At 37.5% G+C, this 144,179-nt stretch overlaps 8 protein-coding genes and 2 non-coding genes across 18 annotated transcripts in view; 5 read left to right on the top strand and 5 right to left on the bottom strand.

The window, feature by feature from the left end:
• LOC114246971 (uncharacterized) overlaps nt 1–58,428 on the bottom strand; it is a 357,666-nt gene extending 299,238 nt beyond the window's left edge. Inside the window, exon 1 of one of the 5 annotated variants that reach the window (XM_089730729.1) lies at nt 57,750–58,428. In XM_089730729.1, coding sequence (XP_089586855.1) covers nt 57,750–57,787 — 38 coding nt within the window. In that variant the 5' untranslated portion in view covers nt 57,788–58,428. Of the gene's footprint in view, nt 1–8,896; nt 9,551–57,749 lie in introns of those variants that run through there. The other 4 variants (XM_089730727.1, XM_089730728.1, XM_089730726.1 and 1 more) reach the window with 4 other exon arrangements.
• Nucleotides 2,858–3,878, top strand: LOC149502264 (uncharacterized). Its single transcript, XM_089730481.1, has one exon. The coding sequence runs from the start codon at nt 2,858–2,860 to the stop codon at nt 3,719–3,721; it is 864 nt and encodes a 287-aa protein (XP_089586607.1). The 3' UTR covers nt 3,722–3,878.
• TRNAG-GCC (transfer RNA glycine (anticodon GCC)) lies at nt 19,230–19,300 on the top strand. Its single transcript has one exon. It is a non-coding gene; the product is annotated as a tRNA-Gly (tRNA).
• A 636-nt stretch (nt 58,429–59,064) lies between the features above and the next one.
• TRNAG-GCC (transfer RNA glycine (anticodon GCC)) lies at nt 59,065–59,135 on the top strand. Its single transcript has one exon. It is a non-coding gene; the product is annotated as a tRNA-Gly (tRNA).
• Nucleotides 59,136–65,762: 6,627 nt separating this feature from the next.
• On the bottom strand, nt 65,763–70,005 carry LOC149502263 (uncharacterized). Its single transcript, XM_089730498.1, has 3 exons — nt 69,933–70,005; nt 68,247–68,480; nt 65,763–67,326 (listed from the first exon to the last, which is right to left on the bottom strand). The coding sequence occupies exons 1-3, from the start codon at nt 70,003–70,005 to the stop codon at nt 66,311–66,313; spliced, it is 1,323 nt and encodes a 440-aa protein (XP_089586624.1). The 3' UTR covers nt 65,763–66,310.
• A 1,027-nt stretch (nt 70,006–71,032) lies between these two features.
• LOC114246981 (uncharacterized) lies at nt 71,033–90,867 on the bottom strand. 3 transcript variants are annotated; one of them, XM_089730722.1, is made up of 7 exons: nt 90,751–90,867; nt 79,552–79,787; nt 76,861–77,003; nt 76,148–76,333; nt 73,462–73,635; nt 72,278–72,535; nt 71,033–71,449 (listed from the first exon to the last, which is right to left on the bottom strand). In XM_089730722.1, the coding sequence occupies exons 2-7, from the start codon at nt 79,682–79,684 to the stop codon at nt 71,363–71,365; spliced, it is 981 nt and encodes a 326-aa protein (XP_089586848.1). In that variant the 5' UTR covers nt 79,685–79,787; nt 90,751–90,867; the 3' UTR covers nt 71,033–71,362. The 3 variants fall into 3 exon arrangements, with proteins under 3 accessions (XP_089586848.1, XP_089586847.1, XP_089586846.1); XM_089730721.1 differs by lacking the exon at nt 90,751–90,867 and adding an exon at nt 80,593–80,931; XM_089730720.1 differs by lacking the exon at nt 90,751–90,867 and adding an exon at nt 80,637–80,931.
• On the top strand, nt 88,946–125,503 carry LOC114246955 (23 kDa integral membrane protein). Of its 2 annotated transcripts, none has more exons than XM_028179723.2 (5): nt 88,946–89,217; nt 109,513–109,698; nt 119,716–119,898; nt 120,285–120,521; nt 125,029–125,503. In XM_028179723.2, exons 1-5 carry the CDS (start codon nt 89,155–89,157, stop codon nt 125,101–125,103), a joined length of 744 nt encoding a protein of 247 aa, XP_028035524.1. In that variant the 5' UTR covers nt 88,946–89,154; the 3' UTR covers nt 125,104–125,503. The 2 variants fall into 2 exon arrangements, with proteins under 2 accessions (XP_028035524.1, XP_089586850.1); XM_089730724.1 differs by lacking the exon at nt 88,946–89,217 and adding an exon at nt 108,204–108,407.
• On the top strand, nt 115,860–119,854 carry LOC114246954 (juvenile hormone esterase). Of its 2 annotated transcripts, XM_089730719.1 has the most exons (5): nt 115,860–115,948; nt 116,025–116,515; nt 116,811–118,057; nt 118,185–118,391; nt 119,716–119,854. In XM_089730719.1, exons 2-4 carry the CDS (start codon nt 116,339–116,341, stop codon nt 118,357–118,359), a joined length of 1,599 nt encoding a protein of 532 aa, XP_089586845.1. In that variant the 5' UTR covers nt 115,860–115,948; nt 116,025–116,338; the 3' UTR covers nt 118,360–118,391; nt 119,716–119,854. The 2 variants fall into 2 exon arrangements, with proteins under 2 accessions (XP_089586845.1, XP_028035523.2); XM_028179722.2 differs by lacking the exons at nt 115,860–115,948; nt 119,716–119,854 and having other exon boundaries at nt 116,074–116,515; nt 118,185–118,392.
• A 1,494-nt stretch (nt 125,504–126,997) lies between the features above and the next one.
• On the bottom strand, nt 126,998–134,700 carry LOC114246980 (23 kDa integral membrane protein). The gene is made up of 5 exons (XM_089730723.1): nt 134,543–134,700; nt 134,113–134,301; nt 133,842–134,018; nt 133,494–133,733; nt 126,998–132,460 (listed from the first exon to the last, which is right to left on the bottom strand). Exons 1-5 carry the CDS (start codon nt 134,603–134,605, stop codon nt 132,365–132,367), a joined length of 765 nt encoding a protein of 254 aa, XP_089586849.1. The 5' UTR covers nt 134,606–134,700; the 3' UTR covers nt 126,998–132,364.
• A 3,689-nt stretch (nt 134,701–138,389) lies between these two features.
• Nucleotides 138,390–143,734, bottom strand: LOC114246994 (23 kDa integral membrane protein). Its single transcript, XM_028179777.2, has 6 exons — nt 143,579–143,734; nt 141,957–142,145; nt 141,321–141,500; nt 140,470–140,603; nt 139,389–139,494; nt 138,390–138,509 (listed from the first exon to the last, which is right to left on the bottom strand). Exons 1-6 carry the CDS (start codon nt 143,651–143,653, stop codon nt 138,426–138,428), a joined length of 768 nt encoding a protein of 255 aa, XP_028035578.2. The 5' UTR covers nt 143,654–143,734; the 3' UTR covers nt 138,390–138,425.
• Nucleotides 143,735–144,179: the final 445 nt, after the last annotated feature.

Here is a 144,179-nt window from a genome sequence, read left to right as displayed (position 1 = left end):
AGTGCGAACTCTTGATTTCCAACAACACCAAACAACTGAAGAAATATATAGATTTTAAGAAGACAATAACCTACTGTAGAGTATACCACAAAATTTTCACTGGTGGTAGGACCTCTTGGGAGTCCGCACGGGTAGGTACCACCACCCCGCCTATTTCCGCCGTGAAGCAGTAATGCGTTTCGGTTCAAAGGGTGGGGTAGCCGTTGTAACTATGCTGAGACCTTGGAACTTGTATCTCGAGGTGTATGGCGCATTTACGTTGTAGATGTCTATGGGCTCAAGTAACCACTTAACATCAGGTGGGCTGTGAGCTCGTCCATCGATCTAAGCAATAAAAAATAAAAATCTTGTCTCATTTGTAATATCCAAGTAGATATCTTTGATTCTCAAGTTATACTCTACTGAAACTGACCAATGAGAAACGTGGAACCAAAAAAAAAATAACGTTACCCGATGCCAGCCCTAGCCGATAGGATAATTAGGTATCGATAGTACATTTATAATGTCAATGACAGCCCTCATAATTCAAACGTCCGGTGTGTTCTTGACTATGTACGGAATTATACCGCAATTTTAGAAAAGACTAGCTGTACCCGTCCGCTTCGCTGGGCATTTAAAATTAACATTATTATTTAATTTTCTCACCCCCACAAAGATTTTCATTATTAACGCCCCCGCAACTGGTGCAGGGTAGTCCGACACTCATACAAATATTAGCCTATCCATTAAGTACATGTATTTTCTACATGAGTACCAAGTTTCAAGTCAATCGGGTGCATGGTTCAGTAGTTATAACGAAACATCCGTAAAAATCACTGTAGATTTATACATTAGTATAGATTTAATCATACAATTATATGTTCAAACAGAAACGACTTGGATGATGGAATTGAAAGAAGCGTGCGATCTGAAGACCCCGTACACGAAAGAACCATTTAATATTAAAAGTAAATTATAAATTATATTTTAAGTTAATTATGATCAGAGAGAAAGTCGAATAACGAAGGCGTAACGTTTTTTTCTTAATGTTACGATTTCTATCTGTAAAGCGAGCCGCGTTAAGGAACTTCGTTCCAATACATCGTGTGCCGCCCCCCCGCGCGTTTCTCTATAGACCTTTCCGCGTGTAACATTGCGTGCCGAGCAAAAACCTTACCGAAACATTAATCTACGAGTGTGTGTGTGTGTTTTTTTTTGCGCCATCGCGTCCCGAATCAGCAGCTCCTCGTTTCCGGGAATGTTTCGAATACACGATGTAATATACGTACAACACACAGTACAGTGCCCGGCGTTAAATATTGCACATCTTCCTACACCATCAAATCAAATCAAATAAAATAAAAAATATTCAACATAAATGAAAGTACATACTTGTTGAACGTCAAAAAGAACTACCGCCAATTCACAAAAACTAGCCTCCGTCCTGAGAAGGACTGGCAAGAAACTCGGCAGGCATGTCTTTTTTTTTTTAAATAGTAGAGATTATAGATAGATACATAGATTTTAATACATCTATGAGAAGTTTGCGACATTTTTTTCCTTAACTTATCTCCTGTAGCTTCGATGGCTAGTAGATGAAACTCACAAGACTCGGCTTCAGCAATGTTGCTAACATCTTGCCCTAGGAATAGCGGTGCTTCGCTGAATCTACCGCCGGATCGGAATCGCGACCTAGTGGAAAGATCCGACGAGAAACTCAGTAAGTTGTGTTTGTCGCTACGAAGCCGAAATTACTCGACTGTCTCTTTCCAAAAGTCGATGTGCAGCATTTATTGTCGGGTACTGTATTTGTATTTTCCGTCAAGCCGGATATCGTTAATGTCTTGAACAACAGTAGCGTTTAAGGCGCTCACTGAACCAACAAAAACTCAACATGACTCTCAATACAAACATTTACACGGAACAAACGATAGCTTTAGATTACGCAGTTTAAAATGTTTTATAATTATCTAATGACACAAAAGCTGCGATCAAACACATAGTATAGTAACCGGCAAACTTCGTGAGCAAATGACCTTGACTGCGCAGAACCGAATTTTAGATCACTTTGGTGGTGAGGGTGAGGCGCGACGGCAGGGGAAATCGTATCGAGCGCGTTATTGGTAGAATCTGGTAGATCAGTCGAACCTTGCGTCCCGCACCGCGCCTTCGTTCCGCTTGCTCCCAAAAGCACGCTTGCGTACAGTGAAAAGTCTATTAATATTAATCGTTGAAGTTATTTGTTATAATTATTATTGTTTGTTGATTTTGTTGTTATTGCTATTTGTTGAGTGTTTCTTGATTTTTTATAAAAAATATACTATGCCACGTCAAACTGGTGTAGTATTAAAAAGACAAGCTAGAAAAATGGTGTACGACGTATATTGCTTTCTTAAAAAGCAGGGAAATAATGATATGGAAACGGTAAAAGAGACTTCAGAGGCAACAAAAACATCAGTCAGTACTGTTAGGCGTATTATTAATGAAGCGAAGGGCTCTAACTTGCTCGCTGTGTTTCGTACTCCAGGTAAAAAAAGATCAGGGAAGAACAAAGTTACCGGAATTGATAGTTTCGACCAATCTGCAATAAAAAGATGTATTCATAATTATCACATAACAAACAGCGAACTTCCTACCGTCGAAAGACTTCGTAAAAAATTGAAAGAAGATATAAATTTTAATGGCTCGGAACGAAGTTTACGACGAATTATGAAAGAGCTAGGCTTCAGATGGAAAAGAACAGAAAATAATCGGAAGCTATTAATTGAAAAAAGTAATATTCGACTACTAAGGATCGAATATCTCCAAAAAATAATTAAATATAGGCAAGAAGGAAGACTGATAGTGTACACCGATGAGTCCTATGTCGACTCATAACATGCAAGTGGTATGTCGTGGTCAGATGGATCAACTGTGGGTTATTTCGAAAGGACAGCGTGTAGTAATAGTGCATGCTGGCTCCGAAGATGGATTTGTTCCCAATGCCCTTCTTTTGTTTAAAGCTGGCACAAAATCTGGTGACTACCACGATAACATGAACTATTTGAACTACGAAAAATGGCTGCGTTGTCAGTTGCTACCAAATCTGCCACCAAATTCCGTTGTAGTAGTCGACAATGCGTCATATCACAATAAACAGTCTGACCCCGCCCCAACTGCCAATGCCAAAAAAGTCTATATGAAGAAATGGTTACAAGAAAAAGAAATTCCATACGATGAAAACATGTTGAAACCCCAGCTTTTTAGCTTGATTAAAGCACATAAGGAACAACACAAAACATACAGCATTGATAAAATTTTATCAAACCACAACCATTCAGTGCTTCGCTTACCTCCATACCATCCAGACCTCAACCCAATTGAAATGGCTTGGGCAGCTATTAAAGGGTATGTCAGTAGCAAAAATGTCAACTGGAGCACTGGCAAAGTAATAGTGCTAGTGAAGGAAAAGGTCGCGGCGATGGGTGCTCCGGAATGGGGTAGATTATGTCAAAAGATAAAAGAGATTGAGGCGGAGTATGTAAAAAGTGATCATGTGGTAGATTTAGTCACTGATGAGTTTGTAATTTTTGCTGACGATGATTGCGACACGGATGAAGAAAGTAGTGATGATGATGATGGTCATGATTATGATAGCGAAAAAACAATTACAAATACCAGCTCAGCTTCAGCTGATCCAAGACCTGGCACCAGCTCTAGTTTTGACCTAATGGAAGGAATATCTATTTTAACCCTAGATTAAATTACTACAATTATTAACCTGTATTTTTTGTTCATGTACTAATAAATATATAAATAAATACATATTATGTTGTTTTTAATAACTTAATAACATTTTTGTACGTAATTGTACGATGCGCGAACTTACCCCCACTACGTCAACTAATACTCAAGAAGTTTGCCGAGTATTATAATTACGATATTATGTTAATTTTTGCCGAGAACGGCGCCAAAACAATGTTCAAGGCTGTACAAAACTAGGCGCTGTCAAGGTTGAATCGTAAATTCATTTATTTCTGATTTTTTTTTTATTGCTTAGTTGGGTGGACGTACTCACAGCCCACCTGGTGTTAAGTGGTTACTGGAGCCCATAGACATCCACAACGTAAATGCGCCACCCACCTTGATTAAGTTAGTAAGATGATAAGTGAAGCGCCACCTTGATAAGTTCTAAGGTCTCAGTATAGTTACAACGGCTGCCCCACCCTTCAAACCGAAACGCAGTACTGCTTCACAGCAGAAATAGGTAGAGTGGTGGTACCTACCCGTGCGGACTCACAAAAGGTCCTACCATTATTATCTGAACAGTGAACGTGTAACACGACGATTTATCATTTACGCATAAATAGTTGTATTATAATACCTAATGCATATTGCATCATACACATTCAGGTTTTGTTGTAGATATATACAGTATATACCTCAATAATAATATTATATAGTATTACTCAGATACAACAATGCAACATGTGCAGGAGGTAAATATCTCGTTTTAACCGACTTCACAAAAAAGGGTTTTTAATTCGACAGTATTTTTTGTTGTCTAACGTTTTTTTAGGACCCGATTTTGATTTTGGTAATTTTTGTTTTAAAACTGATGGTTGCTCACGTGGTCCAGCTTCATCAATCTGATTACGACTTATGGATACGTGATACCCTCCAAAATGCATATTTAAATGATGAAATTACATTAATGAAGTTTTCATTTATCACATTGAAGACGGTTTAATTTTGTCCTAATTTTTTCGGATTCTGTTGTTAAGCAGGACCGTGATAGTTTCCGAATGCACCAAGAGACGTGCCGTCTTCAAATCCTGTCAAATAATTTTTTTTCTGAAACATACCATACCATACCATCAACGTCATCAACCATGAAGGTTTACCAACCACCAACACGAATGTTTGCCCGATGTGGGAATCGAACCCACGACCCTCGGCGCAACGGTTAGGGGCGTTAGCTACTGCACCACTAAGTCAGTCAAATCCTCACGTTATTTTCTTTAAAACCTAGTTCATACCGGAGGTAGTATAGATAAGTCTATCAGAATCAGAAGAGAAACAATCTTTGATTTCGCTTCGAATGTGGATTCATGGAATTTTCAATTGCAATGGGTTTCGGAAACCTCATTAAATCAGCGCCATGCCAATTAACTGTGGAAACCAGCTGCGCCGCCAACTCTCATTCCGAACATATCAGTTTTTTTTTACAGTTATATCTATTAATAAAATTAATCTCTGTAGGTTTGTTTCTTTGTTCGAGCGTCAGTTATCTGACTGAGTAATTTTTATATAGCTTTGAAAGTTCTTTTTTTGATGTTGCCTGTGATGCTGGCGAAAGATGCTAGGAATTTTTTGGACAGCACTTCGCACCAAAATGTTGATCCTCCAAGAGCTCCAGATAAAGACCAGGCTTTCTACCATCTGCCCACGTAGAGTTCTGGAATACTTTGGCCACATTGCAAGAAAGGATAACGGCAGCTTGGACAACACATTGGTGAGTGGCAAGGTGGATGGAAGAAGACCACGGGGTAGAGGCCCGACACGTTGGACTGACCAGATCCGCACTACTCTCGACACCGCAGTTCACAATGCTCTACACTCAGCGGCAGATAGGAGCAAATGGCGTGAAGTGATCCGGAATAAACTCTTGTTTCGAGGAGGTGGTCACGACCCTCAGTATTGTGGAAACCGAAGCGAGAAGAAGTGTAGCCAGACGAACATCCGGCCCATCGGATGGTAAGTGGTTACCGTGGCTCATTGACGTCAGCCATGCCGGGGGCACAGCCGTTTCTTACCATTAAGCGTACCTTTTTTATATAAGCACTGCTGCGAATTTTTTTAAGACAGAGGCAGGAAACTATGGTGGATTATAAAATAATATTTGTATAAGACCCCTACTTTTTTTTATTGCTTAGATGGGTGGACGAGCTCACAGCCTACCCGGTTTTAAGTGGTTACTGGAGCCCATAGACATATGCAACGTAAATGCGCCACCCATCTTGAGATATGAGTTCTAAGGTCTCAGTATAGTTACAACGGCTGCCCCGCCCTTCAAACCGAAATGCATTACTGCTTCACGGCAGAAATAGGAAGGATGGTGGTACCTACCCGTGCGGACTCACAAGAGGTCGTACCATCTGAGGCCGAAATCTCATTTGTACAGTATAACTGAAGTAGATGACTACTTGATCCCAGAAATCTCCAGAAAGATTTCTGGGATTACGGATTACTTACGTCAGTAATAACGCCAATTGATTAATTGTACAGTTTTTTATTTATTTTTGTTATGTTTTTTTATTGCTCTTGTAAGCAGACGAGCATACGGCCCATCTGATGGTGAGCGATAACCGTCGCCCATGGACTTCAGCAAAAATATTTATATTTTTAACGTACATATTTCCTCGGAAAATTATGGTATCCGCCTTCGGGATTTGAACACCGGCACATTCGAATCTTTTAGATCACAACTATGCCTCTCGATGGATACTAATGACAGATTAAACAAACCAAAGCTGTATTGCGAAAGAAATTAAAAAATATAAACGCTGCAATTTACTAAAACGCCGGCGTGTCGTCGCCATTCCGGAATCACGTAGAGCAAAAACTTTGAATAGTTTTGAAATTGCTGGCTCTGTAGGTAAGCTTGTAGAAATACGTGCGTCAGGACAGACGCGCTTGCACCGGGCTTAGACGCAAATATGTACTATTTGTTAAGAACGTTAAATGGATAGTACCTTAATTGCTTCGGGATGCCATAAAATTTCTAGAATACGATAATAGAAATAATATACAAAACTTCAATAAAATTATAATGAGAATATCATTAATGTAGTCGGAGTCGATGAGAAGTGCATTTATTATATGCGCTTTGAGCGCGAACCGTCGATAAATATACTCTCTATTAATTCGTAAAAAGTACGGAGCGTCGGAATACCGATTATTGCCCAGTTTGATCATAGGTTTTAGATATCGACCTGTACGGATGTGACTTAGTAGTTTAAATTTTTAATAAGTTTACAACATTCATATAAATAACCATATGGAACTATTTCGCCGTGAATTTGACGAGCAGACGCTTTTTTAAGATATTTTTTTTCCAAAAATCATTTAGCAATTTCTGAAAAAAACATCAAAATAAACTCAGCATTAAAAGGGCTAAGGATAATTGAATAACTACTGGTCAGATCTCTATAAAACTTAATTGAAACGACGCGAGAAGTAACAGCTTTCAAATAAATATTATCATTAAAATCAAATCAACTAAAAGACAGTTCGGAGGTACAATAAAGATAGCTCCTTTTTTTGAAGTCGCTTATAATAAAAAAATCATCAATATTAAACTTTAATAGTTTCATATCGTAATAGTTTTCATGATCCCTAGTGATGTTATTAATCAACAAGCATGCGTACCTTATCTTTAATAGTGGAGAGCTGCCGCTTTTGTTCTATGAGATGGTACTGTACCCTGGTCCAGTCTGTACAAGTAACCGTCCTTCCTGGTTACTGATCATACCAACACTTACTAGTTGGTACCTATTTCTACCATAGCAGATAATGGTATACGACAAGTATTACTCAAAATAAACAAAACAAAACAAAAAATATAATATAATTATATATATATTATAAGTATAATAAACTGTTGATTAATTGGTAAGAAAAAGTCATGAAGTCAAATGAGCAAAAGCAATAAGATGATACGTGCATTTTGCAATGCAAAAGTTCAAAATGGGTCTTTTGACCCGTTATAGTGTGTTTAGTGTTAAAGACAGGAAGTTTGATAGGCAGCGGCTTGGCTCTGTCCCTGGAATTGCTCACGTCCATGAGCGACGATAACCACTTACCATCAGGTGGGTCGTATGCTCGTCTGCGTACACAGACAATAAAAAAGGACAACCGTTGCATCAGTGCAGTTGGAATTTGTTCTGCCTTTTTTTTTTTTTTTTTTATTGCTTAGATGGGTGGACGAGCTCACAGCCCACCTGTTGTTAAGTGGTTACTGGAGCCCATAGACATCTACAACGTAAATGCGGCACCCACCTTGAGATATAAGTTGTAAGGTCTCAGTATAGTTACAACGGCTGCCCCACCCTTCAAACCGAAACGCATTACTGCTTCACGGCAGAAATAGGCAGGGCGGTGGTACCTACCCGTGCGGACTCACAAGAGGTCCTACCACCAGTAAAAGCCTTATTATGAACATCGCATTTTACCTATGAACTCCAGTATCCACCAGTTTAAGTTGTTTGTTTGTTCCTTCGAGCATCATACAAAGTCACTGGACCGATTTTGATTAAAAAAAAAAAAACAGTTTTTAAGATTTACAGCAAAATTCAAATTATAGCTTGGTATGTTTTTGTTCTATATACGGGAGCCGGATGTATTTATTATTCATTACGATTATTATGTAGATACGTTGCGTAGTGTTTTCAATTTTGAGTAAACGCTAATAATGTACTATTAAATATGGAATATACAAATTATGTATCAGTATTTCAATGGAATATTTCCATATAGGTTTTATAACTATATTATTATGTTTTTAACTTATATGGCTTAATGTTATTGACAGTTAATTTTAAGCATGTCTGTTGAAAGACTTCTAGGCAAGCAAATTTGGTAAAAAAAAGAGCATTTTCTGTCGTAAATAAACGAAGGTCAATCAAATCTACTACCTGCTTAGCTTAAGTCGTGTTCATATGACGCTTAAAACTTCAAAAGTCTGGCCAGAATCGATAAATCATTAGCCTGTGAACTAATTTTAAACGCAAGTACATTTTATATGAGTAACCATAGACGATCAGTTTTCTTGATGATCGATCGGTCAAGCATCGAATACTGTGTTTAAATTTTCCTAAAACTATGAGCAGCAATGAGGTACTACCTATTTAGTGAGGTAAATTAAACATATTCATACCTTTTTGGTTTCCATCTCTTTATGAAAACACCAAACATGTTTTTTAACTCGATGAATATCAACACATCACTAGTAAACAAACACGGTTAACAACACAAGGCGCACAGCACTACGCGAAACGCATTCGATTAAAAAACCATACGCGAGTTTATTTTCACACTAAACGAAAGTAGAAACTACATAATCAACGTTAAAAATAAACATTCCTATTTTAAAAAAATTCCAATGTTTACCAACAAACTACTTTTGCGGATATGACGTCACGACATCGATTTTCGGGTTTCGAACGACAGCCGGTAACAATCGAACGTTCGATTTTCGAAAGAAACGCTAAAAAATCTCACAGATTATAATTCCGGAGACGCGACACGCGCGACTCGCTGTAGCGTTGCACGGCGACTGACTGGCTCAGAGCTCGCTTGAATTGAATGCATGCAATATGCAGCTGGTGTATATCCCGGCTTTGTATTAATAAATTTTAGATGTCAACCGCTTTGCGTGGTGGCTGGTTTAACTTGCTAGTTGTTAAGCTGAACGGGGTGGAGTCCATTGCCTTCCTTTCCTTAAACGTCAATGTTAAATTGCCGCTTATTTTAATGAAATGTGCACATTTATGAAAAAATAAAATAAAGAAGCTATAAATACTTTAATTTTTCCGCTATTTTTGTATTGTCCGGTTCCTAAATTTTACTGAAAGGGCTTTCAAGGGAGAATGTAATCGAAAATAATTGTGACGATAATTTTGAATTTTTTATTACCTTAAGGTGATTAAGGTCTATTAATAGGCAGACGAGCAAATGGTCTAGTACTAAATCAAACTAACTAAGTAAAATTAAATATATTAAATATGTATATAGGTTAAATCCGGCAAAAAATGTTTTTAAGTATTTAGTTAAAGAGAATTCTCCGTAAGATATTTTTTTTTAAATACAGCTGCATCTCTGAAGTATGTTTTTTTAATAATGCTACTTTATTTTTCATATATAATACAACAATGTTTTTTATACGACTAAAATCGTGTAAGTTGTGACGAAAATGAAATAAAAGTATCTAATACACAATAGTCCGACTTCCGGTCGGGTTTCTCGGGTATTTCCGGCGCGCTCCCACGGATCACTTGTCTGACCTACTTACTCTTTGATTGGGTTGTCCCGAATTTTTTATTTTTTTTATTTTCAGAAGTAGATGTTTTCCTGTGTTCCTTTCTGTAACCAAATGCGATTTTTGTAACAAAACCTGGTCAGGTCTTTGAATCGACCAATTTAAAGATCTGACGCTTGCCAAAAAAAACTTTTAGTTATTATGACTACAGATTATCCAGTGAATGGAATCTAGTACTGGGTTTAGTGAATAGCAATGCGTTCTCAAAGTGTTCGAAAAAAACTGTCGATACAATGTCTCGAAAGTATTGTATATTTGGAGGAAAGTAATCGAGTTGAAACGGTAACACCAAAAAAAACGGACCGGTTCGCTTAGTGAGAGTTTTGTAACGTTTTCGATAGCGTAAAAGTTAACTCAAATTTGTATGGAGTTGCAACGTTTGCCTACGTTTGCCGCTAGAGGCGCTGTACCAACTCCATACAAATTTGAATTAACTTTTAAGCTATCGAAAACGTTAAAAAAGTCGCACTAAACACACAGCGAGAAGCTAGGTAGAATTGTCTGTAGAATAAAATTCTAAATGCCGTTATTTCTTGAAGTCGTCGCGTCGGTGAGAATTAGCTAACGCTAAAAGAGCCGTGTACTCCCCTGTACTATTGAGACAATATAGAAAGCCTTTATTTCGCTGCAGCGATCCACAGATATCGACGGAGGCCATCGTATTTAAAACTTCAATCATTGTTTACAGGCCGGTCAGCACTATCAACCTTTACTGTAACATTGTTAGTTTCTTTTGAAGTATTTTTTATAGTTTTATTGTTCTTTAACTGACGATATTGGCTGTGAGCCAGAGCATCCGAGAGTCCTTTATTCATTCTCTTAGATTCTGTGCTCTGCGTCTATTTTCGATGGATAGATCTTACTTTTATCGGTATTGCAACTCGCAATGTGTTGCTCTTTAAACAGTAGTTGAACTTCAGTGACTTATTTTGTGATAGCCGGCAGCGCGACAGTGCCCTTATTTAGGTGGGAAGAAATCGCCGGACGCTACCTTTCGCTTCGGAGCGATACTGTAATATGTAAGACTGGAACTTTACTAAAATCCCTGATCGCTTAATGTACAAATGAAAAAAAAAAAAAACAAGACAGGTTAGACTACTCAGGACGGTTCTTTCTTGAAAAATGGATTCTCTGTTCTAGTGTCTAAGAATTGAAGTTCTAAGACCCCCTCATTGTTCCTGGTCGATCATAAAACATGACGATGCAACTTAAGAACCAAACAGACTTGTTTGTTATGTCTATTTGTTATCATAATCGCTTGTTTTAGCCTCATATGACGTCACACGTAATGAAAATCGCAAGCAAATCGGCTTATGTTTGCGCGATAATTTTTAAGCTATTGCATTGCAGCTTTTATCGCGGGCCTTGAGCGCGGCTTACTGTAATCATGAAATTCCGTAACGAAAAAAACCTAACACCCCTCACTCCGCCTACCATGTAGCTCGCGTTCAACACATTCACACGTTGCGCTTGTGTAGTGTTTGTGAATAAGCGCGTGGCGTGACGTCACACTGCATGCACTGCATCTCTCTCTCGCGCGGTCTAGCTTATGAGTGTGAAGGGGCAGTTAAGCTTTTGCTTTTATTAATGTTTAATATAGCGTGGTCTTGTTTTATTATTGTTTTAATATTAAATTCTCATTGTCTAATTATAATTGCATAAGTTGATATAAAATGTTATGCAATAGCTTTACCGCGGCAGTTCTCGAGTGCCACACGTTTGTTTTTTAAGCATCGCAGTTCAGCTCCCAGTGCGTGGAGTGCGAGTGTTATAACGTTCTCGATCGCGTAAAAGTTAACTCAAATTTGTATGGAGTTGTAACAGCGCCCCTAGCGGCAAACGCTGGGAAACTCGCAGTAAGCATACAGTTCTAAAGCAGGATATTTCTGTAATAGTTGAATGCGCATCAGAAAACGTTACACCTGACATTTTCGTGTTACGGAGGTGAAGCCGCGGGCTGGGCACATCCACCACGAGTCATGAGAAACTACGCAATTTTGTGGGATCCTCGATGTTTTCAAATTACACGCCTTATAACCTAACTGTTGAACGTAATTTATGTTTTCCGGGTTCTATACATTACGTTGCGTTTATCGCGATGCTATGGTGCGGGCTTTTTTTATTCGATACGACACGGGCTTGAGATTAGACAGAACACTACAGACTTTGTATATACCTTCTTTTTTATTTATTGCTTAGATGGTTGGACGAGCTCACAGCCCACCTGGTGTTAAGTGGTTACTGGAGCCCATAGACATCTACAACGTAAATGCGCCACCCACCTCGAGATACAAGTTCTAAGATCTCAGTATAGTTACAACGGCTACCCCACCCTTCGAACCGAAACGCATTACTGCTTCACGGCGGAAATAGGCGGGGTGGTGGTACCTACCCGTGCGAACTCCCAAGAGGTCCTACCACCAGTAAAGACCTTCGACACCTTATATTCTATTTATTTATTTATACTTTATTTCAGTATTTTTTTGTGTTTAAACCCTAACACTTTGTTAGTAACAATTACTTATAATCTATGTTAGTAACTTAAAAAATCTAAGACATAACTATCATTACATACATTTTATATCATTACATTTGTTTTTTTCCTTCCAAGTGCCTGCTGCAAAGGCTATTAATCAGCAGTCCCTCGATCTTACTCGATATGATTTTCAGAAGACTGTTGCCACTGTCTCTGACTCGACGCAATAACGATGCACTTATCTTCCGCATTATTGCAAGGAAGTCATCGGTGTGAGATGTCGCAAACATTGTGGATGCACTACAAAAGCGCGGCAGTGACAACATCATCCTAAACGCATTATTATATTGAACACGTAGGGCATTGTAAGCTCTCCATCTTATTGTATTAACAATATGTATTAGCCAAGATTTCCAGAGATATCACAATGAAATTTTTCGCAACTCGAACGATAATTATACCTATTTCTAAAATTAATCTATTCAGTTTTTACGTGTAAGAGAAAATTTCTATTTCACAAGTAGGCTATGCTGTATTAAAAAATATAATGATGAATAATAAAGAATAACTTTCCTTTCAATGCACATGTTTCAAGTGTATGTAAATTTAAACTTTTAAAATACTAATTATACTATAGTATGTTATAATATCTGCCAGTGAAAGACCCATCAAAATCGGTCCAGCCGTTCCAGAGATTAGCCGGAACAAACAAACAGACACAAAAATAAAAAAATAAAATTTGGTATACGTACGTATATACATTCATATGCCTTAAATAAAAAGGTGTTATTTTAATATTACAAACAGATGCTTCAATTTTATTTATTTGCATAGATTGCTTTGCACTTTGTAACTGCACGGGATTGATTCTGCGAAGCATGTTTAGTTGGAATACAGTGGTCGAGCCAAGTCAGCATTCATTGAATTGTGACACAGCTATGGCGTCAAATCCTCCTCGTGAGTTGCTCGTACTTTAGACTTGGAGATTAGCTAGAATTTCGACACAGCAACAGCTTCGATAAACACCAGTCAACAGAGATTCTGACGATTTTCAGAATAGGGACGATTCATTTCGAACACAGGAATTCGTTATAAAGCGATGTAGTAATGAATAATTTATGATTTGAATATAATAATAATTATGTTCGTCACATTAATGTGTAGCCATCTCTTTCTCAAGCCAGCTGGTAATTGCGGAAGACGTCGTAAGCCGTAAAGGGTAAGTCGACGTCGTCCTAAACACGTCATTTCGGATCCTGCCGATCCACTAGCAGTGCTTTTAGGTACCAAGCACCAGTTACCGTTCTCGTCGAACCCAGCGCTTGTGACGAAGGGTTCGGCGAGTAAATTAACCCACAGACACAGCCCACTGAGTTTCTCGCCGGATCTTCTCAGTGGGTCGCGTTCCGATCCAGTAGCAGATTCTGCGCAGCATTGCTCTTGCTAGGGATAGTGTTAGCAACGTCCACAGGTTAGAGCCCCGTGAGCTCACCTACTCATTCAGTGAAACTAGCATGACCCCTTGAGGTCGCTAGAATAGATAGGAAAAAAGTCATAATGGACATGCTTTTTGCGTTATTGAATAAATACCACATAAAAATAATTGCATTGCATTAAAGCATTTAAACGCACAGAACGCGCGTGGCCAAAGATCGCGCTCATTAGGCTACGCTGTATTAGTCGATTATAGGTTCTTTAATATGCAATCGTGAAAACCACAAAGGAACGCTTAGGAAGGAAGGCCCATACGGCTTAGGGGACGTATTTCTAAAAGAGTCCGATCAAATTTCCGGACATTCGAACATGAAGATCGCAAAAGTTATGCACTATTCCAAAGACGGCAAGAAGTGAAATGGCCTTGTCACGCAATGGAATAAGAAGCACACCAAGAAGCTCGCCATTGTACCAACGATTAGTCCCAATCGCCCTCCATAGCTAATGAACATTGTTTTTAGACGGTGTGAGTTCTATTCTATCAGCGCACATACGTCCACTGCTCGTTGTGCAGCGCTAAGCGCAGCGTTGGGCGTCCCCCTGCCTGGTGGACCAATGACTTGCGGCGATATGCTGAGAAAGATTGGATGCGGAAGGCATCGTTCATTGTGGCGGACTATGGGAAAGGCCTACAGCAGTGGATAGATACAGGCTGATGATGACGTTCTCTGCTCGACATAGGCTTCCACCTCGCCTCAAAGATCGGTCCTGCGCTGTCTGGATCCAGCGGATCCCCGCGAACCACAATAGGTCGTCGGTTCATCTTGTGGGATGCCTATGCTACATCTTCCGGTACGCGGTCGACACTCAAGAACTTTCCGGTACCAACGGCCATCCGTTCTACGAGCAATGTGTTCTGCCGACTGCCACTTCAAGTGTTAGTTCACTCTTCACTATTCATCTCACATTTTGTACGTATACCGTTATAACCAATCCCCATGCTATCGAATCTCCTAAACAATACGCAATACAAATAATCAGTACAGAATTCATATCACGTACGAAATCGATAATACAATATCGAAGGGAACACCCCGGGGTACAGCGGACTATTAGCATTCATTGTAGTTAAGCTTACATATGGAAGGGTTTACTTGATTTGCCGAATTTTGATCAATAAAGACTTCCGAGGCTGACAGAATCATAGTCTCATTGGGTATGAAATAAATACGCGAGGTTGCTATTTTAAGCTGATCTTTCTTGTTCAGTGTCTTTGCATATTGAATATTTTCGCATTTTAAAGAAATCGCCAAATTCCCCCAATTATGCTAAAGCTAGAAGATCTTACATGATAAGAATCTATTCGACTACCAATCACAGGGTATAATCGTACCCAGATAATCATATTTTAAGCTGATCTTTCTTGTTCAGTGTCTTTGCATATTGAATATTTTCCCATTTTAAAGAAATCGCCAAATTAACACAATTACGATAAAGCTAGAAGATCTTACATAATAAGAATCTATTCGGCTACCAATCACAGGGTATGATCGTACCCAGATAACCGACTACATTGGTATCTTTTGTGAATTTATGCACGAAAACACTAGAGATTCACTTCACAAAAGATATGAAAAATTCTTCAACATGATATTTCTTGACGTTATGAAACTAGGTTACTTGAAATGCCCCAGGCAAGATGGAGATTAAATTCAGTAGGGTTGGAATACATCAGTTCAAAATAGTACTAACGCAAATTGTTCTTTGGTAATTTTTTTAACGCTGTCTTAATTACGCGCATTTGAATTTGAATCAGGCTTTTTGAATATTAACTGAGACTATCACACTAACTCTCAAAAATATACATATTAATTATCTCATGTATATATTTACATATTATACTTGATATCAACATTTTCAGCTGGTTCTATTGTGTGGAAAAATCCCGACGACCAGGGTAGGAAAAGATATATTAGAATAAGCAATCTAAATAGTCACACAGTCATAAAATAGATTGTTGTAAATGATGTTATCTATACGATAAGACCTTTCGTTTCTGTTATCCTGGACTACTCTTTTAATGATGTCCGAAGGCAGACAACTTTGCGGTCACGTAATGGAAATAGCAACATCTATGGTTTTGTCAGTGGGCACAAATTGCCTTTTAATATCCTCAAAAGTCCTTCGAAGAGCATATCTCACAACGCCGAAAAAATATTATCTACCCACACAAAAAAATATAAGCATAATGTATTTTACATTGGGTATGCTATAGTCATTCCGGGTGTAGCCTTTCCTTCAGTGTTTATAAGTCATTTTCATGGAATTTAAAGAACGTTTTTTCTACCCCTTCTATTGAAAAACATAGTAGTATCTGCATACGGATATAAAATACGAGTCATAATTTAAAAACTTTCATTACTGAAACTATTAAAATTCACCAACGACGAACCACGTCGCTCTTTCAGGAAGTAGGTCAGTTGAAAACCTTCAGGGGGATAGACGAGATTAAATAAGACGGGCTCGGGTGCTACGCGGCTAAATTATCGAGAATTTTCTTGGTTTTTGAAATCTTGTAGTAAAGTTTGTTCGTATAATTTTCGTTATCGTGTTAGCAATTATCAATGCGAAATGCATGTTTCAGATATTTCTTCAAATACCAGAAATTTGCACGTAGGCATGTTTGGGTGTAGCGAATTTTATTTGTTAGTGTGACACTAAGTAAAAAGTTTGAGAGCCGCTGTTTTAGGCAACGATTTCCTATTCTTAATTACTAACACTTCTGAAAGTAAAGGTAATTTTACATTAAATTAGACACCATTGATTTATCAAACATATCTTCAGTTGTATATTTACGCCATATATACCCTACAGATACAATACTCCCGCGTCAAAATTTGTTGCTAAAAATATCGTATTTGTAAATTTCGCGACATACCAGGGACTTGCGGAACGTCAACGTGTCGCGTCGCGGTAGTTGAGAACCGCTGGCTTAAAAAATAGGAAGCGTGCACACGTATGATGCAATTCTGTCAGTGCTCTTATGAAGTACATGTAAAGAAAAACCTTATTTATGTAATCTTGATATATATATTTCTTCTGTGCGTGTGTTTGTCACTGAGCTCCTCCTAAGCGGCTGGACCGATTTCAATGAAATTTTCTGTGTACCTTCAGGTGGTACTGCCTCTATCATCATCTATCATTCTATTATTTTACTATGAAGGTATTACGTCACGTTATAGAATCAAGCCTGAAAAATATGTAACTTTGAGCAATTACTGGTGGATTGTAAGCCTACACGTGTAGGTGCCTTCTTTTTTTTATTATTGCTCTCGTAGATCGACGAGTGTACAGCCCACTTGATGGTGAGTGGTTACCGTCGCCCGTGGACGTCGGCAATGCCAGAGACAAGCCGCTGCCTACCGTGAGCAGTCACGCACTCCGGTTTGAAGGGTGGGCCAACTGAATACAATAAGCACTACCTAACCTCGTGTCTACGGAAGTGAACTCATTTATCCATCAACGCATTTTTTTATCTTTTTTTATTGCTTATATCGGTGGACGAGCTCACAGCCCACGTGGTGTTAAGTTGTTACTGGAGTCCATATACATCTATAACGTAAATGCACCACCCAGCTTGAGATGTAAGTTCTAAGGTCTCAAGAATAGTTACAGCGGCTGCCTCACCCTTCAAACCGATACGCATTACTGCTTCACGGCAGAAATAGGCAGGGTGGTGGTATCTACCCGTGCGGACTCACAAGAGGTCGTACCACTAGTAAAGTGTTTCTATAAAAGGTTCGAACGTGATTTCTATTTTTAAAAATTAATTTAATGTGAACACGTCCTAAGTGCAGTAAATCACGAGTCGTGATGATAGTGAAAACTAAACAATCGCAATGACTGTGATCAGCGCAATTACGGCACGGTGGTTAGCTTGGCCGGCGGCGTGACACTGACGTTCCAGGTTCGACGCTCGCCCGGTCACGAGCACTCGTTACGGACGACAGACGATCACGAACAGTAATTTTATATATGGATATATTCGTAGGATCTGTGTTTGTATGATCTGAGAGATCTAAGGATAGATATTGTGGGTTTTTTTTTATATTTATTGCTCAGATGGTTGGACGAGCTCACAGCTCAACTGGTGTTAAGTGGTTACTGAAGCCCATAGACATATACAACGTTAATGCGCCACCCACTCTCGCATGTCGCTTGCGACGAAGGGCTCGACGATTAACCCTCAGACACAGCCCACTGAGTTTCTCGCCGGATCTTCTCAGTGGGTCGCGTTTCCGATCCGATGGTAGATTCTGCGAAGCACTGCTCTTGGCGCTCTTGCTAGGGTCAGTGTTAGCAACTCTCCGGTTGAGCCCCGTGAGCTCACCTACAAACGTTAGGGTGAAGCTGAAATAGCCTCTCAAGGCTATCAGTATAGGTAGGAAAAAAAAAAAAAAATTACCCCTTGAGGTTATTAACAGTGAGTAGGACAAAAAAAACAAAAACACGGATTTCTATCACTACCCACACTATCTGAAGTCGTCGTGGCCTAAAGGATAAGACGTCCGGTGCATTCGTGTTGAGCGATGCAACGGTGTTCGAATCCCGCAGGCGGGTACAAATTTTTCTAATGAAATACGTACTCAACAAATGTTCACGATTGACTTCCACGGTGAAGGAATAACATCGTGTAATAAAAATTGAACCCGCAAAATTATAATTTGCGTAATTACTGGTGGTATGACCTCTTGTGAGTCCGCGCGGGTAGGTACCACCGCCCTGCCTATTTCTGCCGTGAAGCAGTAGTGTGTTCGAAAGGGCGGGGCAGCCGTTGTAACTATACTGAGACCTTTGGAACTTATATGTCAAGGTGGGTGTCGGCATTTAAATAGTAGGTGTTTATTGGTTTCGGTAACCACTTAACACCAGGTGGGCTGTGAGCTCGTCCACCCATCTATGCAATATAAAAAAAAACTACTAAAGGATCGGATTCTCGACCCACTGAGAAGATCGGGCGAGAAACTCAGTGGGCTCCAACCCGTGTGGTCTTATAAATTATCATATACCAACGGTAGCCTATAATTACCTAACAGCTGTGTTGGCTTCATTTTATTTTGTTCAAATTGATTAGTGAAGATAATAATATTACATACGTTTTATTTTATCAGTACTATGGGCGTTAGTAATAAATTGAAAAAAACATTACGATTAAAGTGATAAATTGTGTAATATACCAATATTTCAACGTAATGTATATGAGCATCGGTGGTTCAGTGGTAGAATGCTCGCCTGCCACGCGGGCGGCCCGGGTTCGATTCCCGGCCGATGCAAGTCTTTTTGTATTTTTCTAATATTTTTTGTCAACATACTCTGATGCGTTACATTAGTCTTAATTCTCAACCTCTATAATATTTAAAAAAATAAAGACAAAATAGTTAAGTACAATTTTCACCTGTGTTTGTCAATCGACTTTGTACATAACAAGTGAGCTATTTAATGTTATGGAAGCTGACCGTTTTTTCTAAACCTAACCTATAACAAAACAAAAGAGAAACTTTAATCTGCATAATGTTTTAATTCTAAATCTATACTCTATACTAATATTATAAAGAGGAAATATTTGTTTGTTTGTATTGAATAGGCTCCGAAACTACTGAACCGATTTGATAAATTCTTTCACTGTTTGGAAGCTACACTGTTCCTGAGTGACATAGGCTATAATCTTTTTAGAAAAAAAATTAGGGATCCTTATTAAAGCTCCAATAATTTAACCCAAGGTGTAAAAAAATTACCTAAAATATTCTTTCCATCGCGTGCCCTGCGAAAACTATTGATGATAGAATAAAAGAATGTATTACGACTTTGTAGAACACATTATTATTTACAAAAAGTGTCGCGACAGCATATCTCTAACTATTATAGTTATGTCGCAATAATTGACCTTTTGTGTAAAAAAATAAAACAACGTCAAATATCGTTGAAATTTTTGTTGAAAGACCCGAGCGGAGCCGGAGCGGGCCGCTAGTCATTTTATAAAGTACTGACGAATTTTGTTAATTCAATGAATATTTATTTCTATTATATACCTTATCGCAGAGCTTCAATTTACCCAGACCTTTTATCACGGCCAAAGCGTGACCCTTTAAGAAATTAAAAGCAAACTTTGCTTAAGCCCGCGAGTTAATTGCTGAAATCAGTGTCAAAGGTTAATAACTTGACTCTTCGAGTTTAGAACGAATTCATAGGCATCACGACGATGATAGGGGTCGTGTAAAATTCGCAACAGATCTGCCATTACAGACTAACTCGGCGGTGCAGTAATTAGTGCCTCTGACTGTTGCGTCGAGGGTCGTGAGTTCGATTCCCACATCGGATAAACGTTCGTGTTATGAACAGTATTGCTTGGGTGTTTATTACCTATATACTAGCGACCCGCTCTCGTTTCGCTTCGGAAACTGTATTTTTTTATTGATTTGTCCACTATTTAATGGATATTATTATACATATAAACCTTCCTCTTCAATCACTCTATCTATTAAAAACCGCATCAAAATTCGTTGCGTAGTTTTAAAGATTTAAGCATACATAGGGACAAAGAAAGCGACTTTGTTTTATACTATGTAGTGATGTATATAGATGTAGCTTTACCAATGCCGGTCCCGAGCCCGGATGAGAAAAGAGGAGGGTTGAGTTAAAGTACGACCTTTCCAGACTAAAACAGTCAATGCCGAATGTCTGGTAGCGGTATAATAAGGCTTCAACGGAATGGAAGAACTAAATCTCTTCCAAAAGCACTGCCGTGGAAGGACGCGGGACCGCATCATGTGTATTTTCCCAAGAAAGAATCATGAGGCGACGACCCTCAGCATTGAAGATTATCGTCGCAATGAAGATGATATATTTAAAAATTTATAAGTATCGACTTACCTATCGACGGATCAGTCATTTGTTTCGCACTGTATTATTGATACTTTGAAAGAATGTTTGAGACAATTCCACCATCTCCATTTGATTATCGCACCAGCCATTGGCCAATACCATTGGAATTCATCCATAATGCTTGGAAACACTGCGCATCTTCGCAATCCGATTACAGACATTAAATGTCATATACTATCTATATATTAATACGTGAAGCAAAAACTTTGTATCCCTTTTTACGAAAATTGCGCTGACGGAGGAGTATGAAATTTTCCACACTTATAGAGAATATAGAGAAGAAGTGCACAATGCTAATATTTTTTTTAAATAATGCATAAAATAAACATTAAATCAATAAAGAAAACATTACACACACTACATACCATGTATTTGACGCACACACGCATGCATACTATTTATTGTCAAACTTTTGTTCTTGGCGTCTGTGGTCAAATTGAGAATAGATTAAATATTGTTTGCCTTTGTTAATATTTTTTATAGTGTAGTCTTGGCGAAATTTGTGATTATAGAAGTTTTTTTTTTTTTTTGGTCAGGAGGAAATCGCCGGACTTCCGCCCTCCCCTGGGGATGGAAGGCGGGGCATGTCGGAGTCGAACTGACTAAAATCTCCTGTCGCTCAACAACCCGCGTCCGAATCTCGCATGAGACAGAACCCATGAAAAGGCAAAGGGGGGAAAGAGTGAAGCGTTTAGTGCGGAGCACATCTCTCCCATCACCCTCCCCCTCGGGACGCCGGACCGGCGGTCGTCGGCGCCACGACCACCAGCCCTCTCGGTCGGCAGGCTATCCGGAGCCCGCCTAGATGGCGCCGGTTAGAATGGTCTATCCTACGGAATACCCCGCTGGGTCAGAACCAGCGTGGGTCGAGGATAGCCGGCCTTCCATCACCCGGATGCTCTTGCGTAAAACGCGTGCAGAGCAGCTTGCACGTCGTCTTCTTAGGCCCCCTTCGCCTGTCCCCAGACCGACATATGAAGGGGACCCGAAACACTTAGAGGGCCAGGGCTTGGGCGTGATCCGCCTCCCTGGCCCCCACTGCGGGACCTCTAGTATATTATATTACATGTATAAAACTACGCACTTATATTAAAGACTTTATACACATTTAACATTGCCCAGTTTTTTTTATATTTATTCTTTCCATGAATACTTTTTTCACACTCCTTATGTACAATTGATTGAAAACACCGTTTTATTTTGTACTTTCTCTTAAGAAATTCTAATGACTGTGCATACCAGTTTGAAGTAGGAATGCGTGACCATCTGCAAAAGATCGAATCAATTGGAAAACGACACAAAAAATAAACTAGTTACTAAACCTAGAATTATTATTAGTAATTTCCTCCTAGCAGAATACATGGCGAAAATTAGGTGGCACAACAAGTTGACAAATTACAAAAAAATTTAAGGCTGTAATTTTTAGTAATCAATCTCTACTAATAACTAATGATTTTATTTGAAAATAGAATTACCCACAATATTTTCTTTCTTTTTTTTAAATTTAATTGTCCTGTTTATTACCTGCTATTAAAACTTTTTCAAATTAACGAGTTGGAGACATTAACGCACAATAACAATCGACGATAAGATAAAAATATTGAACAGCATTGAGAATCTGAAAAACAATTATATATCTCATCAGCTCAGATAGGTTGATGACCTCAATTCAACACTAGGCATGAAGAAGATTAAACTTATTTAGCGCGTCTAATGATTGATCGATGTTTCGCCATGCACGCAGGCGATATAATGAGGATTATTGTTGGTTGATCAACGAAAAAACAGCAAACGTCACTCTCTGTGTCAAGCCCCAATTTCCTCACAGCTTGCATAGTTCACATCTGTTTCCGCAAAATCTCACAATTTTTGGAGGGCGGAATGTAAATCAATTTCAAACGCATTCATTGCTCCGTGGTATGGTATTCCATTCCCGATCCTGCGGAAAGAATGGAAAGCAGTCGACGTCGCCCCAAACACGTCATTTCGGATCCTCCCGATCCACTAACGGTGCTTTTAGGTACCTCAAGCACCGGTCACCGTTCGCGTCAAACCTGTCGCTTGCGACGAAGGACTCGTCGACTAAATTAACCCTCAGACACAGCCCACTGAGTTTCTCGCCGGATCTTCTCAGTGGGTCGCGTTTCCGATCCGGTGGTAGATTCTGCGAAGCACGGCTCTTGCTAGGGTTCGTGTTAGCAACGTCGTCAGGTTTGAGCCCCGCGAGCTCACCTACTAGTTACGGTTACGCTGAAATAGCCTCTCAAGGCTATCAGCTTAGGTAGGGGAAAAAAAAGGTATGGTATTCGAAGATCCCTACTTCGTTTGCAATTTCCACGGCTAATATTGGCTTGGCAAACGTTGGCTTCTTGAAGAACTACATTTGATTTTACTAACGTTGTACCATACGACGTTTCTCATGATATCTTGTGTCAGTGTTGAAGGTGCAACGGTGAATCGCAATCCTTACTGGTATTAAATTGATCTCTATCTTTTGAGCTTGGTTGGCTAATTGGTCCATCAACGAGTTTGTTCCGTGAGGCAATCGTGCGCCCCGGATTGAAGAGTCGACAGAAATTTTACGCATCGAGGCGAAATTAGTCGGTCACGGTTCGCGTCTTTAAAGTGGAACGTAAAATATTATCAAACGAAGCTCGTTTTAATGTTATTGCATAGGTTTATGAGCCTCTAGTACATGGGACACTTGAAGTTAGGTGATTAACAGAGATGATAGATTAATAGACACACAATGTGGTTTTTTTTATTGCTTAGATGAGTGGACGAACTCACAGCCCATCTGGTGTTAATTGGTTACTGGTGCCCATAGACATCTACGACGTAAATGCGCCACCCACCTTGAGATATAGGTTCTAAGGTCTCAGTACTTAAGTTACAACGGCTGCCCCACCCTTTAAACCGAAACGCATTACTGCTTCACGGCAGAAATAGGCAGGGTAGTGGTACCTAACCGCGCGAACTCACAAAATGTCCTATCACCTGTAAAAATAGGCGTAAAGTCGAAATATTTTTAATTGAATGTTTTTTTTCCTACCTATTCGCTGGTAGTTTAAGAGGCTATTTCAGCTACGCCCGGACGGGTGGGTGAGCTCACGGGCTCAACCTGAGAGAATTTGCTAACACTAGCCCTAGCCAGATTAGTGCTTCGTAGTATCTACCACCGGATCAGAATCGGGACCCACTGAGAAGTTCCGGCGAGAAGCTCAGTGGGTTAGTCTTTGGGTTAGTTCGCCCGTCTAAGTTTTCGTCGTTATCGATCAGTTCGACGAGTTCCAATTTACATTTTCAAACATTGGAAAACAATTTCCAATGTACATTTTTTTGGTAACTAAAAATATTTAAAACATACACGCTCAACAAGTCTGCCTATTAGGGATATGTTGACATTGTTTATAGCATGGTCTAACAATATGCCTTTAAATCCAAGTAGTGGCACTAACGAAAATAAACATACTTCAGTTTACAATTTTAATTATCCCAAGAAAACATTACAAGAACACATAATTTTGAATATAACCGCGAAATACATAGTAATAATTATGAGCACACCGTTCACAAAATTAGCAGAACGCATCATTCAGGTCAATTGGGTAACCCTGCATTATATTGTGTAATGTGGGTTAAAATTAAATGCGAGTGACATGTGTGTATCTATTCGCGTTCGAATGTGTGAAGTCGGAGAAGAGAATAATGCGCACACGAAGATACCTCTAGTTTGGAACTGTTATGAGGGTTTATGATTGAGTATTTTTAAAAAAAGAATGGCTTCACTAGCCATTTAAAATTAACATTAGTATTTCTTACCCCCACAAACATTCTCATCATTAACGCCCCCGCAACTGGTGTAGGGAGTCCAACACTAATATAAATCCTATATCCATTAAGTACATGTATTTTCTACATGTATACGAAGTTTCAAGTCAATCGGATCCATGGTTCATAGTAATTATAACGGAACATCCATAAAAACCACTGTAGATTTATATATTAGTATAGACTAGGACACTTGAATGAAACAACCGTGTGGTTTGAATAATGGATCAAGGCTTTTTTTTTATTGCCCTTGTAGGCAGACGAGCATACGGCCCACCTGATGGTGAGTGGTTACCGTGGCCCATGGACCTCAGCAATGCCAGGGGCTGAGCCAAGCCGCTGCCTACCGCTGAGGCTGAGGCTGAGCTGGGATAGGTGGACCAATGAGACGTTGGGATAGGAACGTGCTGAGTGGACGGGTCAGGTAATCAAGTATGCCGTAAGGAGTACATGGGATGGTTATAACAGAACGAAATGCATTGCTTTATATTTTTCGAGTCGCATATTCGACGTGGTTAAATACCATCAGCCTACTTCTGGGTCTCCACAGCAATTCCGATTCGGTGATAGACGCATTCGCGAAGCAGCTGCCCTTGAGCTGTTATGTCCCCTGACCGCTCGAGCAGTCGCGATATTGGTAAACCCACAGACACAGCCCGCTGAGTTTCTCGCCGGATCTTCTCAGTGGGTCACGTTCCCAAACCGGTGGTAGATTCTGCGAAGCACTGCTTTTTTTGGGGCCAGTATTAGCAGCACTCGGGTTTGAGCCCCGTGAGTTCACCTACATGTTAGGGCGAAGCTGAAATAGCCTGTCAAAGTTAGGTCAGCATAGGTAGGAAAAAAAAGAAAAAAAAAGCGAAATTGAAAACTAGTCACAAATACAACCAAAGCTACGGTGTAATCTCGCGTTGAAAACTTTCCTAGTTTGGAGGTATATACGACAAAGGGAAGATCTTCCACTGAGTGGATGATATTGCTCGGTAGACCGACAGTCCGAATGTTGTTGTTTGGAACTTGTATATATGCAAGCTTATCTTGAAACTGTCGTAAGTGAGATTCAGGCATCTGTCAATTATCTTGCGTTGTATGATGACTTTAGGAATGGCGCAAGATGATGCAGGAGAAAGTGATTAGAGGAGGCCACGACCCTCAGCACTGAGGATTATCGACGCAAGGAGGAAAGTATGATGACTACCCGCCACACTTAGTTCAGTCGTTATCATAATACTGACTCGACCGGTAACCAAACCAGCCTGATAGGTTCATTGGTTGGAGTCACTTACCACTAGACTAATCAGATAATCAAAACTGCTAGAAACTTTATCGATCTTACATCCTGTTCTAACGTTCACATTAGAGGAAGACAAGCGATGGTACTTGCTGTTAATAGCTTAATGTTAAATGAACGATATGGGCATAGAAGAATAGGTAAATACCTAAGTGAATGGTTTGCAAGTTGCCAATGCTCTGGGCCATTCTCAGACACTCGGCACGGTTGGGTACACTCCACTGATTTAGAGACCAGCCGCTAAGGTTTCACAACTCAAATTCTAATGAGTGAGGCTTAGGTTGATTCTCTTAAGGCTGAAACTCGCGTGGCCTTAATGGTATAGAATTGTCAAAAAACCAAGAGGGGTTTGAATCTTGGATGACTCAGATATCGTCCTTTGCGCTAATAGTAAAGAATAAGGTGAGTATGGCAAAGCATTCCAACTAAACACTTTAACAAGATACCTACGTCCGTTTGGTTTCTTATACCAAATAAAAGACGAAAAGCATTAGACATAATTACGAGTAAATTAATTGACTAGGTATCGAATCGAAAATTATCATTGATAAATTTAAAAGTATATACTAAAGATAACTATGTACTATAATACTTTCACTTTCATATTTGACAAAAAAACGAACTTGACAACGGTGTCGAATTCACAGAATGAAAATTCAAGAAAATGGCGTATAACCTGTAATGGTTAATTTGCGAAAACAAAGCTCCTCGCTCTGTTTAGCTGAAACAAAGGCGCGATTTGTTTGAGCCAATTTAAAAGTTAACCGTTATAGTCTATGGTTGTGCAAAAACTCAAGTAGAATTTGTGTAATTTAAACTCTTTATGCAAAGGTACTTTGGGGCGTGTGCTCTTAAAAAAAGTTAATACGCAAAACACAGCTTCAAAAGGCTTTGATTAGTATGGAGTGGTATTTTTTAGAATGCTTCTTATAAAGTAAAAGTTAAGTAAGCAGTAAAAGGAGTCATTTCGAAAACTGTATATATCATTCTATCCGTCTCCTATTTTAGCATTAAAGTGGCTACATTTGTAATGGTTGTGCAGTAATTGATTATATTGTAGACAACCACCGTTTTCGATTGCTGAATAATTCCAGTTCATACGTAGATATAATGAACATTAGAGGACATTATTGCACGCGTCTATAAAGTTTTTAATATGTAATATCACATAAATAAACTGGTGGTCCAACCTCTTGTGAGTCCGCGCGGGTAGGTACCACCACCCCGCTTATTTCTGCCGTGAAGCAGTAATGCGTTTCGGTTTGAAGGGTGGGGCAGCCGTTGTAATTATACTGAGACCTTAGAACTTATATCAAGGTGGGTGGCGCATTTACGTTGTAGATGTCTATGGGCTCCAATAACCACTTAACACCAGATGGACTGTGAGCTCGTCCACCCACCTAAGCAATAAAAATAAAAAATACATCCTCCGTGTAATTTTATTTTCAAATATTTGTAAAGGACACGACATTTTTCCTGACAATGCTAATTGTGTAAGTATACATGTGCTAATCAGCTCCGCGCCAAGATCATCGGCCTCGGCTGATTTGCACGGAATATCCCGATTTATGTACGGACGTCAACGCTTTTTGTCACCTCTTGGACATTTTGGTGCGAAAACATATTTACGATCGAATACTGACAAACACAAAAGTGTATAGAATGTTTTGTTTTGATTTAGTTCCGCAGACAAAGTTACGTGAAAATAACAGCCATTGGAATGGATATGAAAACGCTAATGACATTCATCTTGAGATATGAGATCAAAATCATTGAAGCCGGAACGGAACGCATTTAAGACAGAATGGTTTTTTGTGGAAGAATCTTAATTTCGTGAAAATCTATCCCAGAATCATAGCTCGTTGCTACATATATAGCTCAACTTATTTTTATCGGAACTAGGCAGAAGTCTTGGCCTCGTTAACCTCTACCGTTCCAAGGTCCTGTCCCGGGCAGGGATCGGAGGTCAGGCAGGAGCGTATGAGTCATTTAGTGGGTAGACCTCTACAATTTTCGGCCACCGAGTCCCACATGTCCCGCGTGTCATCCTGCCACGGGAACCTTGGAAAAGGTTAGGGGCCATTTGAAAAAAAAAAATACAGACGCAGATCCTCAAGGACCACCTGAAGTTAGTTGGCCCACCACACTCGTGGAAGTAACAACGCAAATATCGCCAAGCAAATAATTTGAACTAGAGGTCGTCGAAAGCAGTAGTCGAAATTCGACTATAATTAATTTGAATTGTAAGTTTGTACACTATTATGATTGTAATTTATACTTCTATAATCACAAATTTCGCCAAGATTACACACTATAAAAAATATGAACAAAGACAAACAATATTTAATCTCAATTTGACAACAGACGTCAAGAACAAAAGTTTGACAATAAATTGTATGCATGCGTGTGTGCGTCAAATACACGGTATGTAGTGTGTGTAATGTTTTCTTTATTGATTTAACGTATCATTTATGCATTATTTTAAAAAAATATTAGCATTGTGCACTTCTTCTCTATATTCTCTATAAGTGTGGAAAATTTCATACTCCTCCGTCCGCGCAATTTTCGTAAAAAGGGATACAGAGTTTTTGCTTTACGTATTAATATATAGATTGTTTTATTGGCCAACATAAATAATTTCTGTTCGCCCAGAGACCACTGGTTTCAATAAATCTCGCGCCTTTATAATAGAAATGGCTTAACTGAAAGTTTTAAGGAAACGTTTTTTAAACTACGAACGGCTTATAAACACGTATTCTATCAATTTATGAAATTAAGTAGTCTTTTTTAATCCAGAAAGGACAAAAGTTCCATTTATTTGAAATCAACGGCATACGTTAATGTATTAAAATCGCAAAACAAAAAAAAAATCTACAATAAATTTTTTTGGTGTTTATCAAAAAACAAGAACTTTGGGTTAAGACACTTCTATTGTGGCCACGACGGCCGTCTGGTGTAGTGGTAAGTGACATGGTCACTACACAAGGGGGTCGCGGGTTCGAATCTCCCGCCAAGGGAAGATATTTGTATGATAAATATAAATGTCTTTTCCAGGGTTATGGATGTCTATTAAATATATGTATGTGTATAATAAAAAATCTTACATTTATATCCGTTATCTGGTACCTGTAACACAAGTTCTTTACGAACTTATCACGGGACCAGTTAACGTGGCGTGATTGTTAGTAAATATTTATTTATTTATTGTAAAGGTTCGATATAAAGCCAGTTAACATGTACTCTGAAACCTAAATTAGATATTAAGTGTCCGTTGTCGAAACTTTTTTTTTGCCTAGAAGTCTGGACGAGCTCACAGCCCACCTGGTGTTGTGTGGTTACCGGAGCCCATAGACATCTACAACGTAAATGCCGCCACCCACCTTGAGATATGAGTTCTAAGGTCTCAGTAACGGCTGCCCCACCCTTGAAACCGAAACGCATTATTGCTTCACGGCAGAAATAGGCAGGGTGGTGATACCTACCCGTGCGGATTCCACCTATCTAATCCACTAGAATCACTCAAATGAAATTCTATAACTCACCCACGAATTATTTCTAAGCATACTATGAAGTAATCGAGATCGCTCTGCCAATTACTCTAATGATATTCATTAAAATAAATTTAAAATTTAACATCATTAAATCCGTGGAGAACTTGAATTAAAATTCTTTTATTCCGTATTCTCGGAGTTAACGACCGTGAAATATAAACATTTACATTCATTATGTATTTTAATTAATTCACATTGTCATTTAGAAAAGCACGAAAATGTTATTTGAAAACACGAAACACACTTTGAATATCAATTGTGTACGAGTAAAAATCAAAGGTTATTTATTATAATACATATTATTACATATATAGAAAAGTAAAATATGTAAAATAATATGTTCGAAACGAGTTCCCTTTACGGATTAATTTAAATAAATTAATAAATTCACAACAATATTACAATTATAAGAAAAAATAGTATTTGTCTGAATAATAACGAGAGACGACCTAAGTATTGTACCTTTTTTTTTTTTTTTTTAACGCTGGGGAATCCATTTACGGATACCCGGTCGAGGGGGGTAACGGACCGGGTTATGTCGGACTCCGGCGCCTCCTGAGAGGAAGAAGGGGAGAAGAGAAGGACCGAGGTCCTTCACCTCCCCCAATTTCTCACAGGAGACTACGCCTTGAAAAAGGCGCGCGAAGCACTTGCCCCGCAGAACGACTACCGACTAAACCCCATCGAGCTCCACCACACCGACTACACGAAACTTACGGTACCGCGATGCGCGCCGAAAGTCTCGCCTTAGGCGGTACCCGTACTGATGTTAAGACGGGATTTCATCCCCGGGAAAATCCCGTAGAACCTCGTCTCGGGAGACACACCGTGAGCGGCGCACAGGAGCCACCTTGCACCGCTTCACCACCGGACAAACAGTCGAGTGCCGGGCGCCCCCGCACCCGGCACTCCATAGTCCCTACGAGGGCTGAGCGGCGGCCTCTCGCACGCGCCGTCCACCCCGCCTTCTGCGCTGAGGAGCCGAAGAGGGATCCCATTCCCTTTCGCGCTCCTCAGCCTCACGAAGCGCCATGACCAAGTCACAGAACCCAGCCATGGCCTCCCACGAACTCCGGTCCTCTACCATACGGGCGACGATAGCCCTCAAAGAGAGGTCCTGCCCCAACACCGCGACGAGGTTTCGACGAGTATTGTACCTAAACACTTTAAAAAGAAACTGGATTGATGGGTGCACGAGAGGCGTTTACTGGAGACTTTTGACATCATAGCGTGGTGTCGCCACTCACTCTGAGACATGAGGTCAAACTTCTATTGTTTTATTGAAGGAAGGATTACTGGTCAAAGGCTCAAAGGCCTTTCAAGTTTCACCGTGGACAGGAAAGGTGGGCGAGCAAAGACTCAGCCAGGAGGGGTGGGATTTGCTAACAGCTGCCCGAGCGTCTCCGAAGGAGACTTAACAAGGAGCTCAAGGGCAGCTGCTTCGCGAATGCATCTACTACCGGATCGGAATCGCGACCCGCTAAGAAGATCCGGCGAGAAACTCAGCGGGCTGATGTATGGGTTGGGTTGCACATACGCGTAAGATTAATCTAAATCTGTGTGAAAAGCAATAATTTTTTGTTGTTATTATTATTATATTATTATTATTATTATTATTAGCTTTCGGGTTTTATTTTTATTACTCGACGTTATTCCTTCATCGTGGAAATTAATCGTCAGCACGCGTACATCAAGTTAATTAATCGCTCGATACGAATACTACGGGTTATTCTTTAAGCCACGACGACTTCAAAAGTTTCAAATTTAAAGAACGGAATACATTTATACCGAAATAGATTGAAAGCGTTTGTGTGTGGAATCGTTAGTACAAACAGCGAATAGGCGACGGTCTGACCTCCGGCAGGCACAGCGCCACGTGGGAAAGGATTTATCTCGAGATAAAAACGGTATTCACCTTATCGACTGATTTCTGGGTCTCGATTCTGGTATACTCGAAAGTACCTGAATAATGTCGTTCGATAAATAAAGAAAAACGCTTTTAACAAATTTCGCTTCTAATCTGTAAGATATAAGACCGAATAGTTGTTCTCGTAATACCTTATAACGTTGGACTGACTAAATGTAATATCTACGAGCCCTCTACATGATGCCAGCTAGCTCATACACCAAGGACCCGAAGGATGAAACAACAACCTACATCCGTAAGTAGAAAAATAGCAAGGCTTGGCTGAGTGTGTACAGTTGTAAGCACAAGATATTTAACGCAAAGATATTTAGCGCAAATGTCCCGTATCACTTACATCCTCAAGTTACTTTTGGCATTTATTCGAAATAGAGCTGGCCTTTCACAGATCTTCCCGAAATACAGAATGATACCAAACATAAAAAATCTTCAAAGTAATTACAACGCAATCCGCTCCTGAACGTAAAAAGGCCTTATCTAGGGTGATCGATATAGATGCCACTTTCCACTGTTGTTTCATCTCGGACCTGTTTCACGGTATCTCTATGCTCCTATAATAGACACCTGGCGTGACCGGTTGATAAATATTTATCAGTATCAATCGTGAAGGGTTGATGGCTGTAGTTCCCATACGACTAGTGTTTTATCGGACAAAGGAAAAAAGATCTTACGCGTTGATACGTACGTGCGTTAGGGCTAGGTATGTACGAGTGAAAACTATGGGAAGGATGCTAGGAGCAGACAAATCATTGTCCAGCGAGTGTGTTTTGTAATAACAAGTCATTGAGTTCCAGTGGTAGCACTAAAAATGAATTAGAAAAAGGTTTTTTTAGAAAGGAAGGATTTCTTTCTAGTCACCAGGACAGATATGCGAGATAGAAAGCAGGTAGATAGAATAATGCTATACAGTGATGAATAATGGTATGTGTAATGTACATAGCCGAGAAAGTTTAAGACAATTAGTAGAACAGCGAATGTTTTACTCAATTATAGAACTATCTAAGTGTGAGGTGTTATTACGCAAAACCCAAGCAATACCATTACTCAGGCCTAAATTAGTATGGGATTTATTGAATTTCACATGGAAAATATCCTGAAGTTCTCAATAAGAAGATGGTGTGGAAAAAGATGTTCTAAGAAGCGTGCCATCGGACGAGAATTCAACTATGAAACCTATGACATCATTCGCAGATCCTTACAATAAATACATAATCAACTATGACAACGGTGAATTAATATCCGCGGTGTTGCCGCAGTGCTATAGCCACGTGATAAGCGCTTATCTAACACCTCGGATCCTTTTATCGTAAAGATGAGAGTCCAAGTCAAACAAACTGTTAGACCTCAAGGTACTGTTACTTCGTTCTGTGTACAATGAAACGCAAACGTTTTTCATGGAAATATAGACGATAGTTAGTTTAATCAAATGTCAAAGAGTAACACCCTAGTCCGTTGTGAACACGAAAACCGGAAACTATTCTAGACGTAATAAACAATATAAAGACAATTAAAAAAAAAACACAAGATAAACTATAAAAGTGGTTCTTAAGTATACGTCTCGCGAAAACCAAAGAAAATATCACACGATAAGGTTTTAAAAGGGTCTTAAAACAGCGAACGTGGCCGGTGAACACGAATATAGCTTACATCGAGTTGCTCATTGACCTATCCACCATCTTTAACTCTGGCTTAAGAAGACTTACCGTTGCCCGATTGCAGAACGTTGCATGGATTTTTTTTATGATTGTAGTATTAATGGTGGCCCGGAGGCCTTTCCAGTTTCACCAGGAGAGATGGGCGAGCAAAGGCTCAGCCAGAAGGGGTGGGATTTGCTAACAACTGCCCGAGCGCCTCCGCAGGAGACCTAACAACTCAAGAGCAACTGCTTCGCAAATTAATCTACTACCGGATCGGAATCGCGACCCGCTGAGAAGATCCGGCGAGAAACTCAGCGAGCTGATGCATGGGTTAGGTTGCTCGTCGACCTCTTTGTCGAGTTCGACGAGTACGGTTACCGGGGTTCCTCAGCCTGCTCCTAGTGTTCGAGCTGAATGCAAGTAATATATACATCGTAGAATATTATCATAATATTGCGTAGGATGCAAATTAATCATGTACCTTTGCAAATATCTCGGTACATACATTTATATGTACTAGAGGTCCCACAGTAGTCGAAATTCGACTATAATGAATTGTAATTGTAAGTTTGTACACATAATATAATCACAAATTTTGCCAAGGCTACACTATAAAAAAATATTAATAAAGACAAACAATATTTAATCTATTCTCAATTTGACCGCAAACGTCAAGAACAAAAGTTTGACAATAAACAGTATGCATGCGTGTGTGCGTCAAATATGTGGTGTGTGTAATGTTTTCTTTATTGATTTAATGTATCTTTTATGCATTATTTAAAAAAAATATTAGCATCGTGCACTTCTTCTCTATATTCTCTATAAGTGTGGAAAATTTCATACTCCTCCGTCCGCGCAATTTTCGTAAAAAGGGATACAAAGTTTTTGTTTCACGTATTAATATATAGGTGTATTATTTTTCACTTTAACAATGCAAGTAAGCGATTACTGCGTAGTGTATTGACACGCAATCAATTATGATTTATTATTGTTTCGAAATACACGATTTGCTATGTGAACAACTTATAATATGTTGTCGTTACGTTATTCTACGCTTAGTATAAATTCATTTTGACTCGGATATATTTGTGTCGTAGATAATAGATACCTACTGGTTTCCCATTTACAATTTTCGATTGCGATCACGATTCCCGAAAATATCGGAAACATCGGAAATTGTAAAAACAAAACCGCAACTAAAAATGTTCTAAACAAATCAATGATTTTTTGTACAACAGATATGTTATCTTCATAGTAACTGACCCTTCATATCTGATCGCGCCATATATATCTACATACCTACCGATATAGTGCACACACATGTTGACAAGTAGCATTAATGAAAAGTACAAAAGATGGGATAAGCGCGTGAGTAAAAAAGATAGCTATAATTGGAACGATTGCACTTGTTATATTATTATTGCATTTAATTTTGTTTAGACGCGACTAAAGACGAAACGTCCCAATTGGCCTGTTTTCGAGTCTTCACTTGACGTGCGCTTGAAACATATCTGCTTCTTTTTACATATAAAATATCATTGAAACAAATCAAAATGTTACCTCGACGCTATTGAGAATGTTTAACTTACTTATGAAATTTGAATAGTTACATCACCTTCGATACTAGTGCTCTCAAGGAAATCTTGTACAGGGCAGAACTCGACATTCGATTTTGGGGGATCACTGAAAATCTCAAAATTGATGGGGAAAATGCAAAAAAAACCAATGAAGTTTATTTTATCACACACATTATAGCGATGACAGCAGAGAACTTTCACATTGATAAAAGAAGAATATGGAATTGTTTTACCCCTTTTTTTATTGCTTTGATTGGGGGACGAGCTCACAGCAGACCTGGTATTAAGTGGTACTGGAGCCCATAGACATCTACAACGTAAATGCGTCACCCACCTTGAGATATAAGTTCTAAGGTCTCAGTATAGTTACGACGGCTGCCCCACCCTTCAAACCGAAATGCATTGCTGCATTTGCTGCTTCACGGTAGAAATAGGCGGTACCTACCCGTGCGGACTCACAAGAGGTCCTACCCTTCATTTGTTTTTATTCATAAGGGCCACTCTTTATTTCAGCAGACGCGGGATGGATTCAGCGTAGTGGTAATGAAGCGCGATCAGCATTATCTTCTCCCATCACTTTTGCTGCTCGTCACAGACACTTGCTTAGCAGATTTGTTCCTTAAGACAGCGTCCTTTAGGATTGATTTTGAGATATTGCTTCTCGTTCATTATTTTGGCGAATGCATAAGCTGACGAAACTAGTTGGGTTTTTATGGAGCTCATCTGCAATTTCATAAATTAAGCAAAGGTTTTCTCGGATATATAGCAGTTTCGTTAGGCTTGCAAAAAAACTAAGGACAATGAGGACTATCTGATGATCATGCCACCATTAATAGCAATTATAACGTATTTTGACCGGACCTTACAAGATTTATCGCCATTCGCCACTGTCGCGCTATTCAACGCCGGCCATCGGTTACGCAATACCTACAATCATCAATAAAGCGTGTTTGTTAAATTTTTAAGTGGCAACAAATGTTGATTCTATTTAGAGGTGAAGGGTGCAATTTGTGACGTCATTGTTGAATTAGAAATTAACATAACACACATAGATCCGTCCACCTTCATACATGATCAAGGTCGGAATTAGACTATTGTAAAATTAGACGTATTTCATTTAATATCACAATGATTTTTTAACAGGAACCCACAAAAATCTCCTTTCAAACTTTGATTCAAAAAGGGCATATCAGAAAATACTGCAAAAGAGAGCATCAATTCCAAGTAACAGAGATAAGCTCTGTTCCGCTGGTGATAGGTGCGAAAATAAATATGACGTTGTCATATTCCCAGAGCGCTGCCCATGTAACAAACGGTATAAAATATTGACAGAACTATTATAGTTAGTCTCTCTATACACCCAGTAATTCCAAAGGATCCATTAGAAAGACATATTCGAGATATATCCCGTTTCACTCGTGCTGTCTTTTCCCATACCTATTCGCCATTGGCCTAAGAGGCTATTCCAGCTACGTGTGAACGGGTAGGTGTGCTCACGGGCTGAACCTGAGAGAATTTGCTAACACTAGCTCTAGCAAGAGCAGTGTGCCTGGTGCTGTCGTCTGCGTAATAATGCATGCCACTAGATAACATGTCACTGATATGCACGATGAAAAACCTAGGGGAGTGCATCGAACTTTATGGAACGCCTGCGTCAATGATCATCGAAGGCTATCCGACGATAATTGTTAAAACTACATTTCATACAGCATAAACCAATATTTAATAGAGGTCTGGCAGTTTTTTTCTGTGACAATCAAAGACAATAAATATTTGTTTAAAAAAAAATTGACGGTAGTTGCGAAAAAGTTCAAGTGTCGACGAATAACACATTAGTCGTCCGTGACCATGTCGTGCGTCGGAAATAATATAATAGCAAAAAAAAACGAAAGATTTAACTCTAGAAGTAGTTTTAGTGTCTACAAATTAGGGAAAGAGAAGAAATACTGTAAGTTACGACGTCGAATTTGAACGCTCCTACTTAAAATAAGCAGGACAAGTCTACCCGCATGGGTTGACAACGCTCTTAACTTTATTACTAACTAGCGACCCGCCCTCGCTTCGCTTCGGAAACATTAAAACACACATGAAACCAAAAAAATAATTTTTTTTTTTTTTTAAAAAGTAGCCTATGTTCATCAGGGACAATGTCGGCTTCTAATGGAAAAAGAATTTTTCAAATCGGTCCAGTAGTTTCGGAGCCTATTCGAAACAAACAAACAAACAAATCTTTCCTCTTTATAATATTAGTATAGAGTATAGACTAGCGGCCCGCTCCGGCTCCGCTCGGGTCTTTAGCAAGAATTTCAACGATATTTGACGTTGTTTTATTCTTTAAAATAAAAGAACACTTATTGCGGCATAGCTATAATAGTTAGACATATGCTGTCGCGATATTTTTTGTAAATAATAATGTGTTCTACAAAGTCGTAGTATATTATTTTATTCTATCATCAATAGTTTTCGTAGGGCAGGCGATGTAATAGCCTATGTCACTCGGGAAAAGTGTAGCTTCCAAACAGTGAAAGAATTTTTCAAATCGGTTCAGTAGTTTCGGAGCCTATTCGATACAAACAAACAAACAAATCTTTCCTCTTTATAATATTAGTATAGATACTTTAGACTTCGCTTCCAACAGCCAGGCTATAAATACGCAGATTACAACAGTTCACTTGATTCTGTATAGCTTTATTTGCAACTGTACTTGTACAATCTTTAGATATGTGCTCACTACAGAATACACCGTTTCTTCCGCCGTTTTTTCAGACTACCGCCTTTTTTATTATGTCACGTCCCCACTACTGCCATTACTCCCACCAACAGTGTTGCCATTTGGCAATCCGAAATTATGTAATTTTAAAATGATACATTTTATATTATAGTCATTTTACAACAAACCTTACAATACTAAATCTATGAAAGCGAAATATCAACCTTCAACATAAATCAATATTCGTACATAAATATTTCAAGTCTCAATCGCTAGTAATGTTCAATTACAGCATAACAAAAGGGGATGTCAGGAAAACTTTTATCAGAGCTACAAATAAATGAATACGAGAACATTAAACTATTTTCACATGAAAATCCTGTGAATGTTTACAGTCTACAATTATTTTTGCATCTGGCTTATTATCGGGTAGGTACCACCGCCCTGCCTATATCTGGCGTGAAGCAGTAATGCGTTTCGGTTTGAAGGGTGGGGCGTTATAACTATACTTGAGACCTTAGAACTTATATCTCAAGGTGTGTGGCGCATTTACGTTGTAGATGTCTATGGGCTCAAGTAACCATCTAACACCAGGTGGGCTGTGAGCTCGTCCACACATCTAATCAAAAAAAAAAAAAAAGAAAAAAAAATTGTAACTTCCAGTTTTGCCTTTTTAGTTTTAAGCTCTACCATGTACAAAACCCGACAAAGTAAAGAAATATAAAGAACCGTCTCTGCTTGTATGATTATGACATGATTATTAATTGGCAAAATAAGATTTCTTGAGCAGGAACGGTTTTACTTATTTAACATTAAATTAACAATTTAAAATAAATTTCCAACAAACTGGATACCTCGTGAGCCTTATAGAAAACGTAGTTTATCTTCACGTCTCACCCAGAGGGCTTGGTCGGTTAGCTTTATTAGTTGGGATTCACTATATCTTCTTACGGGCAAATTGTGGTCTGACTTAGGTAATAACGGTGTGATTTTTTACTCTTTCGATCAAATCGATTTTTTTTAATGCCTTTGTAGGCAGACGAGTACACGGCCCACCTAATGGTGAGTGGTTACCGTCGCCCATGGACTTCAGCAATGCCATGGGCAGAGTCAAGCCGCTGCCTACCTAGATATACATATATCTAAATAGACCTCCAGACTTACATTTATTAATGTTTTAAGTTACCTCTGTTATTGTCATTGACTGATGAAAAACTTTTTTTAGAACTTAATCGATGATTTTAATTCTTCCTTTGAACAGCTCTAGTGTTCAATATTCATAAAAATCTCAGAGAAAGTATGCTTCGCGGCAGAAATAAAAGAGATGGAGCTACAAATATGTGCGGGCTCCAACAATTTTTGAACATGAGTAGATTATTAAGCCACTAGGATTTAATTGTATTATAACTATACTGAGACCTTAGAATTATTATCTCAAGATGAGTAGCGGCATTTACGTTGTAGATGTCTAAGACCTCCGGTAACCACTTAGCACTAGGTAGACTGTGAGATCGTACAGCCAAGAAAAAAAAGAAGAAAAAAAATGCTATCCTTTTGTAGGACGGATAGTACTAGGACAGGATAGATGTGGAATAGTACTTTTGTATTACCATCAGTCCCTGTCAAATGTAGCATCGAAGTCTGCATTAATTGTTTAACAATTAGGGGAACTAGTACAAATATTTAGTTCGTAAATTAGCAATATAGTAACTAGACTAACATCTAAATAGGATTTAGATACGTGTGTAATAATAGTAAAAGTATCGAGTAACTAGATCGAATGTTTGTACGTAAGTCATGCTCATATATATATGTATATATATATTTTATTATTATTATTTTGATGGTTGGACGAGCTCACAGCCCACCTGATGTTAAATGGTTATTTGGCCATAGACATCCACAACATAAATACGCCACCCATTTTGAGATATAAGTTCTAAGGTCTCAGTATAGTTACAACGGCTGCCCCACCCTTCAAACCGCAACGCATTACTGCTTCACGGCAGAAATAGGCAAGATGGTGGTACCCACCCGCACGGACTCACAAGAGGTCCTACCACCAGTAAACCATATTATCCATATCATATTACTTGATACATTTTTTATCACTAAACTATACACAAAGTCTACTCAAAAATAAAACGCAACCAATGCATGACCACAATGTATTCACAATGCTGTACGTAAGGTCTCCGTGTCGGGGTGATCACACAGCGTGAAACCCTACAAGACCGCATTGCAACTAGAGAGGGCCAATTCCCAATTAAAATCACGGCTGGTGGTCCGCCGGAGGGCTGCACTATAGAAAAATAGATTGCATTTACATATGAGCTGGGAATGTTACAGAGACCGAAAGTCCTACGGAAAATATCGAATGGATTATTAAAATATGCCACTGTTTGGATCGGAATCACTTTAAAATTGGAAATCATACAATAAATATTGCCAAACGTGTTTACTTATATTTATGTATGTTATGTTACCATCTCTGCTGTGATTTGTTTTAATATAAAATTATTTTACAGTAATCATTAATAGTTATTTCAATATATTTTTATTTATTTTATCCCATTTTCTCTTACTGTTTTGTTTTTTTTCCTACCTATGCTGATAGCCTTGAGAAGCTATTTCAGCTTCGCCCTAACATGTAGGTGAGCTCACGGGGCTCAAACCGGAGTATTACTAACACTGGCCCTAGCAAGAGCAGTGCTTCGCAGAATCTACCACCGGATCGGAAACGCGACCCACTGAAAAGATCCGGCGAGAATCTCAGAGGGGTTTGTCTGTGGGTATGTTTTGTTATAGTTTTTAAATCAAATTGGAATCAAAATGATGTTAACAATTTTATTTATTTATTGATAATACTATTAATAGCTATCTCAACAGCTATTTCTAAAACAAAATAACATAGTTTAAAAGTGAAAATATTAATTCATAATGAAACTTTATTCATGTTTGTTGGAAAAACCTTCAGACGATGTGAGTTTCACAGGTGTGTGAATATTGAAACCGAATTATCTACAGCAGAAATAGGTAGGATATTCGTCTCTATAGCAATTTTATATTATACAAAACTCAGGTACATTATAAACATATTCATCTACTCTGTATTATGTACAGCTCACGCAAGACCCGATCACCGAGAGCCGAAACGCTCTGACTTGAAACTAAAGAGAGAAAAATAAAACAGCTAATAACCTTGTCAAATTAAAAAAATGTTCATTTCAACAACAATACGATATGTTTAATTTTCCGTTATATAAAACTGGAAAAACAGGATTTTATTCTGGTATCCATTGCTTAAATGAAGTCTTGCGTGATTGTTGATTAGAATTTTTTGATTCCCGTTTAAGTCCTCCAGTGGTAGTCATCAGCTATGAGAACCCAAGGACACAAAACACAGACATGACCTAGACTAGTATTATATTGGAATCTCTTTCTGACGCATGATTCACAGTTTCCCATAATCTGATTGATTGCAGGGCGTATGGTAAGCCCGTAGAGGTCGGTACCCGCATCTTACTTTATCTGCCGTATTAGTTTGAAGGGCTTGATAGCCGTTTTACTATGGAAACATTCGCCTCATGTCTCCAAGTGGGTCATGACGGATTGGGTGATGCAGTAGTTAGCATTCCCGACTGCTGGACCGAGTATCTTGGTTTCTGTTCCCACATCGGGCATTAATATAATAATAATAATAATAATAATATAATCATTTATTGCCTTTCACACTAAATAAAATTTTAAGTCGTCGCGGCCTAAAGGATAAGACGTCCGGTGCATTTGTGTTGAGCGATGCACCGGTGTTCGAATCCCAGGCGGGTACCAATTTTTCTAATGAAATACGTACTCAACAAATGTTCACTATTGACTTCCAAGGTGAAGGAATAACATCGTGTAATAAAAATCAAACCCGCAAAATTATAATTTGCGTAATTACTGGTGGTAGGACCTCTTGTAAGTCCGCGCGGGTAGGTACCGCCACCCCGCAAAACATAAATAAAAGAAAAGAAAATAATAAATTAATATCTATTGTGTATATAAGCGTATATAAGTAAGTATATCAGTGTCCGGTTCCAATAGTTCAGGGAATCACAGTTTGGTTTGGGGCCAGACGCCAATGTATGACGTGTTCTCGGCTATTATTATAGGACGGCATAGGTTCTGGTAGCTTCTTAAACAAGCTGAACTCTGGGATTGTCGGCTTATTTAAACTAACAAAATTACATAAGATCCTATAACTATAGCCCTATTACTCCAGAGTGCATTAGTAAATTAAGCCGGTTTTCAACTGATCGGTAACCGTAACACACATTTTACGTTACCCATTTTCGATTCTCTCTCTCTGTCACCTGTGAGTCCGCGCGGGTAGGTACCACCACCCTGCCTATTTCGGCCGTGAAGCCGTAATGCGTTTCGGTTTGAAGGGTGGGGCAGCCGTAGTAACTATACTGAGACCTTAGAACTCATATCTCAAGGTGGGTGGCGGCATTTACGTTGTAGATGTCAATGGGCTCCGGTAACCGCTTAACACCAGGTGGACTGTGAGTTCGCCCATCCATCTAAGCAATAAAAAAAATAAAAACTCGGCTCTGTTGCTCGATAAGGATATATTAAACCGCTAAGCCACACGTACATACATTTTCTAGTTTTTATCTCCCCGTTATGACAGATCACACAATCCATTTTGAGCCTAAAAAAACCAGGTCTCCGCAACGAAGATAGTAGCGTCATACTTTAAATATTTGCCTTCAGTTCACCCAAATATCTTGTGTGATAGCATCAAATGTCACTATGCTTATCAACCACTGAAGTATAAAACCTTATGTTATCAACTGCCCGGCGCTTAGATATCAAAATAACAGCTGACAGTTTTGAAGTTATCAGCTGTGAACGGTAAATGTCAACGACCTTAGAAATACATAAATAGAGTGATGGTACTTGTTAAACTGAATTGATCTATAAAGTATAATAATATAATAGTTTAAAAAAACTAGCAAAATACACTTTTATAGAAAATCCAACTAAAAAATAGAAAATAAATTTTAATAAATTTGAATTAAAAATAGTGTGAGAAAAAATGATTGTATTGTAAAAAAAGCGTGGGCTGCTTTTCAGGATATTATCAAAATAACCCTTCTACTCATATCTGTTCATAAAATATTTATAACTACTGATACCATGCACTTTTTTTACACTATTATTTATTTTTCATTTTTTAATTTAATTTCAATTTTTTCGATTTTTATTATTCATTTTTTTTTTTTTATTATTATTTAATTGATCGGTCCTTAATACCAAATTTCGAGTTAATCCGACGTTTTAAAGGGGGTCAAAATCATGTTCAAAGATTCCGTTACATACTAACATACATACGTCTGAAGCTAATAAAAGCGTATTAATATATTTCGGCCAAAATCTAGCTGAATAAAAACTATATCTTCTTCGTCGCTTTCTTCATTACTGAAGATCGTGTCCCTGAAATGTGTCCGTGGCCTGTCTCGTGAGCTGTTTCAACCTCGTCCGGTCCTCAGCTTCTCGAATGGCGGTTGCGACCGGCAGCCCAGTTTACTGGTGGTAGGACCTATTTGGCCCCACCAGCGGCTAGGTGATCGGCCGCGGAGTATCTGTCCTTCTACTTTGTCCGTTACAATCACTTTGTCCAGGTGACCGGAGTAACTGAGGATCCACTGGTAGTAGATTGTTAATAGCCTAACTCGGATGCGAAGCTATATAGCAAAAACTATATAGCAGGGTGAAGTATAGAAAAACAATTTTTTGCTACAAATATACATTTTTCTAGTATCCAAAATCTGTTATAGAAACTATATGTGATATTATAAATATATTCATAGACATTACGACATTGAGGGGTAGTTATCAAATAACAAGAATAAGTTGGAAAACCGTTTCCTTATATCCTGATAGACCTGGAGAGTGAAAGAGATAGCGCGATAAACCTACTATACACACACGTTATTTTAACTACAGTGTTGTTTATACTTAAAAACAAAACTTTTAACAGACATAATGGTTTGTTATAATTCCCTTCATCTGGTGTTGATCATTGCATCTACCGCTGAAGCAGGACGAATAATCTTGTGGCGGGTAGCCATCACAGGACACCAAATATTTGACAGGACTTTTTTGGCGGGAACGCGAGGAGTGAAGTTGTGTGATTTGTTTTATTTTGTCTAGTCAGTGCTTCTTCAGATTTAAATGTGTAATAACGGTGGTTTATTAACTGTTTAGTATATGTGAAAGTGCACAAATGTGGGAACATGAAACAAAGCTACTCAACGTAACTTCTTGGGATCTTCCAAAAAGTCCACTGAAAAAGTCTCAGTAAATGACCACCATTTTACCGAGATTATACTTCATCCCATATCATCTCATCTCATTTCATTTCGTTTTCATTTCACTTCATGCCATGTTTCATTATAATCAACTTCATTTCATTTCATAATATCATTTTCATATAAAAAAGTTACGTATCATTAAAATTAAAATAAGACTTGACCTAAAGGTCTTAGTTACCAGGTCATAAAATCCCTTAAAAATATATTTGACAGATACCTGAATCTCGCTTACGACATTTTCAAGATAAGCTTGCATACAACATCCTCGAATATTCTAAGAAGTATCCGCATAGTGGCCTCCGCCGCCATGTGCTAGTGCTAAACCACCACATCACAGAGGCTACTCAACCTTCGTACTCCAGATCAGAATCCTAATTTTATTGGATTAAAGGCCCAAGAATACACGCATACGCATTTAAAATTTCTCACAAACTTGTTCTTGTAAATAAAAAAGGACTCGAATCACCCCGAAGATAATTTGGTTCAACAAAAGGCTCAAAAAATAGTTGATCGTGTAACATTATAAGCCCACGCGTCTTCCACTAACGTATATTATGTCGTTAAAACTTCATAAGGGATTTATAAGTTTATCCAAGTAATCTTAGCCCTTTGAGAGCCGCTGGCGATTTATTACTCGGTAATGTAATTTGATTTATACTCGAGTGCATTGAGTAATAATTTTAAACAAGAACTACGCCTGTATTCAGTGGTCGGGTTCTAGTAATTTCTTTTTAACCGATTTTAATAATTGAAGGCGGGTTTTATGTTTTAATAATAAAGGTGAATTGACATTTAGGATCTTCTTCGACATTCGCGAGTCGTACATGTAATTAATACTACATAGACGCTTTATTTTTCGGGTCTATTAAATTAGTTTTATTGTTTCAGACATTCCGAATACTGTGCAGTTTTCGTGGTCACGTATACAGGCCCACAGACACAGCCCACTGAGTTTCTCGTCGGATCTTCTCAGTGGGTCGCGTTTCCGATCTGGTGGTAGATTCTGCGAAGCACTGCTCTTGCTAGGGCCAGTGTTAGCACCTCTTCGGTTTGAGCCCCGTGATCTCACCTACAAACGTTAGGGCGAAGCTGATATAGCCTCTCAAGGCTATCATCATAGGTAGGAAAAACAAAAAAAAAGTGTACAGATGTCGAACTGTGTGAACCGAAGAGCGAAGTAACCGGTAGACACAGCCCACTGAATTTCTCGCCGAATCTTCTCAGTTGATCTCGATTCAAATCCGGTGGTGAATTTTGCGAAGCACTGCTCTTGCTAGGGCTAGTGCTAGTTCTCTTAGGTTAAGTCCGCGATCTCATTTACACGACCGAGCGCAGCTGGAATAGCAGCTTAGGCTACCAGCGAATAGGTAGGGAATAAATAATAGTTAAAAAAACTAACAAAATACGCTTTTATAGAAAATCCAACAAAAAAAATAGAAAATAAATTTTAATAAATTTGAATTAAAAATAGTGTGAGAAAAAATGATTGTATTGTAAAAAAGCGTGGGCTGCTTTTCAGGATATTATCAAAATAACCCTTCTACTCATATCTGTTCATAAAATATTTATAACTACTGATACCATGCACTTTTTTTACACTATTATTTATTTTTCATTTTTTAATTTAATTTCAATTTTTTCGATTTTTATTATTCATTTTTTTTTTTTTATTATTATTTAATTGATCGGTCCTTAATACCAAATTTCGAGTTAATCCGACGTTTTAAAGGGGGTCAAAATCATGTTCAAAGATTCCGTTACATACTAACATACATACGTCTGAAGCTAATAAAAGCGTATTAATATATTTCGGCCAAAATCTAGCTGAATAAAAACTATATCTTCTTCGTCGCTTTCTTCATTACTGAAGATCGTGTCCCTGAAATGTGTCCGTGGCCTGTCTCGTGAGCTGTTTCAACCTCGTCCGGTCCTCAGCTTCTCGAATGGCGGTTGCGACCGGCAGCCCAGTTTACTGGTGGTAGGACCTATTTGGCCCCACCAGCGGCTAGGTGATCGGCCGCGGAGTATCTGTCCTTCTACTTTGTCCGTTACAATCACTTTGTCCAGGTGACCGGAGTAACTGAGGATCCACTGGTAGTAGATTGTTAATAGCCTAACTCGGATGCGAAGCTATATAGCAAAAACTATATAGCAGGGTGAAGTATAGAAAAACAATTTTTTGCTACAAATATACATTTTTCTAGTATCCAAAATCTGTTATAGAAACTATATGTGATATTATAAATATATTCATAGACATTACGACATTGAGGGGTAGTTATCAAATAACAAGAATAAGTTGGAAAACCGTTTCCTTATATCCTGATAGACCTGGAGAGTGAAAGAGATAGCGCGATAAACCTACTATACACACACGTTATTTTAACTACAGTGTTGTTTATACTTAAAAACAAAACTTTTAACAGACATAATGGTTTGTTATAATTCCCTTCATCTGGTGTTGATCATTGCATCTACCGCTGAAGCAGGACGAATAATCTTGTGGCGGGTAGCCATCACAGGACACCAAATATTTGACAGGACTTTTTTGGCGGGAACGCGAGGAGTGAAGTTGTGTGATTTGTTTTATTTTGTCTAGTCAGTGCTTCTTCAGATTTAAATGTGTAATAACGGTGGTTTATTAACTGTTTAGTATATGTGAAAGTGCACAAATGTGGGAACATGAAACAAAGCTACTCAACGTAACTTCTTGGGATCTTCCAAAAAGTCCACTGAAAAAGTCTCAGTAAATGACCACCATTTTACCGAGATTATACTTCATCCCATATCATCTCATCTCATTTCATTTCGTTTTCATTTCACTTCATGCCATGTTTCATTATAATCAACTTCATTTCATTTCATAATATCATTTTCATATAAAAAAGTTACGTATCATTAAAATTAAAATAAGACTTGACCTAAAGGTCTTAGTTACCAGGTCATAAAATCCCTTAAAAATATATTTGACAGATACCTGAATCTCGCTTACGACATTTTCAAGATAAGCTTGCATACAACATCCTCGAATATTCTAAGAAGTATCCGCATAGTGGCCTCCGCCGCCATGTGCTAGTGCTAAACCACCACATCACAGAGGCTACTCAACCTTCGTACTCCAGATCAGAATCCTAATTTTATTGGATTAAAGGCCCAAGAATACACGCATACGCATTTAAAATTTCTCACAAACTTGTTCTTGTAAATAAAAAAGGACTCGAATCACCCCGAAGATAATTTGGTTCAACAAAAGGCTCAAAAAATAGTTGATCGTGTAACATTATAAGCCCACGCGTCTTCCACTAACGTATATTATGTCGTTAAAACTTCATAAGGGATTTATAAGTTTATCCAAGTAATCTTAGCCCTTTGAGAGCCGCTGGCGATTTATTACTCGGTAATGTAATTTGATTTATACTCGAGTGCATTGAGTAATAATTTTAAACAAGAACTACGCCTGTATTCAGTGGTCGGGTTCTAGTAATTTCTTTTTAACCGATTTTAATAATTGAAGGCGGGTTTTATGTTTTAATAATAAAGGTGAATTGACATTTAGGATCTTCTTCGACATTCGCGAGTCGTACATGTAATTAATACTACATAGACGCTTTATTTTTCGGGTCTATTAAATTAGTTTTATTGTTTCAGACATTCCGAATACTGTGCAGTTTTCGTGGTCACGTATACAGGCCCACAGACACAGCCCACTGAGTTTCTCGTCGGATCTTCTCAGTGGGTCGCGTTTCCGATCTGGTGGTAGATTCTGCGAAGCACTGCTCTTGCTAGGGCCAGTGTTAGCACCTCTTCGGTTTGAGCCCCGTGATCTCACCTACAAACGTTAGGGCGAAGCTGATATAGCCTCTCAAGGCTATCATCATAGGTAGGAAAAACAAAAAAAAAGTGTACAGATGTCGAACTGTGTGAACCGAAGAGCGAAGTAACCGGTAGACACAGCCCACTGAATTTCTCGCCGAATCTTCTCAGTTGATCTCGATTCAAATCCGGTGGTGAATTTTGCGAAGCACTGCTCTTGCTAGGGCTAGTGCTAGTTCTCTTAGGTTAAGTCCGCGATCTCATTTACACGACCGAGCGCAGCTGGAATAGCAGCTTAGGCTACCAGCGAATAGGTAGGGAATAAATAATAGTTAAAAAAACTAACAAAATACGCTTTTATAGAAAATCCAACAAAAAAAATAGAAAATAAATTTTAATAAATTTGAATTAAAAATAGTGTGAGAAAAAATGATTGTATTGTAAAAAAAGCGTGGGCTGCTTTTCAGGATATTATCAAAATAACCCTTCTACTCATATCTGTTCATAAAATATTTATAACTACTGATACCATGCACTTTTTTTACACTATTATTTATTTTTCATTTTTTAATTTAATTTCAATTTTTTCGATTTTTATTATTCATTTTTTTTTTTTTATTATTATTTAATTGATCGGTCCTTAATACCAAATTTCGAGTTAATCCGACGTTTTAAAGGGGGTCAAAATCATGTTCAAAGATTCCGTTACATACTAACATACATACGTCTGAAGCTAATAAAAGCGTATTAATATATTTCGGCCAAAATCTAGCTGAATAAAAACTATATCTTCTTCGTCGCTTTCTTCATTACTGAAGATCGTGTCCCTGAAATGTGTCCGTGGCCTGTCTCGTGAGCTGTTTCAACCTCGTCCGGTCCTCAGCTTCTCGAATGGCGGTTGCGACCGGCAGCCCAGTTTACTGGTGGTAGGACCTATTTGGCCCCACCAGCGGCTAGGTGATCGGCCGCGGAGTATCTGTCCTTCTACTTTGTCCGTTACAATCACTTTGTCCAGGTGACCGGAGTAACTGAGGATCCACTGGTAGTAGATTGTTAATAGCCTAACTCGGATGCGAAGCTATATAGCAAAAACTATATAGCAGGGTGAAGTATAGAAAAACAATTTTTTGCTACAAATATACATTTTTCTAGTATCCAAAATCTGTTATAGAAACTATATGTGATATTATAAATATATTCATAGACATTACGACATTGAGGGGTAGTTATCAAATAACAAGAATAAGTTGGAAAACCGTTTCCTTATATCCTGATAGACCTGGAGAGTGAAAGAGATAGCGCGATAAACCTACTATACACACACGTTATTTTAACTACAGTGTTGTTTATACTTAAAAACAAAACTTTTAACAGACATAATGGTTTGTTATAATTCCCTTCATCTGGTGTTGATCATTGCATCTACCGCTGAAGCAGGACGAATAATCTTGTGGCGGGTAGCCATCACAGGACACCAAATATTTGACAGGACTTTTTTGGCGGGAACGCGAGGAGTGAAGTTGTGTGATTTGTTTTATTTTGTCTAGTCAGTGCTTCTTCAGATTTAAATGTGTAATAACGGTGGTTTATTAACTGTTTAGTATATGTGAAAGTGCACAAATGTGGGAACATGAAACAAAGCTACTCAACGTAACTTCTTGGGATCTTCCAAAAAGTCCACTGAAAAAGTCTCAGTAAATGACCACCATTTTACCGAGATTATACTTCATCCCATATCATCTCATCTCATTTCATTTCGTTTTCATTTCACTTCATGCCATGTTTCATTATAATCAACTTCATTTCATTTCATAATATCATTTTCATATAAAAAAGTTACGTATCATTAAAATTAAAATAAGACTTGACCTAAAGGTCTTAGTTACCAGGTCATAAAATCCCTTAAAAATATATTTGACAGATACCTGAATCTCGCTTACGACATTTTCAAGATAAGCTTGCATACAACATCCTCGAATATTCTAAGAAGTATCCGCATAGTGGCCTCCGCCGCCATGTGCTAGTGCTAAACCACCACATCACAGAGGCTACTCAACCTTCGTACTCCAGATCAGAATCCTAATTTTATTGGATTAAAGGCCCAAGAATACACGCATACGCATTTAAAATTTCTCACAAACTTGTTCTTGTAAATAAAAAAGGACTCGAATCACCCCGAAGATAATTTGGTTCAACAAAAGGCTCAAAAAATAGTTGATCGTGTAACATTATAAGCCCACGCGTCTTCCACTAACGTATATTATGTCGTTAAAACTTCATAAGGGATTTATAAGTTTATCCAAGTAATCTTAGCCCTTTGAGAGCCGCTGGCGATTTATTACTCGGTAATGTAATTTGATTTATACTCGAGTGCATTGAGTAATAATTTTAAACAAGAACTACGCCTGTATTCAGTGGTCGGGTTCTAGTAATTTCTTTTTAACCGATTTTAATAATTGAAGGCGGGTTTTATGTTTTAATAATAAAGGTGAATTGACATTTAGGATCTTCTTCGACATTCGCGAGTCGTACATGTAATTAATACTACATAGACGCTTTATTTTTCGGGTCTATTAAATTAGTTTTATTGTTTCAGACATTCCGAATACTGTGCAGTTTTCGTGGTCACGTATACAGGCCCACAGACACAGCCCACTGAGTTTCTCGTCGGATCTTCTCAGTGGGTCGCGTTTCCGATCTGGTGGTAGATTCTGCGAAGCACTGCTCTTGCTAGGGCCAGTGTTAGCACCTCTTCGGTTTGAGCCCCGTGATCTCACCTACAAACGTTAGGGCGAAGCTGATATAGCCTCTCAAGGCTATCATCATAGGTAGGAAAAACAAAAAAAAAGTGTACAGATGTCGAACTGTGTGAACCGAAGAGCGAAGTAACCGGTAGACACAGCCCACTGAATTTCTCGCCGAATCTTCTCAGTTGATCTCGATTCAAATCCGGTGGTGAATTTTGCGAAGCACTGCTCTTGCTAGGGCTAGTGCTAGTTCTCTTAGGTTAAGTCCGCGATCTCATTTACACGACCGAGCGCAGCTGGAATAGCAGCTTAGGCTACCAGCGAATAGGTAGGGAATAAATAATAGTTAAAAAAACTAACAAAATACGCTTTTATAGAAAATCCAACAAAAAAAATAGAAAATAAATTTTAATAAATTTGAATTAAAAATAGTGTAAGAAAAAATGATTTTATTTTAAAAAAAAACGTGGTGTGCATGATATCAGTTGTTATAAATATTTTATTAACAAATGTGAGTAAAAGGGTTATTTTGATAATATCCTGAAAAGCACCTCACGCTTTTTTACAATAACATAATTTTTTCTTACACCATTGTTAATTCAAATTTATTAAAATTTATTTTCTATTTTTTAGTGGTCTCTACTTTGGTCGATTTGCCTTTGTAGTTAATACTAAATAATAATTCTAATAATAACCCTGGAATTTCCAAATTTCTTCCTGTTCTTAACTAAAATATTGATATTAATAGAAGGTAAGTTTTCTATTATAATGTTAAATAACTTTCACTAAAGCACAGATATGACGTTAATCCTACGTGAAGCTTACAAAAATGACAACTCAATGCCGCCAATAAGCTCTCGTAACCCACAAATGAGCATAACGGGATCAAATACGCTTTTACCGGTACAAATGGCGGTGGAACTCACGGTCAGCCTTGTCTTAAGTGGGCACCGAAGATCAAAGAAAAATCTATATCCACAGATTCGGTAGAATCTGGCGCCAAGTTCCGTTCAAAAATCCCGTTGTAAACGGAGCGCCAGACTACCGACTGTGTTTACTGTGAGCAGAACAGTTTTTTGAGGTTGCGAAATTTTATTTAATTCTACGGTACTTCTGGTCCCTAAATTGTATATTATATCAATCACTCACAACTTTATTTTACTGATATTAACTAGTTATATCAATTACAACAATTAATCTACTTGAAATTATTAATTTTATCACCACAAACTATGGCTCGCTCAAAAATTTCGATCCTGACTTTTTTCGATGTAAAAAGTGACATGCCACAGACTATAAATATTCGAGAATGGTAATCTACGGCCGCCAGGGTGCGCTGGAATTATTCCTATTTGTAATGGATTTTATGACCTGGTAACTGAGACTTTTAAGTCATGTCTTATTTTAATTTATATTCATATTTTTATGAAAAATGATATTATGGAGTGAAATGAAATGTGATATTATGGAGTGAAATGAAATGAAGATGATTAATTTGAGACATTAATCAAATGGGATGAAATGAAATGAGATGAGATGATATGGAATGAAATATAATCTCAGTAAAATGGTGGTAGTCATTTACTAAGATCTCAGTGGACTTTTTGGAGGAAACCGAGAAGTTACGTACAGCGGCTTTGTTTAATTTTCCCACATTTGTGCACTTTCACAGATATTAAACAGTTAATAAACCACTATTATTACATATTTAAACCCGAAGAAACACTAAATAGACAAATTAAAACAAATCACACAACTTCACACCTCGCGTTCCCGCCAAAAAGTCATTATTCCTACATAAACTGTAGCTTCAAGGGGATAGTTTGCAGTTCTTATTGAACGGTTTATACATTAAATAACGTTAATGTTGTTACTGTTAGTATTTTAGTTTTAGTACTGCCGAAGCAAGTACTGTTGTTACTGTTGGAGAAACAATTTTGTTTTGTAATGTAATACCGAAATACTTTACGAGATGGCGTTACAAAAAATCCCTTCCCAAAACTATAAAACCGTTGTGATTGTCTACGAATAATAAATAATATAATAACTAATATTTATTCGTAGGTGATTGTTTAAGATGCTATGAATATTTCGGTTTTGATTTCATCAAAATAACTTGAACTTTACTATTGAATTCCGAAGAAAATTCTAATTAAGGCTGAGTTAAGTTCAGCTTTTTATTTAAGCCTCTTACTGTAGTTTTTAAATTACATTTATGCGGATTGATGTTTCAAGGCTTTCAGATTTTAATTTTAAATTCTGAAATAATTAAGAACAAGCGTCATCTACCCTTCACATTTGAAACAAAATTTAATTCGGTTTAAATTTGTAAAAGTTGATGTTGATTATTATTACACTGTAACGCAGCGTTCCGTTTCGCGGGGCAACAGCAGCCAAAGGGAATGTGACTCAGGTCCGTGCCGCGACGACCCACCCCGCGCTACCCGCGCCCGCGCATCTGTTGCATCATTCGCACCCCCAATTAGTGCGCGCCAGACTTTGAAGCGGAATACACGCGTCCCCGGTCGATACCGGAACTGACAACCCGAGAGTCTCATGCCAGTCGGGCACCTAACATTAAAACACTAATTAATTGAGCGTTTCATTAGCTTTTAAGCTGAGTGACTATTTATAATTTATTTTTATTAAGTAATAAATGAGCAACAAATAATACTTAACAAAAAGATATGAAATCCGAACAAAAACAGTTTCACTGTAAAAAATTGCGCCAAGTCCACGTTTATAAAACTCATCTCAATAACATTTGCACTTTACAAAAAAAAGAAGACTTCAATAGCTTTCATTCTCTACAAAAATATGTGAAATACAAAAAAATACCAAGAAACCGTCATAAAGATGAAAAAAAAAAAAAAAAATTGTTGAAAATTTAAAAATAAAAAAATTAAAATTTTATCGTACTTGGCGCGCGTCATTGAGTACCCCAAATTTTTCAGGATAAATGAACATCCTTTCAATGTTTAGAAATTTATAAGTAGGTCAACCTATGAAATGCATAAATGTAATTAATGAATTATTATTTCATAATAAGTTTTACAAAAGTTAAGTAAAATCGACATCTCATACGTATGTTATTTGAATTTTTTTCATTTCCCACTCATCTTTTATGATTTGAACTAAACACCCTCTCGTGTTCGCTTATACAAATACAAGCTACTTACGAGTCGATACGTATGTATACGTTGGCTTCAAAACATTTGAAAAAATTCTCAAAGATGTTTTTCAAAGGGTAGAAAAGAATAATAAAGTTTCAGCTGAATCTAAAGGGCTCGAACGCAAAAGTGGTCGATTTGGCATATAATAGCCCAGAGGTATATAGTGAGAGCTGTTGAAAATTACCGTAGTTCTTTCTCAATTTTTCATAAAACGCTAACAAGAGCGAAAAAGACAACCTGGGTAACTTTTTCAGCTTTCACTGTATATTAAAGCAAAATGGTTTTTTTCTCGGGTTGAAATTCTTCCGAAAAATTTTGGGGTACTCAATGACGCGCGCCAAGTACGATAAAATTTTTATTTTTTTATTTTTAAATTTTCAACAATTTTTTTTTTTTTTTTTCATCTTTATGACGGTTTCTTGGTATTTTTTTGTATTTCACATATTTTTGTAGAGAATGAAAGCTATTGAAGTCTTCTTTTTTTTGTAAAGTGCAAATGTTATTGAGATGAGTTTTATAAACGTGGACTTGGCGCAATTTTTTACAGTGAAACTGTTTTTGTTCGGATTTTAATTACTTATTTCGGAATATGAAGCATTACAAACATTAATGCTACATCATATACGAAGCTAATCATTCGGAATAATGTATGCCGACAAAAAATCAATAAGGTAGGCAATTGGGACACGTAAATACATACATTTGCAGTTATGATCAACATTTCGCAACAAAAAGCAAATAGAGCCAACGTTATTAATTCCTTGATGCAAAAAAATACATTATCTCGTTCGTATATGTTCTATTTTCATCTGACAACCAAAAAAAGGCAGCAACGAAGCTCTTCCGTTGTCCGTACTTTATTTAAAACGGCAATTTTACTTACGACCGTATTTTTTTTTCTTTTTTTGCTTACTTATTCTAGGAACCTCGAGAGGCTTTACTAGATTTACCAAGTGAGCAGGCGAGCTCGCGGGGATCAGCCTAGCGAATTTTCTAGCACTAGCCCTAGCAAGAGCAGTGCTTCGCAGAATGCACCAAGGGATTGGAAACGCGATCCAATGAGAAGATCCGGCGGGAAACTCACTGGACTGTGTCTGAGGGTCGGCCGTCAAGAGAATCGATAAAAATTACCTAATCACTGCGTTTCACGGTCATTTCCAAACGGTAATCGATATTCCGATTATGCAGCACATGTTTTTGTTAAATCATTACTTTAAGCGGAGCCCGATATTATTGGGCGAAACAAAAGCGCACTGAAACGTGAAAGGGATGGGATAGAATCGTTGATTTAAACTGGTGTACTTGGGACAACCATACGGGCGGTTCGCCGTTGAAAAGGCCGGGTGGAGGAGGTCCAGGGGAAACTCAAAGGTATCCAGTGGCAGAAAACAGCGCAGGACCGAAAGGCATGTCGTCTTTTGGTATCTGAAGCCACGATCCAGTTTGAAAGTCGCTGCGTGAACTTAGTAACAATAATATTATTATTTGACCAAACGATACAGGTTCCCGATCATGTATCCTCTTCTGCGAGCTCACGGCCTCTCCTGGTTTTGAATGGTTACTAGAGCCTATAGGCATTAATAACGTAAATGCCGCCACCCGTCTTGAGACAAGCGTTCTATGTCTCAGCTTTTACAATACAACAGTTGTTTCACCCCTCATACTAAAACGCATTACTCCTTCGCGAAAGAAATAGGCAGGATCGTAGTAGGTACTTACCCGTGCGGACTCAAAAGACACTCTAATGTCAGTAATTCCAAAAATAATCAACTTTTGCGGGTTTGATTATTATTACACGATGTTATTCCTTCACCGCGAAAGTCATTCATGAACATTTATTGGTAAGTACGTATTGCATTAGTAAAATCTGTACCTGCCAATGATACGAACCTGAACAATGATACGAACGCACCAAACGTCTTATCTCTTAGGCCACGACGACTGCTCATTCCCGATCCTGCGGACAGAATGGAAAGCAGTCGACGTCGCCCAAAACACGTCATCTCGGATCCACCCGATCCACTAACGGTGCTTTTAGGTAATTCAAGCACCGGTCACCGTTCTCGTCGAACCCGTCGCTTGCGACGAAGGGCTCGACGAGTAAATTAACTCCCAGACACAGCCCACTGAGTTTCTCGCCGGATCTTCTAAGTGGGTCGCGTTTCCGATCCGGTGGTAGATTCTGCGAAGCACGACTCTTGCTAGGGTTCGTGTTAGCAACATCGTCAGGTTTGAGCCCCGTGAGCTCACCTACTAAAGTTAGGGTTACGCTGATATAGCCTCTCAAGGCTCTCAGCTTAGGTAGGAAAAAAAAAAAAAAAAAGACGACTGCTATTTAGACGCTTTGATATTTTTTTCATCGAATTTGACACGCATCTCAGTTTTGACGCTGAGTCAGTGTTGTCAGCAAAATGTAATTGATAATTTTTTTTCTTAGGTCGATTTAAATAATGTTCATTTTTAGTGAACGTTGTATTGTATGATTATTTTGAAGTTATCCTACGCCTCAGCTCCAAATTTAAGAGTCGTAAATCTCCGGAGACCGTGTTCAACTCAGGTATTTCTTCCTTCATCAGTATAGCTTCGGGATACTAGATTCCGATGAACTAAAGCATCGAAAGATACGCTACAAAAGTATTTAAAAGTTCATCGAACTCATCTGCTTGTAGATAGCCCATTGTCATACGTCTGTTCACCTCTATTCGAAAAATCTCGTTAAAATTTCTCGGCATCTTAAATAAATAACAGCTTAACAACGACATTTGTTGTCATCTCTGGCATGTCATAAAGATTCCACTGTCGTTGCCATTCTCGAAATTCGTTGCCAAACGATTGATCTCCAAAAACGAAAAGTTATTTTTAATGTGTCAAAATGTATGCTTTTCATTATTTTTAAAAAGCGAAAAGTTACGAAATCCATCATTGTACGTTATCACGTTAATAAATATTCTGTTCTTCTTCTATTTGAAGGACTTAAAACGCTGTTACCAAACTATTAATACTTATTTTTAGTACACTTATGAAGTGGAATGGAATAGAAAAAAGGCGGCATGACGGTAGCAATAATCAACTACTTAACCGTTCAATTATTAAATTTTGTATTTAAGCTATTAGTGTCAAAGACAATTAAAACTTAAATTTCCGGTTGTATTTTCAAAGTACCGGTTTTTGTTTAATAACCGATTTCTACAAATTGTTTTAATTGAAACTAAAAATGTAAACGATTTACTGCAAAGCACTTTACCGGTTCTTTCGAGAATCGAAAGTCGGTAGATTTAAGAAAAACTGAATACAGAAGTTGTAAACATTATATTTGACAAATTTGAACCCGAAAAATGGAACAATTTAAAACTTCATTTTAAAATAAGAGCTAAGACAATTAATAACTTTGTAACAAGATATGCCATATCTAATAAATAAATGACAGAATTACACCTTCATATTAATTATATTTTGTAATTAATTGCCTTTGTTAGCAAATGATTTAGATACGTCCCACCTGGTTGTTTGGAGTTAACGGCGATAGTGAACATGTGCAATGCTAAGCAATGCTTAAGCTATTTCCTATCGCTAAGTGTATTTTCCAAGCTCGTTTAAAAGACGTCAAGACATCGCTGAAGAAACAACTATCCGTACGTCCCAGGTTGAGCCCCGTGAGCTCACCTACCAATTCGTGCGTAGCTGAAATAGCTTCTGGGCTACCCGGGCAATTAAGCATAGAAAAAAACATTACAATTCATTCGGACATATTTTTAGAGTTTCATTCTCCGCTGCGACGTTTTTTTTTTTTTTGGAAAAGTAATAAGAGCAATTGCGGTTCTATTCACTAAAAGGGATCTCTTCCAGACAGCCCTTGCAAATACAAACGGATGGCGAGTAACTTATTATGAATAAGTTTATCGTTGAGTTTTCTAATATTACAAAACTTGATAGTGTTGTGAAACATAGAGGAAATTGTAATTAATCCTTTTAAGCATTCATTGTTTTTGTATACACATATTAAGAAACAAAATTTCTGCACAATTATTTGTCATTCATGATGACGAACGGTATTGACAACGAAAGAATTGATAGAAAACACATGATTTCGGCTGTGAAACATACCTAGCTTAGAAACAAGTACGTTTCTTTTTACAATAACAAAGTACTTTCTGTACATTATGACTACTAATCAAAGAAACAAAAATCTTTAACCAAGTACCTATTAAAAAAATTACAAATTCCTACCTTTTTGGTTTCCATCGTTTCATCAAAACGCCAAACATTTTCCTTTAAACCACTTTACTTTACAAACAAATTAAAATTCACTATAAATTTAAAATTTACAGTATTTTTAAACACTACACTTGTAACACTAACATTAATAATTGCTCTATTGTCATTGACTTCCGTTTCCGTTCATTGGCAATAAAATTACACAAATATTGACAGATATCGACACGAATTCGTTTGGATACATCTAAAAACAAGCGGTACCGAAAACGTCTGACCTAGACACAGTGACTGCTAACACTGTCCTACATTCATTCGGTGTACATCTCCACAATCGATATTAATCCATAACTAGATGTAATAACGCATACAGTCGAAACCCGCCATTACGCAACGCGCTATCCAAAATTACCGCAATGGCGTTTCGTAAATATACAACGATAATGCATAGATTCTCGTCATTCGATTATTTCTGTAATTGGCATTTTGAATTCGCGGAGTGACACGGAGACCATTTGTCCGTCACCACGGGACTCACCCGACTCACTGACCGGACTGAGTCACTTTGTTTTGTAGAGTTGAGTCTGTCGAGCGGTAAGTAGAGTGACTGACAGTGTACGTCGAGCCGTGCGTCAGGTGCGGCCGAGGGGACGGTCGATCAGCTGCTTGACTCGACGCCATTTTGTACGCTGTTTTTCGCGCCATCGAACAATTTCTTATGAAAAAAGTTATATTCCAACTTATAAATGTATTTAAGTGGAACATCTCATGGACTAAAATTGTATTATAAAATTCTACAAATGATACTGAAATGTTGTTATGGAGTTACTTAGTTCTACTAAAATATACTAGAAATTGGAAATTATTTAAAAACGAAAATATGTATTTAATAATTCGAGAAGGTTTAGGTTTAAGGTGTATTCTATTGTTAAGTAAAGTGTAAATGAACCTTTCCATTGTATCTTTGGAATACCAGAACACATCTGTTTAAATACGTAGCATAGGAATTTAAAAACATTACAAATGCGTTTATTTAGTCACAGATAGATAGGTACTTACCTATAATGGCGAAGTTATTTGAATAAATATAGTTTCACGCAAAATATAAAGCAAGCATATTTAGAATATGGGCATCGTACAGATAAAATTAATTAAAAGCAAAAATATTAAATTTAGCCGGTATTATAATTCCTGATTAACGAATATAAAGCTAACTAGAACTTACAAATACTCGTAAAAGAAACACTTTTGTTATTTATTGTTATTTATATCCAAAAAACATATTAAACTATATCTGAAGCTATTTAAACTTTTTGGAATGTTCTATGAAGCATCGGTGGTTCAGTGGTAGAATGCTCGCCTGCCACGCGGGCGGCCCGGGTTCGATTCCCGGCCGATGCAGTCCTTTTTTGTATTTCTTTTTTCATCACAAAAACACCTGCCCGTATTATAAATAGCAACAGAAACAAATTCGACCCATAACTAATTTGTCTAGCCCGCCCTGAGACATGTTTGTAATCATAATGAAATGTAAAAAATGCAGGAGATCGACAGGGAGCGATGTAGGTACGTATTTTAAATTAAGGTTGTTAACATTTAGCGATTCCGAACTAGAATTATCTCCGGTATTATGGATGCGGGGAACACAACAGACAGAAAAAGTATATAAATATAATGTAACAAAGATACCGACTCCGACCCCAAAACGAACTCACGTGTCGTGGTATGGCGGTGTCACTAACTACTAGATGACGTTACCAATGAGTGGGTATTATACTAAGAATACAAAAACAAGTATCTTTTCTCTGAGTAAAGATGCTCTGTGACTTGTATTTACCTTTTCAACAAGATCCCACAAATCTACCTGTGTGCTTAGTGCGAGTTCAAGGTTTCGCTGCGTTTGCCGCTAGGGGCGCTGGTGATTGTGTTCCAAGACTTATTTTTTTTATTTAGTGATTAATTAATAATTTTCTATAGACCTGACCGAGCTTGCTTGTCTCTATCTGATTGTCATTTTTTTCAATATTTTCCAATTTCATTAGGCGAAAGTATATCTATTAAAAATTTCAATTATACCAAAGTTAATTCAAAGTTTTCTGGTACCTAGTAAATTAAGGTTATGTTGTTTTGTAGCGCCATCTCGTGAAATATTGAGGTATAGCAGGAATGCAAGCATCTGAGAGATTTACAAGATGGCGTTAATTTTTTTTCTGATCAAACGCTTTTCCGAACTTGAAAAACTAGATCCAAACAATCGGTGAAGCTAGTAAATCCTCTTAAGGTTACAACCAATAAGTAAGCAAAAAAAAGAAAAAAAATCGCATTCAGCCAGTATTAACACAAACATCTATATATATAATAATACGTGAAGGAAAAACTTTGTATCCATTTTTAGGAAAATTGCGCGGACGGAGGAGTATGAAATTTCCCACGCTTATAGAGAATGAGTGCAGAATCTTAATACATTTTTCATATTAAGCATTAAAAATACATTAAAAAAAACATTACACACACTACCACGTATTTTTATTGTAACATTGTAACACAACACTTTTTTTTATTGTAAATCTTTTCTTTTTGTCTAAAGTCTGTGGTCAATTTGAGAATAGATTAATATTGTTTAGCTTTAATATTATTTGTCTGTAGCGTAGTCTTGGCGAAATCTGTGAATAAAGAAGTGTCTTTGACCATAGTCTTTGACAATATAGAACCTTATCATGTTCAAACTTATAATTTCAATTAATTATAGTCGAATTTCTGCGGGACCACTAGTATCTATAATAATATTTATGTGCCGAGTTTCATTACATAATACATTCTGTTAAAAAACATTCTAAAGTGAAATATTCACCCTTTAGTTTCCACCCCTACAAGGGCCGACCTTGACCTCGAACCCTTGCTACCCTAATGTAAGGCTTGGGGTTGATTTATGTACCGATTCGTATCCGTGAACTTAATTACATTGATAACAGCTGGGGACTGTCAATGTCATAAAGGAGACGGAAAATCGTGGGCCAAAAATGTAATAACTTGGAATGTAGTCTAAAAAATTTGTCATATTTTTTTATATAAGAATATAAAAAATCATCTCAATCCTTTTCCTGGGACCGGAGAAAAATGAGAAAGTTAGTTTTTGTCGGTTTAGCGGTGTGATCGATTTAATTAATCGATTACAGGATTATAAAAAGAAAAACATTGCACTAGGCAATGAATGCAAAGTAATTAAATGAGAGATTTATACTTGTTGTATACAAGTGCGGTATACGGCGAATTTAAATGCGATTATATACATAAATTAAGAAAAAGTCTAATATTACTTAACAAAGTAATATGATTATCGATTTCAAATCGATTAAAGTCAATTGTAATGACAGCTTTGACAATAAGCTGACATGACGCTTGTTCATAGATTATACACTTAATATTTGGCGCTTGTTGGTTTTTTCTGCTCTACTCGTTTTGTATTTTCGACGCGTTTTGAGTGTGTATCTATCTGGCTGTTTTTATTTACTTTCAACGATCACTGCTTTATTATTACGGATTCTGTTGAAATTATGGATCACTGTGTGAATTGTGGGATAGCAATTAATCATAGCAATTCCATAGGCCGTCGACCCTTGGACAGTGTTACAGTATTATATGGTTGGATCTTTGGACAGTGTTATATTATTATGGTACCTTAGCTGGGTACATACCAAGATAATATTGTTCCCCTTGCACTCTTCCTGAATGACATTTTAATAATAATTGAAGGTGAATACACTAGGTATACAATACGTTGTGTTTTATTTTTTTCGACGCCTTTTAGGTAAATCCATACATGATATATATCATTGATATTCATTCATAATATGACATTTAAAAGATTATCCAATGGATATAATAAACATTTACATATGCTTAAATAAGTTATTATTCAGCTCTTTTATAGAGATTGTAACATAACCTAACTTTTACTAAATCTTTAATAACTCTGCTCTGAGATATAGAAAACTTTTAAAATTTTCAGCAAGGTACTGATAAATCTAAATCTATTAATTCATAATAGTTTCATCACGTTACATTCGGGCCCAAAAATGTATGTAATCGTTTCAGTCTCCTTTACTGCCCATGGTATGGACTTTGCGAATACGAAAATCAGGAGAAGTGTAGCCATTCTAAACTACATTCACAAATTTCTTATTTTTTACGTAACATAATATTAGGAATATTGTGTTGTTAACGTGATCAACCATTCATTTCTTATCACTAAATTATTAAAAGGCGGTTATTAAATAAAACAGTCGTCGTGGCCGAAAGAATAAGACGTCCGGTGCATTCGTATCGAGCGATGCAACGGTGTTCGAATCCCGCAGGCGGGTACCAATTTTTCTAATGAAATACGTACTTAACAAATGTTCACGATTGACTTCCCCGGTGATGGAATAACATCGTGTAATAAAAATCAAACCCGCAAAATTATAATATGCGGAATTACTGGTGGTAGGACTTCTTGTGAGTCCGCGCGGGTAGGTACCACCGCCCTGCCTATTTCGTCACAAATCTTGAAAATATTCGACAATTTTTTAGGTATTTGTGTAAAATTGCATAGTAACCGGTCCGTATGGCTTGGAACCTGGAGCGTCTATTGGGAACTATTGCACATTTCTCCTACTCCTCCTTGTGTCGTATTCCTCAATGCTGAGGGTCATGACCACCCTCTGTATCACTTTCTCACGCACGATCTTTCTCAATTTGTTTCTGTCTTTGGCGGTGCGGAGGGCGTTGTGGAATGTTGTAAAGGAGACTGAAACGATTACATACATTTTTGGGCCCGAATGTAACGTGATGAAACTAATATGAATTAATAGATTCAGATTTATCAGTACCTTGCTGAAAATTATAAAAGTTTTCTCAATCTGAGAGCCGAGTTAATAAAAATTTAGTAAAAGTTAGGTTATGTTACAATCTCTTTAAAAGAGCTGAACAATAACTTATTTAAGCATAAGTAAATGTTTATTATATCCATTGGATAGTCTTTTAAATGTCATATTATGAATGAATATCAATGATATATGGAATATGGAATTGCTATCCCACAATTCACACAGCGATCCATAATTTCAACAGTATCCAATGCAACAATTTCAAGTCAAACGTGTGAGCGATCTTCGGTATCCATTGTATAAGCAATTGTCGTACAAGGCTAGCAGAGTTGGAATCCGTAATAATAAAGCAGTGATCGTTGAAAATATAAAAACACACAAAATGCGTCGAAGATACAAAACGAGTAGAGCAGAAAAAACCAACAAGCGCCAAAAAATAATTGTATAATCTATGAACAAACGTCATGTCAGCTTACTGTCAAAGCTGTCATCAAAAATACAATCGATTTTAATCGATTTGAAATCGATAATCATATTACTTTGTTAAGTAATAATAGACTTTTTCTTCATTTATGTATATAATCGCAATTAAATCCGGCGTATACCGCACTTGTATACAACAAGTATAAATCGCTCATTTAATTACTTTGCATTAATTACCTAGTGCAATGTTTTTCTTTTTATAATCCTGTAATCGATTAATTAAATCGATCACACCGTTATACCGACAAAAACTAACTTTCTCATTTTCCTCCGGTCCCAGAAAGGGGATTGAGGTGATTTTTTATATTCTTATATAAAAAAATATGACAAATTTTTTAGACTACATTCCAAGCTATTACATTTTTGGCCCACGATTTTCCGTCTCCTTTACATTCCCAAAAATTCGCAACGTATGTCAAAGACCGTGTTTGAAGAAGAGAAAAGCGGCCATATCTGTGAAATGTGTTATTATGATATTTTTAAGCGGCAACATCGGACATATGATATATGGAATATTCCAGATTTTTATTTTTGTTGTATTTTGATGATATAACGGCCTGCTTTTTGTTCACTATGGAAGTTCATACAACTTAGATTACATCGCTAAGTTAAGAATAGGCTATACCCCAAATAGAAGCACTAGTATCATCGAGCACTTCCGAGTCGACGTGGAGAAATCATGATATGGAATATGATGACATATTTTTACATGGAAATGATTATACCAAATCCAACTTAATTTGTCCATTGTACTATTTTCTGAGTTAGAGACCCGCGAGATTGATACAGGCCTCAGGATCTTTTAACTATTAAAGCTTCAAATACTTACTTCCGACAAGATTTGCCGATAATCCGCCATCTTGGATGCTGTAGATTAAAATCTGAAGATATAAATACGTCTTAGACCTCCATTATGTTGTCAATTACGGTACAATAAAAGCTTTTTGCGCTGATAAAATGTAATTTATACGTTTCAGATAGTACATGTGGGATTGGAATTGAGCTTCTAGATTAGAAAAATGTCTTCTCGGTCTGTGCGCTGCCGGTCTCATTGATAATTTCATGTTCATTTTAAAGTACATTGAAGTCGCATTTAATTACCATATCCGGTCATCGTCCTCGTCGAACCCGTCGCTTGCGACGAAGGGTTCAACCAGTAAATTGAGTAAATTGACCCACAGACACAGCCCACTGAGTTTCTCGTCGAATCTTCTCAGTGGGCCGCGTTTCTGATCCGGTGGTAGATTCTGCGAATCACGGCTCTTGCTAGGGTTCGTGTTAGCAACGTCGTCAGGTTTGAGCCCCGTAGGCTCACCTACTAGTTAAGGTTACGCTGAAATAGCCTCTCAAGGCTGTCGGCTTAGATAGGAAAAAAAATACCATATATATTAAGAGTGGAGGAGAAACCTATTATAGGTTTGCAATGTAGTTATACTGTTACTCTTGTGTACTCTTGTGTACGTTTTAAGTTATTAAAATACTAAAATCTTTGTTTTCAGATCAACGCCATACATATATCGAGGGTTATCGAGCTATAGCTCTACGATGGTAAGTAAACCCTGAACCCATAAGCAACGTATGAAGCCACCCAGCACAACTGCCTCATCGAGAAATAGACATGGTGGCTCAAGTATTTTTTCTTCGTTATGTTCTAGTACTCTGTATACCGAAACTATTTACTTGAGAACATTTTTTTTCCACATCTAATTCATTATTTTTATAAAACATCATCTAAAGTTTTCGGCTTAATATCCTTTTTGTAGGACACCCTGTACATATTTCAATGATTTCGCAGCGAAATCTATGGTGGGCAGGTAGTTTTAGTGAAAAGGAATATGTATAAAAAAGTTCCTGTTTTTTTTTTATAAGAATAGTTTTTTATTTATTTGTGAACAATATGAAAATGCCCGTTTGTCATAATGGACGCTTTGCTTCTATACCAAAAAAACATGTCAACAATGTATCTGTAAGTGACTGCGAGGATGGGAATGTGCACGGCAAAAACGCCCAAATGCATTCACTAATTCCAAACGAATTCAGAAGAAACGTCATAACTTCATCTATATATTAATACGTGAAGCAAAAATTTTGTATCCCTTTTTACGAAAATTGCGCGGACGGAGGAGTATGAAATTTTCCACACTTATAGAGAATATAGAGAAGAAGTGCACAATGCTAATAATTTTTAAAAATAATGCATAAAAGATACATTAAATCAATAAAGAAAACATTACACATACTACATATCATGTATTTGACGCACACACGCATGCATACTATTTATTTATTGTCAAACTTTTGTTCTTGACGTCTGTGGTGAAATTGAGAATAGATTAAATATTGTTTGTCTTTGTTAATATTTTTTATAATGTAGTCTTGGCGAAATTTGTGATTATAGAATTACAATTCCAATTAATTATAGTCGAATTTCGACTGCTGCGGGACCTCTAGTTTTTATAAACCTTTCTGATGGAAATGGGCTTATAGATTTTTTAAACTATTTTATCAAGTTTACAAAAAGATACAACATAAGTCAGAAGGGGAAAATCTGTTCCTATATGCTTAAAAATTCATTCTGAATTAACGTGCCCTCAATAAAGTTAGATTTTGTTTTTATTTTTTCGGGCGCGGAGGGAATGCGATCGATTTAATCTTAACACAAAATTACAACAATGGTCTCAAACTAATAAAATGGTTTATTTCCCGATAATTGCTACTGGTTACTAGGGCGATTATTTTCAATCACAAACTCAAAGTCACATCGGTTGTTTGATCACGACCCGTCATTGAGTTAATCTTTCATTCTCATCCTCCTCCTCGCGTCGTTTTCTCACTGATGAGGGTCGTGACCATTATATGTTGACAGGATTTTGCTCCTTGTGATGTCCCGTCAGCGCCTCCGATCATTGGCCGCATGAAGGGTGTCGTGGAAAGGGATCTCTAGTGTGGTGCGGATTTGGTCGAACCACCTTGTCGGACTTGTCTTTCATTAGCCACACTCAAATTTAATGTATTTCGACTGCTATTTTACTGTCCGAATTTTTCTTTTCATACCTCACAATTCAATAAGTCGAACTGACTGTTAATTAAATTATTATTCTAAGCATTTGAATAGATTTATCGTATCATATTTATGGGTATCGTTCAAGCTTTACAGTTATACTGCTATTTATTTCGTCGCTATAAAAATTGGCCAAAAATAACACGTTAATAAAATGGATTACTAATCTAAGGGACTAATACTTCTTCGGGATCGGTAGTAGTCTTTAATGTAGTTGTTGTAGTAATTAATGTAGACTCTAAATTATGTGTTGCATCAGTAACTGAATTGCCAAATTCAGTTGTTGACGTGACTTCTTCAATAGCTGAAGTAGTAGCTGCACTTACTGTAACATCACCTCCATTTATTGTTGTGTTAATTTCAGTTGTTATAGTGTTAGGTTCAGTTTTTGGAATTGTAGCTTCAATTGTTGAAATGGTAGCTTCAGTTGTTTCAGTATCGTCCAAAGTGGTTGTTATATCAATTTTAGTTACTGAGGAGATAGGTTCGGTGTTTGGAATAGCGGCTTCGTCTGTTGTATTGGTAGATTCAGTTGTTGGAATGGTAACTTCAGTTGTCGAATCTATAGCCTCTGTTTTTGATCCGCTGTCTTCAGCTATGGAGGATATACCCTCAGTAGGTACAGTTAGTGTAGTTTTTGTTTCATCATATTTTAACTTCAATTTAATTGATGCTTCAGTCATTGAAGTGACAGTCCCAGAATTTGAAACATTTTCTTCGGTAATTGAAATGTTATCTATGCTTGTTATTTTATTAGGTTCGGTTATTACTGATGTAGATTCAACATTCGCACTTAATATTGTAGATTCATATGTTGTCGGTAGCGTTGTGATTGCTTCCGTAGCGTTTGGAGTATTTATAGATGCTGCAGATGCAAGTGAAGTCAATTTAGTGGACGTTACAAATTGTTTTACATTCGTTTTGGATTCATTCCCTTTTGCGATATCTGTAAGTACGTTATCGATTTCAACCAATTCTGCCGATTGCAAGAAACTTAAGCGGCTCTTCAAATTCATGAAGCTGTCCACCCTGCAAACTGACTTGCATAATTCTTCGTTCTCGAATTTATTAGAGGTTGGGCATCCTCTCCATGTGACCTTGATACAGCTAGCATTCACGTAGGTGTACACATCATTTTGAATTTTACTGCACGTTTTGGTGTTTATAGGACTGCTGCAACTATCTGTAGAAGAAAAAAAAGAAGAAGATAGATATTGCTAAGATATAAGGTTTGTTGCCCGGCCGTTGTAAGTATTAAGCCATTTTGAATCCGGAAACAGCTGTCTACCATCGGTGTCTTCTCTTCCCAATTTACCTATGCAATAACTTCAACCAAACTACATCTGGATCGAACTTGTTGATGCACAGACAGCCAATCTTCTGGCTAATGTTCTTAATATGTTTCATCCCGATACTTATTGCAGTATGATTGGGATCTGTGGAGGTCTATTATGGTCTGAGTCAGGTTTTAAGCACCTATTAGGCCTTCAGTATACAAATATCGATGGTAAAAGAGGTAGAGGTATTTTGATAGTAGATACTGTATGAAGTCGTCGTGGCCTAAAGGATAAGACGTCCGGTGCATTCGTATATAGCGATGCAACAGTGTTCGAATCCCGAAGGCGGGTACCAATTTTTCTTATGAAATACGTACTTAACAATTGTTCATGATTGACTTCCACGGTGAAGGAATAACATCGTGTAATAAAAATCAAACCCGCAAAATTATAATTTGCGTAATTACTGGTGGTAGGGCCTCTTGTGAGTCCGCACGGGTAGGTACCACCGCCCCGCCTATTTCTGCCGTGAAGCAGTAATGCGTTTCGGTTTGAAGAGTGGGGCAGCCGTTGTAACTATACTGAGACCTTAGAACTTATATCTCAAGGTGTGTGGCGCATTTACGTTGTAGATGTCTATGGGTTCCGGTAACCACTTAACACCAGGCGGGCTGTGAGCTCGTCCACACATCTAGGCAATAAAAAAAAATTAAAAATAAAAAGCATGTCATTTAAGATTTAATTGAACTTTATAAGTTCGCTGTTAGTTTTGAAGCTTAATAACCAAATTTTTAAGTACCTGAATATTTAAGTTGTAGTAACTTACCTTTCGATCCATGATCAGGTAGAAGCTGCTTAGGAACATCAACAGTGTCTGTATCTAATGTAAAGATGCAATGATGGGAGCAATCTGATTCGGTATCGAACTTGTTGAGTGTCGGACATCCGCGCCAGTATTCTATCTCGCATCGCGACCCTGGCTTGTAGTAGGAGAACACTGGAGTTGACTTGAGGCCACAGTCGCTTGTATTCAAAGGGCTTAAGCAGTAATCAATCGGGCCTTAAAGACAAAAGAAAAGCAGTATAATATTATGCAATAGTAAATTAGTGAGAAACCGTTTTGTAATTTCAATAATACGTCGTTATTATTGGGAATTTACGATTAAACGCGGGTAGTTATAAATTTAGCTCTGCCATTGCCGGTCCCAAACCCGGATGAGAAAAGAGGAGGGTTGAGTAGAGCTGGACATTCCTACCGTAAAACGTCAACGCCGAGCACTGGGCGGCGGGAAATAACCCAGCCCCCGGATACGACCAGAGACCCGGAGCGGGACCAATTTGCCGTGAAGGACTAAATCCCTTCGAAATACTGATGTGGAAGGACGTGGGAACCCACCACAATCATATCCCAAGAGAGTCATGGACAGAGAAACATTTAAACTGTTTCAAGGCCATGACCACGACCCTCAGTAATGAGGAAACCGACGCAAGGAGGAGGATGAGTTATGAATTTAACGGATAACCTTTTAAAGCTTATTTCGCTGTTTACTTCCCTATATCCTAGATTAAAGCACATAATCGATACATGTAGTTCGTACCGAAAATACTAATGTCGTGTTAGTGAAAAACTATATACATTTCTATCTCTTGGTGATTTAACAAGAATTTTGTGCCATTATTCTGGGGAAAAACTGGATCTGCTCATCATGAACCATCATGAAACGGCTACGATTTAAACTTAGAAGCGATCAGACAGTGAAGAGAAGACAGTTTTAGAACGCTTCATAGAGAAATCGGCATGGCACGATAAAAAGCTCTTAGCGGCCGCAATCTACAATCCAGGCGACCAGTGGCGAGCGGTTGCCTTGGATTTTGGCCTTTAAGTCTTTTCGGTGTTTTAATCACTCCAAGCACCGATCACCATTCTCGTCGAATATGACGAAGAGGCCAAGGGGTGACTTAACCCACAAAGAACCCACTGAGTTTCTTCTGATGATCTTCACAGTGGATTGCAATTCCGATCCAATGGTAGATTCAGTGAGGCACTGCTCTTGCTAGGGAAAATTTAGCAGGATCTTTCAGCTTGAGCCCAGAATAGCCTCGAGACCTCGAGACTTCGAGACTACTGCCAGTTATATTTAAAAAATGTGCTCATTAATCAAAAGTGAGTGATTATTTGAAAAAAAATTGTGTTTGACCTACGATGACTGAATTATGAAGTTTATTTTTTATTTTTTTATTGCTTAAATGGGTGGACGTGCTCACAGCCCACCTGGTGTTAAGTGGTTACTGGAGCCTATAGACAACTACAACGTAAATGCGCCACCCACCATGTTCTGAGGTCTCAAGTATAATTACAACGGCTGCCCCACCCTTCAAACCGAAACGCATTATTGCTTCACAGCAGAAATAGACAGGGTGGTGGTACCTACCCGGGCGGACTCAGAAGAGATCCTACCACCAGTAGAAGTAAGTACCAACACTGAGCATCAAAACGCGTTATTGTGCAAACTCTCAATGAAGATATAGATGTAGTCCTGCGTAATGTAGGCCAGGAGACGAACGCCATGTTCTACTACTGTCATTTTTCCGATAGCTGTGTCTACGTTTTCTGTGCTATGGCTCTTACTAGGGTTAGTAACTGCAATGTCTGAGTCCTCGCCTACAAGTCCAGTGAAGCTAAATCTAATAATATTTATATAAATTTTGTAGGAGTTATTATTTATTTATTTATAGACTATTATATAAATTTTGTAGGAGTATTTATTTAATTATTTAAAGACCAAACTTACTTGTGGCAACACATTTGAACAAACAAAATAACGCAAGCAATTGTCCATTACCGTAAAAACACATAATGAACGAAACTTGATCATTTAATTGGGCGTTTCAATCTCATTTCGTGTAATTAACTGCAGTTTTAATACACCGTGGAAACAACTTCAGTGATTGATTTAGTAATTAACATTTTATGGGCCAAGGCTTGTGTTTACGGCAGTCTTGGAGGCTACAAGACTCACCTTATCAATCCAGGTGAGAGCTCGGCTGTCTGCTTCTGTGTGCTAAATGTGAGTTTTTTGACGTTCTCGAAAGCGTAAAAGTTACCTAAATCAAATTTGTATGCAGTTAGAACAGCGCCCCTAGCGGCAAACGTAGGCAACTATTCCAACTCCATACAAATTTGAGTTTACTTTTACGCTATAGAGAACGTTAAAAAACTCGCATTTAGCACACTGTTAATAACTTTATGTTTCCATGTCTCTTGCAGTGGTCGCGCCTCCATTTCTCTTGTGTATTTCGCACCAAAGTTTGTACAGGAACATGGGCCATGCAAATGGCAACTACAATTTTTGTTTTGGGTCAAAGGTTTATCTGCTTTCGTTGCAAGCAAAATTCGGTTTGATTTAATTTTTGAACAGACACAACAGATGACTTTGTTCGAAACAGCGCCATCTATGTGAAATATTATAAACTACTTGAAAAATGGCCAGGCATAATGATAACACGGATTCAATGCGGTTGCAAGCCAGCAGATGACAGTGTTTTTTTTTTTAAATAAAACTCTTTTACGATCACATTCCTTTTACTTATATCAGATATCAATGCAAAGAAATTGTTTTTATACGAAATTTTTAAAAGAAATTCATTCTTTTAGAAATAAATAGACCGTCTTAATATTTAGCAAACGGATTATGCATTTTTTTATTGAAGGAGGTATTAAAACATTTTAAATCAACTCTTAAAAAATATTATTATCATTGAGGAAACTTATTTTCTACTTATACCAAGTCTATTCATTAACATGACCAAATGTTCTGTGTGGCAAACTAGTACCATTTTTTTATGCTAAAGCTCCATCTAGCGAAGGTTGATCGCAACTCTTATTTGTGTGATCTCAATTGTTTATTTCAAGATTGTGAACGTGGATGTTATATTTTGATTTTATTTCGTCTGTACCGCTTCTTCTTCGCACTTTTCGATTTTTCTGTTTTTTACCACAATTACCGAGCCACAGATCGCACACAAAATCTGAAAAAAATAATAATACAGAAGGCATTTACAAAGGCAGACTTACAAACATTTACTTGATTAAATTAAGCAGATTCTATACATTTAAATGGTTTGTATAAGAAATCCTAAATTCAACGGTTTTTAATTGCTATTTTATTTATTTATTTATTACACTTCATGTAAAATTTACATTGGCGGACTTAATGCCTAAGGCATTCTCTACCAGTCAACCAAAGGTAGTGCAGAGTAAATAGTGGTAGGTGCAATGAAATTTATATTAGGTTACGAATACATACAAAAAAAGTATATCTACATATATACAAAATCACATATACATATACATACATATAATATATATACATACATATAATAGCTATTTTCTTCCTGTTCCGTGTTATAAAGCGAGCAATCAGTGTGCTTAGTGCGAGTTTTTTAACGTTCTCGATAGCGTAAAAGTTACCCACAATTTTGTATGCAGTTGGAACAGCGCCCCTAGCGGCAAACGTAGGCAAACGATCCCATTCCATACATATATGAGCTAACTTTTACTCTATCGAGATCGTTAAAAAACTCGCACTAAGCACACAGAACCGAAAACAAAAGGTAGATTCTGCGAAGCACTGCTCTTGTTAGGGCCAGTGTTAGCAACACTCCGGTTTGAGCCCCGTGAGCTCACCTACACGTTAGGGTGAAGCTGAAATAGCAAGCATAGGCAGGAAAAAAAACAAAAGATTACTATGACATTGTCTATGACCGTTTGCCTGGTTCAATAGTCGGATTTGAATCAGCTGTTCAATTTCCACAGCTGAATGTTTGTTACGATGATAACATTGGAACCTCACTCACCTCAAGCATAATCAGATTGATGGTAACAGCGAGCACCAGATAGGCCGTATCTCTGAACGCCTTGATGACCAAGTCCGTGCATCCGGCCGGGTGGTAGACCCTCTGAGCTTTGCAGAGCTCTCTCTCCTTCTCCTGGAGCAGGGGGGATCGCTGCGGGTCGTAAGTGGGACAGCAAGAGATAGGAACATCGGGGGGGAAATATTTAGGAATCTTTGGGTTTTTGTAATCTTCTGGACTGTAGACACCGCAGCAGGCTAACTGTGGAGTAGAAAGCGATGTTTTTCTTGAGATAACTAGAGTTATTAATGTACTACTAGTTGATAAGTAGGCAGCGGCTTAACGGTAGGCAGCGCATTAGCTCTGCCCTTGCATTGCTGAAGTCCATAGGCGACGGTAACCATCACTCAACATCAGGTGGGCAGTATGCTCGTCTGCATACAAGTAACAGTTCTAGGTATATAAGTGGCTACATCTAGTTCTTCTTTTGCTTCTATATTCATTCATGTGTTATTTGTTTGTTTCTCTTAAAAATTCACTTGTTTTTATAACTGGATTATCAGCTTTCTCTTTCCTATTTGTTATATTCTGTTATGTTAAGCTGTTGGCCTTCTTTGAAATACATAAGTAACAATATAAACATATCTAATTGCTTGTCATTTAACTACCGGAGCTCACTTCAGTGTAAGCCGTTAGTCACTTTGAGGCGTGAAATCAAAATAAGTATTGCATTGTAGGGTGGCACTGTTCCGCTCTTCAAATCGGTACAGAAAATTTATTCGCGGCAGAAATAGATAAAAGGGTAATGGTACTTACTCGTGTGAGCCTACAATACGTCTTACCACCAGTTAGTATTGAAACTGGATATCCGGGAACATTGAACTAAAAGATTTGCTATTAGCTTTGGATTATTTAACACAACGTCGTTGTCAAACCAAAATCTGCTATGTGCACTTTTTGACATTTTTATTTTTTGACCTTTTCGTATATAGTTCACAGCCCTTCCTACCGTTAAAAAAAACTCTTAGGTGTCTATAGCTTTAATATTTATCTATAGCTTTCATTTGATTATAGTTCTTAAAAATTCACGTTCATAAAAAAAATTATACGAAAATTATTGCACATAGCAGATTTTGGTTTGACAGCGACGATAAACTTTTTTCTTAGGTCCAGTTAATTGAACTAACATCATGCTGTGTGGCAGCCCAGAGCTTCACGTGTCTCGAGTTATCTTCCTGGGCGAGTAGAAAGCTGTCCGCCAGGGACTTGGAGAGTCCTTCCGCGTCTCTGGTACTCATTTTGATGGCCAGACCCGCGATCAGTGCTTGAATCATAGCCAGTATTATCAAGACTATTCGCATCTGAAAAATAGAAGTTTATCGATACCGATATTTTCTCTGGTGGTAGGGACCTCTTGTGAGTCCGCACGGGTAGGTACCACCACCCCGCATATTTCTGCCGTGAAGCAGTAATGCGTTTCGGTTTGAAGGGTGGGGTAGCCATTGTAACTATACTGAGACCTTAGAACTTATATCTCATGGTGGGTGGCACATTTACGTTGTAGAGGTCTATGGGCTCCAGTAACCACTTACCACCAGGTGGGCTGTGAACTCGTCCACCCAACTAAGCAATAAAAAAAAAGCCGATAAAGTAGCCGGTTCCAAATTCGTTAGTTACAATATGATTTATTTATTTGCATAGGCGTGGCCAAAATATCAGTAGCACTAGAATGTGACTTATAAAAATATGATTGTTTAGTGGCAGACCTGGACGGGACCGGAATGCCAATGCAACCTTTAATATACAGTAGTATCATATGAAGTACGACCGTTGGGGGTAGTTTGTGGTAAGTAGAGGAGATTTTAAATCCGATTTGAAGGAAGTTAGGTAGGAAAAATTGGGAACGAAAATTGGCGTTGAGGGTCGATGATTGGGATGAAACTCGAAAAGTCGGGTGCGGATTTCTGAGTCCCCTCATCCTATTACTTGAAAGACATTTCATGTACGATCACCGGGTTGGTCGCTTTGTTCTTGACTGACCACTACGTTATGATGTCTACTCTCCACTGGAGCAAGATCTTTGTGAAAGGGTTTTTTATATTGCCCTTTTTGAGCAGACGAGCATTTTTTTTTATCCTTAGCTGAGCGGACAAGCTCACAGCTCACTTGGTGTTAAGTGGTCACTGGAGCCCATAGACGTCTACCACGTAAATGCGCCACCCACCTTGAGCTATAAGTTCTAAGGTCTCAGTATAGTTACAACGGCTGCCCCACCCTTCAAACCGAAACGCATTACTGCTTCACGGCAGAAATAGGCAGGGCGGTGGTACCTACCCGCGCAGACTCACAAGAGCTCCTACCACCAATAATTACGCAAATTATAATTTTGCGTATTTGATTTTTTTTATTACACGACGTTATTCCTTCACCGTGGAAGTCAATCGTGAACAAATTGGAATTGAAATTGGCATCATGGAAGTCAGCAATGCCAAGAGGAAAGCCAAACCGCTTATTTAAACCATCGTTTGAGTGCAATTCTTTTACAGCGTCGGGCGGAAATAGGCAGAAAGCGTCTACTCCATTCAATAATCTACAAAAGGAACGTTAAACGAAGAAAAAAAAACAATTAAATTTCCATACAAATAAGCCCTTCAGAAAGCCCTTCAATTATAATGGAACAGTTCGCGTGAAATGCCAACCAAGTTCAATTGTGAACTTGAAATACATTAGCTCCAAGGACACGACCGACGAGGTGGAAACCCTCACATCAGATAAGTACGTACATAAGTGTTTAGGGTTGCCATCAACGTACTTATTCTTGAGGCTTAGGTTGGTGAATACGAATTCTATTAAACAGATTCATTCTAAAAGGAAATACTTGGAATCTTTGAATATTAGCTGAAGGTAGCACTAGTAATAAAAAATCTGTACTAAATCACCATCTATTCAACGGAAATCGATAACGCTCACAGCATAGCCCTAAAAAGGAATTGCATTCTTAAATTTTAATATAGTCATGTTATCAAAGACTTTACGACTTATTGTTAATACAAAGCTATGCTATTAAAATTACACAAAAAACAATATCGTTACCTCAATACCGCATATGTGGCTTGAGTATTTTAATACGCTTTTATTAGCTTCAGACGTATTTAAGTTATAATTTAGTATGTAACGGAATCTTTGAACATGATTTTGACCCCCTTCAAAACGTCGAATTAACTCGGCATACTTATTTAGGACCGATGACAATTCAATGTTAAAAAAAAAACAGTAATTTTTTTTAGAAAATATTGAAATTCAACTAAAAATTGAAAATAAATAATAGTTTCAAAAAACTAACAAAATACACTTTTATTATTGGTATCAGTATGTATGGTATCAGAAGTTATAACTATTTTATAAACAGATAATAATATGAGTAGAAGGGTTATTTTGATAATATCCTGAAAAGCACTATTTATAATTAAAAATTTTTATTTAATTTTTTTTGTTTTTTTTTTTAAACTATTATTTATTTAATATCATTTTTATTGCACTAGACGGTCGAACAAGCTCACAGCCCGTTGTTAAAGGATTATCGGAGCTCGTGGACATCAACGTGAATGCCGCCACCCATACGCAAATAAATAAATAAATATATATTTACAAAATAATTAGAAAGTCCTTATTTGCTAGCCGATTCGCAGCAGACACAAACTAGATGGAGATGACTACACTAAGTTCATAATACGCCATAGGCATGTCCTTTGTTGTCCTCTTGGGTTCCTACGACCATTGTAAAGTAGGTAGGCCGAGGTTCAGGACTGACGTTGATGGAAACGTTGTGAGGTAAGTGGTAAGTGGTCGTAAAGTACTTTATAATTGGTTTACCGTGTGCAATGGTTTGCTTCGCTTTTTGAATATGCCAACGTTGGAGTAGATGAGCATGGATATTGTGATGGCAGCGGTAACGGCAAGCACAACCATGCCGACCAGCCGACTTGACTGCTCCACATCGTATATCTTCGTCGCTAGGGATGTCACTACCGTGATCACGATCAGCGTTAGGGCTGTGAGCTGTAAAAAATATTGCAAGGTTTTGTACGTGTACTCTAATATCGTTTATTTCGTTTTCCAAGAGAAGCATCCAGGAGTCCATGGGACTGTGAGAGGTCACTGATTCCAAGGACACAGTTAATCCACTGCCTCCAAGTGAAGATTTGAAGAAGAACATGTCCGTTCGAGGAACACAGAAAAGAGATGTCAATTCATGACAAAAATGATGACTTAAACAAGTTCCAAATGGCTTGGATGGCAAGTGGTTCCATTGTAAAGAGAGAAGATAGGATCAATTCAAACAATACCAGAGAGCGCTCAAATACAAACAGAAATATCAAATGAGTCAAAATATAAAATATATTGTGTTTTTCCAAAAAAACACGTGTGAAACTCGGGGACTGCCGCGAGTTGAACGCGAGCTACATGGTAGGCGGAGTGGGGGTGTTAGGTTTTATTTTCGTTACGGAATTTCTTGATTCGGTCGCCGCGCTCAAAGTCGGCAATAGAAGCTATGCAATAGCTTAAAACTTGAAAAAAAATCTTACCATGGTAAAAGTGCTGATCGTCACGAAAGTAATCTTCCTGCATAAGTGGACGCTCGGCTTCTTCATCCGGAACTTCCGTTTTCGGGAGCTCTCAACTGGGGAACCATCTTTCGGCAGCTCCAAGTTTACTTCCGAACCTCCAACTGGAGACGAAATGCACTTAATTATACAACCAAATACTTCATAACACACAATTGCAAATACATTCAAATTTTATGTGAAAGTCATAATAGTATAATCATAGTCAATGTGACCAGCGGCTCATCTTCTATATATTAATACGTGAAGTTTGAAAAACTTTGTACCCCTTTTTACGAAAATTGCGCGGACGGACGAGTATGAAATTTCCCACACTTACAGAATATAGAGGTGGAGTGCAGAATGTTAATTTTTTTTAAAATTATGCATAAAAAATACATGAAATCAATAAATAAAAACATTACACACACTACGCACACATTACACAGGTATTTGACGCACACACGCATACATACTATTTGTTTATTGTCAAACTTTTCTTATTACTCAACTCAAGTCTGTGTTCAAATTGAAAATACATTAAATATTGTTTGTGTTTATTAATATTTACCTAAAGTGTAGTCTTGGCGAAATCTGTGATTATAGAAATATAATAAGTCTTTAACAATAGAGTCATAATAGTGTACAAACTTATAATTTCAATTAATGATAGTCGAATTTCGACTACCGGGGGACCACTAGTAGATATAATAGAACTGTAATTGTTTATTTCATTTTAAGTTAAATTACGTTTATTACAATTACAATTATTATAACACACTAATTACATAGTATGCTGGGGGCCGTCCTTTTAAGCAGAACGGCTGAACTACAACCGGTGCCTAAAAGCCTACAAGCAAAATTATAATTTTTACAGGTTTGACTTTTGTTACAGGATGTTATTCATTCATCGTATAATAAATACGTATTTTATTAGAAAAATCAGTAGCTGTGTGCTGAAGAACACTGGCACACTCGCATCACTGTTGCAGTCATGCAAACATGTGTTGTCGGAGACCCCGGGTTTCGGTGCTTTTAGGCCCCTTAAGCATCAGTCAGCGTCCTCTTCGAACTCTTCGATTACAACGAAGTGTGACAAGAGAATGTCGACATGCGAACTAACCTAAAGACAACACAACCCACTGAGTCTCTCACCGGATCTTCTTAGTGCTCGGCAGTGACTCATGCCACGGCTAGTGTTAGAAAATTCTCTCAGGTTTGGCACTTGAGCTCAGCTACCCGTCCACGCTTAGCTGAAATATACCCTTAGGCTACCAGCGAATAGGTAGGGGGAAAAAGACAGCACGAGTGAAACGTGATATGTTAATGTGAATATGTCTTTGTAACGCCTCGCCTATTTCTGCCGTGAAGCAGTAATGCGTTTCGGTTTGAAGGGTGGGGCAGCCGTTGTAACTATACTGAGACCTTAGAACTTATATTTCAAGGTGTGTGGCGCATTTACGTCGTAGTTGTCTATGGGCTCCAGTAACCGTTTAACACCAGGTGGGCTGTGAGCTCGTCCACAAATCTAAGCAATAAAAAAAAAAAAAACGGATCCTTTGGAATTACTGGGTGTACAGAGAAACTAACCATTATAGTTCTCTCAATATCTTATACCGTTAGTTACATGGACAGCGCTCCGGGGATTTGACAACGTCATATCTCCTTTCGCACCTATCCCCAGTGGAACAGAGCTTATCTCTGCTTGTTGGAGTTGTGCTTTCTTTTGCAGTATTTTCTGATATGCCCTTTTTAAATCAAAGTTTGAAAGCAGACTTTTGTGGGTTTCTGTTCAAAAAACATCATGTTATTAAATGAAATACGTCCAATTTTACAAGTCTAATTCCGATCTTGATCATGTATGAAGTTGGACGAAGAAAAAAATATTAGGCATGGCTGTTTTAAACGAATCCATACTAATATTATATATTCGCAAGCAAGTGTACCTGTTAGGCTGTGTAATTCGAAATTAGCTATATAAATAATTAGAAATTGATTCGAATTTAGGATCGCGATACCTTTCAGGCTACTGCCGAGCACGAATCTCTGTCTAAACGATACAAATAAAGAGCAGTCTACTCGGTCGAAGTTAACAAATTGATAAATAATCAATCACTAAGAATAAAATATATGCACGATCATCCGCCCCCAAATTAGTATTCCCTGTGTACCAGAGACTGACATACACGTTTGAATATGTATTTAAGTGTCTAATCTAAAGTGTGGAAAAAAAGGAAGACAGCCAAAACCTTGGGAAGATGAAATAAAGAGTGTAGCCGGCCCGCATTGGAGTCGAATGGCCAGAAATAGATAATATTGGCAATCTTTAGAGGAGGCCTTTGTCGAGAGACAAGCTGTTTTGAAAACCACACCGAACTCCTAACGAAATACTTGATTATAAGTTGCATTTAAATTTAATTTATTATTACGTAATTTATTAAGTTAGGAATTAGTAAGTAAAACAGCAATAAAGGCTTCTTATTATTATTATGTATTTAAGTACATATATAGATAATAAACATTCAGACAAAAAGCAAACATACTTATTCATCACACGAATGTTTGGCCGATGCGGAAATCGAACTCACGACCCTCGGTACCACAGTCAGGAGCTCTTAACTACTGCACCACTGAGTCGGTCTATTTAAAGAAACGGTATTTAATGAAAATTACCTTTAATATCCTTGAGTTCCCCCATGTTCCCGTACTTTCTCGACGTTTCTCCGTAAATAAATCCGATCCCAGTTGAGTCAGCATATATACACATTGTCACAATTTCAGTGCAGCCACGGTTCGACGCTTGCATGCGAACAATGACGCTTTGATGTTTATTCAGCGTGGTTTATCGGTTGTTAGAGCGTGTATATCTTCAAGGCGTTCGTTTTGGATGTAGACAGATGGTAGTTGAACTGTTTTAAGACAAGATATTATATAGAGAAAGTTGTATGGTCTTTTTTTTATTTTTAGACAGACCAAAGCAAGTAGAAATCACAAAGGGAATACCGCTGTCCCTCCTGAGATGAGAGATAGAAGGCTCGTTTGGATTTCGATAAGGTGCCCATGATTGATTTGCGATAGAAATCACGGATTTGGAACCCCAAAAAAAAAAAAAAGGGTCTGCGGAGGGACTTCGCTTCTCTCTGCATTTTGTACCGCATGTTCTATGGGGAGTGTTCTGAGGAATTATTTGAGATGATTCCATCATCTCGTTTTTACTATCGCACCGCCCGCCACCGGAGTAGAGTTCATCCATACTACCTGGAGCCACTACGTTCATCCACAGTGCGTTTCCAGAGATCTTTTTTGCCACGTACCGTCCGGCTTTGGAGTGAACTCCCCTCCACGGTGTTTGCCGAGCGCTATGACATGTCCTTCTTCAAACGAGGCTTGTGGAGAGTACTCAACGGTAGGCAGCGGCTTGGCTCTGCCCCTGGCATTGCTGACGTCTATGAGCGACGGTAACCACTCACCATCACGTGAGCCGTATGCTCGTCTGCCTACAAGGGCAATAAAAATAAATAAAAAAAAGGTAGAACAAAGAAGGATAATTTATAAGATTTTAAAGGTACAACGTCAAAGCACATTCAATAGGAAAATTTTAAGCACTAAGTAGCTTATTACCCGATCCAAGTTACCTCTTCCAACTTATATAAATACATTTCATTAAATTATTGTCTATTAGCTTCTATAAGCAACGCATCAAATAACGACTACCTTTTTACAGATTGCCTTCAGCTAACTCTAGCTCGTTCTATTACCTTTGATCCTCTGTAGCTAATACACGATTTGGTTAATTCTAATATCACCAAAAACGTCTTAAATGACACACAGTTCAACGAAAACTGACGCTTGTCATGCAAAAACGTGTGTCTCTTTATTTATCACAATTATCAGTACATGACGCGCTATGTCGATCGTGAGACAAATAATAATTGCAGTTTATTTTGCGTTTAGTACATTTCCGGCTTAAGTGCGGTCCGCTCAAGGGAAATGCAACTGAAACATCGGCTATTTCTTTAATCGATCATATATTTTAGAATCGATCGCCAGTTGCTTTGGAGTAGCTTATTGGCTGGTACAAAAACTGTTAACTTTTGTACATATGTGATGCGAGCAGCTTCATTAGATGAAGATTTTTTATTCCACAGGAGAAAATCGCCGGATCCTCATCCGCGCGGCAGATGAGGTATGTGGTAGTTGAACCTCACTAAAAACTCCTGCCGCTCGCAACCGGCGCCCTACCCCAGACCGGGCCGGAGCCCAGTCGGGGCTATTGAGACTGCGGGACAGGGTTGACGCAGAGCATATTACATCCATCCCACCGAGATGAAGAGGATAGCAGAAGGACATAAAAAGAAAGACTCATAATGGCCCAGTACGGTCATATAAGACTAACAATGCCGGATAGCCTCAACGTAGCGGCATTAACATTATGATGCGCATGGGCTTTGTTGTTCTAGACTGGAGACCACACACCGGTGAGCGCAGTGTTGGGCATCCCCCTGCCCGGTAGACCGATGGGTTGCGGCGCTATCCGAAAAGGATTGAATGGGGAAGACGGAGGATCGTTCATTATAGCGGACTATGGGAGAGGCCTATCCAGCAGTGGAGAGATACAGGCTGATGATGATGGGCTTTGATGACCACATCGGTTGCGCCGTGAACTCCTTCAGATATCCATGAAATAAATGGGGAGGTAGCTGTGGCAGTTTAAAAAAGATATCGCTTGTATAGATCCAAGGTCTAGTCGTTTATATAAGATAACGAAAATGTAACTATAAGTACATATATCAGTGCCCAGAGACAGAGTGAGATTTTGAAACATTAGTAACATGTAATTTAACTTATTAATGTGATTTTAAAATATAGCGCTATGTCAGAGAGAGGTTCTCCTGAATGCGCGCGGTATATCCATGTTTTGTATTAATGTTGTTTGAAATGACTTTTTTAAATCACTTCTTACAATTAATGTGATTGTTTTTGCTGCTCGATTAAGAAATGAATTGTACATAAGCAATGGAATTCTCTCTAAAGCGTCGTGATACAATGCAAGAAAAATACAACGTAAACATGTATTCTTCTTAAGTGTCCAAAATAAAAACTGGCTAATTTATAGCTGACGTTTCGATGTTTCCTTAATAAATAATTTATATACCTATATATAAAAATGAATTGCTGTTCGTTAGTCTCGCTAAAACTCGAGAACGGCTGGACCGATTTGGCTAATTTTGGTCTTGAATTATTTGTGGAAGTCCAGAGAAGGTTTAAATGGTAGATAAATATGAAAATGCTCGGAATTAAATAAAAATAACAATTTTGTTTCCCCTTTGATGTGTCCCCCGTCGGACGAATTCCTTTTGTTTGTTTGAAGTTTATTTTATACAAAAGTTTAGGTCTTTTATTTCTCGATTGAAGCACTACAAAGTCTGCCGGTTCAACTAGTAATAAATACATATTTTATTAGAAAAATCAGTAGCTGTATGCTGGATTCGAACACTGGTACACTCGCATCGCTCGATACGAATACACCGACTGTCTTATCTTTCAGGCCACGACTTTATCATTGAATCATTAATATTTCAGAAAAATAATGTTTACGTGATAGTTTTATTTTATTGCACTCGAAGGTATCATACGCCAAAAGAGGCTATTATAAATTATAAACGATGCAGTGAATGAAGTATTTATAGATTATCGAAATTAGCTGCCTCATATAACAACAATAGTTTACGATATATTAAATTCTAAGACGGCACGAATATTGCTAACAATTTATCACCCTCACCAGAGCTATAGGTATAAACGTCTTTAGACCTAGTACAGTCGCAAGAAAAAGTATTAAGTATAATGAAGCATGAATTTTAAATTTAATGTTCAAAAGTAACTCATTAATATGAACATTAAAAACGTAATTAATACTTAAATAAACTATTATTATCGATAGCCGTTTTATTTGAATTTCCTCTGCTAATGTAATGTGAATTGCTTTGATTTGGGGTCGTACTATTTTCACTAGATATTCCAACAAGTTCAATATGGTATGGTCTTTAATGAACAATAAATTCTATAATTAGGCAATCATTAGATAACATTCAGTTTGTCATCTCACTGGTTCAGCAGTTCACAATCAGGCACGAATAGAAAAATACTGTCCGCGACCGTGCCGCGTTTATTCTCGGCAGACTCTACCCCATGATCTGTAAGCGAAGTAAAATGTCCCTTAGGAACAAGGTGATACTTTACAAAACTTGCATAAGGCCTGTCATGACAAACGAGTGTGGTGTTTCGCTCACGCGGCAATCGATCTGAGAACACATGAAGTCAGCGTCGGAACGTTACTTCGATAAGGCTATGCGTCATGATAATCGCCATAACGTTACCGCCGTTGACTACTCCCCGAAATCTGATCACGCAGAAGCCAATCACCGTCGATGCCCTAGAGACGTCCTTACGGATTCATCAGATCCAATAACTCTTACATTAGACGCCTTTAGCGCTAACACTAAGAGCAGGCTTAGGGACTGCGGTAACCGTACTCGTCGAACTCGGCAAAGTGTTCGACGTGCAACCTAACATACATCAACCCGCTGAGTTGCGCACTGGATCTTCTCGGCAGGTCGAGTTTCCGGTGGTAGTAGATTCATTCGCAAAGCAGCTGCTCTCGATTTGTTAGGTCTCCTTCGGAGGCACTCGAGCAACTGTTAGCTAATCCCAACCCTTCTGGCTGAGCCTTTGCTCGCCGACCTGTCCTGGTGAAACTGGAAAGGCCTCCGATCCACCGCTAATCCTTCAATCATAAAAAAATAATACTATTGAAAATAAAATGCAAACAAATTGACGTATCTGACTGTTCATTGGGTCAAAGCTATAAGCACGATACAGGGCGCCACTCATTACCGTCGCTAGGGCAACCGAGTCACAACACAGCACACAATGGTAGGTGGTCACCACCAAGGACTTGCAATTCTACGCGGCAGTACTGAAAGGGTTCGTGTATTTCCTAGTACTTTCGGAATCCAAGGTCGAGAGCTGTATTCTTGTCTTTCATACAATACGGAGTTTGATTTTTTAAATGAAATAAAATCCTTAGAATTATGTAAATCTATTTTGTTGTTGTTTTGTTGTGTCGCAATGTGCCAATGTCGAGTTTTCGTTAATAAGGTTCTCTGAAAATTCAAATCATACATTTCACGTAGTTTGGAGTATGAAGGATCGAGATAATCCGAATGGTTTCATGAGATAGTTACAAGCTGAAAAAGATTCTAGCTGTAAGCGGCAAATCAGAACTCAAAAGCCGATCAAATTACTAGGTACTGGCGTAGCTAAGTGGTGCTTATGATATGAACCCATTTATAAACGGAGTGAAGTTGGCTGTTTCGAAAATTTTTACATTATAACTTTTGGCGCTATTTTTTGAATTGCACCTTTTGCTATGGTTGCGCGAATCTAATTGATATTTTTCGACGGATGCTTTCAAAGACACACACAAACAGAGAGTATCTCTTTACCACTACCCTCCATAACTTTGAGTAAAGAGTAATGCGTTTCGGCTTGAATGGTGGGGCAGCCGTTGTAACTAACTATACTGAGATCTTAGAACTTATATCTCAAGGTGGGTGGCGCATTTACGTTGTAGATGTCTATGGGCTCCAGTAACCACTTAAGACCAGTTGGTGAGCTGTAAGCTCGTCTGCCCACCCAACTGAGCAATATAAAAAAAATTGCCTTTAAAACGTAATCTTTAATCTAAACTCTAAGAAAATTATCAGATAATACGTGTCGTGGCTCATTGACGCTTAAACACTTTTTTTCACGGGCAGGGAACCGAACCTCCTACGAGAATTCCGTGCCTAGGGGGTACGCGGGGGGTATGTGGGACTTGAATGTCTGTGGGGTAGGGAAGGATGTATTTAAGGCTCTACCGCGCCAAACGCGTGGTGGTACCTACCCGCGGGAATCACACGAGGTCCTACCACCAGAACAATCATGCAATCGACAATAGTACAAGTTAACAAAAAGAAAAATACGCTTACGAACGATTGGAATATTCTAGAAGGGGAAATACATCGATTCTAGAGTGTTTGATTAATGACACCAACCAACACACACACACAACACTCGGATGTACTTTCAATGAACGCGTGGAAAGACGAATGTCAATTTTCTTTGTTGTTAATGGTATAGGAAAATACAGTCTCGTGATTCAGTGTAGGTAAATAAATATGTATAGGTAAAAACGGAATATCGGTATGTGTTTTTTTTGGAATAGCCGCTTTGGTTCACGGTAATAGTGTTAATTGCACTTAAACTTTTTTGTTCGGTCTTTCTGTTTGTTTGTACCGCGCTTATCACTAAATGGCTGTTCAAATCTATAGATATAAATAAAATTGAAGAGTCTGTTTGTAATAATAAAATAACCGCTTTTTACTACATGCACATGAATATGTTACATATAACATTATATAGCAAAATAACATTATTTACAATTGTTGTCTGTCGGTCTGTCTGTTTGTTCCGGCTAATCTCTGAAACGGCTGGACCGATTTTGACGAGATTTTCACTGGCAGATAGCTCATGTATAAGGAGTAACTTAAGCTACTTATATCTTAGAAAAAAAATCTGGAATTATTTTCAAATATAATAATGTTTTGTTAAGTCCCATGCGAACAAAATGGCGGGCACAGCTAGTTCGTACATAAATTTTAGTGGCAGATCTTTCTTGAGAACACGGAAACAGTATTAGTGGCGAATACGGTTACTTTGGAGACAACAACGCCACTACTCTTAAAAACACATGTAAATTTAATATTTATCCCGGAACTTTGACCCTTTGAGCGCGAACCGTCGATAGATCGACTTTTTGTTATTATAATAAAAATATAATAAAAAGATCCCGTTTCTCTTTAACTTTGATTAAAACTCAACGTCTCGGAAAACATAAAAGTTCCTGAGCAATTTAAGTTAGTTATAAAATATTTAGGTAGGCTATGTAAATATAGCCTTTCCATCACAAATTAAGTAAGCTAGGTACTATCAACCGCCACCACCAAAAAAAAACGATCTTATCAGCGGGACCTAGGTACAATAAACTTGACATCGTTCGAACGACCGCCTGGTTGCAGGAAATAGCAATTATATTACAACAATAATTAATATTTACGACGCAATGCTTTTTAATAGGGTGGGTTCTGAAGATCTTACATAAAGCTTAAAGTTTAAATTTACATTTGATAGGGTGCGTTCGAAGATCTCACATACAGTTTAAAGTTTAAATTTACATTTACTTCTTGATAGAAGTAATTTGATAATCAAATCCTTCGTGTTGACGTTATTAAAAGTTTTTTACGGCTTAATCTCGAGTTGTATCTCGGCTTTTCGAAACGTCTTATAAAAACAATTTTAAAAGGCGAGATTTTACTGTCAAATTTGTTTTAATTATTTCTACGTGTTGCGAAAATCCAAGAAAACCTTTCATAAAAGCCAGATTACACGGCCTCCTATTTTAAAGTTTACGCTAATAAAACGAGTTCCACTTAAACTGGAGATATTCATTGTTTTGGGCTTATTCTAGTTTCACTCTTAAACATCATGTCATGAATAACAAAAAAAAAATACTTGCTCCAATCAATTTGACAGAAAGGTTTTCTGTCAAACATATTAGACCAAGGGATCCCAGTTTCAGGGTTATAGTTCAGGAGTCATCGAACTCTAGTTATTTGTGGTGTTCAGGTGGAAATCACGACTGCTAACGTAGGTTAAAGACCTTTTTAGTTTCAATCTGGTTGTCATGGTTATTTGTCATAATACTTTCAACTGAAATCGACGTCAAGTATGTATGTAATTATATGTTTGATGTAATAAGTATGTATTTATTGCTGAGTTCGTTACCAAGCCAAGGTCCTTTATTCATGGTTCTCAATCACCCTTTTTTCACTAATTGTTTTTTTTTTCAATTACTATCATCCACACGAGTCTCCATGTTTTGACACTACCAATAGATCGAATGTAAATAGCAAAATATTGTATTTATTGTATTGTAATTAGTTTTAGTTCAGTTGTATTAACAGATATCAATGACAGGGAACATGAGAGTGAAATACGTGTACAAATTACCTGACGATGCAGTACAGCCCTACATCGGGTTCTCTTTTCGAAGTCAGACCGATCTCATTGTATTTTTCTTTTTTTTTTTTTTTATTGCTTAGATGGATGGACGAGCTCACAGCCCACCTGGTGTTATGTGGTTACTGGAGCCCATAGACATCTACAACGTAAATGCGCCACCCACCTCGAGATATAAGTTCTAAGGTCTCAGTATAGTTACAACAGCTACCCCACCCTTCGAACCGAAACGCATTACTGCTTCACGGCGGAAATAGGCGGGGTGGTGATACCTACCCGTGCGGACTCCCGAGAGGTCCTACCACCAGTGATTACACAAATCATAATTTTGCGGGTTAGGTTTTTATTACACGATGTTATTCCTTCACCGTGGAAGTCAATCGTGAACATTTGTTGAGTACGTATTTCATTAGAAAAATTGGTACCCGCCTGCGGGATTCGAACATCGGTGCATCGCCACATACGAATGCACCGGACGTCTTATCCTTTAGGTTATGTATGGATTTATGTATGGATTAGGTATGGATGCGAAGCATGGACGCTTACAGAGAAAAAAGGGACAAAACTTCTCGTGACTGAGCGAAAGGTACTGAGAAAGACACTAGGACCGGTTCAGAGAGATGACGGTTCTTGGCGCGTCTGGAAAAACAAAGATGTGGAGAGGCTTTTTGTTGAGCCAAATATTCTGAGGGAGATAAAGTCGCGGAGGCTAGGAGCATGCAGTGCCTACGGAGCAGGATCGTGAAACAGGTGTATCGCTAGGACACCGCCCCGTAGAGCAGCCCAAGTACTTCGCCCTAACGTGTAGGTGAGCTCACGGGGCTCAAGCCGGAGTGTTGCTAACAGTGACCCTAGCAAAAGCAGTGCTTCCCAGAATCTACCACCGAATCGGAAACGCGACCCACTGAGAAGATCCGGCGAGAAAATCAGAGGGCTGTGTCTATGTGTTGTTAATTCGCTTGTCGAGCCCTTCGTCGCAAGCGACGGGTTCGACGGGGACGGTGACCGGTGCTTGAGGTACCTAAAAGCACCGTTAATGGATCGGGAGGATCCGTAATAACGTGTTTTGGGCGGTATGGTCTGACGCTGTGGAAAGAAATTTACGTGAGCTCCAAGTGTCGGACTGGCAAGGTTTTGCGCAGCGCCGGGATGAATGGTGGTGGTTATTGTCGGAGGTCAAGATCCACTTCGGGGTCATCGCGCCAGCATAGTAGTAGTAGTGTTTGAGGAATTACCGAACAATTAATGTAAAAATATGCTTTAGAATATACTAATCTTCCTCACTTTATCATATTACTGATGGTAAGACGTTATGTCAACCCGCACAGGTAGGTACTGCTAGCTTAACTATTTCTACTTGAAAGCAGTAATGCGTTAAGGTTTAAAGGTGGGGTTGTACTATACAACTGATAATTAGAACTCATGTCTCAATATTGTACGTTATTGACATCTATGGGCCCTGATAAATATTTATAACACCAGATGGGGCGTGGCCTAACTCACTCACCTCCTAAAAAAAAAACATTTTTCTCACACACTGTTAAACTTATTTATGTATTATATAATATAAAGTGCTGAAAACCGACTCCGGCTAATATCATGACCAATACGGTTTAACTACTTAAATTATTATTACTAGAAAAAAAAAAAATCCCTTTAAAAAATAACAATTCTATTACAATACAATATTACAATCGATGTGTCTATATTATCATAAAACAAAATTCCAAACGATATTTCTTACGAAATTATAATAAATCTAAGCCCAATAACCTATCATCTGGTTAAAGCCGTTTAATCGAGATCCATATCGGCTTTTAACGACGTAAATCTTAAGGGTCAAAGTAATTTGGGGTGTCGTGATTCCAATCCTGGCACGCGATTCATGGTTCACACCGCCTAATTTTCCCTACAAAATAAAATACCGAGGAACGCTTTGTACTAGCGCATTTGGCTAACGCTTGACTGTACGTGTGCACGTGTCTGTGACTCAAAAAAAAAAAAAACTATACATTCGTAATTCGAATTTGAAGATTTGCGTTTTAGGTTTCTTGATTTTTTTTTTAAATAAAGAATCAATTTGTTACATATTTGATTTTGTTAAAATTGTAGACTGTGGCTATTTTTAAATTTAAATAAAATTATTTAATCAAAATGGAGGGGTGCGGTATGAGTTGCATTAAATATTTACTCGTCGTTTTCAACGCTCTGTTTTTGGTAAGTTTTAAATTTGATTTAGATATTTAGGTCAAGTTAATAAAATGCACAAAATTTATTTAGCGATGTCGCTGGGTTACGAAGAAAGTTATTTTTGTCGCACGCAGACAAGATTATTCTCCGCTTTTACGAATGTTTTTATTTTTTATTTTATTATTATTTTATTATAGATCGACATTGCATCATACATTTTCATTTAGATATTTAGGCCAAGTTAATACACAAAAAATATTTTGCAATGTCGCTTTGTTACGAAGAAAGTTATTTTTGTCGTACGCAGACAAGATTATTCTCCGCGTTTACAAATGTTTTATTATTATTTTTATTTTATTATAGATTTCGCAGATAGATATTGCGAATCCCGCAGGCGGATACCAATTGTTCTAATGAAATATGTACTTAGCAATTGTTCACGATTGACTTTCCACGGTGAAGGAATAGCATCGTGTAGTAAAAATTAAACCCGAAATATTTTATTTTGCGTTAATACTGGTGGTAGGACATCTTGAGTCCGCACAGGTAGATACCACCACCCTGTCCATTTCTACCGTAAAGCAGTAATGCGTTCCGGTTTGAAGGGTAGGGCAGCCGTTGTAAGTATACTGAGATCTTAGAACTTATATCTCAAGGTAGGTGGTGGCATTTATATTGTAGTCTTGTAGATGTATATTGGCTCCGGTAATCACTTAACACCAGGTGGGCCGTGAGTTGGTCCTATGAAAAAAAAACCGTAATATTTGAATTTTAAGGCATATTATCCTTTTGCGCTACAACTGTCACAACATTATACAGTTTGGTGTACATATAAGGTATGGAGGTTACGATACGGCATATTATGCTAGTGAATCCCGCTTCCATATGATTATCGCGCACAATTATACTAAATCTAATTTAAACACATTTGTTCACTCTATACATCGTTTGTCGTATGCAAATGGTGCATTATCAAGAACTTCTAAAGCGAAAACAAGAACTGTTATGTATTATAAAGTTCTCAACTTAACAGAATAGAACTTAACAGAATTAAGATGGGTGGACGAGCTCACAGCCCATCTGGTGTTAAGTGGTTACTGGAGCTCATAAACATCTACAGCGTAAATGCGCCACCCCCCTTGAAATATAAGTTCTAAGGTCTCAGTATAGTTACAACCGCTGCTCTCCCCTTCAAGCCGAAACGCGTTACTGCTTCACGGCAGAAATAGGTAGGGTGGTGGTACCTACCCGTGCGGACTCACAAGAGGCCCTACCACCAGTAAAACTATCTATCGATCTATCATCATTTATCACTTTTGTAAGTACAATTACTCTTCAAACGATCCAGTCAGTTTCTTTTATCAAGTAATCTGATCCTAGAACTCGAAAAGTATTTTGCTAAATAATATGAATAGCTTTTCTTGTTTCATAAAACTAGGTTATTCACTATTTTAGCTTTTACGAAGCTTTGAGCTAGTCAGTTCCTTAGCGTTAAATTAAAAAAATAACGATCTTACAACTACGTTTTGAAATTTTCTTTATATTCAAAGGAGTACTCACTTGTCCTTCCAGAGTAGTGAAGATCTACTAGAGAACAGAAACACTGTAAATGAATTCAATTAAAAATGCTATGATTTATTTTTCGGTAACTAAAATATCACAATGTCACCATCAATTCATCCAAGACTCGACTGAAGCAACTCATAACTTTTTCCTCATTTTCGACTTCCTAATACATATAAATATACTAGGACCGCGTTTTTGTGTGTCACGCCTAAATATTGTTGTTTTATTATGGGCCCTGGCTGAAGAGGGAACGACTTGAACGCGACGCACCCACATATTTCAGTGGGATGAACTTTTGCCGATGCCAATCTCCGGCTTTCGTGCGATGCGACTATACATCCATTCAAAATATGCATCTACAATTCAATAATTTCTAAGACGAAGTTGCGATATTTTACAGGAAACTGGCAAAATTTATAAGTTTGCCCAATTATTCGCAGGTTTGTGAGTCCGCTTGCAAAAGTCCAACCATCTTGTCTATTTTCTGCTGTAAAGCTTAATTGTTCTAGTTTGGAGCTTAAGACAACCAGTTTGCTATAAAATTTAGACATTAACTTCATATCTCAATATGAGCGACGTCCCACCAAGAGCAGTGAGTAAAAGTTAAGGGTCATGTTCACCAGTCTTGCTACTCTCTCAGAAGTAACGTAGTCCAATCCTTTAGAAATATATCAACTGTTGTCCGTAGCTTCTTACGCGGCGTCTTTAAATACCCAGTTGTCATAAAAGAGTCTTCACTCTTCCGGTCTTTAAGTCAACAAGTGAACACGAGTCATTATATTAGTGAAGTATAATTTGTTTTTATTTTATTACTGAATTAGGTTTTCCGCGATCGTTCACATTGTGACGTTTTCGGGTTTTATATTTTTACACTTACTGCTCAGTGACTTAATAGAAGGGGAATCACGAGCATCCGTGGTCAAGTATAGTATAAGACGCCCGGGATATTCCTAACGAATGATGCGGCTAACTGTTCAAATACCGCAGAAGATACCATTTATTACTAAAGAAACCCGTATATAAGCTGAAATATCATCCATTCTTACATTCTTAAATATCAACCCGATCCACTAACTTCCCTCACTAGACGCCTGCAACTCTGACACTCAGGCTTAGGGACTCTGATAACTGTACTTCTGTAACTAGGTGAAGAGTTGGACGAGTATCTTAGCTCATAACTTCAGCCCGCTGAGTTTATCGCACTATGATCTGTTATTCGCGATTCAGATCCGATATTATATGCATTTGCGAAGCAGCTGCCCGGTCACAACATGAAAACCCTCTTGTCATGGCGGCCGGGAATTAAATACCTGATCCTGTAGACCGAATGGTAAACAGTGGACGTCGCCCTAATCACGTCATTACGGATCCTCCCGATCCATTAAAAGTGCTTTTAGGTACCACAAGCACCGGTCACCGTCTTCGCCGAACCCGTCGCTTGCGAACTCGAAGGGCTCGGCGAGTAAATTAACCCATATACACAGCCCACTGAGTTTCTCGCCGGATCTTCTCAGTGGGTCGCGTTTCCAATCCAGTGGTAGATTCTGCGAAGCACTGCTCTTGCTAGGGCCAGTGTTAGCAACACTCCGGTTTGAGCCCCGTGAGCTCACTTACACGTTAAGGCGAAGCTGAAATAGCCTCTCAAGGCTCTCAGCATAGGTAGGAAAAAAAGCAGCTGCCCTTGAGCTGTTAGGATTCCTTCGGATGGGCTGTTAGTAAATCTCACCCCTCCTAGACGAGCCCATACTCGCCCACCTGTCGGGTGAAACTGGAAAGCTACCAGTAAGCATAACTTCCTAATAAAAACGAACAATTCCATAATGAAGAGTTAATGAAATTATCCATCCTCCAATCTGCGAAACTAATTCATAGTAAAATAATCCCATTGTCCTGTCGATGATCCTGAAAATATTAAATAAAAAAAAATACATTTTTACTACACCAACGACGGCGAATAGTAGGAAAACCTATTATTTTCATAGTTAGCCAATCTCAAATATATGGTCAACGGTAACCATTCTCCCGTTCTACGATACTACACAGTGAATCATTGTTTTAAATGAGCACGTGGTCCATACTTTATGATGTAATTTGATGACTCATTATTATTATTGAACTTAAGTGTTTCTACTACACTAAGTAATATCCTTGAAAAATGGTTGCAGTTAAATAAAGCATTGGCTATTTATTGTTTTATTTTTTATTTATAGCATAAACAATTGGTCTTGGTAGATAGCCCTATAAGCTTACAATCTCTAATTGATTGTCTCAAGGTGTGCGCGCGTATCAATTCACCCCCAATCAATAGCTCCTCGCTAGGACGTTGTCTTGTATTTTGGACTACCAACTATAAGAAAAAAACACTCCTAGATCTCGAATATCTTCAACTGGGAATCAGAACCTCGGAATTGATTAAAAATTTAACCAAAAATATTGAATGTATCACTATCCAATTGGAGTATAAAAACCCGTATTATATCTAAGCAGTTTCAAACTTTTCCTTACCACATTTTGTAGCTTCAAACAAAGAATGAGTTCTTCGATTGAGTGAACCTTACTCGATAAATCATACAGGTCATTCGGTCACGCTATCACTCAATCAAACGTTCCTAACGTACAAGGTGGATCAAATATTCAACTGCGTTAATGGCGACCCAATTACAACACCGGCTTCCGGAAACGAATACATTATTATTTAGGACAGTTTTCATGTAACGCTTAAAGGGATATTTGAAGTCATTGGACTAGAGATCGATAATGACGATGACCCATGAATATTATACTTTATTCGTTCTTAACGAAGCTCACTCCAACCAGACCCTAACATTAACTACTCACTTAAGACTTTCTCTTGGGCCATATAATGTCACTTAAACGCCTGTACCCCTGTTACTAAACTTGGCACCAATGAATGGCGCACGGCTTTTGGCTAAACTTTGGACATGACACTTTGACAAGTCGTTTTGAACCGGGAATTAACAAAAGCTAGTGCGTGATTATCGATAATGTCAAGAAAACAGTAACTTACAATCCAGCTGCTGCTAAATTACCTTTAAGGACTTATGCGTGTGTCGTCTGTGTTATCCAGTGTTGATATGGTAAATTAAGCCCACACTGGTGGGGCTATTTCTACCGCAAATCAACTGGTATCAATTCGAAGGCCAGGTCTACATGTCATTATATTAATCCAATCGAGACTTTTACATTATGTTCTTGGGCTGTGCTAAGAGCTTGACTTCAAATTCTTCCAGAGAAGGCAAGTAGGTTTTTCCTTTCTTAAATTCGTCATAAACTTTTTTTTATTGCTTAGGTGGGTGGACGAGCTCACACAGCCCACCTGGTGTTAAGCTCATAGACATCTACGACGTAAATGCGCCACCCACCTTGAGATATAAGTTCTAAGGTCTCTAGTATAGTTACTGCTGCCCACCCATCAAACCGAAACGCATTACTGCTTCACGGCAGAAATAGGCAGAGTGGTGGTCCCTACCCGCGCGGACTCACTAGAGGTACTACCACCAGTCAATAAGCATTAATAAATTCCTATGATGCTATTATTTTGTTAGGTAAATTGTTATTCTTATACTATACGTAATGTTGTTTTTTTAAATATTTAGTTTTAGAGTTTCGCTTTATTTTACATTATCATCAAATGTATTTTGAACAGCATCATTACAAACAATTTACATTGTTCCAATAGTAATATCGGTGTTCCACAATACTCAATGCGTGAAGGACGATTCTTTGTTACATTAAATCTGTTGCTTGCTCGCTTTTTAACGCTTATTGAATGTACTATGGCTGATACGAAAATATTTCTTTTTTTTCCTACCCATTCGCTGGTAGCATAAGAAACTATTCCAGCTTCTCATAGGTAGGTAAGCTCACGGGCTCAACCTGAGAGATTTTCCTAACACTAGCCCTAGCCAGAGCAGTTGCTGCGATTTACTACCGGATCGGGATCGCGACCCACTGAACAGAACCGGCTAGAAACTCAGTGGATAGGAAAATGTACAGAATCTAGCCTTAAAACGTTCGCTTTTGTAGGCAGATGAGCATACGGTCTATCTTATGGTGATTATCTCCAGTGCCTACCGCCTAGTTTATTCCGCAAGCCTTGCTTGAAAAAGTACATGTCACAGCGTTTGCGAAAAAAGAAGGGGAGTTTATTACATTCATAGTATTTTTTTACTAATCGTATCTAATACGAGGTGAAATTTCTCTTTTGAAATTATATTTCTTTAGGCGCGTTATGAAAAATTGATGAGAGTGAAATTTTACGATGCGCGCGCACCGTGACACGAAATTAACAGAAATGAAGTTGCCCACTAAATCGCTTATTACAATACGACCGACGTAACTTGGCGAGTCTGAATATAGCCGCAGGTGAACTTTCGCGCATGTACACTCGTAAAAAAATGTGTTATTAGCATTCATTTTTTAACGTTAAAATTTATTATTAATTACTTAATATTAAAAAAAAAAAAAAAATAATAATAAAAATAAAGTATAACTTCTTCTTCTTCTTCTTCTTCCAGTGCCTCTTCAATCCTGAAGGTTGGCCGTTAGCTTTCTATATTCGTTTTTATCTGCAGCCAGCCGGAACAGCTGTTCGACGGAGGCAATACCGGTCCACTCCCGGATAACTTCTTACGCGCGTACATAAGTACACGCACCCTTTTTTTTAACAGACGTCCTGTTAAGATACTGCATTGAATCCTATCTATTCCTAATGTTATTAATAATCTTAGGTTTTTTGCGGAAGTTTAAATGATTATTTTTTTACTTTTTATTCGTTTATGATCCTGCTATCACCTATGCATATGCTTATGTTTATTCGCTTACGACCTATTAAATATTTCACTGGCAAAGAAATAACCATTACAATTTTGATGAAAACATACAATTCTAACCGACTTGTAATAACGACGGATCAAGATTTACATTTCACACAAATTTAACAATATATATTTTTAAATTAATAAGAACTGGACGATATTAAATTAAGTTCGTAACCTTGAATAAGATTTAGTCAAAATCATGTTACAAAATACGTATAGTATAACAATACCGGTCGACCTTTGTACATTATATTCCTTTCGCATTTTGTCCATCAAAATATCACTTGGGACATTATTGCAATAGCATCTCTCCGCGATTGCTTCGCTCGGTATCTATGGAGATTCCTAACATGCCCCACTTCCAGCATATTACGAATAAGGTGAAATATTTAATGGAAATAAACCGAGGATAGAGACGTAAAGTAATATAGGTAGGTAGGCATTGCTGAAGTCCATGGGCGACGGTAGCCACTCACCATCAAGTGGGCCGTATGCTCGTCTGCCTACAAGGGTAATAAAAAAAAATTCATGATTTCAACTTTTTAAATTGTGTTTGTCTCGAGAAAGATGTCTCTAAGCAACAGATTTTAAAATACATTTCTGTAAACTATGTAACTAAAAATAAATATCCAATAAAAACTTAAAACAACTACCCACGTATCCGTCCATAAACTATTGGCAAAATTAGATCAGGTCGAGATAAATGCTTACATCTTTAGGTACGGAAATGTTGTTGGGGACTTCAAAATCTTTCCGTAGTGGTCCCTGTGCTGACCCTCGTTTTGATGAGATTTAGTATTTATTCCAGACTTCAGTATAATTTGTCTTACAACAACAATAACGGTCCATACATTAATATTATACTTCATTTAATAGCTGAAGCGATTTTTATGAAGTATTCCATCTCATTCTCTCGCAGATAAAATCCAATAGACACAATCCCTTTGTAATTCCCTTTTATTAGCTTCAGTCGTATGCACGTTAGTATGTAACGGAATCTTTGAACATGACCCCACTCAAAACTTCGGATTAACTCGAAATTTGGTATACTTATTAAGGACCGATGACAATTCGATATTTAAAAAAAAATTGAAAAAAAAAGATTGTAAAAATGTAAAATTCAACGAAAAACTAAAAAATTAATAATAGTTTAAAAAATTTAACAAAATACGCTTTTATAGAAAATCCAACTAAAAAATAGAAAATCAATTTTAATAATTTTGAATTAAAAAGTGTAAAATAAAAATTTTAACTATTATTTATTAGTGTCAGTTTTTAGGTGTTACTAAAATTTGGAATTAGTCTGTATTCATCGGCAGCTAAACTCCGACAATGCTATGAGAGCTTCCCAAAATTCCGAAGCCATTAACAACGCGCAGTCGTGTTTTGTAATCGCGAATATAGTGTAAATAAATTAAGTGGTAAAATATTTCAAGGTCACAATAAAAAACGCACAGATACTCGCATAGTACATTAATAGCTTGTTTATACCATCAGCTTGGTTAAGGCCGGGCGCCTCCACGCGTATCTGATTCATAAGACACCATCTCAAATTCAAAAGGTATTATGTTAATTCATTTGGCGAAGACGTTCCGATGTTTTATTTCCGAATTGCTAACGGCCATGTGTTTTGAATTGCGTAAAAATAAACTTGCTTTGCGATTAACCATCAACGTTATGTAAGTTGTCGGCGACATAAATCAAGATAATAATTATGTTATAAATAAATAATAAATTAAAAAAACTAACAAAATACACTTTTATAGAAAATCGAACTAAAAAATAGAAAACAAATTTTAATAAATTAGAATTAAAAATAGTGTAGTTAAAATGATTTTATTGTAAAAAAAGCGTGGGGTGCTTTTCAGGATATTATCAAAATAACCCTTCTTACTACTTATATCTGTTTTTTTTTTTTAAGAGATTTTATGACCTGGTTACTGAGACCTTTAAGTCATGTCTTATTTTAATGTATATTCTTAATTTTATGCAAAATGATATTATGGAGTGAAATGAAATGAAAATGATTAATTTGAGACATTAATCAACTGGGATGAAATTAAATGAGATGATATGAGATGAAATCTAATCTCAGTAAAATGGTGGTCATTTACTAAGATTTTTTCAGTGGACTTTTTGGAGGATCCCGAGAAGTTACGTCCAGCGGCTTTATTTCATTTTCCCACATTTTTGCGCTTTCACAGATATTAAACGGTTAATAAACCACCATTATTACACATTTAAACCCGAAGAAACACTAAATAGACAAAATAAAACAAATCAGACAACTTCACTCCTCGCGTTCCCGCCAAAAAGTCCACTTATATCTGTTCATAAAATATTTATAACTACCTACTGATACCATGCACCCCACGCTTTGTTTGTATATATGGGCGCAAACGCCACTGTTGGCAATAATTAACATAATAATATATAGTTTAGTTTATTATATGTTAATATTTATTTATTATTAGCAACAAAACTGTTATTCTACCATATTTAATAATTAGCAGACACTGTTTTGATGTGAAAATGTTCAGAATATGTTTAATGTTTATATTATTGTTTAAAAACACAAATGACTGTATAAATGATTAAATATGAATAAAGCATAAATATTAATAATAATTTATATGATAATTAACAGTACTAATAATTTAATTAAGTATTGTAATTGTTATGCAATGATGTTGTTGGCGCCATCTATTATTAGGCTGGATAATAACAATGTTAGTTAATATTACTTAAAAGTAATTCATGTAAATTAAATTAAATGTGAGTCATGTAAAATCACTAAAATATGTATTTTGAATATTAAGCTATGTTTTGTGAATTGTTTCGCAGTAATTACATTTGTTTGTATAAAAGAAGTTGTAGTTGTTATAACCAACACAAAATGGCTAATTGTGTAAGAACCACTGAATAACTCAGGCGTGGCTTTTTGTTGTAAACAAGTAATGTTAAAGTTTTATAGAATTGTATTGTATTTTCATTGTAAAAGAACTTATGTGTGTAAATCCTGACTTAACGCCGACATCAGAAGTGGGATCACAGCCCCAAAATGAATCGTAAGCCTCCGAATGAAGCAACCCACTGTTGAACAAGTGATGGGTCTCTCAACCTGTATTAAAAAGGCGAAAAGTGATGTTATCTGCAAATGCTGTACCCTTGTGGCTTGTGGTGGCATTATAACTTTTATTTGCCGCCGTTCAGTTCCGATGAGGGCGTGACATCAAGACCGATGCGGAAATGTGGACGAAACTATCATGATGCTAATTGTTTCATCGCATGAACATCGAGTTCAAAAGAGCAAGCAAGACAAGCCGATATCTGGTCTTTGTATTGGACCACATTGGAGCAAGTGAGGGACGAACTGATCCATGCATTCAGTAAGGATTTGGATGTTTAAAATGAGTTCTCGACCGTGGATGTTTTAGAAAAGCTACCGACGCTGAGATGGTAAAAATACTGATTTCAGATCTAGTTTAGTAAGCTAAACAACTTCATGTAAAGTTTTTGAGCATAAGGGGTCAACTGATTTCAAAACAAAGCATTGTGACTTTTAATGGAGAGAAATATTAGAACTATTATAGAATTTCATATGGTAATCATAATCATATGGTAATACTGACAGTCTTGCTGACATCCTAATAGGTTTTAATCTTTTAAAAATAACTGTTCTCAGTGTTGCACTCTTTGAAGAGAACTTATCTATTTTTATAAGTTTCTATCCAGTGAATGCTCAAGTTTGGAGTAATTATTCAATCATCATGTAACTTTTGCAAATCATGTCTCATAGATGGTGATCAGGCAGATAAAAGTTGGATTTGAAATAATTAATTTGGATAGCATAGTATAACGCTGTACATACTGTATGTCTCCTGTTTATTGTGAGGAGTTCAAGCATATTACAATAAAAATAAAAATAAACTTGTAATAAAATGCCATAATAAGAGACAGCTCATCCTTGTTCAGCAGCTCCATATTATTACTTTTCCTTTCATAATTATTTATTTTTGGATGAGTGATTAACTCTCTGCACCCTAGGTTTCTAGTGGGGATGCCACTTCATTATTAGTCAAGAAAAAGGATTGCACAGATATTTATGTATTGATTTCTGTTTTCAAAATCTTAGTTACATTTTTGGAACCCTGTCACTTTTAAAAATTCACCAAGACAAAAGATAATTCAGGAGTTTCAAAAACTTGTGAACTGTATGAAATTCAGTACTACATTATTTCCAAAGAGAGTGAGTATGGCCAACAGGCATGCTGAACGATTGATGGGTCATAAATGTAACATGTTTGTAATATCAATTAATAAGATCTGACAGGCAGCTTTAAGAATTAGTTGATTAAAAGCTGCAGCACAACAATAAAACAAAAATGCAGAGGCATTAGAAGGATGATGTTCCCTACCAGTCATTAAAATAAAGCAAATTGAAAATGGTCCGCTGAATGATGAATTAGGGGAAGTTGAATCAGCTGGTAAAAAATGGATGGACGAGCGGTCTCTGTCATCTAATGTGTTTTGGTAAAGGTAAAGGTTTGGTAATGGTAACGGTTTGATATAGGTAAATCTATCCTCTTAATGTCAGAGGATTCTGATAACTGACAAATTGACCGTATGGGCAGAGAGATTTGTTCTGCTGTAAAATGATTTATAATTTGTTATGGTATCTACTTTTATTTTCCTATCCAATTATCCTTCCTAAAACGCTGGCGGGCCACCATGCGAATCCTTAAACCTGGTCTTGTTGGCTAGATCCCGTATGGGTGATGCCTTATGAGTTGGCTAGATCCCGTATGGGTGATGCCTTATGAGTTGGCTAGATCCCGTATGGGTGATGCCTTATGAGTTGGCTAGATCCCGTATGGGTGATGCCTTATGAGTTGGCTAGATCCCGAATGGGTGATGCCTTATGAGTTGGCTAGATCCCGAATGGGTGATGCCTTGTGGGTTGGCTAGATCCCGAGAGGGTGATGCCTTGTGGGTTGGCTAGATCCCAAGTGGGTGATGCCTTGTGAGTTGGCTAGATCCCGAATGGGTGATGCCGAGTGTGTTGGCTAGATCCCGTAAGGGTGATGCCTGGTAAGTTGGTTAGATCCTGTAAGGGTGATGGCTTGCGAGTTAACTAGACCCGTATGGGTGATGCTTTGTGTGTTTGGTAAATCCCGTTGGGTAATCCTCTTGTGTGTTAGCTAGATCTCGTAAGGGTGAATGGTGCTTTGTGTGTTGGGTAGATCCCAGTAGGGGATATGCCTTGTTTACTGTTATGTGAAATGCTAAAACAGCGCAAGGGACGCGCTGGAATCAGTATGGCCGTATGGGCGCAAACGCCACTGTTGGCAATAATTAACATAATAATATATAGTTTAGTTTATTATATGTTAATATTTATTTATTATTAGCAACAAAACTGTTATTCTACCATATTTAATAATTAGCAGACACTGTTTTGATGTGAAAATGTTCAGAATATGTTTAATGTTTATATTATTGTTTAAAAACACAAATGACTGTATAAATGATTAAATATGAATAAAGCATAAATATTAATAATAATTTATATGATAATTAACAGTACTAATAATTTAATTAAGTATTGTAATTGTTATGCAATGATGTTGTTGGCGCCATCTATTATTAGGCTGGATAATAACAATGTTAGTTAATATTACTTAAAAGTAATTCATGTAAATTAAATTAAATGTGAGTCATGTAAAATCACTAAAATATGTATTTTGAATATTAAGCTATGTTTTGTGAATTGTTTCGCAGTAATTACATTTGTTTGTATAAAAGAAGTTGTAGTTGTTATAACCAGCACAAAATGGCTAATTGTGTAAGAACCACTGAATAACTCAGGCGTGGCTTTTTGTTGTAAACAAGTAATGTTAAAGTTTTATAGAATTGTATTGTATTTTCATTGTAAAAGAACTTATGTGTGTAAATCCTGACTTAACGCCGACATATACATACGTCTGAAGCTAATGAAAGCTTATTAAAATTACAATAATTAATCTTTATAGCTAAATGGTACCTATAATATATGAGCAATTTGAAATATTCCAAAATTAATTGTTTAAAATAATAAAATTAAAATCAAAGGACTTAGTAAAATCGATGCCAATGAACAGGCCCCCAAAACCCTTTAGGCACGTGACGTATTTGTCTATGAGGTGATCTCAGAAAACTACGCTATTAATTTAGCAATACCAATGTCCCTCATAATTCATAAACTAGCATATGACGTCACAAAAAGACAGAGCGTTATTCGTAAAAATTATTAAACAACATTTAGAAGCCCACTTAGTTGGAAAATTTAAAAGAAAACCTTCAAAGACTTTCAGGATTATAGTAATAAACAGAAATTTTGTTTTAAGTATCAGACACGCTATTAGCATTCAGAACAGATACTTGTTATGTCATTGTGGAAAAATAACGACAAACACATCTCGAAAAGTAATGATAATCTTAACTTCCGCAGCCGTAAAGGGATCATATTATGTATAATAAAGATGAATTATTAGGTAGAGTGTCTAGAAGAAGGTAGAAGTGCTATACACGAATAACTGATGATATTAAATTAGTAATAAAAAAACACGTGGTTTAATAATCTTATGTTGGTCTGATAAATTTTACAAATTCCAATGTTTTGCTGACAAGGTCACGGGCGAGGTTATGTTTGTTGAAATTTATTTATGATTTTTATTTAAGCCGTAGGCAGCGGCTTGGCTCTGCCCCTGGCTTTGCTGAAGTCCATGGACGACGGTGACCATTCACCATCAGGTGGACCGTATGCTCGTCTGCTTACAAGACCAATAAAAAAGTATATTTAAATTTTTATTTTATTTACTTTTATCTTTTTGTACTATGAGTATATCACAGGTAACTTGAAGGTGTAACAAATAGTTGAAATTATACTCATGTGGTATGGCCGTGATGTCATACGCGATCCTCTCGTCTGTGAGATTACATGTGTCACATGTCATCAATAATAATAGTGTTTTTTATTTATTTTATTGATTAGATGGGTGGACGAGCTCACAGCCCACCTGCTGTTAAGTGATTACTGGAGCCCATAGACATCTACAACGTAAACGCGCCACCCGCCTTGAGATATAAGTTCTAAGGTCTCAGTATAGTTACAACGGCAGCCCCACCCTTCAAACCGAAACGCATTATTGCTTCACGGCAGAAATAGGCAGGGTGTTGGTCCTACTCGCGCGGACTCACAAGAGGTCCTACCACCAACACTTGCCTACCTCTACTAAATTACTTATTAATTTGTGTTAAAAGTAAAATAAACCAAATTAGATATCGAAGCAATAAAAATGTAAATATGAAATGCGGCTACGTTAAGTGAATAATTTATCGATAAACGAATAGTCACTACATATTGTATGAATAAGCTTCTTTGATAAATTCACGTAATTAATAGGACAAGAGACTGTTCATAGGAGGAATGCTACACTCTGAAATGAGTTATAAGATGCTGTGCGTGCTGTAGATTCATAGATGTTTTCTTGACCCATGTGATATTAATTGATTTCCGGAGTACAAAGGCATCAAAAGGTGAATGACACCCATCTTAGTAAATATATGGAATCGAATTCGTAAATCGATTGTATTTATACAACATAACAGGTCATAGCCACTTCAAAACCTCAACCGATATAGGGGATATTGCTGTATTCTAGACTGAGGCCAAAAAACTAAGTATAAAATAATTTTCGACTTCAAAATAGACAATTTTTTTTCTGTAAAATATGCAACGGTATACACATTTTTGCTTAATATATCTCACAATAAATCTGACCATGATATGAGCTCTTAAATGATAGTGGCAGGTAGAGATGTTTATTAGCTTGCTAATGTTAGCAAATTAAAACCGCCCTTTCTTTTACGAATCTTCTGAAATTTTTAGGGAGTTTCGGTTACCGATTCTGATGGTGTTGCCAATCACAGGCGCAAAGCATTCGCTATACACGAACTTTTCTTCATTGTTCCCAAAAGGACTCAATATTCCTAAATTCCAAAAACGCGTTCCAATCTATATATCACACTGATTACCAAAACCTAGCGAGGATACAAATAGAAAATCCTCTAGCATTTATAACTATTTTATTACATGACAATAACGAGGGCGCTGAATTGGGTCGCGTCACAGTTAATACTTAAAAACGATCGATATTTTTCTATTCAACAACTGCCGATGAACATGCTAAGCTAATAGGTGCAAGGTACGATATGCCTCGCAGCTTGATTCCCAATGAGTCCACTTTTTTCCCTTTTCTTTCCTACCTATGCTGATAGCCTTGAGAGGCTATTTCAGCTTCACACTAATGTATATGTGAGCTCACTGGGCTCTAACCGGGAGTGTTGCTAACACTGGCCCTAGCAACAGCAGTGCTTCGCAGAATCTACCACCGGATCGGAAAAGCGACCCATTTAGAAGATCCGGTGAGAAACTCAGTGGGCTCTAATAAGTCCACAACTCTAAAACAACGCAACGAAACAAAATAAGTCGTTTTATTTTCAGAATAATATGTATAAATAGCCTCCAATACCCTGTTACTCTCGTCCTGTTACTATCAACCATAACGCCTAATTAGCTTGTCAAGTTTGATATTGAAAATGTCTTCTTCTTTCTCTTATCCTTATACTACATTATATGGAATCGGCGCAGTATATTCTCCTATCATGCTGCACAGGGATTTGGCATGAGTTTACGACACTGAAGTAGGAAACCTATGGAAATGAAACGTCAACAAAAAATTCGTGCCACTGTGACGTCATCTGACCACAAAACATGGCGGTTTTAGTGCTGTACAAAAGATTTCAATGTTATCAGGTTTTATCGATAAACGTTCTTGGCTCATTTTATTTAAAATATTGTTGAGTATTATTTATTTGTAGAATTTATACTTTAATGGGAAGTAAGTAGGTATATTGTTATGTGCAAATATGACATGATTTAGATGTGTGAAATCTAAGACAAGTTCGTCCTTCGAATTTGACAAGTAAACGATATGATGATTTTTAAAAGTTGCTACACTGATTTTATAAAGTTGTCGTTTGTCGCAAAACATAAAGATATGGCGTAGTACAGTGCCATCTGTCCATTTCTAGCATGCTAAATGTTATCGTATTTTGAGTATGTGTTTTTCTTAGACTATTACAATCTATTTTAATTGTTTTGCTGACTCTAAAGTCCGTAACACACTACCGCAGCGCACCTCAAGGAAGGTGCGTCGCACCATTTGAATCCCTTTCACTTGAGAGTGATTAAAATTTTAAACTTATCAAGAGACCGCGTGAAAAAAAAACACCTACAGAACATTTATTCGTTAATTACAAACGTCATTCTTTGTGACTTCCTCTCTAAAATCACTTAATTATTAAATATTTAACGAATTTACAATAGTGTTTTACACACTGCGGAATAAAACTATTTTATTTAAATAGTTCCGAAGAGATTTCGTCGGTAGCCTTTTTCCCGAAATATCTAAACAGAATGTCTAGAATGTCTAATGTTTTGATGACATATTTTAAAGAGGTATTTATGATAAGTGTCATGGTCAATTGATTCCGACCGAAAAATGGTGTCCGATTTTTCGGATGAGGGCTCCATAATGAATTTAAATATATATAGATAATAGTTTTGGGGCATCGACTTTCTTGAGATCCTATAAAATACGTTTTAATTATTTTTTTTGTATGTTTTAAGCATGATAAAATATGAAATTTTATATAAGCAATCATATTAAATCGATATCAAAGTCAATAAATAATGTACAACCCAAAACAGACGGCCGAACTGACGTGACAATGACATTTGGTGCGCTCAACAGGGCGGATTTTCGGCCTCATTAGACGGAGACGGAGACATTTATGTATATTCATGTTTCATTTTATGTACGCACTAAAATACTGTTATATTGTTTTCCTGCGAGTTAAAGTGCTGAGTAAGAACGAGATAGATGTATGTTTATGTGTGTACCTTCAAAATGGGTGCTATTTATATAAGCAATTGTACGTATAGAACAATATGTCGTATCCCTACTATATAGGTCTATGGTTTACGACCCTGTCTTACATCATCCACTCCCTGGGCTATATCTTCATATATACAGTGCAACGTGTCATTCGTGTCATTCCTCTGTTCCTCCTTTGGCTGTTTCTTTTAAGTCATCCGCATTTGGTTCTATGATTAAAATTTTATTATTAAAAAAGTTTATACGAAACTTTAGATTTTCAAACATCCAAAAAAATGAAAAATACACATTTTTTATTCATTAATTAAAATTGATAATTTCAAACTTCCATATACCTGAAGATCCATAGTGAATCGTGACATCATGTGAAGCCATCATTCCCACTTTAGACTTTAGATTGCGACAATTAGATCAATTTACTTCAAGAACGAGATGAACGTTTACATATGTGACAGATATATGTAGATACATTTAACGTTTGTTCTTAGGTTCTAGGTCAACTTGTGCTTCTTTTAATAGATTAATAGCAAATTCAATTGAATGTCAAAACCGTACCATTACTTACGTTGGTGTTTCGTTCAATGAAAATATTATCTGGAGATTGATTTTCAGTTCACTACTAAAGGGAAAAAACAGGATTTGATGTTTTCAATTTACAACTTTAGACTATTTGGGTCCTTGAAAGACAAGATCTACATGAAAAGATAAACAGTCGACGTAGCTCAAAACACGTCATTTCGGATCCTCCCGATCCACTAACGGTGCTTTTAGGTACCTCAAGCACCGGTCGTTGTTCTCGTCTAACCTGTCGCTTGCGACGAAGGGCTCGGCGAGTAAATTAACCCACAGACACAGCCCACTGAGTTTCGCTCCAGATCTTCTCAGTTGATCGCGTTTTCAATACGGTACCACCGGTGCGAAGCACGGCTCTTGCTAGGGTTCGTGTTAGCAACGTCGTCAGGTTTGAGCCCCGTGAGCCCACCTACACGTCAAGGAGAAACTGAAATAGCCTCTCAAGGCTATCAGCGTAGATAGGAAAAGAAATTGTCAGTTGTTGCTGAAGTGCGGTAGTGTGCGGTCAAGCTGTTAAGAACTCGTACGACAGAGATAGCGCTCTACGGAACCGAAATTAGCCGATTGTCTCTTTCCAAAGGTCGATTTGCAATATTTATCGTCGGGTACTGTATGCATGTCAGTCTCTGGTTCCCATAACACAGGAAATCCTAATATGGGGTCGGAAGACCGTGCGTGATTTGTTCATATAATAAAAACAGCCACCACATGTGAAAAGTATCTAAACACCATATGGTTCAGAACCGCGACTTTAGTGCCGAAGGTTATCTGTTGCTATACTGATCACTTTTTTGATTCTGTAACATAGGGCTTCGTTCGATGCTCGAGTTAATTCATGAATCAGATGACAAGGAGTAATGGTGTTTGAAAGATAAGTAAATTATTAACGGAACCACAATTTTATCCGGTAAAAAATACAGTCTAGTATCTCAACATATACACCCAGACCACTAATTTAAAACATCTTTCATAAAATACAACCAAAAGAGGAACCAATTTAATTACAGGTAGATCCTCCAGTTCTCCAGGTGCGACAATCATTCTCTTATTTGTGACTAATAAATGATTGAGTCATCTACTTACTTGCGTCACTAATACGGTACATATATTAAAAAGGCTGTGTTAGTGTGATGTCATTTTACCATCGCACCATTGTAGTTAAACTAACCAGTCCAATGTCACACTAGCGACCCACATGACAGAATATTATAGCCTAGCGACTGTAAAAACTAGACCGAGCCATAGTAAGGAGTGGTCTGTATCTAAATCATAGGTTCATTAGCTAATGGAATTAGTTAAAATGAATTAATTCAAGGTTTGGACAAAACTATTATGTAGCTTGGCTAAATTAGAATTTTCTTGTTTATTTATGCTATATTGTACATAGAGGTGTATAGTATTTTTTTTTAAATATTTTGCAAGGTCAGCTAAATTAGAAATGAGTTTTGGACTAACCTTTGAACTTGATAGTAAATTTAGGTTTTGCCTAAATTTTTACCTTGGCTGCCTTGTTTATTGAGTATAAATTGTTACTGCAAACTGGGAAAGCCAGACCTAAACCCCACTGGAGTTGCGATAATCTTAATCGAAACTATATACTCACAAATATGTAGGTAGTCAAACTAAGTAAGTCATTGTGGTCTAAAAGATAAGAAGGCCAGTCAGTGTACACGAATCGCATGATATTACTATTCCAGGGTTCAAATCCCATTTTTGGCAGATACTATTTTTTTTTATGACATCCCTACTATTTTTCGCTTTTCAACACAATATAGTCCACGTAACTACTGATGACGGGGCGTCTTTGGAGCCCTCATGGGCTACCAGAATCCTGTCCATTCCAGCCAGGGACAATCCTCATACATCAAACCTAATGTCTCAAGATATATCGCGGCTTTCGTTCATTTTTTTATTATCTACTTAACGCTAACCAAAGACATCCAGCCATATGGTTTAATAAAAAAGGGCTTTTACCAATATTGTCTGCTTTTACTATGAAAAAGCTTCTCGTATCACAATACAAGCACATACAATTGTTAGTCGTAGGTACTTGAACTTCTTCCTATTCGTACACTCTTGACAGAGTGATCGTGGTCATGCATCAGTCGGAACCTGCGATACCGATGCTCTCGCGTTGCGACGCCATGTGGCACGATGTTTCGCAGAGTGAGAGCAATCATTTATGTACTTGAACTGCTTCTTACTAAAAGAATCCCACGATGTCTTTCGCAAATCAGTAAATACCACCCACGGAAGCGTCGGCGGATAATAAAAGAAAGTTTCGACACGTCTTCGCGTTTGATTTAGAGCGTTCGTTTATATTCGTGAGGGCGTGGCTTTATGCCACGATGACCCATTTTTTTTTTGTCTACAATGAATCGATTGTGGCACATTCAAATGGGAATTTCAAGTGACTTAATATTATCGATAATCTTTTTTTTACACGCTGTAAATTAGCTTCACTTGTATGTATGTTTGTAACTGACTCCTTTAGACGCGATTTTGACCCACTTTAAATGGCCACATTTCATTCAAACTTGGTAGATTTATCGAAGACCGATGACAATACACTAATTTGATAAGATTATTCCATTATTCAGTTTGCAAAAAAATTTTAACTGAAAAATGAAAAATAAATAATAGTTTAAAAACACTAAAAACATGCTGTATATAAAATTCAACAAAAAAATAGAAAAGAAAATTTTAATAAATTTTAATTGAAAATAGTGTAAAAAATATATGTTTTATTGTAAAAAAAAGCGTGGTGTGCATGGTGTTATTAGTTATAAATATTTTTCTGACAGATATGATGACTAGAAGAATTATAATTTCAATAATATCTTAAAAAGCACACCACGCTTTTTTTACAATAAAATTTATTTTTTTATACACTATTTTCAATTTAAATTTATTAAAATTTATTTTCTATTTTTTAGTTGAATTTTATATAAAGCGTGTTTTTTAGTTTTTTTAAACTATTATTTATTTTTCATTATCATAGCACTAACCGCCATTTTTCACGGAAACACTGTTACTATCTCGAATCTCTGCATTTATCATGTCTGCGATTTGCAATCCTCCTCTCAAGCTTTTCTGCGGAATGTCTCGAAAACAATATGACATGTTCTTCTTCTTCAAATGAGGTTTGGAAAGAGTCCTCTGCTGTAGATGGGGACTTAGCTATACCTCTGACACAGCAGATATGTAAGCCTAAGAGTTGGATATTCTGTCATTAAAAGCAGCAAGAAAATCTAAATCTATATGTGCGACCTATTTCTATCTACTAATTATAAAGCCGATTATTGAGAGCAATCACAATTAAAGACATTAATATTTTTCAGATCTTCGGCGTGGTAATCATAGCGGCAGCATGTGTGGACATGGGATTAATCAAGGGCTTCGCTGGTATGGAGACCACGGGCCACGAGACGGACGCGGTCCTCATTGCTGTAGGGGTTCTCATCATATTAGTCGCTGCTTTTGGCTGTTTCGGAGCTTGGAAAGAAAGCACCAAACTACTTTATATTGTGAGTAGAAATATGTTCTATGCACAAAGTTATTTCGGTGAAATTAAAGTTTAGTAAGTCTTCATCCTTCATCTCCGCGGTTGTGACTGTTTTGACTAAAAATAGATACATATAAAACTAGAAGATTAGTGATGGACAAAGCCTTTGAAACTATGACCTCTCGGCACAAGAAGAGTTGTCAATTGGCTTCCGTAACGGGTAAAATAGTCGTATCAAAAGAATCGACTATACCAGAGTATAAAAACGACGAAGATCGTCTGGTCTCCAGAGCTTTGATACTGCTGCGGTGAGTATTCGTTGTATTTTGAAGATTTTTAGTAACATTATCTTTGAGTACAGCAATAGGATACATATTTTCCAATTTCAAAAAAGTATCTATTGCCAATTAATGACAAAAATAAATAAATTACGATTTCCTTTATTTTAATATTTTACCTCAGTAACGTATGAGGTTCGGTTCTTAATTATCATTTAAATTTATTTAAAGATTTAGAAAGGATATGCCTATTTTCGCCTAATTTTTTTTTCTTCGAAACAGGCAGGATGGTCATACATGATAGTTTTTTTTATGATTGAAGTATTACTGGTGGCCCGGAGGCCTTTCCAGTTTCACCAGGAGAGGTGGGCGAGCAAAGGCTCAGCCAGAAGGGGTGGGATTTGCTAACAGCTGCCCGAGCGCCTCTGAAGAAGACCCAACAACTCAAGAGTAGCTGCTTCGCGAATGAATCTACTACCGAATCGGAATCGCGACCCGCTGAGAAGATCCATCGAGAAACTCAGCGGCTGATGCATGGGTTAGATTGCACGTCGAACTCTTCGCCGAGTTTGACGAGTACGGTTACCGGGATCCCTAAGCCTGCTCCTAGTGTTAGAGCTGAAGGTGTCTAATGCAAGAGTTATTGGATCTGATGGATCCGTAAGGACGTGGATCCGTAAGGACGTGACACGATAGTGTTTCTAGGGGAGTTGCTTTCTTCTATATCGTTCCCTCGCTGCTGAGTATCGCGACCACATGTGACGTTCCTCCAAAGTGTTCGATCATGGGTGGCGTGGAAGGCATGGTACGGACTACCACCAATATATTTTACAGAACCTAATAATAATAATAATAATATAATAATAGCCTTTATTCAGACAGTATTTCATGTACATATCTTAATTTCTTTTTGTTAACAATTTTATTTTTATGTATTTTATATATCAAAGTCTTATATATATCCTTAACTATTTAACATCGATAACCCCGTCTGTATGTCATTTATTGACAAAGGCCTCCTCCAACCTTTTCCATTCCTCTCTGTCTTTGGCAGTTCTTGTCCATAAACCTCCTGCTACGGCTTTAATATCATCCACCCACCTTCTGGATGGTCTACCTCTTTTCCTCTTCATATGACTTGTGAACCAATTCATTATTGATTTTGACCATTTATCTTTGTCTCTAATTATATGACCTGACCATCTCCACTTTAGCTTTTTTATTGTTGTAGTGACATGTTTTGTTTTTGTGTATTCCTTTATAGTATCCACTCTTATTTTGTCAGATAGTCTTTTCCCCATCATACTTCTTTCCATGGAGTTTTGGCAAGTTTCCAGCTTTTTAATATTTGCTTTGGTGAGTGCCCAAGTTTGGTAGCCGTATGTGAGTACAGGGAGTATGCTGACATCAAAGAGTTTCCGTTTAATGCCTATACTGATACCACCACTCTTCATGACCTCCTTCAAGCTCCAAAACTGTTTCCAGGCATTTCCCACGCGCCTGTCTATATCTTTTGTGGTCTGATCAGCCAGAGCGATTACCTGGCCTAAATATATGTACTCCTTGACATATTCTAGTGGATTGTTATTCACCAGTATAGGTTCTTCCTTACCATTGGTCATAACCTTGGTCTTTAATGTATTCATGACCAATCCCACCTTGCCACTTTCTCTTACAAGATCATCTAGCATCGCCTGTAGCCCATTACTTGATGATGATAGGATTATTAGATCATCAGCAAATCTGAGATGTGATAAATTTTCACCGTTAATGGATAGTCCACATGTCGCCCAATCTAATTGTCGAAAGACGTCTTCCAAAACTGCAGTGAAAAGTTTTGGTGATAAGGGATCGCCCTGGCGTACGCCTCTTTCCATTTTGATCTCTTTGCCTTCTTTTTCCAATTTTATTTTCGCCTTACTGTTTGAGTAGATATTTTTAAGGATCCTGATATATTTATGTTCAACCCCTTGGTTTTTGAGTGCATTCCAGATTTTTTCGTGTTTGATTGTATCAAATGCTTTACTGTAGTCCACAAAACTACAGTAGAAAGTTAAGTTATGTTCTTTACATTTTTCGAACAATTGTTTGATGACATGAATATGGTCTAAGGTTGAATAGCCACTCCTGAAACCCGCCTGCTCTCTGGGTTGATTTTCATCCAAAATATTACTTATTCTACTGAGTATTACTTTTGCAAAGATTTTATATATATTTGACATTAGACTTATAGGCCTATAATTATTGATGTTGTTTTTGTCTCCTTTTTTATGTAAAAGTACTATGGATGATGTTGTCCACTGGTAAGGTATCGTCTCAGTTTGTAAGACTTGGTTGAAAATATGTTTAAGAATTGGAATTAGGTGATTTTTATTGAGAATTAGGAACTCATTGCTTATGCCATCTGACCCTGGAGCTTTATCAGGTTTTTGAGTTCTCACAGCTTTTTCTATTTCTTCGTGCATTATATCCGGTAATTCACTTCCATCTGTTAAGAATGATGTTTCTGCAGTAATTTGGCTTGAATATAATTCTTGAAAGAATCGTGTAGCTATTGATAATATTTCAGGGCGTCGTTTTTCGTTTTTATTATTTTTATTTAATAAGTGTGGTATCCAATCTCGTTTTTCCAGTAGTAATTTAACTGCTTTTTTGGTGCCTCCAGTTCTTTTTATACATTTTTCAAGTTGTTCCAATCTATATCTCTGACGGTCTTTTCTCATGTGTGTTTTAATTGCTTTACTAATTTTGGCTATTTCGTTTCTTATCGTTTTCGTCTTTTCTAAGTTAGATATAAGGTCTGCTCTATTTCTTAACAGTTCTTTAGTTTTGTTTGATACCCAATCTCTCTTGTTGATTTTGTTTTCTAATTTGCCTTTATTGTATAGAAGTTCTTGGAATTTATTGTATTTATTTTGTATGTCTAGGTCCTTTGTTTTTTCTATAAATTGCTCGAGTTTTCCTTTTAGTGAATCGGTATTATCTAATGTTCCGGTGTTGGCGTGCTTTATTTTGAAGGGTCTATTTTGCTTGAGTGCGTTTGTTTGTAACTTAGCTCTTACCATCCTATGATTGCTGTTAAAGTTAATATTGTTTAAAGTTCTACAGTCTCGGAAGTCTTTACTTTTGTTTGTTAGTATAAAATCTATCTCATTTTTATGGCGGCCATCTGGGGATGTCCATGTCCATCTGTTGTTCTCACGTTTTCTATATAAGGTGTTTAATATTTTTAAGTTATTTTCGTAAGCAAGTAGTAAGAGTTTCTCCCCATTTCTTGTTCTTTTGCCTGAGCAATATGGGCCTAATATTATTTGTTCTCCATCTGCTCTTGCCCCCGTTCTTGCATTGAAGTCTCCCATAACTACTAAGTTGTTATGTGAGCGACTCTTTATTGTGTCTTGTAAAATGGAGTAAAAGGTATCAATTTCTGTTTCACTTGCTTGTTCTGTTGGGGAATAGACTTGTATAATCGACCACTTTTCGTTCTTTGGAGGTAGTTTTATGTTGAGTATTACAATACGCTCTGTGACACCAATGAACTCTTCAATGAAAGGTTTTAGTTCATGTTTGATTAGAAATCCTGTTCCATATAGGCCTTCCCCTTTATAGTAAAATATAAAATGCCCATGATCTTCTATACTCTCGCCCATGCGTCGGACTTCACTCAGGCCCAGTATTGACCACTTAATTTTTCCTAAAGCCAGCATTAATTCTGATAGGCTCTCATTAGTTCTTAAGGATAACGTATTTAAAGTTGCTATGTGTATGTAGTCTTCTATGTGGCGATATTTTTTAGGAGGAATGTTTGGTTGTGCGATGGTTGAAGGGTAATAGTCTTCTTCCCCCACGGTGACTGGCCGGATTGGGGTGCTTTTATAAAAAGTTGTTTTTGTTGATGTTGTGTTATTTTGGTTCCGGGTGTCGGTGCTATTTACAAGTTTTTTGGTAGTTCCGATAGTGAAGCAGATCTTCCTCTTTCAACATAGTTAAGGATATTAGGTCTTAGTATATCTTTTCCTGTAGTTTTGGTCCCTGTGTTGCTTTGTGTCTTGAGTACAGCAGTTTTCTTTTGATTTGAAGAGTTTGGCGAGCCTGACTCTTCTCTTTTTCGTTTTTCTGTGTTGTTGTCTCTGGTTTTCTTTATTACTAATTTATCATATTTTATGAACGCAACATTTCCTTTCTTCTTTTCTTCTTCTACTTGTATCTGCAGTTGCTTGCGTTTTTCTAGCACTTCTTTGGTATAGTCTTCTTTGATATATGTTCCTTGCGGAAGATTTGACTTATTTCGCAATATCAAGTGCTTTTTCCAAAGTGTTGTAATAGTGACTACGACTGGGCGGTTTTTGTTGTTGACCTGTTTTCCAATTCTGTATATTTTACTGATTTCATTACTATCCAGCTGTGTTCCCGAGTCCACTACGAGATCCTTTATGCAGTCTACAAGCTCACATTCAGTTTTTCCTATTTCTTCTATCCCAAAAAATACTACAGATTGTTTTTCCGTTTTTCATCTTTCAAAAACTTCACTTCCGTTTCTAGTTCAGTAATTTTGGCTTTGAGTATACTATTTTCCTTCATGATAAGTTTCATCTTTTCATCAAGCGCTTCCATTACATTTTTCGTTACAGAAGTCGTAATAACAAGTGTTTGATTGTTGAGTTTCTTATCTAGTATTTCTATTAATTTTTCCATATTTTTTCCTCCATTTTATGGTTGTTTTTTTTTTTTGGGAACACTGTGTTTTGTTTGGCAACACTGAATCGCGTTTAGTGATCACTGTATTTTGGTTGGTAGCCCTGTTGTGAATGTCACTTGTTGTGTCAGTTTTTGTTGTGATTGTAATATGTTGCTCACTTCACTTCAATGACTTAATAGTTTTTAGGTTATAGTTTAATTGTATTTGTTGTATACTTTTTCACAATACGTTGGTTTTCACTGACTTTTTATATTAATTCCTTTTGTTTGTGTTTTCTTCAACACTATTAGATAGAAATACGGTTGAATGCACTGGTTTTTGCAAAGCGTTCGATAAATATTTACGGAGATCGTTGACGTACGTCTAAACTGTTCGATAACCGGAACCGGAATCTCACAGAACCTACAGAACCCAAAATCGTATAAAAGTCGATCGATCGTATCTGGTATTTGGAACATACGAAGTTTTTAGTTGTCTCGGTATTGTGCGCTTACTGGACTCATAGGATTCTATAGAGTTCTCATAGTGTTTTTTTTTTATATTGCTTTGATGGGCCGGCGAGCTCACATCCCACCTGGTGTTAAGTGGTATAGAGCCCATAGACATCTACAACGTAAATTCCGCCACTTACCTTGAGATATTAGTTCTAAGATCTCAGTATAGTTACAACGCCGGCCTCGCCCTTCAAACAGAGTGGTGCCTACCCGCGCGGACTCACAAAGAGTCCTACCACCAGTAAATTGGTGAGGATTGCGAGAGCATGGCAACTTGCCTCAACAACAACTTCAGTACGGGACTTGCAACTGTACTGAAGTTTCCAGTTAATAGTACTGGATAGAATTTGTGTATGGTAATATTATAGATACCCAGAACATGGACTGGATAAAATTTATGTATATTATAAATACCCAGAACTACAAAAATTAGCTTTGAAACTTCTTCCTTTGTTTGGGTATATTTGTGAAGCAGCTTTTTCGAAGATAAACTTAATTAATGATAAATTTCATTCTCGACCTACTGATAATAAATACCTCCAGGATTTACTGTCAATAGTTTACTCCACAAATACTGTCACCCATTTTACTCCAAACTTCAGACAGAAATTCCGCTACAAGAAAAATACATTTTTCTCACTGATATGAAAAAAAATATAGCTTTCTTATTTCCGTAATGAGATTTGTTTAGTAATTTTTTTTTTTCTATAAAATATTGTGCATATATAATATTATATACCGCAATGGCTCATTCCTTAAAATAAATCCTTAGCGAAACTAATCGGTGACTCCTGTACTATGGTAAGTACAAATGCGTACAAATGTTTTTAAATGTGAGTATTATTACGACAATCATTTATCGGAGTATCTAATATAGTAAACAGATGTGAGCACATTTCTGGGCGGCCAAAATCAGCGACCTACGAAGCCGATACGAGGACGATAACAATTGATGATCGTGTCCGAGAAATTCGCAGATTAATATGCCAAAAAAACGAGTTTTCATGATTGAAACAAATTTTTCATTGAATAACTCTCGATAATTCATAGATAAGAGACGATGCAACTGTGGGATAATGCAAAGTCACACTTATATGATATTACGGAGATTGTTGATCTGTTATCATTTTGAGATACAGGTCTTATATAAAATACCTGACAGCATCCAAGCTGCGCATTGCTAGTGCAAGTATGCTGCGATCGGTTGCTCTGTTGGGCTTGTTGTCGGCTGTGGGTGCTTGGTTGAGAATAGACCCGCTTGTTGAGACTCAGCAGGGACTCATCAGGGGACTGAGGTCCGAAAATGGAAAGTTCTCGAAATTTCTGGGCATACCGTACGCACTAGTCGACGAGAAAAATCCTTTCGGGGTGAGTTTGATTTTTTTCGTTAATTAGAATTAATTTATTAAGAGCACTTACTGCAAAAGATAAATTTTATGTAAACAGTTTTTATTAGTTTGAGAATTTGGAATATTGGAATGAAATAAACATTTAGTTACATAACTGTGTGATCGAGTACCAAAATTCAATGCTAAAGATAAAAATCGGTAATAAAATTAACATGTCATTATACTCTTCCTCGACCTTAGATGCTAATGATAAAATTGTCGAAGTGATATATAATTGAATTTTCAATCTTGTTTAAACACATGATACCTTTCAGCAATCAGTACCACACCCTGGTTTCGAAGAGACATTCGAAGCGTACGATGATTCCGTAGTTTGTCCTCAAGTTACTAAGAAAGTCGGAGATGGTAGTCTCCAGTGTTTGAACCTGAACGTTTATGTCCCAAACACGGCTACGTCGCGCAACAAGCGCCCCGTGATGGTTTGGATCCACGGAGGAGGCTTCACTACCGGCAGCGGGACAAGCAGAGACTACTCCTACGACGACCTGGTTCGACATGACGTCATTGTCGTATCGGTCAACTACCGACTCGGACCCTATGGGTTCTTATGCTTGGACAGTCCCGAGGTTCCCGGCAACCAGGGTTTGAAGGACCAAGTTCTTGCATTGAAGTGGATTAAAGAAAATATCGAGGCATTCGGCGGAGATGCCTCTAAAATAACCATATTCGGAGAGAGTGCTGGGGGCCAAGCGGTCGAGTTGCACCTACTGACCGACCAAGATAAACTGTTCAATCAGGTGATTGTGCAGAGTGGCTCCATTTTTAAGCCTGGGATCATCAATAAGCCTGACAATAGTGTACCAATACAAATAGCGAGCCGGTTGGGATTCGAAACTGAGGACTTCGTAGCGGCGATATCGTTTCTGGCCGATCAAGACCCGCACCTTGTCGTGGCAGCTAGTACTTCTGAAGGCTCTACTGTATTTAGCGGTAGCGCATACAGAGCTTGCATAGAAAACGAATTTGATGGAATTCACAGTTACCTCTCTGATTCTCCACAAAATTTAAAGATTAAAAACATCCCCGTGATTTATGGAGTGAATAGCAAAGAATATCTGACATTACACGCTTCATTAGTTCCGGAACAGTACGAAGTGTCAGGATTTAAGTCCTTCCTAAAATTGGCTTTCAATTTGACCGATGATGACATGGAAGAAGACGTGAGACATTTCTACATCGGAGACGAGACCCTGACTGAGGAGTTGTTCGATGAATTTATAACTTTTGCATCAGATTATTATTATGGTTACCCCGTCGAACGGTCTATTAAGAAGTCATTGGCTGACGGTAATAAGGAAATATATTACTACGTGTTCTCGTACGACGGAGGCAGAAATGCCATGAAGGAGTACCTTGGCATAACGGCGGCGGGCGTTGCGCACGCGGACGAGCTCGGCTACCTGCTGACCGTGGATGCGGTCCCGGGACAACACATTGCCGAGGAGGATCAACTGATCATCGACAGGATCACTACTCTTTGGGCTAATTTTGCTAAATACGGGTATGTTCATCTTATACGTACATACATATGTGCCTATAAACAATTTGAGTAATGGAACTTTAAATGAAAACAACCTGAGTTCCTTACAATGTGTATACATGTCATTTGATGCCTTCCCATGTTCCAGCAACCCCACCCCTGAGCCGACGGACCTGCTGCCGGTCGTGTGGTCGACAGTAGAAGGTAACAAGCGCCCGTATCTGGATATCGACACCGACCTGCAGCTCAGAGGCAGGCCCTTCCACCAACGGATAGCCTTCTGGGATCTCTTCTATAAGCTCTATGGAGAATACGAAAAATAAAATTTGTATTCGTTACGAATATAATAAAATATGTGTTGTAGTTTCAATGCGTCTGTATTACCTAAATCTATTCATCTTACTTAATTCTATATTGATATCTGTACTAACTCACTCTGGCGATCACGTACAGGCTGTATCTCATTAAATATTCACGAAGCCTTTTTTAAAAGTGAAAGGCAGAGGTGAGCTGATGCAGGGAGGAATTGAGAGGGGTACTGCAGCGTGTCTGGCTGCACTGTACATCTATATATACGTGTATATAACACGTTGGGCTTGGGTTGGACAGATCGATGTCCGCGGACGTGACACCCTGGTGCCAACTGCTGTCCTCTGGTTTTATTTCCCTTACTAACGATTTAAATCTAACTAAACTAAACTAACTACAACTACTATATACACTAAAGGCTGGGACAACGGTCAGCACTAGGGGCCCGCCACCGGCACCGTGCTGCGGCTCCACCTCTACAAGTCAGAGGGGGAGCCGCGGCACTGGTTTGGCGCTCACCCGCTAGGGGCTCCCCAGAAGGGGAAGACCGTCGCGGGGAGGAACCGACGTAAATCACTCCCCTTAAGGGGGAGTGGTCCACCCAAACGGGCGGTAAAAATGGGTCCCCATAGGGGGGCACCCCAACAGTGTGGGGGGAAATGAAGAGTGTGGACAGCTCAGTCCCATGGGGGCACTCATTATGAGCACTCCCATATCACTCCGGTTAAGCCGACTATCTTACCATAGCCGGGGGTTCCAGTAGCTCCCTTGGTAGCGCCCGACCATCAGGTGGTCTGGCATGCAAGGGAGCAGTTTTGTGGAGATGCTTGTAGGGTCCACCGTCAGCCCGCTCGTAAAGATTACGAGCTATCCTCCGGATGAACTCCTCGATCGACTCGCAAAAAAAAAACCTCCTCGAGCGCAATAAAAAAAAATCCGCCCTCGTTCCATTTCTTTCTTTGGTTTCTTTTCGAATCACCTGTCAGGTTTCTGTATTTTAGGTGTTTTAGTGCCGCTCTTTTTTTTCAAAATCAGAAACCATATAAATTAACTCGTATGATTTCACTCTGAATTCATAAAAAACGTACATAGCCTTTGGAAATAAAAAAAGCATATCAGCTTTAACTTCGACGGTCCACTTACAAAATATTGTTCAAGATTATCGTCGGTAATTAAATTTAGTTGTGTGTTATAATATGTGTGGAGTGGATCCAAAACAACTCAACGGCTTGTTAGGAAAAGGCGATTCACTTCTCGTACATAATATATAAAACTCATTCTTTTTTAATTTCATTATTAACTAATGCAAATGAGTTTTTTTAATGATAGCTTTGAGAATCACTGTCCTGAAAGGTTAACGACGTTTCCAGTTTGCTGGATGCCTGATCATCATCATACTCCTGGAACTGTCGGTCGGCATCGCTGCGGCAGCTCTCCGTCCACAGATCGAAGGCACCATGAAGACTCAACTGCGAGCGTCCTTCATTAAGAACAAGTCCACTAAAGAAGAAGATTCCACTTACAGGGAATTCTGGGATAAAATTCAAAACAACGTGAGTGTTTTTGTGATGGAAAAAAAAACAATGTTTTCTTGTCGCTCTATTAGGTCACATAGGTAGAGGCTCACGGGCCGCATGATGTTACATAAATATCACAATCTGCGAACTTATTGTGGTACACTTCATTCACGGTTGTTTGCATAAGAGTTAGTGTATTGCGCAAACGAACGTTCTGAGATCGTAGTCAATGAATGATAAAAAAAGGTGTTATTCTTTGTACACTGTGTGCATTACTAATAAAAATCTTACGTTACGGACGTTTTTTCCCGGTTAGGGTAACATTCCGCATAGTCCAATAAGGAACTTCGTTCCAAAAAAAATTTTTTTTTTAATTACTAATTGCTAGTGGAGCTCCCATTCTGAATGATACTGTGGCTCAGTTGGAGTGCTGTGGAGTGACCGGGCCTGACAACTACGGCGCCTCGGAGCCGCGCCTCAACCCCTCGTTCAGCTGCTGCCCCCCAGACGACTCCGACCGCGCCGTGGAGATCAAGCGATCAGACTGCCTCTCCCTCGAGAAGTACTATAAGGAGGGGTGCGAGGATAAAGTGCTGTCCACGGTCCATAGCGCCGGCATGACCGTCATCGTGTGCGGGATACTGTTCTGTTTCTTGGAGGTGAGAAGTAGTTTTGGTTTGGTGTAGGCCACTATTTGGTTGAAATAGAGGGCGAATCGCGAACCCGCATAGGTAAGTGCCAGCATCTTCCTACATATTTGTATAACAAAATTGACGACGACGACCTCATATCTCAAAGATCTAGTGGTTAATCACTGACCATGAATAAATTCAGGGTTTCTTACCAAAGATTTTGGGGTTCGGAATTTGGATGTAGGCACTCATTTCTGCTTTGTCTTTAAGTATAATTTTATAAATTTCAAATAATCTAAATTTAAGTTTCAAGCGGTATTTGATTCTTATTAATATAAAGATTTAAGTCAGGGTCCTTTTCAAATAAATAAAAAATGAGATGCTTTCGTTTATAGTTTAAATAACAGCGATGCTAAGGATGTTTTCAAATCAATGAATCAATGACAGTCAAAAATTGGAAACCCATAGAATATAGAACGCGTATCCATTACAACTAATTTTCCAGCTAAGCAACAAAGACTTAAAGCTCAATTTGCAAAAACAGACTATTTAATAACGTCTGAATTTAATGCTATCTCCGGACGTCCCTAGCGGCAATCACTTGCCCGTCAATCCTATTATTTACGAAACACCACATTTCCAACGCAAATAACTGTTTATTCTCGGCACTGGCTAATTTGCCGACGCTATAAACACTATGCGTGCGTAGAAATATTGTATACTAGCGAACCGCCCTCGCTTCGCTTCGGAAACATTAAAACACACATGAAACAATAAATAAAAAATAAAATAAAAAAAGTAGCCTATGTTCATCAGGGACAATGTCGGCTTCTAATGGAAAAAGAATTTTTCAAATCGGTCCAGTAGTTTCGGAGCCTATTCGAAACAAACAAACAAACAAATCTTTCCTCTTTATAATATTAGTATAGATATAGACGAACGCGCGTGAATGCTATTCGTTCTAAATTACTGAGCTTACTAATGCCCGGCGGCTGAAAGGAAGCGATAATGAAAGCCCGTGATCCAAAGAACACTGAATTTGCGATGAAAAACATTTTGTTATTTATTTATCATTAAAATCGTTTACAAAATTTATTTATTTATTACATACACTTCATGTAAAATTTACATTGGCGGACTTAATGCCTAAGGCATTCTCTACCAGTCAACCAAAGGTAGTGCAGAGTAAATAGTGGTAGGTGGGTGGTGGTTGAGTAAATAGAGTAAATAAATAAAATTTAGGGTCAATTAGGATTAAAATGTTGTAATTTTGTGTTAAATTTGGAGTTGCATCCGTCGCTCTCGGAGCCCATAGACATCTACAACGTAAATGCGCCACCCACCTTGAGATATAAGTTCTCTAAAGTCTCAGTATAGTTACAACGGCTACCCCCACTCTTCGAACCGAAACGCATTACTGCTTCACGGCGGAAATAAGCGGGGTGGTGGTACCTACCCGTGCGGACTCCCAAGAGGTCCTACCACCAGTGACTACGCAAATTATAAATTTTGCGGGTTTGATTTTGATTACACGATGTTATTCCTTCACCGCGGAAGTCAATCGTGAACATTTGTACATATTTCATTAGAAAAATTGGTACCCGCCTGCGGGATTGGAACACCGGTGCATCGCTACATACGAATGCACCGGACGTGTTATCCTTTAGGCCACGACGACTTCAATAAATCATGACTGCTTCGGTGCAATTTGAGGGATTATATAAAAAAATAATACCAAAAATATATAAAAACGGGTAGATACCACCACCCTGCCAATTTCTGCCGTGAAGCAGCAATGTGTTTCGGTTTGAGGGACAGCCGTTGTAACTATACTTGAGACCTTAGAACTTATACTTCGAGGTGGATGGTGCATTTACGTTGTAGATATATATTAGTAACCACTTAATACTAGTTGGGCTTTGAGCTCCTGCACCCATATAATGAATAAAAACAAAATGATTCAACCTTAGAAGACAATCAAAAATCTAAATCTTGAGTAGTCAGTGATAATAATGGGTTATCAACAACTGAGCGAACACTCGTGTGATAAATGTGTCATTGTACAATTGCTTTTATCAATTTTCCTTTTATATGTAAGTACTATTTAATGTTATTTCGTGACTAAGCTAGTCCTAGGGTTCTTTTTAATCTAAACTATCGTCCTACTTACATTTAGGGTTAAAGATTCTTTACGTGCCATATCACAGATTAAACTCACGAAAGCGGTCACAGACTTTACATTAAACATGAAAAACTCGAAGAAACAAGCTTTCCTTTCGTAGTGCGAATCATTGGTACATTTAACGTTTCTTGGTCACGGAACCGGTCGATTTTTCTAGCCTAATCTAGATAGAACCGCACAAGGTGGAGGTCAGATTCTAATATTTATTGCTCTGATATCTAGTAAATAGATCTAGGCTGACCGTTTTATGCCACCCTGGTAGGTGATCCGAGGGCGAGATTTGTGTTTTCAACACGCCTCTATTGACCTGGTTTTGTATGTAACGAGATTGTGGCGACTCACTTACCCGCCACTACTTGGGCAACTGCCTTACAATTCGACAAAATCGCTGTCGCTTATGAACTTAGGCCATCATCCTTTATTGTTGTTCAACACTTCGGTAATCTCGAAAAACTGAGGGCAGTATATATCGATATTCGCTGTGTTACCCACCGTTCATATCAGTGCCTTTACTACTCCTACATGTTCGTTCTTTTTCATTCCACTTGTTTTATAGTTTGTTTATGTATATTATAGTATTTTATCTTCAACTAGCTGACCCGGCAGACTTCGTAGTGCCTCAATCGATAAATAAAAGACTAAATGAAAAACTCGATAAATAATAAATTTTTGTATAAAATAAACTTAAAACAAACAAAAGGAATCCGTCCGACGGGGGACACATCAAACGAAAAACAAAATTATTATTTTTATTTAATTCCGAGCTTTTTCATATTTATCTACCTTTTAAACCTTCTCTGGACTTCCACAAATAATTCAAGACCAAAATTAGCCAAATCGGTCCAGCCGTTCTCGAGTTTTAGCGAGACTAACGAACAGCAATATCATTTTTATATTTATAGATAAACTATTCAAAGCAGTACATATTCATACTCACTGTGTAAGCCATCCTTCGTGTCTGCGCCTACCCAATACAGTTAGAAGCAGCACTACTACTACAGATTCTACAAGATGTATTATTGTGATTTGCATCGACTTCAGTGTGTTTAGTGCGAGTTTTTTTTATTCTCGATCGCGTAAAAGTTAACTCTAATTTGTATGGAATTGGAACAGCGCTCCTAGCGAAAAACGAAGGGAAGCTGTCCCCAGAACATAGGAGTTTCTCGTCGGATCTCCTCAGTGGGTCCCGTTTCCGATCCGGTGGTAGATTCTGCGAAGCACGGCTCTTGCTAGGGCCAGTGTTAGCAACACCTTCGGTTTGATCCCCGAAAGCTCACCTACACGCTAGGGTAACGCTGATATAAACTCTCAAGGCTATCAGCGTAGGTAGGTAAAATGAATAAAAATAAATTGAAAATTTGCCCACACCTGACGAACCGATGACAATGCAATCATTTTATAACCTCGCTCCTATATCGTGACCGGTAACGACAGCATAAAAAAAGATAAATTGCTAGTTGTATCCTATTTAAACGGTTTTCGGTATAATTATTTAATTTTAGTCTCATTTAAACAAAAATGTATCCTATCTAAACAGCGCTTACCAGAGTCAATTAGGCCTCATGAACTGCATTGAAAATTTTATATTGATCATCGGAAATTATAAGCTGTATAGACCAGACATGAGACATGATAGAACTTTAAACCACAAATAAAGTTAATGTTGCCTACATATTGCTAGAACTTCGAGAGGTTACGCTAACTCAACGGACGTGTATGCGAGCTCATGGGGCATCATAACCTGGGAGATCCTGCTAACATCTGCCCTAAGAAGAAGATAGAGAAGTTTTGCCACGTACCATCCGGATTTGTAATGAACTCATCTCTACGGTGTTTCCCGAGCGTTATGACATGTCCTTCTTCAAAGGAGGCTTGTTGAGAGTACTTAATTGTAGGCAGCGGCTTGGCTCTGCCCCTGGAATTGGTAACGTCCTTGGCATTAGTGGCAATTTGGAGGCATCGGTGGTACCTACATATTCAACTAGACGATTAACAGTTTTTTTTATCGTATCTAGTAAACAACAAAGTCAGAGAATCTTATTTACATTTTTTGTTTTAATTTTAATTATAGTTGACACTCCTGCCCATAAGGGGCTTAAAAACTAGGTCACGCATTTATTCCAAGCCTCTTTATCATACCAGTTCTCGCATGATTAACAATTATTAGGTAATCTTCTTCTTCATCGTTCTCTTACTGTCGAGGATCGCGACCACACCCTCCTCCATAGTGTTCGGTCATGGGTGGCATGGATCGCATGGTATAGATTACCACCGACCGCTTTCTTAAACAGATCTGACCATCTGGCGCTAGTTAATAATGGAGCCTATTGCTTATTTGATGTTCGCTTTCAGGTGGCCGGCATAATTCTAGCGTTATGGTTGGCCCACGCCATTAAATCGGAGGGGAAGAGTCGGGAGACCGCCTAAACATCCTACACGATATTAATTTATATGCACTTTAGAAATTCGTTGTTACTCATAAATTATGTGAACAAGATAGCGATACACTAATTATAATTTTAAGTCGAATGTATGTAGAGCGTTGCCCATTATATTATCAAACGAATTGCCCCCAAACTTGTTTAGCTTCTCATATATTCTTATTAATACGAAATCTATGTATCCTTATCAGATTTAATCTTTACTTGGTAAGGTTTTATTCGGTCGCATTTAATAAATCAAATCGATTAGTATTATTTGTGATTATTTTAATTATTAGATGTATTATACTCAAAAGCAGCAAAAATTATGTGAAATTTTATTTTAAGCTTGATGAATTATGAAACATATATTTTACAAACAAACATAGATTTATTTAGTTAAATGACGTTAAAAACACGTTATAAAACCGTAAATATATTTCTAAGTTGTGTCGTTGTGTACTGTAGGTGTGTAATAAAAATATTACGTAGAGCCGTAGAGCGTTCGCTTAGTTTTTGTATTTGTAGTAAAGGTTCACATGACATCAATGATCAAAACTAAATATCATTTTAAAGAAATGTGTCGGAATTAATTATTATTATTATTATTAGCATTTAATTTAGCGTATTGTAATAAAGTAAAACATTAAGATTTTTTCACTTAGATTTTACACTTCTAACCTACATACCTATTGAAACCATAAAAATAACAGACGTAATTATACCATGAAAATAAATAGTAAAAGTTTTTAAATAAAAATGACATAGATACGTATGTTACTTTTATGATTTCATCCAAGACTAATAAATAAAAGCTAGAAGAATAGAATCTGGCTACAGAAAATACAATTTGTTATTGTTTTAGAATTAATAAATTTACAATATAATGCTTACATAATAATATATGTAATAATGTTGTTAAATATATCGGATTTTCGGATGTTGTTAATCTTTGACAATTACAAAAGTTAATCATTTACAGTGCTTGCGAGGGTAATTTGAAAACTACCTACGTTACCTACCTACCTACCTACGTTTTGAATTTGAATTTGAATTTGTTAATTACGTAAATAATTATTCCAAAAATGTAAAGCTTAATATTAATTAATTTAGTTAATTTATAATAATTTTAACACTATTTTTTAATTACCAATCGAAAGAAAAACTTATCTGACAAATAGTATTTTCAATTAATTTAAATTTTAATCAAATATGTATAATGATGTATTATATATTTGATTACATATTTGATTAAAATTTATAATAATTATAATATGTTTAATGTGTTTATTAATTAATATGTTTAATAATACTATTTCGTAATATAAGTTTTACTTTCGTAATGCCAACCATTATAGTATGCATTCACGGTGCCCAGTATTCGTATTCATAACTATGACTTTACAGAACTGGCTAGGCTCGGTAGGGTGTGGTGTGAGCACGCACCGGTTGCTAACACCACTATTTCTTCGATTAAGCAACTCATTCTCATTTGCAGAGCACCATAGTCCTAAATAAAACAGACTGCTTTAATATCCCAAGAGCGTCAACATTAGTATTCTTCAATTTAAGCTAAAAAAACAAAAAAAAAACACTAAAATATTAATAGGCAGGCAATATACAATCATAACCTTTCAGCTCTTCCAAATCGCCTATTGTTCTTTGGTAATTAAAATGTAGTGCTACATTAATGTAAGTTTTGTTCATTACCGTGTAATTTTTGCGCATTACCGTGTAAGTTTTGTTCATTACCTTAGTGCTCAATGGAGCTCAGCTAGTCATTAATTTGTTAGAATCTAGCATCGTATTTAACGTGTTACGTGAATTTAGTTCACGATAGAATTTCCTGAGGTTTTCGAAAGTTGTAGTATAAACATGATGACAATTAACTGTAATACTTCACTGTGGCGGGTAGCCATCATACAACGCAAGATAATTGACAGATGCCTGAATCTCGCTTACGACATTTTCAAGATAAAGCGCATATATACAAGTTCCGAACAACAACATTCGGACCGTCGGTCTACCGAGCAATATCACTCGCTCGGTGAAAGATCTTCCCTTTGTCGTATATCTCCCCAAATTCACTATTAGATTAAGCATTTTTGTTGGAACACGAAATGTAACAAGACTCGAGCCATTGCATTGTTATTAATAAAAGCGTTGTATTTTCACAATTTCTCCTTCATGGAAAGGCTTGAAATATGATTATTTATAAAAGAAGAAGAGTCCTATTAAGCCTAATAATCCTATTTTTCATCATGATTTTAAGACTACACGTATTTTGTAATTTATGTTAATTTAGTTTTGAATAGTCTGCCTCCACAATACGAATTGAATGTTGAGAACTATCTCAAATTTTAATACGTGTTTTCTAGAAAATTACAATTTTTGTTAATTCTAAATGCAATTTTTTGCCCCAAATATAATTTCCTCGTGAAAATAAAAAAGGCAAATTTGTAATAGTTTAAAACCGTGATCGTGAAAATCGATAACTGAGCACCCTTTTAGTATTATTCATTGTATAAAGAGGGGCAGAGAACTTGTAGTATTCAAAAGGTAATTATATCGTGATGATGCACAAAGGTATCAAATAGGGTATGTTCTATCGGTTCCTGATAATGAACGAATCCAATAGCGTTGTTAAAAACCAGAAGTTACAGTTCTGAAGATTCTTCTGAGGTTAACAATTGTACAAAAGTACATAAATCTATGGGATTAACAAAAGCAATCGCAAAGTCATAAAATCAAATTTCCTGAAGCGATAATGCTAGCAACGCAATATGTAGTATTGTTCCGTTCTACTAACTCGCCAGTTTCTTACGCGTTGAAGTTTCTGCTCATTTAATTGTGATGACCACGGACTCCGGTAACTATGAATATCAGATGGGCCGTAAACTGACCCATCTGTGCAATAATAAATAAATTTAAAACCATGGCAGTATATTTTCCATTTCTTTTTTTACGAGTAAAAAACTATTTATTGTTTAGAACGGTAATAATTACCCACCAAGTTACCTAGTTACGTATTATAAATAATACTATGTAGCCATTCCTAAATCGTGTGATTTTCTTCTTCTTTAATGTTAAATAAATCTTTGATCAGTGTTGGTGTTTAATAGAGTTTAAATAATAAAAGTTTTACGAAATGGGTCGTCTTTTTTTATTCGTTTCCTTATTTAGTGATTTTTTTTATATTTTATGTTATTACAGAGATTTTTTTATTTGAAGTCGTCGTGGTCTAAATGATAAGACGCCCGGTGCATTCGTATTGCAGACAAGAACAGTTTTTCTACTGAAATACGTGCCTAACAAATGTTCACGAATGAACTCCACGGTGCAGAATAAATTTAATAACATCGTGTTTAAAAATCAAACCTGCTAAAATTATAATTTGCGTAATTACTGTTAGGACGTCTTGTGAGCCCGCTCGGGTAGTTTGCACGAGCTGACGATGTTGGCCGTTGGGTGATAAGTGCTTATCCTTATTACACGCCGTCTATTGTCAGATAGCGGAAACACACAATACTCGACTTTTGTGCAATATTCTCGACGATTCTAGGAATTTCGTCTCGACTATAAAAGCATTGCAGAGATGGCACATAGTCAGTTAGTAATGGGAACTACTCAAAGCAAAACAGCGAACGGATTACCTGAAGCGAAGCGGAAGAAACGAATTAAGAACTTTAAAGCCTTTGTAAAGTGTTTTAAGTAATCCAAGTGCTAATACAGTATTCACTTGTAATTCGGTAGAATTTTTTTATATATCCCGAATCCCAGCTCATATCAGTATCTATAGTACAACGTCTGCTAACCCTTCAAACCGGAACGCATTATTGCTTCACGGCAGAAATAGGCAGGGTGGTGGTACCTACTCTAAAATACTATAATAAATACTCGATTGCATTCAAGTTTTCATAAGAAAAATTAGTTTATATTTAATACTCAATTGATTCAATCATGTTATCGTCAAAAGATACAAACTAATCAGTTTTCAACATGTTTTATTGCACTACAAATCCTTTTTAAAACTAAATGCAGAGTGATTGTCACAAATTGCAAAACAAACTATATAATCCATGTGTACAAAAATGTTTGTGTTCGAAAAACAGTAAATCTATTTTTTTTTTTGGAGTTTACTCCTTTAGAATCGATTTACATATATAGGCCCGGGGTATGAAAATTATGGGGACCAAAATCGTACTAGCATGTCACACGAAATGCGTTATGCGCATGTCACACGAAATGCGCGCCGGGCTGCTGCGCCGGCAGTCCGCCACAAAGCCTCGTACTGATCGCGCGTTTCTCTCATTATTGTATTTTCATATATTTGTTAGTCGTTTGTTTTGTGTCTCGTTAATTTGTTAATAATCTGTAGTGTATCGTGTTGTCGTAATATAGAACTATTTCTCGTATTGTTTCGTTTAATTTTTTATATCCAGTAAACTCCAGTCGTGCGTCGGAGCGGACACACACACTTTTTTTTTTTTTATTGCTTAGATGTGTCGACGAGCTCACAGCCCACCTGGTGTTAAGTGGTTACTGGAGCCCATAAACATCTACAACGTAAATGCGCCACACACCTTGAGATATAAGTTCTAAGGTCTCAGTATAGTTACAACGGCTGCCCCACCCTTCAAACCGAAACGCATTACTGCTTCACGGCAGAAATAGGCGGGGCGGTGGTACCTACCCGTGCAGACTCACAAGAGGTCCTACCACCAGTAATTTAATTTAATATTAATATAAAATTTAATATTTGTTTCATAATAACCTTTAAAAAAATTATGAGTAATCTTTAAATCATACCATACACATGCTTAAACTTGACAGCACGGTTGGGACATAAAATATTGTCAACAATTTATGAGTATTATTAAAATTCAATACATACATTTTTGATAGCAAAATCTTATATAACATAAGGTAAAGACAGTTAAAACTATTAACATTAATCGTGAACTTTTAATCAAACCACTAAGCTTAATTTAATAGCAGCGCATTTAATAATTATCACTTAATTCTACATGTTCAAATTAAAGAGATAGAGATAGATAGAGATATATTGATGAAATACTAATCAGATCTTCAATGAATATGTTCAAAATCTTCAATGAAAGCCGGGTAAAACTCAATGAGAATTAAGGCTTAATGGTGCTCATTCTGACACTGCGTTCCACCCTGGACTGATGGTAGTACAATCGATGAACTCCAACTATAGCGTCTCTAAGTTAGATTATGTGAGTGAATGCGCTTCTTAAGCGATGAAGAAATGACATCGTGTAATAAATAACCTGCATAATAATTCGTACAATCGGTGCTGCTAAGGCAAACCAACTCTTAGTCTAGCCGCAGAAAATCACGCCAGCTACAGAGCAAACTAGCTTCTAATTTTATAATTGATACGGTCCTTTTTACTACACAATTAAGACTTCAACCTCACGCTTCGGGCGTATCTCAACAAATTATTTAACGCTGACATAATAATTTAAAGTATAATAATAGATCTTAACTTACTTTTACACTTGGAAATTTACCTCCGCTACTATCCAAAAAAGTATACGCTGTTGAATAGCACTAACACACAACTATAGAAATCAGAAGACCTTATTTATAATTAGAAATATTAAAAATTTAGTTTCATTAAAACAGACTCATTCGAAAAATTGCCTTAATTTTCATGAAACAATTATAAAGTAAAACAAGCAAACATTAGCAATAGAATAAAAATAGTATTCTGTGCTTCATTATTCTATTTCTAACTGCAATATAGGGTACCACTGCTGCACTCAACTGTACTGTACCGTATTGCAAGTATGGTATCACCCAGTAAGGACACCTTAAAATTAATTGGACCCAGTGCTTCATTAAACTATTTTTAACTGCAATACCACTACTGCACCCAACTGTACCGTACCGTATTGTAAGTATGGTATCGCCCAGTAATGACACCTTAAAATTAATTGGACCCAATTTCAGCTGAATTTAAGAGCAAAATAAATCTCTACTTTTATATCACAGTCATTAGCTAGTGGTGTTTGTGTAACATTTAGTTATTTTATCACTATCTAAAAGTAATCTTCATTTGCTTGAACTTTCAACTGAGGAAAAAGTGACATGGCCGAATTATTACCCCTAAAAATCTTAAATATTTTATGAAACTTCGATAATCGTGTCAGTGAAATGGCGAAAATTACGAAGATTTTATAAGACTGTTTAGATGAACGGAAAATATTCAAAAAGTTCCAAATAAAACAATAAAAACTACAACATAAAACATTTACATCTCTCTACGTACCATCCAAACTTCACTATATTTTTTTTATAATTTTAAAATGGGAGTGATTGCAAGATCTAATCTTAATTTTATGAAACGATCAAAGAAACTAGTTGAAGAACTCGTACGCATACGATAAGAGTGGTCGTGAATAGAATATAATGAACTTAACTGATAAACTCAACTACAAAGGTTTCACTGTTATAGAATTTGTCGACATTTCTCCAATTCCCATTTTTATTAGAGTCACTCTTATAAGAAGGTGATTTATCACCTTTTTACAAGAGTGACTCAAATAAAAATGGGAAAGAGTGACGCTTCCACCAATTCATATCCTGATTTATCAAAACCCAAAGTATTACTACTATTCCCAATGAAGGGAATTTTGCTGTCAAAAGATGTCAGCAAAATAAAAATAATAACAGAACGTCACGTTGTGCAATTGCCATTTCTACATTGGTCTACAATGGTTAAATGGTGAAAATAAAGTTCTAACTCTTCGTTGGTAACGTGGTATATTTTATCAAATTAATCTTACTTAGTAATAAGAATGAAATCTAACAACCTCATAAAATGATGCTTAATAAAATTTCCTTGAAAGACATGTGAACACGTGAAAATTCCTTACATTCCAAATCTGACAGTCTTCTAAATTCTAAAAACCTTAAATGCAATAATATTAATTAAAAGATATAGGGAATCGAATTTTAATATAAGTGTCTTATCCTACGAATCACACAAAGATAGTGAGTGAGGCTTTGAAGCTAGATAACATTAAACTACCGTATGGCAGACCAAAATAGAATACACTATGAATAGAGTTGACACCAATACCATTGGCAAACAACAAAAATGTATTCCTAAAAACAATAGCGTGTGAGTATGCATGCGAATAAACGCCTAAGCACTTTTCCATTAACAGCTAAAACTCCCTTTAATCATAAAAAATTGAACATTGTGACAACGTAGTATGGACTGAACAAGACCAGTTTTATGTTTCGAAATGTGCTTGTAAATTTTGTTGTAGCTTCCGACGTTCGACTCTTATAGTTCTAGCCATCCACAAAGCCAAGACAATGCAGAATATCTGTGAAACAAACAAATAGTTTAAAATCGTATGCATGAGTTAAGCTCAGTAACGAAATTTTGAGGTAAACGTGTTTCTTTTTAATTTTCTAAATACAAACATATTCGGAGTGCTACAGAATGAATACAAACTGAATGCTACCCCACTCACCACATAGTATAAAACAAAGTCGCTTTCTCTGTCCCTATATCCTTATGTATGCCTAAATCTTTAAAACTACACCACAGATTTTGATGCGGTTTTTCTTGATAGATAGAGTGATTGAAGAGGAAGGTTTATATGTATAATAACATCCATTAAATAGTGGAGAAATCAATAATAAATTACAGTTTCCGAAGCGAAGCGAGGGCGGGTCGCTAGTAATTCTTCTGGTTGATCCGATAGTTTCTTATAGCTGATACAAACCTTAAATACCTTACCTACCTTACTTCCTTATTTCAAACAAAAGATTTATTCTTATACGGATACAATTTTCCAAAGACATCAAACAAGTATCAGGTAAGTGTGTTATGAAGAAAGTAATTAATCGAGAGTAAGAAACGACTGTGGAATAGTTGAAAAAGATAATTTTAATGACTATCAAATGTAAATAAAGCACCATTTTAACAACTAAGTACTTTTAAATTGTTTGGTACAATTTGGAACCAACCAATCAACGATATTGTAAAAGACTAGCACTGCCCCTTGAGATCAATGTTACCTAATGGTAAACGTTTATTGGTGTATTTATCTATACTAATATATAAATCTACAGTGGTTTTTACGGATGTTCCGTTATAACTACTGAACCATGCATCCGATTGACTTGACTTGGTATCCATGTAGAAAATACATAATATGTTTAATGGATAGGCTAATATTTATATGAGTGTTGAACTCCCTACACCAGTTGCGAGGGCGTTAATGATGAGAATCTTTATGGGGTGAAATAATAATGTTAATTTTAAATGCCCAGCGAAGCGGACGGGTACAGCTAGTCTATATTATAAAAATGATCATGTAATTTTGAAACGAAACATATTTTTACACGTACCTCCAATAAAGCGAAAACGATTCCTGTACTAATAAAAATGTTTCCTTTCATGGTTTTCTTCTGTCGGAGAGCCTCTTCGCATCCTGCCTTGTAGTATGTCCTTTCGGAAATACAGGTAGCGTACAAATGTCGACGGGCTCCACCCTCGCGGAGAGGATAAGCTCGGGCGCAGCATGAGGCCGGAATGTCTCGATGCAGTATGGCGTAATCTTGGGGTCCGTCCACGCCACAACATTTATTCTGACAAAAGCGTTTAGTATCACAGCCAAAAACGTAAACTTCCAAAATTAGGTAAGCAAACTAAATTTATTAATTTATTTTGATCAAATTCGATCTAAATTTATTTACCTCGGACTGTAAGCTATCCCAGAAATTGTGATGTTTCGATACTTCGTCTTCCACGGTGGCGTTTTTGTAAAATTGCATTCGTAGTTCGTTGCTCCCGCCGACCCAAGCACTGAGGACCGCTCCTCCGACTCCTACCACCAGCTCGACTGATACCAGGAATATGAAGAAGCAAGCATGCTACAGCCGAAATGAAAAAATCCCAAACAAAAACATTTAACCACAGCAAAGTACATCAAAATAAAAATTAAGAAATTCAATAAATAATTCTCACCACGTAAAGCACTTTAAGGTGCTCTCTCAAAGCACCGACGCAGCCCAAAACACCAGTTACAGCCAAACAGAAACCAAGAGTTAAGAGGAATGACAGCACACCTCTTGACAAAGCCGATTGTTGATCAGGACGATTCTTCTTGTCGCGCATATTAATGACGCATATGGCCATCAAAATCAAACCAAAGACCTTTTCAAAAGAATAAATACTACACTTAAACACTACTACTTAAAGTACGGTTATTTGGCAACGAATAAATCAATTGTAAGACCACTTTACGTTTATGTAATGTAAAATGATTCATTATGGCTTCACAGAAAAATCGACGTTTTTTTTGTGATAATAAGTTGTCTAAAACCCTTCTAGCACACAATTACAGGGAACCAAATCAACCCATAAAACCAATTAACGTTAGCAAATAATTACTCACGATGCAAATCACATTGAAGAGCGTCAGAAAAAACTTCATGCAGCGTATAGAGCGGGGTTTCATCTTTAGTCCTTTGCTGCTTGAAATTGTGAAAAGACCGGCGTACAGCAGGCGAACTCAGGAAGTGAAGGCCTCTAGGGCTTATATCGATCAATGCATTTGTCGACTAAACCAGTGATTACCGAGCGTGTGGGTAAAGTCATAGACGGCGGTGGCAATGGCCACGTAATGTTATGTCGATGTAGCTGTTTCTTATTTGCTTTAAAAAGCCTTCGAAGACAAACTCGTTTTTGTTGACTGTTAGGCAGAATGCATAGCTACGGGGCAGTTATAATAGCCGGATAGGCCCCCAATAAAAGATCATCACACCTAAAATAAAAAACAGCAATCAGCAAACGTCACAACGCATCTGACTGCCCCATGTTCGTCCAATTCTTGTTAAATTGAGTCATTAACAACATCAGACCAAATTTAATTTCCCAATACGATTTTAAATGGTTTCGCTACTCGCGGTATGAATGTTAGTCCCATGCATGCCGATATACATATCCCTATACATCGGCCCATAGCCACTTCAATGTGAAACCTCTCCTAATAATTAGTAATTCAGTAAACCCAGATTTATCATACACTCGTTAATTATGCAGGCACTTTTAAAAATAGTCACTTAAAATACACTTGTAAATAGACTTTGATAACAAATTGAAATTTTACCAATCGCAAAGTTAATTTAATTATTATAACTGTAATGTTATGTTACACCGGGAGAACTCGACTCAATTCCCTGGCTTATTTTTAGGAGACTAATTATAGGGGGCTTATTTTTGTTATGTTCGACTAAAAATATGAATGATAATTGCGACGTTTATCGTTCTAGTAAAATCGCTTGATTTCCCTTGTAGCTTAAAGCACACTCCTAGTAATTGGAGCGTGGGAATACATATGTCCACCTACACATTCGTCAGGGCCTTAGTCTTGTCTTTGTTTCGCTCCTCGACAATTATTATATCGCTCTAAGTAGACACCCTTAATGCTTTATTATAAAACACAGTTTCGTATAACGCGGTACATATATAACCCGCTTTATGTTTCCAGAACGTTCTATAGGAATAATTGCTTTATTTCAAAACCAAATAAAGAACAAATTTCTTTGGAAAAATTTTCAGGTCGCTTTCCTGTACTTTTAATTATTTGAAAAGCAGCGTGTATTCAGATAGCTATCGATCTCATTATTTTATTCAAAACTTTGCATATTGCTGTGTTAAATACCCGCAAAATACTAAACTTATTACGATGTTTTATGTCATCGGAAAGGTAATTTGTCTTCATAAACGCAATCCCGCACAGTTAAGAATTTCATTGAATTTGGAAGCTTACAAACATACTGTCCACTTGATCAATAAACGACACAAGTGGATGGGCCAATTACCTCACGGCCTATCTGGTGATAAACGATTACTTGAAACATAAGGTCGACTTCTGGTGGCCTCTCTGGAGGTATGTACCTCGCACGAGGGTCGCACCCTCCAGTAAGCATTACCACCAGTAATTACACAAATAAGCTTTCCGATTTGATTCTAAAACAGGTTATCCATTCCTGCTTGATCACGCAGGAGCCAGTCACCGTCGACGCCCTAGACACGTCTTTACGGATCCATCAGATCCAATAACCCTTACATTAGACTCCTTTAGCTCTAACACTAGGAGCCGGCTTAAGGACCCCGGTAACCGTACTCGGCAAAGAGTTCGACATGCAAACTAACCTAAACATCAGCCCGCTGAGTTTCTCGCCGGATCTTCCCAGCGGGTCGCGATTCCAATCCGGTAGTAGTTTCATTCGCAAAGCAGCTACTCTTGAGTTGTTAGGTTTCCTCTGGAGGCGCTTGGGTAGCTGTTAGCAAATCCCCCCTCCTGGCTGAGCCCTTGCTCTCCACCCTGCTCACCTGCCCTGGTAAAACTGAAAAGGCCTCCAGGCCACCAGTAATCTCTCAAACATAAAAAACAAGTACATTGGCCGTCTTATCCTTTAACCCATAATGACGATAGAAAATCAATCATAGTTTTTAGTAAAATTGGTAGATTCGACTAAAGGGTATTTTAAAGGTCACATATTCATAGATTAAGCCAGGCTCTATATTATTTACGTCTATCTACAATTCGTATTGTCTAAAAAACTTGATTTGTGACGACAATCTGTTAACGGCGGTTAATACTTTAAAGTAATCTCCTAACATCTCATTAAAAACTCACTAAAATTAAACCGTTTTTCTGTGGTTGAATTAATCTGATGTGCTTTTCATTTCCGAGGAAAACACAAAATTAAATAAAAAGAGTTTAGTTTAAAAGATTTTAATGTATTTTTTAAATTTTATCCGTAGATTTACCAGCACGTAAGATGACCGCCATAATAACTTCGTTCTCACATTCAAATATTTATGGTATTTTCTTCCGTTTTCACGAGTCGTAGAGATAAAACTGAAACTACTTTTATGATTTAATCTCGCGCTTTTTGTTGTACTCATATTACAGACCGCAGACTGGTCATCCGTGACCCCAAAAACTGTAACCGAAAAGGCTAGTTTCAATTGTACCAAGTTATTATAACTACTTTCTGCTTCGTAAGATCGCTATATATAAAACTGAGAATAACTTTACCGCCTTAAATTAAAATATGGCTTTTAATTAATTATTAAATTAACGTAATTTTTAATAAACCACAATGGTATTTAAAATTACGAAGTTGATGTAGCCTTAAGTGTCAATCGATCGGTATACTGGTGTCATCGGCATAAGCTAATCGATTGATGGGCTTCATGCATAGACCTATATAGTCATGTTGTGTTTAGAAGCTATTTCTTTCTATATATAGTTTAGTATCTAAAAATAAATAGGTAAAAACAAAAAAAGGTTAAGTACCATTGTATTTATTGTTAAATACCATTGTATATTGTTATTCAACCGATTTTCTTTTTTTTTTTATCCAGTAACTAACTATTTACGAATATTGTATTGTTTAGTCCGAGATGAAATAAGCCGGCCTACATTGAAGTCGAATTGTAAAAAATAGAGAATACTGGATGTCTTTAGAGGAGCCTTTGTCGAGAGACAAGCTCTTTTGAAAACCACAACGAACGCTGTACGGAATACTTAACTATAAGTTAGATTTCAAGTTAAGTTATTATTAGGTAATTTATTAAGTTAGTAATTATTAAGTAAAACAGTAATAAAGGCTTATTTATTATTTTTTATTATTGTTAAGTCATTAGTGTTAACAATAAAAACATTGCAATTAGTAGGTTTTCATTCTTTTAAATTTCAATAACAATACGTAAGAGAAAATGTAATAAATACATCAAATGAATTTAAATTTTGAGGCATCAATGATTATAATCGTATTTCGATCATAAGAATATTAGTTGAAACCAAAACATGCTTCAAAAATAGTTAAAGCGAAGGTTTTTTTTATTGCCCCTGTAGGCAGACGACCATACGGCCCACCTGATGGTGAGTGGTTACCGTCACACATGGACTTCAGCAATACTAGGGGCAGAACATAGCCGCTGCCTACAATGTAGAGCGTCTTGGGAGTTCGCACAGATAGAGTCCACCACCCTGCTTACTCCTGCCGCGAACGGAGACTTAGAAATAATTTCTAGGTAGAAGATAGCATATACGTTGATATCTTCTGGTTAGGTTAGTTACTGGATAACTAATTTACATCAGAAGGACCGTGAGCTCACCCGTCTAAACCACAATAAAAATGTTGTTTTACTCTGTATTTTTATCCATTTATTATTCTGAATTGGTGTTCCTTTCCTTACTGAAAAGAATTTAATAATAAATGAAATACGTTTTTTTTTTTTTATTAACTCAAAAATTATTTTTAATATTTAACTGTGTGCTTATAAACGCGAACGCTATTCTTCAGTTGATTCGCGACCCACATAGCCAGAAGCATGCCCACCGCCTGCAATCAATAACGATTAAACTTTAAACAGTTCGTATTACGTTGCTTTATAGTGAATGCCGTTAACGTCCTGTGTGTGACTCTGATGTTAAAATCCATCGGCAGATGGCTCTACGATACATCTGATCATCCCAGTCTTCATCGCCAGATTTCTATTTTATTTTTATTTTTTTATTGACTAGATGGGTGGATGAGCTAACAGCCCACCTGGTGTTAAGTGTTTACTGGAGCCCATAGACATCCACAAAGTAAATGCGCCACCCACCTTGAGATATAAGTTCTAAGGTCTCAAGTATAGTTACAACGGCTGCCCCACTCTTCAAACCGGAACGCATTACTGCTTCAGGCAGGGGTGGTGGTACCCACCCGCGCGGACTCACAAGAAGTCAGTCTAATCGTTTCTAAAGGGATTTGAAGGCTACACCTTAAATAGGTACAGATCCCACTTAAATATCCTATTATTCTATAAACACGTATTTCCATTAACGTCTTTCACGGTAAAGACGTATACGATCATGTAAAACTTTAATCACGTTGAAATCTCTGCTGGAAAGGCGTGCCAGCCCATACGGGTAGATATAATTTCCTGTTCATTATGAAGCCGTCGTGCGTGGTTTGAAGGATGGGACAAACATAATAGTATTGAGATTCGTAACAATGCCAACTAGGTAGGTGGCGGCAGTGGTGATGTCTGTGAGTTTACGCTTAATGTCTGGTAGACCGCGAGCTCGTTCACTAACGGAAACGTACGCTACGAACTGCTTGGCTATAACGGTAAATTTTTCATTTCCAATGTTTTTCAAATTGAGTAAAAGAATATGCGCATAATCAAAACTTGGCTTCGTAACCGATTGATTACAATAAGATAATCGCAGTGACCTCAAACCAAAAACTGATCACGGCCACTCCAAGAAGATAATCAGCATCAGCCGCTAAGATTCCGAGGATTTCATCTTCGCAGCCCTCGCGGAAATAGCTTGAAGTTCTAAATATAAGAAAAAAAACATACATTAGTTTGTTTAGTTATGCCCTCAAAGCCGTGCCTCCACAAGGATTAATCCTAATTATGCCATGACGTAGCCGTGCGTTCCTGTTTGTAGGCTAGGCCAGATGATATATAATACTGTTACGTCGGTAAGAGTAACGCCATCTATCGCCGAATAGTCGAACGAATATCGAAGGACCTAGTAGCATCTAGAATGCTCGAGATGTACAACGCTATCTATGGTCAGATAGCAGAAACTGCTACTAGAGAGATGTGAAATATTCTCGATAATTCTGGGGATGAGATATCAGCTATAAAAGCGTTGCAGGAATGGCACAAAGTCAGTCAGTAATCGGAAGTACTCGAAGCGAAACAGCGAACAGATCACCTGAAGCGAAGCGGAACAAGCGAATTGAGAGTTTTAAAGTATTTGTTGAGTGTTTTAAAGTGTTTGTTGAGTGTTTTAAGTGTTCTAAGTGTTGAATACAGTTTTTAGTTGTACTTTGGTGAAATTTTCTTTATCCCGAACCCTCAGCGGGTAACAATACCATTGATACTTTCACTTCAAGGTCTTCACTGTCAAGGTAGGACAAGCTAGCACATATGTTATAATAACGAATACGAGTTGAGCCCTCCAGTTATCACATCTCGATCAAAATATAGTTAGCATCGGTTTTGAGAGAGGCGGGAGCTTCCGCCAACTACACGCGGTTCTTATTTAAGATTAATTACTGTCTATGTGGTAACATTTATGTTATGATACTGAACTACTGCTGTTTCGTCAGCGGCAGAAGTTTTCTTAGAAATAGAAAGAAACGACAAAAGGCAACGACAAATCTTGCGACCAGCGGTTGATACAAGGCATAGCTGTCTAGGAAATGTCGTCAGCACGATTTAGGTTTTTTTTTTAAATGTCTTTCTGTGATAGCTACATTAACAGTACCAGGTATTGGAAACATACTGTAAAACACATACTCAATGCAAGTTTTGTACATCTTCTGCTCCGCTTCGAGAGTAGTAGCTTGGTAGGCTTGGTAGCAACACGACAGGCTTATGGGTTGGTCCATTGCTGTGTAATCCTGCGGCCCATTCAGTCCGCAACATTGATACTATAAAATAAAACTGAAATAAACTAGCTAAAATTACTAAAAATAACTAAAATAAAAATGATAATGGGGCTGATTTATCGTCGCACGTAAACCATGGGACATTCCTTTCGACAACACGATGACATGAAACATGAAAACATGGTAAACCGGTTTGGCACAGTAATGGTCAAACAAAAATTATTAGAGCCAAGAGTATTGGAGCCATTTCTATAAACGCAAAGCAGCGCTAGTGCTGATGGTGCGCCCAGGCGCAAATAATCTTCGATATTGTGAACAAACACATCGTTTGAAAAGCAAAAATTATATGAAGAGACAGAGACAAGATTCAGAACTAAGTAGGTTTTCTTATCAGCAGGGTACGATTTGGGGATCATTTGGCTTTACCGATGGTTTAGTTGGGTTTCAGATATCAAGGAGTGAGTGGGCCATTACCCCTCAACACTGGGTCAAAAAACCAAAAACATAAGGCTGGAAGGAATGTCTCTAAGTTTATCAGAGCTGAAGACTGGTCGTCTTCTAGAGTCGGTCTTAATTACTTTCCTGCTTCTTTAGTCAATAAAGATGCGATGATGATAAAAGGCGATGAAAACAACAATAGCAAATTCTCCTATGGGATGTGCGCGTTCCAATCTTTTTTGGGATAATAGGGTTGCTCTTACTCCAGTGACCTTTACCAGAGCGAAAAGGCAAGCTGAATCACTACCAAGAGTAACTCACGTTGATCTGGATTCTTTCCCAGAGTTTCCGATGGGCCTCCTTGCTTGCGCCAGTGACGTTTCTATAGAACTCCTCGCGTATCCATTCACCGACCCGGAATTGAAGACCATAACGTTGAATCGACACGTAAATTCCTATTAAAACTTCCAACACCGTCAAGAGCATGAGGAATCCAACGTACTGTGAACAAATACAATGTAAACAAATTATTTCTTTTTTTGGTGTAGATCTACTCTAATCAAACCGGCCTTCTTATTACATTGCCACGGTAATATGTATTATGAATGCCCTACCGGTGAAAACTAATATGACACCCGAATAATATTGATGAAAACGATGTACGGACTACGGTTAAAAACTATATATATACTCAAGGAAATTTTGATGACTTGATTATTTAGCGGTACTGATTTTTGTCACTAAAGAACATAGGTAGTTTTTAAAAGTTAAGACTTCCATCAACAACGAAGAAGCTGATAACAAAGTAACTACATACGGAAAAATATAAATATCCAGAAACGCGCTATACCAAAAAAAAAGGTTAGAATTCGGCGAAAAATTGAATATGATCCGACTTTAAGTGGTGGTGAAATTCTTACTAAATAATACTTTCTTAAAATTGTAAATGAACTTCACCAAGTAGATAATTTTGATGCTGCTCTTCACGACGCCAATGATTCCGAGTACAGCAACTGTCATCACCAGCACACTGGCCACGCTGACGACTACATCTCCTATAAACGAACCGCTGGCTTGCTCTGCCCCGTACTGCGCTAGGATCCTCGTATCGACAACGGCAAACACAAATGTCATAAGCGCCAAAAACTGAAAGTAGAAATTCCATGTTTCGAAAAATATTCCCAATTCCCACTTGACGGTTTCGTTAACCGGTCTAGGTCCACAGTGATTAACGGGTCATCCCTAACACTTCTTGCCTTGGATTGGTAGGGATAAGATTTATAGACTGATAGCGACCCGCCCTCGCTTCGCTTCGGAAACATTAAAACACACATGAAACCAAAAAATAAAAATAAAAAAATAAATAAAAAAAGTAGCCTATGTTCATCAGGGACAATGTCGGCTTCTAACGGAAAAAGAATTTTTCAAATCGGTCCAGTAGTTTCGGAGCCTATTCGAAACAAACAAACAAACAAATCTTTCCTCTTTATAATATTAGTATAGATTGAATACAGAAATATAATAAGAATAAAGAGAAATAATATGGTGAGGACAAAGAGTGATAGGCACGATGTCTTTTTTTTTTTTCGGGCCGGCTGCCGAACCTCCTACGAGGTCCCCCGTGACCTTCACCGGGGGGAAGCCCCCACCTATGGGGCCGGGATGTGCGAGCCTATTTTCACCTCGGGCCCCCGACTCAACGGCGACGGACCGGTGCAAAAAGGGAAGAGCTCTCCCTCTCTCGTTCCGCCGCCTCCTTCTGCGATATAATGGACTCGCAGAAGTCGAGCATCGCCTTCCAGGACGCTTCGGACAGGTCCACACCTATGACCGCGACGAGGGCGGCGCGTTGCTTGTCGTAGATGACCGAACCTTATTTTTGCGTTTTTTTTTCAATACTAGCTGCCTAATTCTGCCTCTGCGTTTGCTCAACTTAGATGGTTATTGTTTAGGACTTTCTAATCATTTGAAGGAAGACATGTCATAGCGCTCAGGGAACACTCTGGAGGGAGCTAATTTCACCATGCTACTAGCTAAATAAGATAGAATGGAATCATCTCGAATATTCCTCAGAGTTCGCCTATTAGCACATCCATATATTCTAATCATCAGCCAGAAGACCTATTGTCATTAGCCGTGTAAATTTTACAAAACTGGACTACAAAAGTGCGTGTAATGTCATTGGATTTAAAATATATGATGACAAGTTAAACACTGATCATACTCAACAATTACACACATATGATGCCATGCGTTGGAAGTAATTAATGGTAAAAAAATACTATAGTTAGAAATTGTAGGTAACTAACTACAAATGTATTGGACACATGATACTAATCAATAAGCATTTTTTTTGGTATAGTTATGTGAATTTAGACTTTATTACCAGCCACACATAAATTACGTTTGAAATGGCCAGTATTCTAAAATAGAAAATCCATAGGGTCAAGACATATTAAAGGTAAAATACTTTTTAATTTTTACGGTTGGCTGTATAAGTTGTGTACGTGGAGTCCAAAAAAAAAGAATTCACTATGAAAAATCTCGTCTTGTAATTATATAAAGTTAAGCTAACTTACAATGCATAATAAATTAAGTGTTATCAGTAAAATTTTCGCGCATTTAACACTCAAGTCCGCCATGTTGCAGTTCATATTGCTTCTTCTATGCTCACAAGACTATGCTTACCTACATCACCCTCGACATTGAAACATAATGTACTAAAGTCTAAACTATACAAAACCAATTATTATATTAAGCTTATTGTTCATTGACTTCATATTTTATTGTCACTTGTTATATGAAGTGTGGTCCTGGATAATAACAATACAAAAAACACTAATAAGGTTTTCCGATCGCCCTGCTTATTAGCAGCGTTACCAATGGACTAATCACAACAATTTGGGATAGTAATTTGTAGTACAAAAGCACTGTGAGTGTGTCTTACGCTTTAAGTGTAGAGAAAGTTCCATATGTTGAGTGTATAATTAATAGCAGCCTATGTTGATTCCCAAGGACTGTTTTATGTATATGTTTTAAGTGTTTATGCTTGCAATTGAATAATATTATTTGCGAGAAAATTCCAAATTAAAACTTAAATAAGGTAATAATAGTACCCAATTTCCGTGGGCCGAATGAAAATACTAGATTTTTGATGTGGCGTTCAACGTATTATGTTAA

This window comes from Bombyx mandarina, chromosome 10, assembly GCF_030267445.1.
Source record: "Bombyx mandarina strain Sakado chromosome 10, ASM3026744v2".
NCBI lineage: Eukaryota > Metazoa > Arthropoda > Insecta > Lepidoptera > Bombycidae > Bombyx > Bombyx mandarina.
The sequence above is the reverse complement of the archived record's forward strand: the minus strand, read 5'-3'. Positions and strand labels throughout refer to the sequence as shown.

What these genes read in the sequence shown, in the direction of transcription:
- LOC114246981 (XM_089730722.1), bottom strand. Translation starts at nt 79,684, where the DNA reads ATGCAAGCGTCGAACCGTGGCTGCACTGAAATTGTGACAATGTGTATA. An exon ending in GGGCTGCCACACAGCATGAT is followed by an intron (nt 72,536 to 73,461) that starts GTTAGTTCAATT and finishes TCTACTCCACAG; the next exon opens with TTAGCCTGCTGCGGTGTCTA. An exon ending in TCAATCTGATTATGCTTGAG is followed by an intron (nt 71,450 to 72,277) that starts GTGAGTGAGGTT and finishes TATTTTTTTCAG; the next exon opens with ATTTTGTGTGCGATCTGTGG.
- LOC114246994 (XM_028179777.2), bottom strand. Translation starts at nt 143,653, where the DNA reads ATGAACTGCAACATGGCGGACTTGAGTGTTAAATGCGCGAAAATTTTA. An exon ending in GCATCAAAATTATCTACTTG is followed by an intron (nt 141,501 to 141,956) that starts GTGAAGTTCATT and finishes ATTTGTTCACAG; the next exon opens with TACGTTGGATTCCTCATGCT. An exon ending in GGGAAAGAATCCAGATCAAC is followed by an intron (nt 140,604 to 141,320) that starts GTGAGTTACTCT and finishes TTTATTTTATAG; the next exon opens with TATCAATGTTGCGGACTGAA.
- LOC114246955 (XM_028179723.2), top strand. Translation starts at nt 89,155, where the DNA reads ATGGAGGGGTGCGGTATGAGTTGCATTAAATATTTACTCGTCGTTTTC. An exon ending in TTTTCAACGCTCTGTTTTTG is followed by an intron (nt 89,218 to 109,512) that starts GTAAGTTTTAAA and finishes AATATTTTTCAG; the next exon opens with ATCTTCGGCGTGGTAATCAT. An exon ending in TACTGTTCTGTTTCTTGGAG is followed by an intron (nt 120,522 to 125,028) that starts GTGAGAAGTAGT and finishes GTTCGCTTTCAG; the next exon opens with GTGGCCGGCATAATTCTAGC.
- LOC114246954 (XM_089730719.1), top strand. Translation starts at nt 116,339, where the DNA reads ATGCTGCGATCGGTTGCTCTGTTGGGCTTGTTGTCGGCTGTGGGTGCT. An exon ending in ACGAGAAAAATCCTTTCGGG is followed by an intron (nt 116,516 to 116,810) that starts GTGAGTTTGATT and finishes GATACCTTTCAG; the next exon opens with CAATCAGTACCACACCCTGG. An exon ending in GCTAATTTTGCTAAATACGG is followed by an intron (nt 118,058 to 118,184) that starts GTATGTTCATCT and finishes CCCATGTTCCAG; the next exon opens with CAACCCCACCCCTGAGCCGA.
- LOC149502263 (XM_089730498.1), bottom strand. Translation starts at nt 70,005, where the DNA reads ATGACAGTAGTAGAACATGGCGTTCGTCTCCTGGCCTACATTACGCAG. An exon ending in CATCTATATCTTCATTGAGA is followed by an intron (nt 68,481 to 69,932) that starts GTTTGCACAATA and finishes TTTGTCTTTAAG; the next exon opens with GCCCGATTGATTACTGCTTA. An exon ending in ACCTGATCATGGATCGAAAG is followed by an intron (nt 67,327 to 68,246) that starts GTAAGTTACTAC and finishes TTTCTTCTACAG; the next exon opens with ATAGTTGCAGCAGTCCTATA.
- LOC114246980 (XM_089730723.1), bottom strand. Translation starts at nt 134,605, where the DNA reads ATGAAACCCCGCTCTATACGCTGCATGAAGTTTTTTCTGACGCTCTTC. An exon ending in TCTTCAATGTGATTTGCATC is followed by an intron (nt 134,302 to 134,542) that starts GTGAGTAATTAT and finishes TCTTTTGAAAAG; the next exon opens with GTCTTTGGTTTGATTTTGAT. An exon ending in TCGTTTTCGCTTTATTGGAG is followed by an intron (nt 132,461 to 133,493) that starts GTACGTGTAAAA and finishes TTTGTTTCACAG; the next exon opens with ATATTCTGCATTGTCTTGGC.
- LOC149502264 (XM_089730481.1), top strand. Translation starts at nt 2,858, where the DNA reads ATGCAAGTGGTATGTCGTGGTCAGATGGATCAACTGTGGGTTATTTCG.